Here is a 133,625-nt window from a genome sequence, read left to right as displayed (position 1 = left end):
AGCAGAACTGTATAAAAGGAGAGGTTTTTCCCCCAGCCTGTTGCTGGGTTCACCCTATATTAAAGAGCTGTTGTCACTACCCTGGTCTCCAGCCTCGTTACTTCCAGAACTTAACATTGGCGACGAAGGTGGGATCTCGAGGCTGAGGAGAACCAGAACCGAGCTGAAGCACGATAGACCCGAACCCAGCAAATCCAGGGCAGAAAAGGCGAGATGGCCAGTTACACTCCACCCGCACCGTTCGACCCGGCTAAGGAGAAATGGGGGACGTATATGACCCGTTTCGAAAGTTTCCTAGAAGCCAACGAACTGCACGGAGTTCCAGACAACCGAAAAAGGGCTTATTTCTTAAGCCACTGCGGTCCGGAGGTCATTGACATCGCGGAAGCCCTGGCAGAGCCAACACCGTTGCAGTCGGTGTCGTGGCCAACCTTACAGACTTTGCTAAGGAACCACTTCGCCCCAACACCGTCTAAATATGTGCGGCGGTTTGAATTCGGGGAGCGAAGACAGATGGAGGGCGAGTCTATCGGTGATTACATGGCCGCCCTGAGAAGAGCGTCCAAGGACTGCGGATACCGTGATCTAGACGAGGTGCTCCTCGAGCAACTCATCCGAGGGGTCAAAGACATCCGTTTACGGCGACGGCTGCTAGCAAAGAGCAACCTAACGCTGGCCAACGCTCTGGACGAAGCCAGAGCACATGAAATGTCATCCCAAGCGGCAGAGACGCTACAGAAGCCGGTTCCACAAAAGACGAGCGCGAAGGCAACCCCGGTGCACCAGGAGGAGGTTCAGACCGAATCCGACGGTGAAGACGAGGAAGGGGTCTGCCGCACCGAAAAACGCGACAAAGGGGACCGAGACGAATGCGGAAGCTGCGGGGGTCAACACCAGCGCCAACGCTGCAAATTTAAAGATGCGACATGTCGGCGGTGTGGGAAGAAAGGGCACCTAGCTCAAGTTTGTCGAGCGGCCCAACCTTCCCGCCGAAAATTCAAATCGGCCAATCAGAGCGCGGAATCGGCAAGGCGACCCGCGATTGGTTCAAACAAAAAAGGCGCGGATTCCAACCAAACAACGGTGGTCATAGGCCGCGCCTCGACCAAAGTGGAGAAGAAGATCTTCACCAGGCCAAAAATAGAGGGAGTGCGGTGCCGGCTTGAAGTGGACACGGGATCAGCGATCACCATCATGTCATGGGACACTTTGGCGAAGTCGCTGCCGTCCGTCGCAAAGCGCCACCTGCAAGCACAACGGCTACGAGTCCACGACTACCAGGGGAATCGCATCCCTGTTCGAGGGACCACCTCCGTCCGAGTCGAGTACGGTCCATACAAGAAGACCCTGCCCATCACGATCGTCGAAGGAACTCTGCCCAGTCTGTTGGGACTAGACTGGTTTCGTGCCCTGGGCATGGGAGTGACTGGCATCTACCGAAGTGACTGTAACCTGAAAGACATTCTCTTTAACGAGTTCGAAGATGTCTTCAAGGACTGCCTGGGCAAGTACAAGGGGACCCCTATTTCCTTCAACCTAGACCCCCAGGTAGCCCCCATTAGGCTTAAGGCGAGGAGAGTCCCTTTTGCCCTAAAACCAAAAATCGATAAGGAGCTGGACAAGCTCATAAATCAGGGGATTTTGGTGCCAGTCGATCACGCAAAGTGGGAGACGCCAATCGTCACCCCCATCAAACCGGACGGGTCAATTAGAATTTGCGCTGACTACAAGGCGACGCTTAACAAAGCCTTACAGAAAAGCTGCACCGGTTCCCGTAGTGCAACACTTATTGCACTCTTTGGGGCAAGGGCAAGTCTTTGCAAAGTTAGACTTGGCCCAAGCCTACCAACAACTGCCAGTAGACGCCCGCACAGCTGAAGCCCAAACGATTGTGACACACAGGGGGGCCTTCAAGTGCACCCGATTGCAATTTGGGGTTAGTGTGGCACCAGGGCTGTTCCAAAACCTGATGGAACGACTACTGCAAGGGCTCCCAGGGGTAGTTCCCTACTTCGATGATGTCCTAATTTCAGGGGAAAACATGGAGGAATTGGGGGAGCGGTTGAGAAAGGTCTTGAACATTTTCCGGACAGCCGGGTTAAAAGTCAAGACAAATAAATGCCAGATAGGGGTCGAATCGGTCGATTTCTTGGGCTACCGGATAGACAAGAAAGGAATTCACCCTACTGAGAGCAAGGTTAAGGCAATTAGGAAGGCTCCAGCGCCCAAAAACAAAGCAGAGCTGCAGGCATTCCTGGGATTGGTTAATTTTTACGCGGTCTTTTTAAAGAACAAAGCAACCGCTATGGAACCGCTGCATAGGCTCTTAGGGAAAAATACTGTTTGGTCTTGGGGAAAGTCAGAAAATAGGGCTTTTGAAGCAGTAAAGAACCTGCTCTCAAGTGATAGCCTGCTCATCCAATATCACGACTCACTACCCCTAGTGCTGGTTTGCGATGCATCCCCTTATGGGGTGGGGGCTGTACTCAGCCATAGGCTTCCAAACGGCACAGAAGCCCCTATAGCGTTCTACTCTAGAACGATGTCCTCCCCAGAGAGGAACTACAGCCAATTAGACAAAGAAGCACTAGCCATTGTATCAGGGGTCAAAAAATTCCATGAGTATGTCTTTGGGCGGAATTTTGAAATCGTGACTGACCACAGACCGCTACTAGGATTACTGGCTGGCGACCGCCCAACGCCTGTGGCACTTTCGCCACGCTTGACCCGATGGACTATATTTTTAGCCGCTTATTCGTACAAGCTGCAGCATCGACCGGGAAAGGAAGTGGGGCATGCAGACGCGTTGAGTCGATGCCCACTGCCAGGGGCGACCGAAGACCCCACTCCGGGGACACCCATCCTCCTTATTGACTCGTTGGACTCTGGCCCAGTCACATCGAAGGAAGTGGCTCGGGCATCATACCGGGACATTGTGTTAAGGACTGTACTCGGTTGGGTACAGAGAGGGTGGCCGCTGCGCCGGGCGAACGGTTCAAAGAATTTGTTAAGAAACGAGATGAGCTGCTCAAGGGGTGCCTGTTATGGGGTGATCGTGTAATAATTCCTGTTAAGTTAAGGGGCAAGGTATTGGACCTCCTCCACGAGGGTCACCCAGGCATTGTAAGGATGAAGGGGTTAGCTAGAAGCTATGTATGGTGGCCACTCATGGACGCAGAGATTGCTGAGAGGGTAGGGAAATGCCAAGCTTGCCAAGAGTCCAGACCGCTACCCCCAACAGCCCCTGTCAGAGAATGGGAAAAGCCCCAAGGGCCTTGGTCAAGAATCCACATTGACTTTGCTGGCCCCTTTCACGGCCAAACGTTCCTAGTGGTGGTGGACGCATTTTCCAAATGGTTGGAGATCATACTCATGAAGTCCACCACGGCCGAAGCAGTAATCGCAACCCTGCGCCACCTATTCGCAACTCACGGGTTGCCGGACACTCTGGTGTCCGACAATGGGCCCCAATTCACGGCAGCCCACTTTGAATCCACAGCTGACAATGACCCGGGGGAGGCGCAAGACTTAGCTGAGGTCCCAGAGTTCCAGCGACGCCATCAGGTCCCCGAGGGAAGCAGCAGGGAAAATTCCAAAATTAATCCAAGGCCGGATGGCCAAGAAAAAGAGTCGGCCAATAATCCGGAGCCCGATGGCCCAGAGAAAGAGCTGGGAGGAGAAAACAGCCCCTCCGACCAGCTCAAAACACCACCCAGAACTGAACCGCGCAGGTCAGAAAGAACTAGGAGACGCCCAGGTTATTTGCGTGACTACGTCGAAAAATAACATGTAAATAAATATGTAAATAGAGACAAAGTGTTTTCTGGGAGGGGAGGAGTGTTATGTATTAACAGTTGTACCTTTAAATATTTGAGCGGGAAATCAGCACGTTGCTGATTGGACGAAGCCTCCAGCAGAACTGTATAAAAGGAGAGGTTTTTCCCCCAGCCTGTTGCTGGGTTCACCCTATATTAAAGAGCTGTTGTCACTACCCTGGTCTCCAGCCTCGTTACTTCCAGAACTTAACATTTCGCTTCCCATCCAAGAAGCTTCTTGGGTTCCTATAAATCTTTCCGTTCTCCACCAGTCAGAACTGAAGAAGCTCCTTGGATGAGAAGCGAAAGGCCTTCCGGGGGAGGGGGGGAACACTGGCCCTGTTCTTGGATTGCTGCCGCAGGAAACGGCTCATCCCATGGTTTTATTTTCAATTAATAAGCCAGTCAAAAGCTTTCCCAGCGGGTTCTCTCCCGCCAGGTATGACTTAAGGCTCGTTCTCCACCTTTTGAGTTTCTTGTAAAGGGAAATCAAATCGATAAAAATCGATCAAATCGCAGGAAGGAGCGCCTGCTTGGGGAACGCTGCCAGGGAGCGAAGACTTTTTGCGCTGTTAAAAGCACGGGGATAGGGTGAAGGCTGTGTGAACTTAGTTGTGGGTTCTTCACAGACTCCCTGCTGTTTCTTTGATCTCAAAGAGAATTCGGGAGGGAGCAGTTACCGGATTTTTGTTTTATATTTTTCCCTGCTGGAGAGGTATGAGCAGCCAGGAGACTTGTGGACTTCAACTCCCAGAGTTCCTCAGCCAGCTTTGCCTAGTTTACAGAGTCAGCCTCTTGCCCCCAACAATCTTGGTCCTCATTTTACCGACCTCGGAAGGATGGAAGGCTCAGACAACCTTGAGATTCGAACTGACAAATTGCAGGCAGCCGGCAGACAGCAGCAGCAGCAGCTTGGGAGACTGCACAGCGAGAGAGAAATGAGGCATTTATTCCCAAAGAGTAAAGGTCCCCCCCCCCGCTTTTTTTTTTTTGCCAACCGACAGAGCTTCAAATAGCCACCCAAAAAATCCATGGGGTTGAGAGATCAGAGCAAAGCAAGGGCAGCCCTCTTCAAACATGCTCCACATTGGCAGCGAGGCAATCTTCCAGGGACATCCTAACGCCTCGAAAATCTTTTCTCAGGTTTTATCAACGAACAGGTGAGCTTTTTTAAAGCCGCTTTCGTCTTAAAAAGAACTCCCGACGGCCGTTAAAACTCTTCCAGTGGGTCTTCTGGGCTCCGTGAAATGGCAAAAGGGGGCAGAGATTTGGCTCCAGATGGTCAGCAGCCCGACAATCATCTGAAAATGCCTGGCTCTCGTCAATCTTTTTTTTGAATAACCCAAAATACCAGAAAGGGTATATTTCTGCCTAGGACTGTGAGGCCAAACCTATGGCACGCGGGCCGGAAGCGGCACCCAGAGCCATCTCTCCAGGCACGCCAGCCGTCACCCTTTGCTCTTCCGGGTTCCAGCTGGTCTTCACCCATGGAGAGCGCCGGAAACCGGAAGACCAGGTGACCAGCACATGCTTAGCTTCCTGGCATACAAACATGCACCTGACAACTGTTCTTCCGGTTTCCGGCCCTCCCACCCGTGCACGCCGGGGAGGTGCTCTTCCGGTTTCCAGCACTCTCGCACGTGCACGCCGGGGAAGTGCTCTTCCGGTTTCCAGCACTCCTGCGTGTGCACGCCGGAGAGGTGCTCTTCCAGTTTCCTGGACTCTCGTGCATGCACACTGGGGAGGTGCTCTTCTGGTTTCCTGGACTCTCGTGCGTGCACGCCGGGGAAATGCTCTTCCAGTTTCTGGCCCTCCCACGCGTGCGTGCTAAGGAGCTGCTCTTCCGGTTTCCAGCACTCTTGCGCGTGCACGCCGGGGAGGTGCTCTTCCGGTTTCCAGCACTCTCGCGCGTGCGCACCGGGGAGGTGCTCTTCCAGTTTCCTGGACTCTCATGCATGCATGCGCCCTCCCATTTTGGCTCCCGGTGCCAAAAAGGTTCGCCAATCCTGGCCTAGGAAGAAAAGAGAAACCAGACCCACAGACTTCCCCACCTCCAGCAAAAGAAGAAATTCAAGTATCAGACACGCTTCGTTATGAATTCTTTAATTTATACACCTGATCCACAGCAGGGAAATCACATTATATAGAGAGAAATTAAAACCCTCAATTATGGTATCAGCCCCTATCACAGAAATACTGTTATTTTATTTTATTTTATTTTATTTTAAAAAAACAAAATTAAAAAAGGACCAAACCGCCCCCACCCCCCACCCCGAGTTCCTAAATGAAATTTCCCCATTAAAAAAGCCCCAAATGTACTTTCTTTTTTGTGTGTTTTTTTCTTTAAAAAGAAACTGGGAGGTTTTGAGGTTTTAAAAGAGCGTATCGCGTTTTACCCTTCCCTCCCTTGGAGTGAAATGGAGAAGAGGAAGAGAAATAATAAACTTTTATTCCCCGATTAAACCAAGAAGTTTTTCCTAGGACTGAACTGATCCCGCTTGCTGTTTAAAAGTTTTCATTGGATTAAAACTTTTAAGGTGCGAGAACGCAAATCTTCAGGAATGGACTAGAAAAATGCTTGAAAAACCCACTGGGAGAAGGAGAAATAATAACAATAATAATAATATAATAATAAAAATATCGCAAAGGTGGTACTGTATATGAAACCCGCTGTGGGAAGAAAACTTGAAAAATGGGGAGGAAAAATTATCTCCGTTTTAAGGAGTATCGCTTCAAATCCCTCCAAGCGGACTTCAACTCCCAGAATTCCACCCATCTTTCAGCATGGCTGGCTGGGGAATTCTGGGAGTTGAAATCCATCCATTGTAAAACCACCAAAGTTGATAAAACATTGCTCTGTTCAGCTGTCTCAAGCAATCCCCCAAATAAATCAAAACTTTGAAAAGCCCCGGAACCTGCCTTGTTCCAGCGAGGAAAGGATTAGGAGAGGCCGATGGGTTTTAGGTAATACCCACAAGTCCCTGTTTCTGGAATTTTGGACCTGTGAAGGCTGTTTTTTGCCAGTTTCCAAAACGAATGAATGCCCAAATGGAAGAAAAAGAAGAAAAAAGAAAAATAGCAACAGCCATTACACACAGCCCTCTGGCTGTTCTTGGCAGGGGACAGGAAAGTTGCTGACTTAGTTTAAGGCATTGCACGCTCAATGGAGAATAACGCTCTCCCCTCCCTCTTCCCGGCTTCCATCATCTCAGTTTTGACCTGCTTAGGGGAAAGCAAAAAAAAAAAGGGGTGGGTGGGAGAGATAGAGCGAGCAGCGTTTTCCATTCCCTTAACCAGGTTGCATCGTGAAAATGCTGCAGTGCACCAAACCTCTATTGCAGGCACATTGTCCCCTGGAAGGTTGGTGATATTGGGGGAATAGAAGGGCCGAGAGGGAGCAGGCAGGTATCGTGGCAACTTTTTCAGGGGGTGGGGATGGGGGCAGAGGATATAAGGGGCAACAGCTGGAGAGCCGTTACCGTTCAGGGGGTTCCCAGAGTCCCGCTGGAAGGACGGGTGCGCATTTATTCACATTTATTCAAAACTCCTAAGCAGGGAGTTTGATATTCTCCAAGCAAACCGTTTGGGGACTACTCGGCCTGCAAAGACATTTTCTCCCCACCCTTCTCCCCCCCACAAAAATTTTTTGCACTAATAGAGGGTTAACAGGGTGTCTGAAACCTACTTGGGTGCACCCAGTGCAGAAGGAAGCCGAATCTGGGGCTTGGCTAGTGGAAGGGAAATTCACCCCTTGTGGGCAATGGCACCAAGATCCAGTTCAAAATCGGACCAAGGCGTGGGGATTTCCTTTAGCTTTTACGCCTGATGGTATATTCACTGCCTATAACACTTCTCGGGATGGGCTAGGTGAGCCACTCAGCCAGGGGAGGGCATCTTGCAGATTTACAGTTACACAAAGGAGAAGGCTGATTCTCGCGCTCGCACCCGACTGTCGCAATCGTTTGAGGCGTCCGATCGGTCCCCAGACTACATTACCAAATGCCGGTTTCAGCCACAGCCCAAGAGAGAAAGGAGAAGAAACTAGGAGAAGGATCAGCAGTGGAGATAAATAAGAAGGGCTAGCCATAGAGCTTAAGCAAGAAAATTTAGCTTTAGAGTTTAACAAGAAGAGTTAGCCAGAGAGTTTAACAAAAGAAAAGCTCAGCTATAGAGCTTCGAAGACTTAGTCATAGAGTTTTAACTAGGAGGAGGTTTAGCTGTAGAGCTTAACAAGAAGGGTTAGTCATAGAGCTGAACAAGGAGAAAAATTAGCTACAGAGCTTAAGAAGTAAACTTAGCCACATGATTTAACAAGGAAAGTTAGTTTTAGTGCTTAACAAAAGAGGATTAGCTGCAGAGTTTGAGGAGAATGGTTAGCTATAGAATGTAAACAAGAAAAGTTAGCCATAGAGTTTAACAAGAAGGCTTAGCTATAGAGCTTAAAAAGAAAATTTAGCTACAGAGTTTAACAAGAAGCGTTAGCTAGAGAGTTTAACAAGGGAAAAGCTCAGCTATAAAGCTTCGAAGACTTAGTCATAGAGTTTAACAAGGAGGAGGCTTAGCTATAGAGCTTAACAAGAAGGGTTAGTCACAGATCTGAACAAGGAGAAAAATTAAGTTATACAGCTTAAGAAGTAAACTTAGCCACACGATTTAACAAGGAAAGTTAGCTATAGTGCTTAACAAAAGAGGATTAGCTGCAGAGTTTAAGGAGAAGGCTTAGCTATAGAGCTTAAGAAAAGTTAGCCATAGAGCTTAACAAGAAAATTTAACACAGAGAAGGGATTGGCAATAGAGCGTAATGGGTTAAAACAATAAAGCTTAACAAGAAGGGTTAGCAATATCCTTCTCTAAGGCTGGACCCTAGATCTCTGGGATAGATAGAGAGTCAGCAGTAGATTCACAGGGTAGCTGGGATCAGAAAAGATGCAAAGATTACAAACTCGGGTCTACTCTCTTGCCAAGAGCTGTTAAAAGCACTCATCTCCTCTAGAGAGAAAAACGGCTCTCTAAACTTGGGGTAGCTTCTCCGAATCTTCTGAGACCTCCAAACGGTTGCACTTGCAGTATCTAGGTTTGGGGGAACCAGCCATCCAAAATCTCTAGCTGTGGGCTGCCGGAGCCATCAACTGAAGCGCCCCTTACCGCAAAAGGAGAACACAACACAACACCTTCAGATTTTTGCAATCTTGAGCAGCTCTGCTTAATTTAACAGAAGACGCAACCAGGGCCCTTCCCAAACGCCTAGTCAGCTTATCTTAAGCAATGAGTTTATTTCAAGTGAGCAAGCCCACAGTGGTTAAGATTCACCCCAAAGCAGGGGTCTCCAATCTTGGCAACTTTAAGCCTGGAGGACTTCAACTTCCAGAATACCCCAGCCAGCAAAGCTGCCCCGAAGTATGGCTAACGGTGACAGCCCGGTTCACACAGCAAACCAAGGCAGCCAAGGCAGTCGGCTTGGGCTTAACCAGGATGGCTTTTAAACCATGATTGGTGGCTCAGCATGATAGGCAAACACAGGCCTTTTATCGAATTATACAGTGCTGTCGGGGAGGGCAGGAGGAAATAGGAACGGGGAGGTTTTGTTTTTTTAAAAAAATCAACTTTTCCTAAGATGTCAGGTCACTCACGAATCTGGGGTGACCAGTTGACCGGGTTGTAATTGCTTCAGTTGTTGTGTTGACTAGCCATGCTACAGGAAGAGTAGAACCTAATTTTGTAAACCGAAGCCAGTGGCAAGGGCCCTTCCACCCAGGAATTTTTCCCAGGAATATGTGCTGGGAACTGAGCGTCCAAAATATACAACAGTTTTACGGAGCATAAAGAGCGGAATTTCCAAGATTGGTAAATTATGCAGGCTTGTTTTAAAGAGTTTTATGATGCCATTTTCTTCCCACGGATTACAAACCCTTCTCTGTTTTGTAACAAAAAGAAATGGAAGGAAAAATAACAATAATTTACTATTTAAACTCTCGCGCCATTGCATACATTCCCACCACCGGAGTGAAAGTGTTCCACCCAGACTACGGAAACTGACGGAAGCGATCATTTCAAAAATAGAAAAACAGCTTCCGATTCGGCGGGACGAGAACCGGAATGCCTCCCTCGCCCTCCGCTCCAATGAAAGCTGAAAGAAGGGAAGGGAAAAGGAAAAGGAAAAGGAAAAAAAAAAACCCAAGGGGGAAATGATTAAACGCAGCAAGGGGCATCCATGCCAACCACCAAAGAACACCCACAAAAGCTTTCCGTTCACCTCCCAAGCAGTTCACCCTATTTTTTTACATTCTGGAAAGAAGCGCGGATTGATACACTCCTATGCACACCTCTCCAATTGTGTTTCAAAGCCGCCGCTTCCCCGTCCGGAAGTCCAACGGAGCTCGCGTTCCGAATAACCGCCAGAGATATTGTGGGGTGGGGCGGGGAGAAGAGGGAGAATGGAGATGGAGAGGAGAGAGAGAAAGAGGGAGACAGGGACATGGAGAGGGAGAGGGAGGGAAGGAGAGGAAGAAGGAAAGAAAGGGAGAGGGAGAGAGAGGACGGAGATGGAGAGAGAAAGAAAGAAAGAAAGAAAGAAAGAAAGAAAGAAAGAAAGAAAGAAAGAAAGAAAGAAAGAAAGAAAGAAAGAAAGAAGGAAGGAAGGAAGGAAGGAAGGAAGGGACAGAGAGGGACAGGGGGAAGGAGAGGAAGAAGGAAAGAAAGGGAAAGGATGGAGAGAGGAGAGAGAAAGAGGGGGAGGGCGAGAGAGGGAGACAGGGACATGGAGAGGGAGGGAGGGAGGGAAAGGGAGGGAGGGAAGGAGAGGAAGAAGGAAAGAAAGGGAGAGGGAGGGAGAGAGGAAAAAAGAGGGATGGAGAGGGAGAAGGATAGAAAGGGAGAGGATGGAGATGGAGAGAGGAGAGAGGAGGTGGTAGTGGGAGGGAGAGAGAGGGAGATAGGGACACAGAGAGGGAGGGGGGGAAGGAGGGGGTGATGGAGGGAGAAAGAAAGGGAGAGGGAGGGAGGGGATGGAGAGGGAGAGAGGAGGGAGGGAGGGAGAGGCAAAGAGAGGGAGACAGGGAGGTGGAGAAGGAGGGAGGGAAGGAGAGGGTGAGCGAGGGAGAGGAAGAAAGAAGGAAAGAAAGAAAGGGAGAGGAAGAGAGGAGGACGGAAGGAGAGGGTGAGGGAGGGTGGGAGAGGGGGAAGGAAAGAAAGGGAGAGGGAGAGAGAGGGAGGGAGGGAGGGGGAGTAAAAAAACGTTTCCTAAAAAAAAAATATAAAAGAAAGCCGCCACCATCATCCTCCGTCCTTTAACCCCTTCCTCTTAGGCACCAGAAGAAATCCTTAATCCTTAAGACAGAGGAACAAAACCGCCTTTCGAATTCTCTTTTCCTGGATGTATTTTTATCCTTCTCGCCACCCACCACCGCCCAAGCCCGACGTGTGTGTAGGGGGTGTGTGTGTGCGCGCGTGTATTTCTTTTTACACTGGGAAGGTTGTCTCTTTGCTTCTGTGCCACCGAGGGAGGGAAGGAAAAGATCAATAAATTACAGTTCTCTCTGCAAAAAGTGCTTCCTTGTCCTTAGTGGGGGAGGGGGGAAGGAGGAGGAGGAGGAAGGGAGGGAGGGAGAAGAAGGAGAGAGGAGAAGTGTGTGTTGAGGAGGAAAGGAGAGGAGGAGGAGGAGGAGGAGGAGGAGGCCAAGTCCATCACGCGGCGCTTTCTCTCTCGCCGTGGGGCTCGGCTGAGCCGTTGGCCGTTTTCTTGACTTTCTTCATCCCCTCCATGACACCCGATGTGGTCACCCTGGGAAGGAAGGGCAATAAATAAATAAATATATGTTTTGTTTTATTTTATTCAGGGACAAGGGGGGATATTTCTGTCCTACTCTGAGCTCAGTAGGGGCTGGTCAAAGGAGCAGAGGGGGCGTTATTTGCAGGAGGGAGGGGAACGGGGGGGGGGCGAGGGGGGGGGCTTGGCAAGACCAAAGCAGACTGCACAGAAATCTCAGCAGAGGTGTGAGCTGTGGCTGCATGAGGGGAGAGAAGAGAAGAGGGAGGAAGGGGTTCTGTCTGATGAAGGAGAAGGAAAATAGAATAGAAATAGAAGAAGAAGAGGAAGTGGAATAGAATAGAATAGAATAGAATAGAATAGAATAGAATAGAATAGAATAGAATAGAATAGAATAGAATAGAGAATGGAATGGAATGGAATGGAGTAGAGAATAGAATAGAATAGAATAGAATAGAGAATATGGGATGGGATGGGATGGGATGGGATGGGATGGGATAGAATAGAATAGAATAGAATAGAATAGAATAGAATAGAATAGAATAGAATAGAATAGAATAGAATAGAATAGAATAACAGAGTTGGAAGGGACCTTGGAGGTCTTCTAGTCCAACCCTCTGCTTAGGCAGGAAACCCTACACCTCTTCAGACAAGTGGTTATCCAGTCTCCTCTTAAAAACTTCCAGTGTTGGAGCATTCACAACTTCTGGAGACAACTTCTTCCACTGGTTAATTGTTCTAACTGTCAGGAAATTTCTCCTTAGTTCTAACTTGTTTCTCTCCTTGATGAGTTTCCACCCATTACTTCTTGTCCTGCCTTCTGGTGCTTTGGAGAATAGCTTGACTCCCTCTTCTTTGGGGCAGCCCCTGAGATATTGGAAGACGGCTATCCTGTCTCCCCTAGTTCTTCTTTCCATTAAACTAGACCTACCTAGTTCCTGCAATCATTCTTCCTATGTTTTAGCCTCCAATCACCCCCTAATCCTCTTTGTTGCTCTTCTCTGCACTCTTTCTAGAGTCTCAGCATCTTTTGTTTTTACATCGTGGCGACCAGAACTGGGCCAGGGTATTCAAAACTTTCTTCCTCAGCATTTCAGCCGTACTGCCACAATTCACGTCTCCTTGGCTATAAAGCATTCAAGGGTGGGTTACCACCGCTCTGAATAAAATAATATAAATAAAATAATCCCAGCAATGCCAGTGACACCCCTAGTCTCCCTCTTTCTTAGACATGCCTACTTCCCTCAACTGTTCTTCGTAATATTCAGCCTCAAATATCCTTTTTTCATCTTCGTAGCTCTTCTCTGGATTCTCTTGAACATCTCCAAGAAAAGTCTTACAGAGATATTTCTCGGGGTTGGCCATTTCGTTTGGCTTCCTGCCCTAAACAGGAGACTGTGCTGCCTCGACCCTCATTTGCAACTCTGATATAAATAATCAGTCATTTGTCTGCCTGCCAAAACATTTAAAAAAAACCCCACAGCCTGCGCTGTTTTAAGGCGGTACCTGTATTCAAAGGGGGAAAAATATGCCACTGAGATCTTTCAAATGGACAGGAAATGTAAATACCCCCCACCCCCGACAACTGCATTATAAGCTCCCAATGATAATGCTTTTGGTGTGGTTGCTTTTAAATATCACTCCCCCCCCCCACCCCCCTGGTTTCTGGAGGAAAGGAACGATCGGCTAGGGAAGGGTGAGTCCAACACAGAAATCCTTGAATTTCCACCTTCCTTTTAAGAGCTGGAGGGTTTTATTCTCCCAATAGGCAAATTAAGCCCGAGTTCACAGCACCCAGTTTACCTATATTTTAAAAATGATTTAATCAACCGGTTGGCTCAGCCACATGGTCTTGGAGAGCTTGTGTAAGGGCGGGAAGACTGGGAAGTCGAACCAAAGAGCTGTCCACTCCCATCACCCATCTCCTTCCATTTATGACTGTATGACTGTAACTTTGTTGCTGGCAATCCTTATGATTTATATTGATATGTTGACCATCAATTGTGTTGTAAATGTTATACCTTGATGAACGTATCTTTTCTTTTATGTACACTGAGAGCTTATGCACCAAGACAAATTCCTTGTGTGTCCAATCACACTTGGCCAATAAAAAAATTCTATTCTATTCTATTCTATTCTATTCTATTCCATTCCATTCCATTCCATTCCATTCCATATTCCCTTCCCTTCCTTTCCCTTCCCTGTTCTGTATTCTTTTCCTTCCTCCACCTCTTCTTCCTTCCTTCCTTCCTTCCTTCCTTCCTTCCTTCCTTCCTTCCTTCCTTCCTTCCTTCCTTCCTTCCTTCCTTCCTTCCTTTCTCTTTCCTTCCTTCCTTCCTTTCCTCCTTCCTTCCTTCTCTCCTCTCCTCTCCTCTCTTCTAGGATTCTTGATGAAGGTATCTTTTCTTTTATGTACACTGAGAGCTTATGCACCAAGACAAATTCCTTGTGTGTCCAATCACACTTGGCCAATAAAAAATTCTATTCTATTCTATTCTATTCTATTCTATTCTATTCTATTCTATTCTATTCTATTCTATTCTATCCTATCTCATTTGACGGATTAAATCTACCTGCCTCTCGTGCAAAGCGTTATGTTCACTAACAAGCAGAGGTGGAATTCAGCCAGTTCGCTTCTACTACAGGGAACTGTACTAGAAGACCTCCAAAGCCTCCCCCAATTCTGTAATTCTGTCGATCAACCAGCTTTTTCAGGCACGGTACGGATTGATGACCCCTACCTGCCCAGGTAAGACCTCCCAGGCGCAGGCGCCTTGCTCCAACCGCCCAAGGATAGGGAGGACTATCCCAAAGGGCTCTGACTTACACAGATTCCATGTCTAAACTGTCGTCTTCCTGAGAAAGCTGCAGGTAAGGGTTGTCGGAGGCCGGCCTGAACTTATAGCCCGTGAGGACAAAGAAGACCAAAGTCGCCATTTCGTGCAGCAGCTGCAAACAACAGAAAGAGAAGGAAACGATTGAGCCGGGAGAAATTCTGCGGTCAATAGGAGGTAGTCCTCAACTTATTTATAGGGACCGTTCAAAGTTACGACAGTCCTGAAAAGAGTTAGCTTGCGACCGTTTTTCTCAGTTGCGACCTTTGATGAACCGGTGATCGAAATCCAGAGGCTTGGCAACTGGTTCATACTTATGACCATTGCGGTTGTTCCCAAGGTCAGGAATCTCCTTTTGGGACCTTTCGACAAGCAACAATACACTGCAAAGGCTGGGTGGAAAATGTTTTTGTCTAGTTTTATTTTTCCTTTCAGATTTTTTTATTTTAAACCTTTCGAATAAAAGAAAAAATTGAGAAGGCTCACAGAAACAGCTCACAAATTCTAAACTGGGATCAATCAGCAGAAGCAGAACTAAGTCTATTTAATGAGCCTCGGCGCTCTTGATGGTTTTTCCCCCCAAATTTTTTTTTTGCAGGCTGGAAAAAAACCCGTCTTCCTGGGCAATCGAGCGAGCCTTCCTCTTTCTCTGACCTTCCCTCCGTTTCTCGATCAAAATGAGATTGTCTCTGTTGCGAGTCAGCAAGCGTTCAACGAAACGTGCCTTCATCGTTCAACTTCTACAATTTCAGGGACTTTTGCCGGAAACCATCCAGCGTCCTTGAAGGCTTGAAGACAAACCCTCGGAGCTCAAAGGAGTTTGCAGAAGAGGCCAATTTGCAGCAGTACGTAACAAACCTCACCTTTTTCTGGCACCATAGACCAGTTTCAAAAGAAAAATTGTCTTCCACAGACAATCTTCAGGATCTGACCTTCTAAAGAGCAGTCAGGGTTGATCTCCTCTAGGACTGACCGGTTGGATGGCCTTGCAGTCCAAGGGACTCGCAGGAGTCTTCTCCAGCACCAGAGTTCAAAGGCCTCAATTCTTTGGCGCTCAGCCTTCCTTATGGTCCAACATTCACAGCCACCATTGCAACTGGGAAAATCGTGGCCTTGACTATACACACATAAATAGTGCCCTCCTTCGAGGAAAAGGGTCTGGGGGAAGGGGCTCCTACCTGGTAAAGCCACTTCCACTGGAATGGAACAGCGATCTTGATGAGGATGGCGATGATGCGGGTGAAGTAAATATAACAGACGATCTGGAGGGAAGGAACAGGTTAGTTACTTCCAGAACAGGAGATCTGTTCTCAGACAGTGATACATGACAGGACAGGGTCTGGTTCCCACCAGAGAATCTGAGTCGATAACCTAAGAATTATCCTGTCCCAAAGGTGGGTCCATCTCAAATCCCAGCTGTTGAGAAGTAAGGCCATGGGCCCTTCTTCCATCATTCCTCGCCTGTTCCCAGAAGGATGGGTCCCAGATTCCACAGACCAGCCATTCCTTCTGAGATAGTGAAAGGACGCTTCTCCTTGCCGTGCCAAACGGAAGGGAAGATGTCACACACACACACGTACACGTGAACTTCTGCAGGAGGACCGCTTTGGGGAAGGTCATCCTTCAACCTGGTGCTCCTCAACTTTACCAACTTTCAGGTAGGTGGACTTCAACAAAGAATAGAGTCGAGCCGAATTGAATAGGAATAAGAACAGAGTTGAGTCGAAATAGGAGTGGAGTGGAGTAAGGTAGGGTCGGGTCGGGTCGGACAATGGACAGGATCAGGATTAGGATTAAGAATGGAATGGAATGGAATGGAGAATGGAGTGGAGTGGAATGGAATAGACTAGACTGGACTGGACTGGACTGGAATAGAATAGAATAAGGAATGGAATGGAATGGAAAAGAATAAGGGATAGAATAGAATAGAATAGAATAGAATAGAATAAGAATAAGAATAAGAATAAGAATAAGAATAAGAATAAGAATAAGAATTGGAATAGAATAGTTCACCCATCTGAAGGTTATCAAGGTAACGAAACACTGTCTCAGTCTATCGGGGACCCCAATTCTGAAGCTGCTTCCTTTTGGGGAGGGGCAATAAGCAAATATGGGGATCACTGTAAGCATTAAAGCATGAATCTTCTGCAGCCCCTGGAAGGGCAACCTGCAAAGGGTCACACACCATTTTGGGGATACACTAGTAGAGAGCTGGATTAGGACGAGGGGTTTTGTCTTCCCAGCAGCAGGCAAGGGGCTGAGGAACGCCGGCTGGGGAATTCTGGGAGAAAACGATGGTTTTCCATTTAAAGAGGAATTCTTTTTTCAAAAAAGGGGACCCCCTCCCCTCCACTTCCTACCCCCCCCTCCAAATAACTCCTTACCATGACATAATAGTGTCTGAAGAGCTTCAATTTTGCTAAGTTGATGGCAGCTGCTGGAAAAAATGCGCAAATAAAGGAAATTAAGAGGCAGACAAGGATTAGCTACACTGTTACCCTGTTTCCCCGAAAATAAGACCCAACCGGAAAATAAGGCCTAGCGTGATTTTTCAGGATGCTCGTAATAGAAGCCCTACCCCCAAAATAAGCCCCAGTTAAGATTGTCAGCCAGATGGATGCATTTAGTACCGTATTTCCCCCAAAATAAGACCTAACCAGAAAATAAGACCCTAACGCGTCTTTTGGAGCAGAAATTAATGTAGGACCCTGTCTTATTTTTGGGGGAAACACGGTAACAGATGGGCACTGAAGAAAGACAAGGCCAAGGGACATTGGGGTGGGTAAAACTTTTCTGCCTCTGCACCCAGGGATGACGGTCTTAGCTGCCTCGGTTTACCTCGCCTCTCAACTTGAAATTCAAGGCTTTGATGTGCATCTATAAATAAATCTTGGTTTCTCTCCCAGGTTTCAGAGAGCTGGAAGAACAGACCTCGGGGCTCACGTTTTACCGATTTCCTTCCTCCCGAGAAATCCACACCTGGGTAGTTTCAAGGGCGAAAGTGGCGGAGTCTCCAGGACTCGGCCAGGTGACGGGAGGCAGCCGGCATCTCTCAGCCATCAAGGTCAAGAAGCCGCCAGAAAAAGCAAAGGAAAAGTCCAGTCTTATTGCCTCGAAGCAAAGGAAGGTTGGCCAAACTGGAAGGATTTCCTTGGGCTTGAGCTTCCTTTGCTCAAATTCTCAGAAAGGGACGTACTAACTTTTCCCTAGTTTGAAGACCGTCGCTCGGACGGTCGTAAACCCGCAGAGGTAGTCCTCGACTTGCGGCCACAACAGAGAGCAACATTTCCGTGGTTAAGCAAGAAAGTTGCTCGACGAGTTGCGCCCCGCTGGACGGCTCTTTGGCCACCGTCGTTAAGCGAATTGACTCGGCTTCCCCGTTGACTCGGCTTGGCAGAAGGTCACAAAAGGGGATCACGTCACACACACACACACACCAGGGACACTGCAACCGTCGTAAGTACATGCCAGTTGCCAAGCATCTGAATTCTGATCACGTGAACATGATGTAGCTGCAACGGTCGTAAGTGTGATAAACAGTCATAAGTCATCCGTTTCAGTGCCGTTGTAGCTGCGGTCACTAAACAAATGGTTATAAGTCGAGGGCTACCTGTATGCCTTAGGCCAGTGATGGCTAACCTTTTTGCCATCGTGTGCTGGGAAAGGGGGGGGGGTCACACACGTGCGTGCCCACACCCATAATTCTATGCTCCCCCCCGCTCCTGGCAGGCAATGGACCAGTAGGCCTGTTTTTCTCTCTCATCTGGCTCCAGAGCCTTTCTTGGAGTCTGGGGAGGGCGAAAACAGCCTTCCCCACCCCTCCGGAGGTCCGCCAGATGCCAGAAATGGCCCGTTTCCCAACTTCCGGTAGGACCAAAAGTTGGCAAATGGGCCGTTTTCGGCCTCCGGCTCTGGAGCCAGGTGAGAGAGAAAAACGGGCCTTCCCCACCCCACCCCCGAGGCCCTCCGGAGGCAGGAAACAGCCTGCTTCCCTACTTCAGAAGGCCCAAAAATTAGGCGGCTGGCGGCCACATGCACACCGTAACTGAGCTCGTGTGCCCACTGATATGGCTATGTGCGCCATCTGTGGCACGTGTGTGCCATACATTCGCCATCACAGCCTTAGGCCAACTGGGTGTTTTTAGGAATTGTAATCCAGCAGCTTTGAACAATTGCTACAAAGAGCGGCCGGCTCTGTGGAGTTGCATGTAAGAGTCTTAATTACCTGCAATTAATACAGAATGATGATTATAGCCAAGGAGGCATCTGCAGAACCAGGAACTGGAGAAAACTGTCTTATCCCTCCCCAGCTGAAGCTAAACTGAATCAAAATAGGATTTAGATTTCAGTGAGATGCCCACTAAGATGGCACTGCAGGGCTGTTTCAAAAGATTGATCAACCAGCTGAAGGATGTTGGTCTTAGTCATTCAATAAATGAGAGGAAGGGAGGGAGAAGGGATGGATGGATGGATGAAAGAAAGAAGGGAGGGAGAAGAGATGAAAGGAATGAAGGAAAGAAAGAAAAGAAAGAAAGAAAGAAAGAAAGAAAGAAAGAAAGAAAGGAAGGAAGGAAGGAAGGAAGGAAGGAAGGAAGGAAGGAAGGAAGGAAGGAAGGAAGAAAGGGAAAAGGGATGAATGGATGGATGAAAGAAAGAAAGGAGGGAGGGAGGGAGGGAGAAGAGATGGAAGGAAGGAAGGAAGGAAGGAAAGGAAGGAAGGAAGGAAGAAAGAAAGGGAAAGGGATGGATGGATGGATGGATGAAAGGAAGAAAGGAGGGAGGGAGAAGAGATGGATGAAAGGAAGGAAGGAAAGAAAGAAAGAAAAAAAGAAAGAAAGAAAGAAAGAAAGAAAGAAAGAAAGAAAGAAAGAAAGAAAGGGAGAAGGGATGGATGGATGGATGAAAGAAAGAAGGGAGGGAGAAAAGGTGGATGAAAGGAAGGAAAGAAACAATTAGTGAAGAAGGGAGGATGGATCAGGGAAAAAAGGAGGGAAAGGAAGGAAAGAGAGATTAGGAAGGGAGGGAGAAAGAGAAAGGAGGGCAAGAATATCGCAAAGAAGGAAAGGAAGGAAGAACAGAAAACGAGAAAGAAAAAAGAGAGACGGACGGAAGGAAGGAAGGAAGGGAGGGAGGGAAGGGAAAATTGAGGAAGAAAAATGGGGAAGGAAGGACTACATCTTCTCTCCCTTTCAGATTTCCAGCCCCTTTGCTTTGCCCTTCAGAGCCCTCCGGCCTTTGCTGCTGTTGGAGAAAAGGGCAGGCGGGCTACTCTTCCTCCCAATGGAGATTTAAGCTGTGAGTCCTCCAGAGGGGAGTAGGGGGAAGCTGCACTTTTGCAATTAGCCGGCCGGGTTTCTCCTTCTCCTTCTCGACAGCCGATCAATTCCTATTGCACTGACCCAAGACAGGGAATTTTCCTCTCTCTGCTCTGCAAATTGAAGCCAGGGGCGGAGGAGAGGAAGGAGATGAGAAGAGGAGAAGAGAAAGGGGGGGGGAAAGGAATCACGCTGCCCATTTATGACACACAAAATCTAATTTTCATCCGTGATTTATTTTGGGAACCTTAACGGCCTGTGATTCAGGCGGAAATTAAGCAGGGAGACAAGCGAGAGGGGTTCCTGCCCAGGACTGCCTGGCTGCCTGGCTGGCTCCCTTTTGCCCGAGTGCCCCCGATTTATGAGACAAATCAGCACAAAGCCGGTGTGTGTGTGATGAGGGGGGAGAGGAGTGTTTAAAGAGGGGGAGGAGGAGAGGAGGAAAGTGACTCTCCTCCCTTTTCCAGGGGATCCAGCAAAGAAAAAGATGTGCCAGGCGTTACAAGAGCCGGCCTTCCAGGCCCACGGGAGAGGCACCAAGAGGAATCCCACCCCCGTGGGCCAGTCTCAGGAGGCAGGGACACAGACTCAGGCCCTGATCCATCCTCTTTCAGAGCTTTTCTCCCTATCCTCTCTCTTGGCTTTCTTGCTGGCTGAGCTGGGAGAGAATATAGTATCTATTCTCCTCCTACATCCCCAGGTTAAATATCTGCAAAGGGAGGGATGGAAAAGGGGAGGGAGGGAGGGAGGGAAGGAGGAAGGAAGGAAGGAAGGAAGAAGAGGCAGGGAAGGAGAAGTGAAGGGGAAAGAAGAAAAGAGGGAGGGAAGGAAGGAAGGAAGGAAGAAGAGGGAGGGAGGGAAGGAAGGACAGAAGGAAGGAGAGGTGAAGTGGATACCTGCTGACTTTTGGGGTGCCTTGGAGCCTACGTTAATAAAGCAATTCAAATATTTGGCTTCTCACAAGAGGCCTTGGCTCACTCAAGATGACGAGGGATCCACTCCAGAGCCAAAAAAAAAAAAGTTAGGTGGACTGTAACTCATGGATCAGGAATGGGTCAATATTTTTTACCAATCGAGAAAAAAAAAAACATGTTCAATACTGGCAGGAAGGAGGTTGGTTGGAACCTCCGGTCTGCAGAAATCTGGTGGAACCCCAAGAATACCTGAACACCCCCCGCCCCCCAGAATTGGGGCTCAATCACTTGCCTTTCCCATCAGTGGCAGAAGCTTCCTGTAAGTGTCGGATCAACCTAGGACAGAGAACGATCGGTGAATTAATGAGAGATCACTAGGCAAGATCCTTCAAGCCTAGAAAGAAAAGAGGGCAGATCTACTTAGAAGGCACCTCCAGCTCTCTTTGGGGTTTAATCAAGACGGGACATACCGTATTTTTTGGAATATAAGAAGGTGAAAATCTGGGTGCGTCTTATACTCCGAATGTAGCCCATGCAGCTTCTCAAACGGAGGTTTCAGAGGCTGAAAAAAGCTTCAGGAAAAAAAGCCTCCAAACAGAGCTTCAGAAAAGAAGCCTCCAAACAGAGCTTCAGAAAAAAAATCCCCCAAACAGAGCTTCAGAAAAAAAATCCCCCAAACAGAGCTTCAGAAAAAAAGCCTCCAAACAGAGATTCAGAAAAAAAAGCCTCCAAACAGAGATTCAGAAAAAAAAGCCTCCAGTTTCAGAAAAGAAGCCACCAAACAGAGCTTCAGAAAAAAAGCCTCCAAACAGAGCTTCAGAAAAGAAAGTAGCCCCCAAACAGAGCTTCAGAGGCTTTTTTTCTGAAGCTGTTTGGAGGCTTTCAGAGGCAGAAAAAAAAAAAAAAAAGCAAGGCACAGAGTTCACAACCAAGGAACCTGTTGCTAAAATTCACCTCTGGGAACAGCCGATTGGGGGGTATTCAGGGAGGCCAATCCACCCGGCAATCAGCTTTTTTTCTTATTTTCCTCCCGAAAAACTAAGGTCCGTCTTATACTCCGAAAAATACGATTAATAAATATATCTTGGCAGGCCTTCCTTCCTGCAAACTCACCATACAACGGGGAAGAGGATCGCCCCGCAACAGAGGAGATCTACCAAGAAAAGGATCTCTCGCCACAGCCCGTATTCTGCCATGCCTTCTTCGGTGGATTCCATGATGATAAAGGCCACGTTCGCCAAGACCTGGGGAAAAGGGGACAACGGTGCGAATGTGACCACCCGCACCCCAACGGCCCACTTCTGCTTGACGGCAGGCCGGAAGCAACATCGGGTAAGTTTCTAGGACTGTTCGATAGATGGGACTTGAAATCATTTTATCCCGGCGCTTATCCCCAGACACAAATCCTCCGTGGATTTTACACTTGGGTCTAAGACACGCGCACACCGTTATGGACTTACAACCCGTAATTGGGATGGGAACCTCCATCGCTAAGGGATTCGGTCGTTAAAATGAGTCGTGCCTGGTTTTATGACTTTTTTTTTTTTTTGGCAGCGGCTGTTGTTAAGCCAATCGCTGTAGTCACTAAGCAAATGAATTTGGCTTCCCCCTAGCGACTCTGCTGGAAGCCATATTCACTTAACAGCCGTGTCCCTATAACATAACAACAACTAGAATAGAATAACAGAGTTGGAAGGGACCTTGGGGGTCTTCTAGTCCAACCCCCTGCTTAGGCAAGAAACCCTACACCACTTCAGACAAATGGTTATCCAACCTCTTCTTAAAATCTTCCAGTGTTGGAGCATTCTGGAGGCAAGTTGTTCCACTGGTTAATTGTTCTAACTATCACGAAATTTCTCCTTAGTTCTAAGTTGCTTCTCTCCTTGATTAGTTTCTACCCATTGCTTCTTGTCCTGCCTTCAGGGGCTTTGGAGAATAGCTTGACTCCCTCTTTTTTGTGGCAGCCCCTGAGATATTGGAAGGCTGCTATCACCATGGCAAGAAAGATTGTAGAAACTCCTACCCTCAAAACGATAGAGCACTGCACACCAGAACAACGAGACACAAGGACAGTTTTTCCCCCCGAAGGCCATCACTCTGCTAAACAAATAATTCCCTCAACACTGTCAAACTATTCACTAAATCTGCCCTACTGTTAATCTCATCGTTCCCATCACCCATCTCCTTCCACTTATGACTGTAACTTTGTTGCTGGTAATCCTTATGATTTATATTGAGATCGTTTCCTGATTGCTTATTTATACCCTATGACTATCATTAAGTGTTGTGCCTTGTGATTCTTGATGAATGTATCTTTTCTTTTATGTACTCTTGAGAGTGTATGCACCAAAGACAAATTCCTTGTGTGTCCAATCACATTTGGCCAATAAAAAAAAATCTATTCTATTCTATTCTATTCTACAAATGGAGCAAAAACTCACTTAACTGTCTTGCTGAGCGATGAAAATTTGAGGGCTTGGTGGCGGTCCTAAGTCAAGGGCTACCTATATTTTCTGCCTTCCCAGTTACGAGGTCTCAGAGGAGGCGTTGTGTTAAGTGTGAATCGCAGAAGAGAACGTGCCCCCCTGCCACCAAAGTCACACACAAATTGGGACGCTGCTTACAACGACTCCCAGCCGAGAACTTTCCTGGCCCTTCTCACCTGCAATGGGATGACAATCATGAAAATCTTCTTGTCCTTATCGGAGAGGATGTGCTTAATAAAAGCCCAGCCTGTTCCAATGAGAGCGATGGTGATGAACAGCAGGGCGCCTTTTAACCTGGTTAAAAACACACAAGAACACCGGCGACAGGTTGATTGATGCATCCGGCAATTCCAAGCAGCTCTCAAGCGAAAACAGTTCAAAAAGAGACAAGAGATAACTCTGCAGCGACAATCATCTCCTAAAGGTGGAGCATAGGGCTCATAATGCAAAATAATGATATTTTTAAGGAATGAATAGAGGGACGTGGTGACTCAGTGGCTAAGACGCTGAAGTTGTCGATCAAAAAATCGGTAGTTCAGCAGTTTGAATCCCTAGCACCGTGTTTCTGACTCTAGGGGGCGCTGCTCATCTGTTTCAAAGCCGAAGAGCCAGCGCTGTCCGAAGACGTCTTTGTGGTCATGTGGCCGGCATGACTCAACGCCAAAGGCGCACGGAACGCTGTTCCCTTCCCACCAAAGGTGGTCCCTGTTTTTCTACTTGCATTTTTATCTGCTTTCGAACTGCTAGGTTGGCAGAAGCTGGGACAAGGAACCGGAGCTCACCCCGTTACGCTGCACTAGGGATTCGAACCGCCGAACCCATATTAGATTTGTTTAAATCTACAACAAGACTCTAGAGACTTACAGGTGTGTGATATAATAGACCACAGCCCAGCCCTCGATGGGGTAGCCCTGTGTGGAGATATAGTGGTAATCGATCTGGGGAGGGGAAAAAAAACAGCAGGAGTTAGGGCAAATGTTGGTTATTCAGGCACTAAGCTTTTTAAGCATCCCTATTAAGCTTTCTTACAATAGCCTTCCATTCTAATAAAATTCTAAAAAAGAAGAAACAAATTAACATCTAAATGAAATCCAATACAAATAAAGTTTTGATTTGGTTGACAATTTGGTAAAAAGGGGGTGTCCGTTAAATCCAAATGTCCGTTAAATCCAAACATCCACGAAATCCAAATGTATGCCGTTAACTGTCATTTTGTAAACTGACCAAAGGATATAAAAATGTTAAATACGTAATTATAGAAGTGATGCTGATGATCCAGACTGTTTAATTAAATTTTGATCACTGTTTTCGGGGGGGAGGGGTGAATTCTAAACTAAAATGTTGTTTCTTCCACCCAAAGCCTCTGTGGCTCAGACTGCTAAGACAGTCTGTTATTAACACAGCTGCCTGCAATTACTGCAGGTTCTAGTCCCACCAGGCCCAAGGTTGACTCAGCCTTCCATCCTTTATAAGGTAGGTAAAATGAGGACCCAGATTGTTGGGGGGGCAATAAGTTGACTTTGTATATAAATATACAAATAGGATGAAGACTATTGCTAACATAGTGTAAGCCGCCCTGAGTTTTCGGAGAAGCGCGGGATATAAATGCAAATAAAAATAATAATAATTTAAAAAAAGTCTACGGAAATGGAAGTCTGAAGAATGCAGGTTTTAGTGTAAAACATATTGCTGCTAAATAAAGGAAGTAATCTGTAGATGGTTTATGGCAATTCCTGGAAGTTAAGTGTGGCTGATCATTTGCAACTATCTGTAGAAGAACAATCTTGTCTGGCTAGGAAGGAGCTTCTGAATGGCCTCAATCTTTGTGACACGCAAACTCTTCAGAGGGTTGGCCTTCCGAGGTGCCTTCCAGCCCTAGGACTCTTATGATTCTTTCTCCCTATGGCACAGAAACGAGCGAATCAAGAGGTAACTTACCGCATGGAAGACTAAGGAAAGGGACTTGGTGAAAGGAAGCAAAGCCATTAACCAATGGATCTTAAAAACGTCAGCCCTGTAAGACAAAATGGATAACTGAACGTCAATAAACCCACTCAGGTATTACAACCATTGCAGCATCTTCATGGTCACGGGAGATCATATTTATGACGGTTGCAGTGTCCCCGGGGGGTCCCTTTTTGTGACCTTCTGACCAGCAAAGCCAAGGAGGAAGCGAGATCCACTTCACAACCACGACGCTAACTTAAGAACCGCAGCCGTTCGTTGAAGGGCTGTAAAATGGGGCCAAGCTTGCTTTACGACGGGCTGGCTTTGCAAGGGAAATCTGAGCTCTCTTTGTTTGTCCTATGTGGAGAGGACTATTTGGGGGTGAAACTTCGGGCTGCGCTTCCTAAGTTTCTAGAGAAGAGATTTACCAATAGGCTCCGAGCAGTGGTGAAATGTAAAATTTGTTACTATTGGTTCTGTGGCCGTGGCTTGGTGGTGGGGGGGTTAATGTGACTGGGTGGGCATGGCCAACATTTTTTTTTACTTTTAAAAGCATTTTTACAACCTCTTTGGCCGAAAAGATAGTAGAAAAAATGCTTTTAAAAGGCTCTGGCGATCCCAGCTGAGTTGCCTGATCGTCAGAACCTTTTAAAAGCATTTTTTTACAACCTCTTTGGCCGAAAAGGTAATAGGAAAAATGCTTTTAAAAGCCTCTGGCGATCCCAGCTGAGTTGCCTGATCTTCACGAGGCTTCTTTTCTTTTAAAAGCATTTTTTTTTTGCCTTTAAAAGAAAAAAAAGCCTCTGACGATCAGACAACTCAGCTGGGAATGTCAGAGGAGCCTTTTAAAAGAATTTTTTCTACAACCTCGTCAGCCGAAGAGGTTGTAAAAAAATGCTTTTAAAAGCCTCTGACGATCCCAGCTGAGCTGCGGGATCATCAGAGGCTTTTTTTTTTACTTTTAAAAGCATTTTTTCAGCCGAAGAAAAAATGCTTTTAAAAGTAAAAAAACACAAAAAAACTCTTGATGATCCTGCAGCTCAGCTGGGCAGGGGGGGGGGGGGCAGGGATTTTTGCTACCAGTTCTCTGAACCAACCGCTGCCATCACTACCAGATCGGGCGATCCGGTCCGAACCGGGAGCATTTCACCTCTGGCTCCGAGGGGAGCTTCCTTTGACAAGTCCTCCTCGGGGGAAACCGGTTTGCACGTTTTACCTGAGCTTGCGCAGGGTGTGGATCCACACGACCCCGGCCACAAAGAAGAAAAATGCCATGGAAATGTAGAGCTTGGGGAGTGGGATTTCTCCAGCGGAGAGGTAGCTGTTCGGATTCTTCTCGGTGATCGTGATCTGCAAGCGGAACAGGGGTCATCAGAAAGGAAGAGGTTGGAAGATCCCGCAAAAAGGGAGAAGACGACGGGTGGGTTATGGGACCCCGGCTGGGAGGCTGCTTCGTGGGAGGATCCGTTCCTTCAGGGACAGGAAAACACTCTTCTCCGAGCTAGAAGGCTGGAACTCTAAGTGTCATTTTTCCAAGAAGACATCGTAGAATAATAGAGCTGGGAGGGACCTCGGAGGTCTTCTAGCCCAACCCCCTGCTTGTGTTTCTCGTCGGCCTCCACATCTTCTCGAGATCTGGAACCGTTTCCCTCCCAGGCAATTCCCACAGTCAATGGCTCCTTGGTAGAAACACTGAGGTTGTGTGAATGGGTTAGGATTAATACGGGCCGAAGAGATTTCTCTGTCTCACAATCCTGCTTGGTTCAATTTTTAAAAAAATAATAATAATTAAGGTCCTTATTTATTGTTCTAATGCTTTGTTACAGACATTTTATGTAATGTCTTTTGGCGAGATGAATGCAATACAGGATGGATGGATGGACAGATAAATGAGATATAGAGAGACAGACAGACAGATACTGTAGATAGATACTAGACAGACAGACAGATGAGAGTGAAAGAGAAGATAGGTGGGCGGGTGGATGGATGGATAGATAGATAGATAAATAGATAGAGACAGACAGAGACAGATAGATGATAGAGGCATAGAGAGATGGATGGATGGATAGATGATAGTTAGATAGATAGATAGATAGATAGATAGATAGATAGATAGATAGATAGATAGATAGATAGATAGATAGATAGATAGATGAAATAAGAGACAGACAAGGAGTTTCTCTCTTTGATAAGGAGTTTCATCTGGGGACAATGAAACTCCCAGAAGTAATTCAATTCCTGATTCTTGGAAGGAAACGAGCAAGAGGGGGGAAAAAAAACTTACATCCAGGCGGAAGGGGACCTGTTCAGTCCGCACATTTCCCAGGATGCACTTGTGGAAATAAAGACTATAAAGTCCTTCTTGTTCCTTTGAATGGATGCTGAACTGAAAAACACACAGAAGGGAGAAGGGATGACTTTGGCACAAATTTTGCACAGATTGTTTTATTGGCTGTTTACTTGGTTTACTTATTGTAATTATTTGTTGTCGATTTCGCTACAAATTACTTTATCAGAGACCTTTGGGTGGCTGTGCACAGCAATATATACAATTCCTTTCTTAATTCCTTCCTTCCTTCCCCCCTCCCTCCCTTTCCCTTCCTTTCCCCTCCCCTAAGCATATTTCCTTCCTTCCTTCCTTCCTTCCTTCCCTACAGCCACCCACTCAACCAAGTGACTCTGGGCGGCTATAGAAATTACATAGATTCTGCTGATATTATTTCTCTCTCAAATATTTCCATCAATTGCAAAGCTGTCTCCATTCAGCTTCTGAAGCAGAATGAGAATTAGAAGAATTCTGGATGCGCCTGGATAGCGTAATTCATCTTTCTCCATTATTTTATTGGTGAGATCTTTTTATAAGGATCACTGAAAAACGTTTGAGCTGTACGTTTTGTTGAGCTGAAAAATGATCTGGCCCTCCTAGTGTTTTTGCAACCGCCAGAAAGGCAGATGGAACGCAACCCATAAAATTCCTCGACAATAAAGGCACAGCAACACAAAACAAATACAGGTGATCTGCGTTACTGGCTTAACAACTGCAGGTGATGAACGCAACCCATAAAAAGGTCCTCTACGATAAAGGTTTCATAAGGAATCGTGAGGAATAAAAGCACCTACCTGAAATGAGAAACTATTGTTCCCGCTTTGCATTGGGTGTGTTTGCTCAGCAGGCACCTGGCGGACAAAAATATATATACATGAAGTTTTATGTCTATGCCAAATCAGATCGGATAAATTCTGGTCACCATATTATAAGAAAAGATGCTGGCACTCTAGAAAGGATGCAGAGAAGAGCAACCAGGATGATGAGGGGACTGGAGGCTGAAACAGACGATGAACGGTTGCAGGAACTGGGCCTGGCTAGTCTAGTGAAGAGAAGGATCAGGGGAGACAGGATAGTAATATTCCAATATTTGGGGGGGCTGCCACAAAGAAGAGGGGGGTCAACCTATTCTCCAAAGCACCAGAGGGCAGGACAAGGATATATAGCCCAGTTTAATCCTTGGAGACTCCCTGACAACGAAGTGCCAGAGATTGGGGGTGGTGAGAGGCAGGCAATGAAGTTAAAAAAAAACAAAACCAAAGAGAAAATTTTAAAAGGGATTTTAAACTTTCAAAAGCTTTCTTCAAATCGGTGGTAGCCTCCATAAAAAGTTTTTTTTATTTTTTCTTTTCTTTTACACATATTGTAAATGTATGTTTTCTTATTCATAGATAATCATACATATTCTCTCTAAAGCAAGCACAAAAATAAAACATTTTAATTGCATTTGGAGTTGCTCTTCTGCCCTTTCTTTCCCTCCGTTTTACAACAAACCTTCTTCCCCTCTTTTCCCTCCCTCCTTCTTCTCCTTTCCTACCTTCCTTCTCCTCCTCTCCCTCCTCATACCTCCTTCCCTTTCCTTTCCCCCACTCCTCTCCTCTTTCCCTCCTTTCTCACCTTCTCTCCGACTTATCCCCTAATTTATCTTCCTCTCCTTCTCCTTCCCTCCATCCCTCTCTCTCCTTCACCTCCTCTATCTTACCTTCTATTCCTCTCTTCTTTCTTTCTTCTTTGTTGTATGACGTTTCCCTTGTTTGGTAATCAAGCAATCTTCTGAGATTATATACTTTCTTTTCAGTTTCTTTTCTACTTACCCAATCTATCATTTCATAATTGTACATTTGTATTTGTAATCTTCTCTTCTTCCTCCCCCATCCCCCTTTTCCATTTACTCTGGTGATATCTGGGTTTCTGTTCCTTCATTATCGTTTCTCTCATTTAATTTCCATTTATTAACATTTGTTTATCTATCTATGGTAGCCTCCATAGCAGTGTTGCTTGAGCTTGGCATCCTGAAGATGTGCGGACTTCAGCTCCCAGAATTCCCCAGGCTGAGCATCGCACGTACCAGGACGGAGAAAGGACATTACATCTTCCATTGGGAATCCCGTGGCTGCTTACCTGGACTTCTGTTGTATTGTCCTTAGGTGACTGCTTTGGTTCTAAAAATTGAAGACAAGCAAAGTCAGACACAATTCAAGAAAGGTTGGGGGTGGGGGGTGGGAATGGATATTTTAGATAATCCAACTGGCCTGTGTAGTTTTGCAGAAAGACACACGGTTGTGACCGAGGCCCAAGTAGTGATTACCAAACACAATTCAGTCCTGAACAAACTTACCAGATTTCTCGGTAATTCCTGGAGGACCAGTTGCTTGGGATTCGCCGAAGATAATTTCAGGCAACTGTGGAGTTTTGTTTTCAAACTTGACTTTGACCCTACAAGTGAGAAGGACAACGTTTGAGTTGGCGATCATCAAATGCTTAATGAGAGAGGCCCCCCCAAAAAATAAAAAAATGACCAAGAGCATCTGATGTCCCCAATGTCACAGTTATTTCTTCCAATTTAATTTGTGCCTACATGCACCGTTTATTCCAAAATGAGACATTGGTTTATTGATCATTTTTTTTAATTACGCTTCTTGAATAGATTGATTCAATTCATCCTGGAGGACAAACAACTCTGGCATGCTTTAATTCTCAAATTAACTTGAGCGATGTTTCAAATTCTTTCCTTTTAGGCATCTCACCAAAATGGACTGTGACTCCCAGAATTCCCCAGCCGTCCCCAATTCCCCAAGATTCCTTACAGCTTCTCTGAGAAATCCAGGAGCAGAATGATGACCAAGACTTCATGGCTTGGCTTTTGATTCAAGATGCAATAATCCACTTTTTCATTCTGCCAGAAAAAAAGAAGAAGCAAAGAGAAAAAACAATGGCTACCAACCTGCCTTTCTTTCTTTTTTTTTAATAATTTTTTTTATTTTCTTTTAAGACAAAACTAACATAAAAACATTTTCAATCCCAATGTTCATGGAGGACCTGTATACTGCACTAGTCAAAAAGAGGGCTAGACTTATATTTTGTGAATTTTAAAACTGAAATGGCTACTAAACCACCTAAGACTGGGGGCAGAAGGGGTTCTGAACCAGCTTTAGAAGATCTGATTAAAGAGCAAGGGAAAGTGTCTGAAGAAAGGTTTAAGGAGATTATGGATAATAATGAGAAAATAAGAGAAGAAATAAAAGAGAATAATAAAAAAATAAGAGAAGATATCTTAATGGCTTTTCAAGGTTTGGCAAAAAGACTGGAGGTGGTGGAGGAGGAGGTGCAAGAAATTGTTCAGTCAAATCAACAAATAGAAAATAGAATGGGGGGAATGCAAATCAAATTGGATAAAAATGAAGATCAAGTGGTGGTGATGCAGTATAGAATGATGGAAGGAGCTCTGAGAATTAGAGGTTTGAATGAAGACAAAGGGGAAGATTTAAAAAAAATTTTATCAGAAGCTCTGGCTGAATTTATTGAACTTGATCCACAAGAGGTTGCTTATCAAATTGACAAAATTTATAGAGTTAATTCTTGGATTGCTAGGCAAAAGAAACTTCCTAGAGACATTGTGGTTTATTTTTTGAAAAGAACAGTGAGGAATCAAATTTTGCAAGTTGCTTTTCAGAAAAACTTGAAAATAGGGGAACAGGAGTTGAAGGTTTTGAAAGAGATCCCTCCCAAGATGTTAAGGGATAGAAAAGACTTTACATTTTTTACACAAGAACTTAAGAAATACCAGATTCAATTTAGATGGGAGGTTCCAGTTGGCTTGACAGTGTATTATCAGGGAAGAAGATATCGTATTGACACAGTGCTTAAGGCCAAAGATTTTCTTTCTACAGTGCTGAAATTTGAAATAGAAATAATAGAAAAAAGAATTCAAGAGACTCAAATGGGTGTGGAAGCTGAGGTGATTCCAGTGATGTTACCATCAGAGGAACAACCACAAGAACAAAGACTGACGAGGGGAGCCCTTAAGCGTAAAGAAAAGGAGCAACAAACTCAAAGTAAAGTTCAGGATTCTGCTACAGAAGCGGTGGAGGAGCACGGCCGAAGATACGGGAGGACGATCTTCAGTTGATTGCCCAAAGGCTTCAGCAGCCCAGTAATGGCAAATAAAATCTTGACTTGGAATGTCAATGGTTTGAACTCAGCTCAGAAGAGAAGAAAAATATTTCATTATTTGAAACAATTAAAAATGATGTTATTTGCTTACAAGAAACGCATATTAAATTATCAGATCAAAAGTACCTAATAAACTCAAAGTTAGGTAAACATTTTGTTGCTTCAGCTTTGGAGAAAAAACATGGCATAGTGGTTTATTTGAGAAAAGATATACCAGCCAAGTTAATAGAGGCAGATATTTATGGAAGATATATTGCTATTGAACTTACAATAGAAACAAAAAGGACTCTCTTGCTTGGTATATATGCACCCAACCAGCAACAAGAAAAATTTTATAGAATGTTATATGATAAGTTGATCTATGGGATTATAAATCGTGTATTATATTGGGAGATTGGAATGGAGTAATAGATACACGAAAGGACAAGAGAATTTCTTCCAAGAAGATACCTGCACATGCAAAGCTGCCTAAATCCTTTTTTGATATGATAGAAGATTTTGAGTTAAGAGATGTATGGAGACTGCGGAATTTGGAGGAAAGAGACTATACATTTTCTCTGATAGGCATCAATCCTTCTCACGTATTGATTTTATTTTAATTTCTAATGATTTGCTTTTTAGGGTGAAGAAAACTAAGATATTTCCAAGATGTTTGTCTGATCATAGTCCTGTTTGGATGGAATTGCAATATGGAAAAGAGGGTAGAAGAACTTGGAGATTAAATGAAAATTTGTTTAGATATCAGGATAATGTAAATCAATGTAAAAAGCAGATGAAAGAATTTTTTGATTATAATTTGAATAATGAAACATCGATAGAAATGGTTTGGGACTGCAGTAAAGCTTTTATGAGAGGTGTATTAATATATCTTAATAATAGACAGAGAAATAAGCAACAAAGACAGCGTAGGTATTTAGAAGAGGAAATTTATAAGAAACAACAATTATTAATACATAACCCACATGATCAAAAACTTAAAGATGCAATAAAGTTACTACAGAATCAATTTAATATGATAATGGCTGATCAGGTGGCAACAAATATACAATATGCCAAACATAATACTTTTGTAACGCAAATAGACCTGGTAGGTGGTTAGCATACACTTTAAGGAAAAGACAAAAACAACGTACTATAGAAAAAATAGAATACAAAGGTAAAGAGAGATATCAACAGGATAAAATTAAAAAAGCTTTTTTAGAATATTATACAAATTTATATCTTAAAGATAATATATTGAATAGGGATATTGATAATATTTGAAGGAATATAAGGTTAAAAATTTAACTTTAGAACAAACGGATGAATTGAATCGCCTATAACCTCGGAAGAAATTATTTTGGTAATTAAACAATTAAAATGGGAAAACTCCTGGTACGGATGGGCTTACAGTTAGTTATTATAGGAATTTACAGGATGAGATGTTAGGTCCACTTAAGGAATTATTTAATCAGATACAACTAGGAGGGGAATTCTCATGGAGAACCTCTTTATTTCATTGATACCAAAAGAGGAACAGGATTGTTCTAAACCTGGGAATTATAGGCCAATCTCACTTTTAAATAATGATTATAAGATTTTGTTAAAATAATAGCTAATAGATTAATGTTGATTCTGCAGCGAAGAATTCATAATGATCAATCTGGATTTATAAAAGGGAGACAGATGAGGAATAATGTTAGGCAGATTGTTAATTTACTGGAGTACTTAGAAAAGAAAAATTTTATTCCAGCAGCATTTATTTTTCTCGATGCAGAGAAAGCTTTTGATCGATTGCATTGGGATTTTTTATTTAAATTAATAGAAAAGATGCAATTTGGAGATGGTTTTTTAAGAATAATTAGGGCAATTTATGGAGAGCAAACAGCACAGATTATAATCAATGGTAGCTTAACAGAACCTTTTAAGATTGCGAAAGGAACAAGACAGGGATGTCCTTTATCACCATTATTGTTTATTTTAACTCTAGAACCATTATTGGATAAAATACGAGAAGTAAAGGAGATAGAGGAATTAGAGTTAGACAGTATGAATATAAGTTAAGAGCTTTTGCAGATGATTTGGTGATTACTTTAACAAACCCTATAAATTCTAGTAAATCTTTGTTGGAAATAATTGATCAATATGGGAATGTCTCAGGGTTTAAGGTAAATCAGAAAAGACAAAAGTGATAATAAAAAATATGGCCAGACAACAGAAAGAAAAACTAGAGGAAGTAACAGGATTTGAAATTGTAAAGAAGGTTAAGTATTTAGGGGTTTATATTACGTCATCAAATGTGAAATTGTATAAGAATAACTATGAGGTTTTATGGCAAAAAGTTCAGAAGGAGTTGATTGTTTGGAAAAATTGCAATTATCTTTGCTGGGGAGAATTGCTGCTATTAAAATGAATGTTTTACCTAGATTTTTATTCCTCTTTCAGATGATACCAATAATTAAGAAAGATAAGAATCTTGAGGAATGGCAGAAGGGAATTAACAAATTTATATGGGAAGGTAAAAAAGCTAGGGTTAAAATGAAAATAATTCAAGATTCTCGGAAAGGGAGGTTTAAAATGCCTAATTTTAAATTATATTATGAAGCAGCTGCTCTCTCTGCAATAAGTGATTGGTTTAATTTAACAGAGGACAGAATTTTGAATATAGAAGGTTATGATTTGTTATATGGATGGCATGCATATTTAATTTATGACAAAAAGGTGGACAAGGCCTTTAAAAATCATGTGCTAAGAAATGCCCTTCATGTGTTTGGAAAAATACTCTTATAAACTAAATTATAAGGTTCCTATATGGGCATGTCCTAGACATACAGTAGAAAATATAAACATAGAACAGAAGCAGGAAATGATTACATATAAAGATCTTTTGTATACTGAAAGAGGTAATTTGCAGTTAAAATCTCTGCAAGTATTAAGAGAGGAAGGGAAAAATTATACTTGGTTTCAATATGAGCAATTACATGCTAGATGGAAGGGAGATCAAAAAATTGGTATAGAGCAGAACGAGGGAAATTTGGTAAAGCAAATTAGAAATCAGTCTCAGGAGCATATAAAGAGATTGTATAATGTGTTACTTGAAATAGATTCTGAAAGGGACTTGGTAAAGGACTGTATGATAAAGTGGGCACAAAATTTTCAGGAGCCAATATTATTGGAAACGTGGGAAAGAATTTGGGTTAGAAATGTTAAATTCACGCAGGCACAGAATCTGAGGGAAAATTTTTATAAAATGTTTTATAGATGGCATCTAGATCCTAAAAAATTATCGTGTATGTATCCAGAAATGCAAGCAAAATGTTGGAGATGTAATTGTGATGACGCTACATATTTTCACATTTGGTGGACTTGTAAGGACATAAAGGCCTTTTGGATAAAAATTTGGTGGATTTTACAAAATGTTCTGAAAAAGAAGATAAAGTTCCTGCCGCAATTTTTCTTGTTGGGAATTATTACGGATTGTACAGTAATTGAGACTAAATTGATTTTAAATCTAATAACTGCAGCAAGATTACTAATAGGACAATATTGGAAGAAAAAAGAAGTACCAACAATACAAGAATGGATATTGAAAGTTGCCAATTTGGCTGAGATGGCAAAGATATCAGCCTTTTTGAAAGACAATACGCAAGAAAGATACTTAAAGGAATGGAAAAATGGATTGACTATATTCAACGAGATATCAGACTAAGAGTTATCAGACTGTTTTGAATGATTATGATGTATTATTTTGATTGCTTTTGGGGAAGTTAGGAATTGATGATTGTAGGGTATAATTAAGTTGGGACGAAAACTTTTAGCATATGTTTGTTTTACTTTTAACTATACCTTGTGCTCGTTCCGGGAAGTCGGGGGAGGGGTTGCGAAGGGAGGGGAGGAGGGGGGAAAGGGGAAAAATTTTGTAAAACTTTTGAATAAAAAAAAAAGAGGGCTCTGAAAATATTTACAGACCCCTCGCATCCTGGACATAAACTGTTTTAACTCCTACCCTCAAAACGACGCTACAGAGCACTGCACACCAGAACAACTAGACACAAGGAGAGTTTTTTCCCGAAGGCCATCACTCTGCTAAACAACTAATTCCCTCAACACTGTCAAACTATTCACTAAGTTCTGCATTACTCTTCTCATCATTCCCATCATCACCCATCTCCTTCCACTTATGACTGTATGACTGTAACTTTGTTGCTTGTATCCTTACGATTTATATTGATATTTGTTCCTGATTGCTTATTTGTACCCTATGACTATCATTAAGTGTTGTATCATGAAGTGTCGTGTTGTACCTTGATGAAAGTATCTTTTCTTTTATGCGCACTGAGAGCATATGCACCAAGACAAATTCCCTGTGTGTCCAATCACACTTGGCCAATAAAAAATTCAATTATATTTTATTCTAGGATGAGGAGTCCCTTCAATTAAACAGTTCAAAATAGCTTTTAAAGTCAGCTGGTCTCAGTATGATCCTTGACTTACGGCTACTGCTCGTGTGACTAATGTGTGGCTCTTTGTTGTGGCTGGAAACCAGAGCGAGTCACGTGGCAACCGACAACAACAACAAGTTCTAGCTTGCATGTCGAGTACCAAAGAGATGAGGAATACCAGGACAAAATCTGTCAACTTTTGTCAAAAATACACCGAGCACCAAATTCAAAAGGGCTTCAGAGCAGTTGAGGTAGGACTGTACTTTCTTACCAGGTAAGTGGGAAATCCATCGTTCTGTGTTCGATCTAAGCTGAAGCCCACCTGAAAACAGATTTTTAACGAAGAACAAAGGGTTAATATTCAAGGCTGCCTACAAGTTTTGAAAAAGCAAACAGACCAGCCACCTTTAAGGGACCCGAGAGCGAGTTCAAATTCGAATTGCCTTCTTATTCACTCCTCCACAGTTGTGTGACGGACTCGGGGCACAAGGGACTTACCTGAATGTCTTTGTCGCTCTCTCCCATGGATTTGACCGAGAGGTTGTTGACCGTGACGTTCATGAATCCATTTTGGAAGAAGCCAAATGTGTTGAGGTGGACTTTCTGCCGCAGGTCATCCTGCGAGAGAGGAAACACATTTTTTTTTTTAATAGGGAGCCGTAAGATGAAGAAGGTGGGTGGGGAGCAAAACAGCCCCACCGAACCTTTGTGGAGTCCTAGGTGGCCTCTGAGCATGGTTGTTTTCTTGCAGATGTTTCATTACCAAGCTAGGTAACATCATCAGTGGTAGACAGAAAGGGGTGGGGGTGGGGGTTGATGATATTACCTAGTTGGGTAATGGGACGTCTGCAGGAAAACCACCAGGCTGAGAGCACCAAGGACCTCCCACAATAATAATAATATTATTATTTATTTTTTATTCATTAAACATGAAACTCAGTCAACTGAACATTTAAAAATGCGTCACAAATACCACTGACTGGTGCTAATGGTTGATACAGGTTGCTGCCAGCCTCCTAGGTATCAACCGAGTATCTTCGTAAAATATATTATATTATTATTATCTCTTTTATTCATTAAACACAAAACTCAGGCAACTGATCGTTTAAAAATGCATCACAAATACCATTGACTGGTGCTAATGCTTGATACGGGTTGCTGCCAGCCTCCTAGGTATCAACCAAGTATCTTCTTAAAATATACGACGTTCCGAGTAGTGCAGTTTTTTGCAGTTCCGCTGGTGTTATTGCAGCAATAATAATAATCTTCTCCTTCTTCTTCTTCTTCTTTCTCCTTCTCCTCTTCTTTTCTTCTTCTTCCTCCTCCTCCTCCTCCTCCTCTTCTAACTATGGGAAGTCTATGAAGCAGCAGCTACAGTAATTGCCAAAATACAGGTAATCCCCCACTTATGACCAGTCACTTAGTGACAATTCAGAGTTACAATGGACCTTCCCAGAGTTTACTTACAACCCAGATTTGAACTTCAGACGGCTGTTCACCCTGGTCACATAATTGTATTTTGGGCGACTGGCAACCGGCCCACATTTATGGCAGCATTAAAAGCAAAATAAACCCTTTAATTGCCTTTAATTGTCCTGGGGGCAATGTCAGCGCCCAAGAGTTGTTTTTTGCTTGTTTGTTTTGAGAAGATCATGAAAGATGGATGTTACGGCAGGAAAGAGAGGAACCGTGAGGGTTCTTACTCACGCTTGAAAGTCACCAGCTAGGCTGTCCTCTAACCATCTGTGTTATAATTAGGCACACTAATCACCTACTCATACAATGACACAAATCTCCAACGATCTGCCAGGAGGACGAGACCCCTGATGAGCCACCATCTGGCAGGGTTTGGAGAACGTGGTCCCTCACCGGAGACTCATTCCACAAAAGTCGGAATTCTGGTGGGACTTCCAAGTGATCTGATTATGGAGAAGATGGACCAGAGAGACAGAGTGAGGACAACCCTCCACTCATCTTTATCAGCGCCAACTCTAGTTAACAACAAGAACGAACTGAAGGTTGCCTTCCAGAGTCCTTCAAACACAACGTCAACGTAAGGAAGTGTTGTGGTCCGCCGGCAGCCTGGGGAGCTGGCAATGGAATCGGACAGTGATGAGGCTGAGGAGGAACGTGGGCCAGTCCTGGAGGCTGGGGAAGGCCCAGATGAGGGCTCTGCATCGGAGGCTGAGGTGGGGCCAGGGCCATCGGGGAGTGATGTGTGGACTCCAGAGCCTCCAGAGGCTGACAGTAGTGAGGCAGAGGAACAGGAGGAGCCTGTTCCTAATGCACGCATGAGAAGAGCTGCCAGAAGGCAAGAGCAGCTCAAGCAAAGAGGATGACTCTGGAGTAGGGCCAAGGGATGATTGGCCCCTCCCATAAGGCTTAAAAGACCAGCAACTGCATTTGGGCTCTTTGTTGGAAAACAACATTGACCTGCTCCTTGTCTTGCTGCATTTATTTCTTTTCAGCGTCTTCTGCTTCTGAACTTTTGCCAAGAAAAGCCTTTGGCAGGTTGCCTAATTAGACCAAGGTTGGTGATAAGACTGAAGACTTGTGTTATGAAGAATTTGCTTTGATTTAGTTTGGACGATGCTGAGAATGAGTTAATTCTCAGCTGTTCTAATAAAGTCTGTTTGTTTTTGAACTAAGTGCATCTACTACTATCTACTTGGGCCTGGGTCACAACAGGAAGAGCCTCAAAAGACCTGGCCATTGTAACTCGGAGCAGTCACCAAACAAAACTGTTGTAAGTCGAGGACTAACCTCTATTGTAGGAAATGAGCAGAGTGAAGTGGAAGATGGGGTTAAATGTGTCATCAGTTCGGAGTCGCTGCGCAGCTACAAGAGACCCAAGGGTCCAGACCGCTGTGAATCCCGTTGACCCTTATCTAGCGCCAATTTAGCCCTGACCGTTAGTTGACTAAATTGTGGTATTTACCATATTTTTCAGAATATAAGACACACTTCCCCTCCCAAAAGAGGGTGAAAATTTGGGTGCGTCTTATACACCAAATGTAGCTCCGCCCATCCGCCGGCCCCCAACCTTTGGCCTCTGCCTCCCAGCAATTTGCCTCCTTGCAGCAAACAGCCCGTTTCAGCTTCAGCACAACCTGATTAGCACAAGCAGCTGATTGTCGGTTGGCTCGGCCTCCCGAACACCAGCTGTTTCAGGCTGCAGGGATTGCCATTGCCTATGGCCGCCTCCGTGTGCCCCATTTTCGGCCTCCGCTGTTTTCTGCAAGGAGGCAAATTGCTGGAAGGCAGAGGGAGATATTTTTTTTCTTGTGCTAATCAGGCTGTGCTGAAAATGAAAATGACACTGAAACAGGCAGTTTGCTGTAAGGAGGCAAATTGCTGGGAGGCAGATTTTTTTTTCCTTGTTTTCCTCCCCAAGAAAGGTAGGTACGTCTTATAGTCCAGAGCGTCTTATACTCCAAAAAATACAGTAGGTTGCAACAATAATGTTGCTCTGAAGCCAAAAATTGTTCCTGGTTATTTGCACCTGACAACTAACTGTAACACGAAGAGGCACTGAGTGGCTGTCCTGATTCAGCAGGAATCTTTTTAGCTTATGCCTGCAGTATGTCAGGCTGCAAGGACCAAGGAGGACATGTAGAATGACTTCTGATTTCAAGTTTCCTTCATTTGTTTCTCACCTCCAGGCAGAAGTCTTGCCAAACGAAAGCAAGTAGCTTGCGTCACTATGAATATAACTCTAAGAATTGCTAGGGAGGCGCTGTTTGAACTCTCTTCCTCCCAACCAACCCATCTAAGCTAGTCTGTCTCTTGGTCCTCTGGAATGCAGCCCCTCCCTCCTCCTGGGAATCCAGAGTAAGCTCTCCACGGAAGGTATATTCCTAACTTTGGAAGCGCAATCGGATTCGCTTCGTATTTATTCAGAAAGGACTTGTGACTAAGATGCTGAGGAAGCAACGCGAAGTAAATTGGGTGGCAGTATTGCTCCAGCAGTAGAACATGGGAATGACTTTAGGAGGTGGGAGGAGGAGAGGCTACTCGGGGAATGATCAGATAAAAGAGCGAATAGCCCAGAGCTGCATAACGGACAGAGAAAGAAACTCAGAAAGGAATTTCCCTAACAGTCTCAGACTGTAAAAGAGAAAGTGGGAGATTTGTACCTTCAGACGTTAAAAAGATTTTTATGCTTTCCTGCATACATTATAGGCTTAATTATTTCACCCCTGTTTCTAGGCCATTCGTAAGATCTTTCTGGCAGACCAATCCTCACAACATCTGGCACAAAATCAACTTTTATATTCTTATCAAAACCAAGAATCGTTGCAAGATTAAAGTACAAGACATCTGTGAAATTCCAACTTAGTCTACCGCAATATATATATATATATATATATATATATATATATATATATATATATATATATATATATAGTTTCACTTTAGCGAAGGAACATTTCACAATATTGTCAACTCATCAACCAATATGATGACATACCAACGAATTCCACCCCCCAGCAACAATATCAAACGCTGAACTGATATATTACAAGATTAAGAATTCTGGCTAATGTCAACAATGCCTTACTGGATGTTCTGAACAAAAATAAAAGAGAATAAATTATATTTTCAATTGCAACGTTAAGCCTCGGTAGCTGAAAAGAAAGTTGTATTGTAAACACGGTCACTGTTGCGTTAAAATAAACAACCTTAATACGTTTGAGGTTCTTACTGTTCTTTCAGAAAATGACATATATTTTCTGAGAATTGCGGTTATGAAGTAAAGGAAAACTGTATCCACGATCAAAGGAAACCGGTGCCTAGTTACACTTTTTACAATTCAAGGATTCCAAAAGCAGCTCAATAGGAAACAATCTGCTAAAATAATAACGGATCAACTTAACTCCCAGCTAGAAATTTTAAAAAGCCACTTAAAATTAAGCAGTGTCACAAATATTAATAAATGTGAGTGGTGTAGGGGCCTAGAGGTGGACGTTCTCTTCTCCCAATCAGGAGGCTGTGAGTTCGATCCTAGGTAGAGGCAGATATTTCTCTCTCTGGGCACGATGAGAATATATATCTGCCGAACAAAACTCCGCACTGGCGACAGGAAGGGCATCCGGCCAGTAATCACTCAGCTCCATTCAGTTGCCCAGACTCCACCCCGCAAGGGATTATGGGGGTCGTTAAAAGATGATGATGGTGACAGATACAGATAAATGTAGCATGAACAAACAGAAGGATCATCCTGAATATCTCCACTTATGCATTTTCCACACTTGTACAGTCTTGCTAGACATTTTACTCGAAAGACACTCCAGGTAGTAATTCAAGAAATGATGCCTTCCATGGACATCTGCCAAAAAACTGACTTTTAAAGAATACATTTAAAGTTTGGCGATTCAACTCTGGCCGGTTGTTTCATTTCTGCAAAATTCCTGCTAGTCAATAAGATTTGACCAGATATTTGACAGCGACGATATTGGATAAAAGTCTTCTCAGATAAAGTTTCCAAATCCTAAAGGATGATGGTCTGGGGAGTACCAGCCTGGAGGGACTCAGGTGGGGATGATGGGACTGAGTAGCTCGAAGGGATTCCAGGCTGGGGATGATGATGGTTGGTAGGGTTGGTAGGAGAGCCCTAAAGGAATCCAGATGTGGATGATGGGAGGCTGGAGGGTATTCGGCTGAAGAGATTCCAGCTGGGGAAGATGGGACTGAGTAGCCTGAAGGGCAATCAGGCTGAGGATGATGGTGGTTGGGGTAGGACAGTCCTAAAGGGATCCAGATGAGGATGATGGGACTAGGATGTACCAGCCTAAAGAGATTGGGCTGGGGATGGTGGGAGTGGAGGGTAATATTAAGAGATTCCAGGCTGGGGATGATGGGGGCTGGGGTACAACAATCTTATAGGAATCCAGTCAAGAGTGATGGGACTGGGGTGCAACAGCACTAAAGGATTCCAGGCTGGGGATGATGGGACTGGAACGTCCCATCTTGAAGGAAGTCAGATGGGGAGGATGGTTGTCAGGATACAAATGTCCTAAAAAGAGAATCTAGCGTGGGATCTTCCACGCTGGGGCTGATGGTTTTTGAAGCACAACAGTTGCTAAAGCAACCCAGCCAGGGATGATGGGACTGGGGCGTACCAGGCTGAAGGGACTCAGCTGGGGATGGAGGTGTAAGAAGGGATTCTGAAAAAGTTAAAGCATTTTGGATTAAAGTATGGTGGATCATGCAGAATATTTTGAAAAAGAAGATTAAGTTTACTCCGCAGTTCTTTCTACTAGGAATAATTATGGACTACACAGCTATAGAGACTAAATTGATTTTGAACTTAATAACAGTTGCAAGACTTTTGATTGCTCAGTATTGGAAGAAAGAAGAATTACCTACAATCGAAGAATGGACACTCAAAGTATCAAATCTGGCAGAGATGACAAAAATCTCCGCTTACTTGAAAGACTATACACTAGAAAAATATATTCTAGAATGGAAAATGTGGATTGATTATATTTAAAATAAGTATCAGATAAAAAAAATATTGAATAGCATATGAGTAAATTTAGGAAATATTTTGTATTAGATATATTTTGAAGGAGAGGGAATTGAGAGTGTGACTAAGTGTGGTGTGACTAGAGATTATAATTTAGGAATTATTTTGGATTATGATTGTTAGTTTTGATACCCTGCATTTTGTTCTGGGAAGTCGGGATGGGGGTGGGGGTAAGGGGAGGAACTGGGGGTTTGGTAGAGATGGAGTGATGGTTAATGTACAGGGATTATTGAAGAAATATAATTAATGTAGGATCGGGTCTGACCAGTTGCCATTTTAGAACGGTGAGGAGGGAGAAAAGAGAGAGTAGGAGGTAGGAAAGAGGAGAAGAGGAAGGAAGAGGGATAGTAGAGGGAGAAGGAAGGTGTAGGGTGGAGGGAGGAGCGGATGTAGATAAGAGAAGGAGAGGAAGGTTTGGAAAGTAAAAGAAGGTAGAAGAGGGAAGAAGGTTAAAAAGGGGGGGATGACTGGGCAAGCCCGACTAATTGTATATAACTGTACATTGGATGAATTATTTGATATGATTGTAAAAATAAAACTTTTTATGAAAAAAAAAAAAAAAAAAAGAAGGGATTCTGGCTGGGGATGATGGTGTTTAGAGTAGAAGAGTCCTAAAGCAACCCAGACAGGGATGATGGGACTGGGGCGTACCAGGCTGAAGGGACTCAGCTGGGGATGATGGGGATGAGGTGTAAGAAGGGATTCCGGCTGGGGATGATGGTGTTTAGGGTAGAAAGGTCCTAAAGCAACCCAGCCAAGGATGATGGGACTGGAGCATAACAGACTGAAGGGACTCAGCTGGGGATGAGGTGTTAAAAGAGATTCCGGCTGGGGATGATGGAGTTTAGGGTAGAAAGGTCCTAAAGCAACCCAGCCAAGGATGATGGGACTGGGGAGTATCAGGCTGAAGGGACTCAGCTGGGGATGAGGTGTAAGAAAGGGATTCCGGCTGGGGATGATGGTGTTTAGGGTAGAAAGGTCCTAAAGCAACCCAGCCAAGGATGATGGGACTGGGGAGTATCAGGCTGAAGGGACTCAGCTGGGGATGATGGAGATGGAGGTGTAAGAAAGGGATTACGGCTGGGGATGATGGAGTTTAGGGTAGAAGAGTCCTAAAGCAACCCAGCCAAGGATGATGGGACTGGGGAGTATCAGGCTGAAGGGACTCAGCTGGGGATGATGGAGATGGAGGTGTAAGAAAGGGATTCCGGCTGGGGATGATGGAGTTTAGGGTAGAAAGGTCCTAAAGCAACCCAGCCGGGGATGATGGGACTGGGGCGTACCAGGCTGAAGGGACTCCGCTGGGGATGAGGTGTAAGAACGGATTCCGGCTGGGGATGATGGTGTTTAGGGTAGAAGAGTCCTAAAGCAACCCAGCCGGGGATGACGGGGCTGGGCTGGGGATGATGGGGCTGGAGGTCCGGGGGAGGCGGGGGCTCCCTCCGCGCGTCTCGGCGCCTCCTCGTCCTCCTACCTTGAGGGTGAGATGGTGGAGCCGGGCCTGCGCGGGGCCCCCGGAGAGCAGCCCGGCCAGGAGGGCCAGGAGGAGCCGGCAGAGGAAGCCGGAACCGCCGCCGCCGCTCCCTCCCGCCGCCATCTTCACTCCAGCGTCAACATCGCCCCCGACGTCCTCTTCCGGGGTTAAAGGTCGCCGCTTCGCGGGACTTCCGGTAAGGGGAGAAGCGAAAGCGGGCGGACCATAGAGAGGCCGGGCGGAGAGAAGGGCGACGTCTCAACTAGCAGCCGCTGCTCTCTTCGCGCCTGGAGAGAAGGCGGGTGTCCCAAAGGGCGCCCTCTGCCGCCCCTCAAAGGTGCTGCACCCCGTCAGAGAGATCACGCCCGCATCTTGAAGCCGCATTTCATGGCTTATGATGAGGTTTTTAATAGAGATCTTTAGACCGAGATCTATAGAGAGAGATAGGTAGATGGATGGATGGATGGATGGATGGATGGATGGATGGATGGATGGATGGATGGATGGAAGGAAGGAAGGAAGGAAAGAAAGAAAGAAAGAAAGAAAGAAAGAAAGAAAGAAAGAAAGAAAGAAGATAGATACTGTAGATAGATAGATAGAAGATAGATAGATAGAAGATAGATAGATAGATAGATAGATAGATAGATAGATAGATAGATAGATAGATAGAAGATAGATAGAAGATAGATAGATAGAAGATAGATAGATAGATAGATAGATAGATAGATAGATAGAAGATAGATAGATAGATAGATAGATAGATAGATAGGTAGGTAGGTAGGTAGGTAGATAGAAGATAGATAGAAGATAGATAGATAGAAGAGAGAGAGAGAGAGAGAGAGAGAGAGATAGACGATGGATGGATGGATTGAAGATAGATAGATAGATAGATAGATAGATAGATAGATAGATAGATAGAAGATAGATAGATAGATAGATAGATAGACGATGGATGGATGGATTGAAGATAGATAGATAGATAGATAGATAGATAGATAGATAGATAGATAGATAGATAGATAGATAGATAGATACGATAGATGGATAGAAGATAGAAAGAAAGAAAGAAGATAGATACTGTAGATAGACAATTAGATAGATAGATAGATAGATAGATAGATAGATAGATAGATAGATAGATAGATACGATAGATGGATGGATGGATGGATGGATGGATGGATGGATGGATAGAAGATAGATATATAGAAGATAAATAGATAGATAGATAGATAGATAGATAGATAGATAGATAGATAGATAGATAGATAGATAGATAGATAGATACGATGGATGGATGGATAGACAGATAGATAGAAGATAAATAGATAGAAGATAGATAGATAGACAGATAGATAGAAGATAAATAGATAGAAGATAGATAGATAGATAGATAGATAGATAGATAGATAGATAGATAGATAGATAGATAGATAGATAGATAGATAGATAGATAGATAGATAGATAGAATGGATGGATGGATGGATAGACAGATAGACAGAAGATAAATACTGTAGATAGATAGATAGATAGATACACGTTTGTATACACACATACACATAGTTTTGTATGCATATACACACGCACATGTATATATTCAACTTTATTCATATATATCAAGTACACAGTATGTGTAAACATACTCATTATATATTTTATAGAACTTCATACACACACACATATACATACACACACACAAATATGTTGTTCTGTGTTCTAAATACACAGTATATTTGTATTTACTCACACAAACCCCTATTTATGCAAGTATAGACAGCTACCTATATATATATAGGTCTGGACAAAACTCAGCAGCACTTTTTCATGCGGCTGTTGATAAAAATAAGATGGCCAAATGATCACCAATGTCCGATGATGGATATATCACAAGAAGAAGAAGATACACACAAAGGCAACCTGCAAAGCAGGGGATGTAGAACCGCCACTACTGCCCTAATCTCTACCCAATCCTTCTGGAGTCCAGCCAACATGTTGTTACGTTCAGTGAAGGTGTAAAGAAAGAAAGGCTGGCCCTCCATTTTAAATCCCCCATGCTTGAATTTCCTGCATAATATCATACAGTACATTCTGGAGAGGGGAATTTGCTTCAGCTGCTACAACAGTAACATTTGAGGCTCCTTACACATTCAGAGAGATCTTTGCTTATCAGAAGTTGAAGATTAAGTCCCGAAGTAGCTTGAACAAACCCAAAGTCTCCTGAAATTTACGAAAAGGTTTGTGATGCTTTTTCGTACTACCTTCTGTCTAATTTGGCAACTCGTACAATCTTCTTTTTAAGCTGGATGAGATTGTCCCGAGTTGATAATTGACAGGGGGTGGGGTGGGCAGAAGAATTTTTAATTAGGCTGAATCCATATTTGTAAAATTCCTTTGATGGTGCCAATGCTACAAAGGGGGGGTGGGTATTTTGGCAGCCCATTTGATGGCTAAAATCTGTTTATCCAACTGATGTTGCTAATCTCATGGCCAGATTCAGAAAATATTTTGCTTTGAACATCCTGTTGGAACCAGACAATACTGCAGACAGAAATATAAGCAAAAAAAACTAATGTAGCAATCAAGGAAATATCACATGGTGAAGTTGACTGTTGTTCTCCGTTTCGCCACTAGATGTCGTGGGAATACAGTTAGTGTTGTTTCCTTGCTAGATTTCAATGGACATTTAATTAAGGAATCATTAATTACTTTGACTTCCTGTTGTAATAATTAAGCTTCCTGCTTAATTACTCAAACGATTCTATCAACCGGTTGAAAAATGAATTGTCTAATGCAGGAATCTAAGAACTACCGCGTTTCAAAAACTGACCTAGTTCAACCTTGCGATAAACCATGCTTGGTTGAACATTGATTTAGTTTATATAATGCACCAAACTGATCATCATAATTCAACTTTTGCGCTCTGTAAAGCCGCCTGAAAAGTTTTTGTAAAATATTAAAAATAAAAAGACGTGTTGCTGTTGTTGTTTCCCTTTGAAGCTGCTTGAATGTGGCAAGTGAACCTCGAGGAGTCGGTATTGATAGCTGTTGGTATCGCTGTTTCTTTCATGCTTTGTTATGGCTGTCAGTCTCTTGGGTGTGTTGTGTATGAGATTTTAAGTCTTTTAATTAAATCATTAAAGTCTTTTGATTAAATAGATGTAATGTCCGACCGTTCAGTGGCACTGGAAAAAGGGACTTATATGACCATTTTTCATATGACTTGCAGCATCCTTGCGGTCAGGGACCAGTTTGGACCAGTTCAGGCAAACCGGTAGTTGTGACCTGTGGGTCGCAATCCCATCCTATAGCGCACAGTGGTTTTGACGCCGTACCAGAGATGGGAGTCACTTAACTTCTGTACTGGTCCGCAAGTGTGAGCACATGCGCCACCTATAGCCGCGCATTACATCCGGGTGGGTGGGCGGAGCCTCCCACAATCGCCGCTACCAGTTCGCACGATCCGGAGAGAACCAGCTGAATCCCACCACTGCGCCGCACGCTTGCATGGATGGTGTGCGCAAGCAAATTGCCATGTTTTGTGAAGCTGCACGCATGCGCTCACACGCGCTCACATTTCCGGTGCTGGGATGTGACGCCCACCTCTGCCTGCGGTCACGTGGTGAAAATTCAGAAGTTTGGCATCTGCCTCGTATTTACGACGGTTGCGGTGTCCCGGGGTCTCGTGATCCCCTTATGTGACCTTCTGGCGAGCAAAATCCAGGGGAAAACGTGCTTCACCTTAACAACCATGTGACTAACTTAACAACTGCAGTGATTCACTTAATGTCTGCGGCAAGAAAGAATGGGGCGAAACTCACCTATGAGTTGTCTCGCTTAGCGACGGGCGCAATTATGGTCAGAAGTCAGGGACTACCTGTTAAGTTGAAAATAGGCATTGGATCGCCTTGCTCATGTCAAACGTAGCGGCCAGTTTTCGGATGGGCTGTTTTCTCTGAAGCTTTTAAAAGTAAATTCTGCTTTTCTCGGTTTATTTAAAATAGTTTCTATGCAAAAATGACTGGGTGCCTTCTAAAATTGGGCTGATCCTTGAACACCAAGGCCAAAATATGCAAAAATTCTTCCATCTAATAAAAAAACCCTTCACTTGCTGCAATTTATTTTTACTATCCGTAAAAATCTCGGCCAAAGAAAAAACAAGACAAAATTCGATAATCTATCGGGCGATAAAGACTCATGTGATCGCACGGAGAAGCCGCGACGGTTATACGTGCAAGAACCGGGTGCAAGTCCCTTTTTTCAAGTGACTATAAAAATCCTATAAAAATCTATGCCTTGTTTACACTGTATATGATCCCAAACGGCTCACTATCTAAACTTTGTCAAAGAGGAAGGAGCAGAAAGGAGAAGAAAAATGCTTCGGTTCAGTGGTGCATGATTTGAACTCGGTGCAGCCCTTTGCCATGGTTATTCGGAAGAGAGTTTCTGCCGTATAAACAGAGGCTACGTTTAACGTGCCTAGAGAAGGCAGCTTTTTCTTCAGGAAGGAGGGGGTCATGGGTGTGTTTTATTATTGTATGGTGTTTATTATTAATATCCTGCCTTTTTATTAATTTTTTGGCAAATAACTTGAGGCGGCAAACACACACAATACTCCTCCCTTCTCCTTTTTCCCCCACAATAACCCTGTGAGGTGGATTGGACTGAGAGGGAGGGACTGGCCTAAAGTCGCCTAGCCAATTGGCATATCAAAGGCGGGACTTGAATTCACCTTTTCCAGGCGATTGGAAATCACCCAGCTGGCTTTCATGCCTAAGGCGGGACTAGAACTCCCTGTCTCCTGGTGATTGGCCCAAGGTTACCCAACCAGCTTTCATGGCTAAGACGGGACTAGAACTCCCAGTTCCCAGTGAATGGTCCAAGGTTACCCAACCAGCTTTCATGCTTAAGGCGGGATTAGAACTCCCAGTCTCACAGTGATTGGCCTAAGGTTACCCAATCAGGTTTCATGCCTAAGGCGGGACTAGAACTCCCAGTCTCCTAGTGATTGGCCCAGTCACCCAGCTGTCTTTCATGCCTAAAGTGAGACTAGAATTCCCTGACTTCTGGTGATTGGCCATCTAAGGCAGAACTAGAACTCACATTTTCCTAGCTTCTAGACTGGTGTTTTAACCACTAGACCAAACTGGGTCTCCAAAAGGCAGGTGTAATTTGCCCCCGCCTCCGCCCCCAAATAAGACATATTTTAGATATTTTAATTCCTATCCTGCTGTCCGGCACCTTCACAACTGCGATCGCACGCAAGACGCTTGGGCGTTTTTTCCCCCCCTGCATTCTTGTTGACTGGAGGTCTCGCAGTCACTCCCACAAAGAACAATGGCTGTTTTCACGCACAACACACACATTGTTGTTGTCCTTCGCTGGCCTGGTGAGACCGTTGGCCAAACAGTAACGTCACACAAGACTACTCTGTGTGTGTGTGTGTGAACCTGCAGGTGGCTGGGTTAGATGACCTCCCAGAGCCCTTCAGTTCTACCAGTTGTGCCGGGTGTTGTGCAGAACCAGCCTACACGTTGACGTGGTTTGGCAACCAAGAAAAGCCTTCAAGAGGCTAAGTTCGTACCAAGTTTAGGGAGTCCTCGCCTTGCAACCACCTGTTTAGCAACTGTTCTAAAGTTTAGAGAAAAGAAAAGAACGACACACGATAGCAGTCTTCCAGTATTTGAGGGGCTGCCCCGAAGAAGAGGAAGGGGGTCAACTTATTTTCCAAAGCACCAGAAGGCAAAACAAGAAACAACGGATGGAAACTTAACCGGGGAGCGAAGCAACCTGGAATTAAAGAGAAATTTCCTAACAGTGAGGACAATTAACCAGTGGAACAACTTGCCACCAGAAGTTGTGGATGCTCCATCCCTGGAGATTTTTAAGAAGAGATTGGACAGCTACTTGTCTAAAATGGTGTAGAGTTTCTTGCTTGAGAAGGGGGCTGGACTAGAAGACCTCTAAGGTCCCTTCCAGCTGTATCCTGATTGATTGATTGTAGTTGGGAGGGTTTGGACAGCGCAGGGGGCCGGCTGACCACAGGCGGGAGGAAGTGGGGTGGGCGTGACGTCCACCCGGCCAATCCAAGCAGCTGCAGCAGCAGCCCGTGAAACCACGATCTGCTTCTGGCCGAGCAGCGTTGCGTCCTGCGTGGAGCTGGTCCGCGCGGTCTACCTGAGGAGTTGGCGCATCGCCTTCCCTTTTGCAAAGCCGGCGTGGTCCGGGTATCAAGTCCGCTGCGCTTTCCGAGAGGCAGGCTAAAGGAGGGCTTTGCGCTGACCATCACCCCCCACGACCCACGACCCCCAATATCTCTCCCCACCCCACCTCCCCAGCTGCTGGCTGTTCGCAGAGGTTGCGCTGGAAGCTTGCAAAAAAGGCGCTGCCGTCTTGCTCAACCCATTTAAGGGTGGGGTGTATATATGTGTGCGTGTGCCAAAGACCCCCCCCCTCTTGCGCTTGCGCAATCCCCGGAGCCCCCTGCTCTTCCTCCTCTCTCTTTCCCCCCTCCTTTCTACACCCCCGGCGCATGCGCGCTCTCCCTTTCCTGAGCTGTCAATCTCTTCCCCCTCTTTCCTTCCCCAAGCCTTCCAGAGTTGCTGGTTGAAGCATTTATTATTATTATTTTTTTGCTCCGCACGGAGGAAGCGATGGGCAGATAGCAAGCCTGAGTTTTTTGGGTGTTTTTTTTTAATAATTAGGGAGGGGGTCCCCGAAGCGACCTGACCGACCGACAGACCGACAGACAGCCGCCTTCTCCTCCTCCTCTTCCTTTGCCTTCGCCTTGCAATTGGGCAACCTATGCCAGTTGGGCAAGCGGCTCGGAAGGGGGCTCGCCTCCGACGGGGGCAGGCGGGAGCAAGAAGAAGGGGCTGAAGACCTCCCCCCCGCTTCCCAAGACCCTTCCCTTCGCCTCTAGCCCAGCCGCTTTCCAAGAGGACCCCCCCCCTCCCAGCCGCCGCCGCTTCGCCCACCCCCGAAGCCCCTCAAGGCTGTTTGGCACCATGAATTGGGGCACCGAGCTGTGGGTAAGTGTGCCCTTGGAATTGGGGGGGGGGTGTGAGGTGGGGGGGGGGGAAGAAGAAAAATAACGGTCTGCAAAGGTTTTGGGTTGTTGGTTCGTGGGTTTTTTTGCAGCCGATCCCTTTTCCTCCCGATGAGTAAAAATGCAGAAGAAGAAGAAAAATTTGGAGGGAGGGCGAGGGCGAGAGACGCAGCTTTGTAGGGTGGTGGTGGGGATGTCCGGCCAAGCGCCTGCCTTGGTCCCCCTCGGCTGCGATTCCTTGTTTTATTTAACGTTGAATCTTTCCCCTGATGCAATCGCGAACGGTTACGAGCCCCCCCGGTTGGGGTTGAAGCGGCCGAGGCAAAAAAGAAAAAGAGAAAAATCCCATTTCTCAACCGCGGGACGGAAATGTGCTGCTTTTTTGGGGAGGGGGCGGCGGTGTGAGTCGGTGGGTTTAAGCCGATCCGTGGAAGAGGAGAAAGAAGGCTGGCTGGGGTGGGTGGTGGGGCGTGGAAGCGAAGCCAGAAAAGCCAGAGAAAAAAGACAGAGAGCTGGGTAACCTTTGTGGGGGTGTGTGTAATTATTCCCACCCACCCCCCCAAAAAAATCTGCTTGGTAAAATAATAATTTAAAAAAAAATCAGGACGGTCTAATATTCCTGCTTGGTGGTTTGAAGCCAAGGATTCCTTGGCGAGCCAGAGGCCGTTTCTTATTTTATTTTTGCGATTTATCCTGCACCTTTTTTTTTTTTAAAGACAGGGGTCTTAGATGCAGGCACCTCCCCTTCCCCGTGTTTTCCAACCGTCCGTCCCCCCGCCCCTTGCAGTGGCTTCACTAATTCCTGAATTAATGGCTTTTCCCCCGGCTTTGATTCCAGCCGCCACCGCTGCCTCATCAAAAAATTAAATAGATAGATAGATAGATAGATATAGAGAGAGAGAGCTAACCAGGTTTAGCTAAAGGGGTGCGAATTGTAAAGCTTTTCAAAGCGGTATGGATGACCTCAGCCAGGAGATGCCTCTGGCTGGTGGTGCTGAGAACTAGATCTGGATGGAAGAGAGAAGCTGAAAATATTTTATTTAATGTGGGGGGGGAGGGAGAAAAGCTGTATATATTTATTCTTTTCTGCTTCCTGTCTGCCTTTTTGTGATGTGGATCAGTTCGACTGCTTTCCTTGAAGAGTGTCTTAAGCATCTATGAGAGATGGTGTCTATCCGTCCATCTTTTTCTGCTTTTAAAAGACGTTTCTGGAATCTCTTCGAAGGGTTACCCTGTAAATGAGTTCAGGCCCCTTTCATGACAAGCCCCCCTCCCCAACTTTCAGAATTAACTTGGGGGGGGGTCCCTTCCTCTCTACACCCACAGCCGAACGAACCCCAAAATCAGCCAGCCTCACCTTGGCCTCTGCTGTGAAGCCAACCCTGTGCCTGTGTAAACCCAGAGAGTACAACTTACACATGGGTGTGTTTTATGAGCGTAGGAGCGGTGGGCGCGCTTACTCCACATGTTTCATCTTTTTTTTTTTCTGAAGTAACCGTTTTCGGGTTTGCACAAGCGAGTAACCTAATCGAATGGTAGCTGCGTAGCTGGAAAAAAATAGAGTGAAAACTAACCAGAGGTTGTAAAGATATTGTGGTGTTTGAATGCTGCCAGTTTTTCCGTTCTTTCTTTGAATATGTATTCACTGGCAAATCGGACAGAAAAGCCAAAGAATTTTAAGGAAGAATGACATTGACTTCCTGTTTCTGTTTGACGCACGTGTTCACTGGGAAGGGGAGAAAAACACACACACATAAAAGCACGAATGTGATCAAGCAACTTTTTAGAAAAGGAAAAGGAAATTAGGGGAGGGGGGGGTGACGCCCGCATATTTCATTCACTGAATTTTCTTGGCTCTCCGTAAACTGTCAGTAGATTGGAAAGGAAAGGGGGTTGCAGGGGGTTGGACTAGAAGACCTCCAAGGACCCTTCCCAACTCTGCGATTCTGTTGCCATGTCATGCGCACTTAAAAGCTTTACAGTGGATTTGGGAAGAAAATCCCATTTTTTTTGCCTCAAATATGAAATAAAGCCAGTCGCGGGCTGGATACAGGAATCTCATTAGGCCACGTTTACTCTGGATTGTTGGATGAACGTAGTGGCCTATTTTGCTAGGCCATAATTAGTGGCTTATAAAACAAGGTCCAAAACCAAATTTGCTTTTGGTTAAAGAGTAGATGGCCATTCAGCCCGAGGAGTTGACCGTGCTTTCATTGCTCGTCTTGGGGCACAAACCCAGCTTGATGTGAGGTTTTTGGTTAACAACTGTGTGGTTTAGTGTAACAAGTGACCAATCTAGGCAACAACATCCATGCCAATGAGTGTGGGATTTGCTTCCTGTTTACAGGCAGCAGCTCTGAGCTTGGTGGTTTTCTTTCTGACGTTTCATGACCCAGCTAGGGAACATCATCAGTCTATCTCTAGCATCTATGCCTTGCTCCCTGTTTATACAGCAGCAGCTCTACACTTTCTGGTTTTCTTGCAGATGTTTTCATTACCCAACTAGTAATCATCAGGTCACTAGTAATCTACTATAAAATACTAGTAATAATTAGAACTGCAGAAAAAATAATTGCTACCAACTTGCCTTCCATTGAGGACCTGTATACTGCACGAATCAAGAAGAGGGCCGTGAAAATATTTGCAGATCCCTCGCATCCTGGACATAAACTGTTTCAACCACTACCCTCAAAACGACGCTATAGAGCACTGCACACCAGAACAACTAGACACAAGAACAGTTTTTCCCCGAAGGCCATCACTCTGCTAAACAAATAATTCCATCAACACTGTCAGACTATTTACTGAATCTGCACTACTATTAATCTTCTCATCGTTCCCATCACCCATCTCTTTCCATTTATGACTGTATGACTATAACTTGTTGCTGGCAATCCTTATGATTTATATTGATATATTGATCATCAATTGTGTTGTAAATGTTGTACCTTGATGAAGGTATCTTTTCTTTTATGTACACTGAGAGCATATGCACCAAGACAAATTCCTTGTGTGTCCAATCACACTTGGCCAATAAAAATTCTATTCTATTCTATTCTAGTAACTGGTAATCATTAGCATCATCAGTGCTATCGTGTTTCCCCAAAAATAAGAGTGGGTCTTAGATTAATTTTTGCTTCCAAAAGACGCATTAGGGCTTATTTTCCAGTTAGCCCTTACTTTTGGGGAAATACGGTGCACTAAATGTATCCATCTGGCTGCCGATCTTAACTGGGGGCTTATTTTTGGGGATAGGGTTTACATTACGAGCATCCTGCAAAATCATACTAGGGCTTATTTTCCAGCTGAGTCTTATTTTAGGGGAAATAGGGCAGGACAGAGTACTGTTTGTGGAGTGGAGGAGGAGAAGAAGGGGAGGAGGCAGACTGTGGAGTCTTTGGCGCTGTCTGAACTTGGTTGTGTGCGTGCAGGCGTTTCATTACCGGTCATCAGTACTAGTGAGAGTAACTTGTTCCCTGTTTATATACAGCAGCTCTGAGCTTGGCTGTCTTCTTGCAAACGTCGCATTACCAGACCTGGTACCGTCATCAGATGCTCCCCTCCCCGCATTGACGTTTTATAAGTCCTTTGGAGAGATGTGGCTTCTATCTGCCACCGAGTATTGTGTCCTTTAAGATCGTGACGCACTTCGTTTTCCTTGTTAAACACTGTGGAGCAAGAGAGAAATGGCTACTATCTCTACTGTTTGGGGAAACTGAGGCCAATTTTTTTCTTTTGGTGTTAGGAAGAGAACCTAAAAGAGTTTTTGAAAATGACCTTGTCCCGCTCAGTGTCGTCCAGACGTAAAATGAGACTCCGGGTGCTGAAGTTTGGAGAGCTGTCCAGACTTCCTTGACCAGGGCCAACCAACTGAAGAGAGACACAACGTGTAACGCACTTGGTGCATTTTCCAACTTAGAGGCGAGGTTTTATTTTATTTTATTTATTTTATTAAATTTCTATACCGCCCTTCTCCCGAAGGACTCAGGGCGGTGTACAGCCAGAATAAAAACACAGAATATATACAAATTAAAAGAATTTAAAATGAACTTTGCCTGCAATAATCAAGACGTCGATCTATTGAAGAAGGAAGGCTGTGTTTAGAAACCGAAAGGATCAAAGAATCGCAGAATTGTTGCGTTGGTTGGTCCTCGGCATTTGCAAGAGTCGGCTTTGGAGTAAACAGCTAATTACGCGGCTGACGCTCTCTTTGAAGGAGAGCCTGTGGCGGGTCGCTGAATAAGAGAAGCCGGATGGGGGATGATGGTATGTCTGCTGGTTGCGTAGGGAATCGATGCGTGGAATGGATGATCTGGGTTAGCTTGCTACTCAAAATAGCAGGTAGTTGCGGAGCCCGGGTGGCACAGTGGTTAGAGTGCGGTATTGCAGGCTAATTCTGCCGACTGCCGGCAGTTCGATTCTGACCGGCTCAAGGTTGACTCGGCCTTCCATCCTTCCGAGGTGGGTAAAATGAGGACCCACCAGATTATTGGGGGCAAGAGGCTGACTCTGTCAACCGCTAGCCGTACAGATAGTCCTTGACTTACGGCCACAATGGAACCCGAAATTTAGGTTGCTAAGCGAGACATTTGTTCAGGGAGTTTTGCCCCGACTTTTCTTGCCACCGTTGTTGCTGTTGCTCAGGTAGTAACCCGGTGGTTAAGTAAATCCGGCTTTCCCGTTGATTTTGTTTGTCGGAAGGTCGCAAAAGGGGATCACGTGACATTGCGACCGTCATAAGTATGAGTCAGTTGCCAGGGGCCCGGACTTACGATGCTGTAACAGTCGTAAGTGTGAAAAATGGTCCTAAGTCACTTTTTTCAGCGCCATTGTAACTCTGAACTCTTGTAAGTCGAGGACTATCCGCGTAGATAGGTCTAAGTGCTATTGCTAGTCCCTGACTTATGACCACATTTGGGACCTGTCGCTAAGCGAGTCACACCTGATTTTACAACCTTTTTGTCACGGTGGTGAAGTGAATTCGGCTTCCCTCCTTGACTTTGCTGGTTGGAAGCTGGCTGGGAAGGTCATTTCATGCTACTACAAGACCCATATTCCACAAGGGAAGAGCTCCCGATGTTTCCATCTCTAAGGCTTGTTGGAAAAGCTGCTTTTGGTGGCTCTTTGAAAAGGCAGCCGAGGTGGGGACATCCACATTTTGAGGGTCAAATGTTCCAGGAAAGAGAACCGCAACTAAAACGGATCCCCAGCATGGGAGCCTCCGAGGGTTATGAGGTGGGCAGATCTAGGTCTTTCTTTATTGAGAAGATTTATATGGCCGCTCACCCTCTTTCTCTCTCTCCCTCCCTTCCTTCCTTCCTTCTTTGCCTGACTTCACTATCTCTCAGTCCTTCTTCCCTTCCTTCCTTCCTTCTTTCCTCCCTCCCTTCCTTCTTTGCCTGACTTCACTATCTCTCAATCTTTCTCTTTCTTTCTTTCTTTCTTTCTTTCTTTCTTTCTTTCCTTCCTTCCTTTCTTTCTTTCTTCCTTCCCTCCTTTCCTCTTCCTCCTTTCTTTCCTCCCTTCCTTCCTTCCTTCCTTCTTTGCCTGACTTCACTGTCCTTCAATCTTTCCTTCCCTCCCTCCTTTCTTCCTTCTCCTCCTTTCCTTCCTTCCTTCCTTCCTTCCTTCTTTGCCTGACTTCACTATCTCTCAATCCTTCTTTCTTTCCTTCCTTCCTTCCTTCCTTCCTTTCTTCCTTCCCTCCTTTCCTCTTCCTCCTTTCCTTCCTCCCTCCCTTCCTTCCTTCCTTCTTTGCCTGACTCACTGTCCTTCAATCTTTCCTTCCCTCCCTCCTTTCTTCCTTCTCCTCCTTTCCTTCCTTCCTTCTTCTTTGCCTGACTTCACTATCTCTCAATCCTTCTTTCCTTCCTTCCTTCCTTCCTTCCTTCTTTCCCTGACTTCACCATCTTTCAATCCCTCCTTCCTTCTTCTTGCCTGACTTCACTATCTCTCAATCCTTCTTTCCTTCTTTCCTTCCTTCCTTTTCCCCCTTTCTTTCCTTCCTTCCTTCCTTCCTTCCTTCTTCTTTGCCTGACTTCACTGTCTTTCAATCCTTCCTTCCTTCCTCCCTCCCTCCCTCCCATCCTTCTTTGCCTTTCACTATCTTTCAATCCTCCCTTCCTTCCTTCCTCTTCCTCCTCAGGAACCAGCCCTTGAGTCTCTCAGAGCAGCCTTTGGCTCCCTGTGTAACCTCCTTTCACCACCCAACTTGACTTCCAGCAGAGAAATCCAACGTTCTCTTTTTTTCTTGAACATAAAACCGTCCAGGCCCTTGTTCTAATGATAGACTTCAACAACTTGTGGCTGCTGTGTGTGTGTATTTGTGGTTATGGAAGGCAGCCTTTTCTCTGGTTAGTTTTGGAAGGGCTGGTGGGTAGCGTTGAGTTCAGGCTTTAATTTTCTACAATTGGAAGAGATGGAGGGGTATTCGGTCTTCGGTACCATGAAATGCTTAAAATTCGGTTTGGTTTGAAACTGGTCCTTCTCTGCAAATCGCACAAAGCCACATGGGGCTTCACCAGGCTTTGGCTACTAAGTCACACTTGGTTTAGAGCAGCAGTCACCAACGGGTGGTCCGTGGGCCACTGGTGGTCCGCAAGAAAATGTTGGTGGTCCACAGAAAAACTATTTGCATTTTTTTTATATTGCACTAAATCAGGGGTCCTCAAACTACGGCCCCTGGGCCAGATACGTGCAATGAACGTTTGTGTTGCTGCAGAGAGTCTCCCCCTTCGGGGTCTTTTTTTGTGGGTCAGAGGGGGGCAGAAATTCCGACTTGGGGTCTGCTTCGGCCTCCTGGTGCAGGGCTTTGGGTGAAAGCTGGAGGGAAGAGCAGCTGGTGGCGAAGAGCCGGAGGGCCTTGTTCCAGTGGGACTGCATCATAGCCTGGAACTGGCTGACCATCTCAGCCCGCTGAGCCTCCAGGTGCCGGTACCTGGCCTTGCACTCCCACAGGTCTTCCCTCTGCTTGGAAAGCCTATGCTCCTAGTCCTCAGTGAGGTGCTTCTGCTGAGCCTCCTTCTCGGCCAGATCCAATTTGAACTGAGCTGCTTTGCCAACTCTTTCTCGTGGTGGCTGCTTAGCTCCAGCAACTGCTTCCTGTTGGGGGCCTAAGGAGCCCAGGTGGGCAGGCGAGGAGTGGCTGGGAGGGGAGGGGCGAGTAGAGGCCGGTGAGTGACATCGAATTGGCCACACCCATCCAGTCACATGACCACCTAGCCACCCCCATCCAGCTGGTCATTAGGCAGATCATATTAGTGGTCCGCGGGATTTAAAATTACGAATTTAGTAGTCCGTGAGGTCCGAAAGTTTGGAGACCTCCTGGTTTAGAGCATCAGTCAGCTAAGTTATCAAGTTAAAAACTTCCATCACTGGAAGGTCTCAAAAGGGGATCGTGTGAACCCGGGAACACTGCAACCGTCGTAAATATGAGTCGGTTGCCAACTATTGGAATTTTAATCATGTTACCCAGAGGATGCTAAAATTGCTGCTTTAACTTCGAACGGACACTAAATGGATGGTTGTCAGCTGAGGGCTATCTGTATCAGCTCAAACTTTCCCCCTCCTATAGTCAAATGTCTGGCTGCTTAATAGCGTAATCCATTAATTGGCCCATCCCGAAAAATCCATGTATTATTTCCCTGCTGGTTGATTTGCTAGGAAACATCTATTATATCTGCTGGGTTTTCTCGGCGCTTTATTTATAAACCGGTATCTGATAAAAATGCCAAACGTCATATCCAATTGTCTGGTGACGAGCATGAAATCCATAAATATGGATTTGAACAGGCAAAAAAGCTTTGGGACATAAACTGTTATTACCCAGCGATTATATTCAATCTTATTTGTGCACCAATAAATTATAAAAGCTGTGGGTGGATGGGTGTGTTTGTAATCGAGAACTTTATTCGTTTCCAGTTAATTCCTGCTGCATTTAACAACTGCCTTTTACACTAGAAGAGGGCCGTGAAAATATTTGCAGATCCCTCGCATCCTGGACATAAACTGTTTCAACTCCTACCCTCAAAACGACGCTACAGAGCACTGCACACCAGAACAACTAGACACAAGAACAGTTTTTTCCCGAAGGCCATCACTCTGCTAAACAAATAATTCCATCAACACTGTCAAACTATTTACTGAATCTGCACTACTATTAATCTTCTCATAGTTCCCATCACCAATCTCTTTCCATTTATTTATGACTGTATGACTATAACTTGTTGCTGGCAATCCTTATGATTTATATTGATATATTGACCATCAACTGTGTTGTAAATGTTGTACCTTGACGAAGGTATCTTTTCTTTTATGTACACTGAGAGCATCTGCACCAAGACAAATTCCTTGTCTGTCCAATCATACTTGGCCAATAAAATTCTATTCTATTCTATTCTATTCTAGACAAATTCATATTGGAGCAAAGCAAACCTCTTGTTCCCTCGTAGCCCATTTGGAGATTTTGAACTTTTTTTTTTTTTAAAAAAAGATAAAATCGTACTGTATCCTTTTTTCAGGCGACGAAGCAAAAAATTAATTCGATTGGACGGTGTATCATATTTATTATATTTTTAAATTAAATTGATAGGGTGCCCATCTCGCTGTCCGAGGCAGTTCTATGCACAGGTAGTCCTTGATTTATGATCACAATTTCCAGAATTGCCCCCCAAAATGGTGATCACATGAGGTCACAAAGAAGAAGGGGGTCAACTTATTTTCCAAAGCATAAGAAGGCAGGACGAGAAGTAAAAGGATGGGAACTAACCAAGGAGAGAAGCAACCTGGAATTAAGGAGAAACTTCCTAACAGTGAGGACAATTAACCAGTGGAACAGCTTGCCACCAGAAGTTGTGGGTGCTCTATCACTGGAGGCTTTTGAGAAGAGACTGGGCAACCATTTGTCTGGAATGGTCTATCTAGGAGCTTGAGCAGGGGGTTCGACTAGAAGACCTCCAGGGTCCCTTCCAGTTCTATTCTGGTTGATTGACTGTCTGTATAACAGGGAATATTCTTGCCACAACCGTGGCAAGAAAGACTGTACAATGGGAGCAAAATTCCTGGTGGATTTGCAGGATTTTGAACTCCCAGAATCCTAAAATAGCACCTGTACACCCAGAGTTACATCCTGACCCAAACTAGAAGACGCCCAACGGAGGCACGTTTGCATTTGAGTCAAATCTACAATCTTATGTGGGGGCTGCATTTGCAGAAGCCGTGAGGCATGTTTTAACCCACCCTCCTGACTCAACTTCCTCTGGAGCGGGGGAAAAAAAATCCTTCTTCTTCCTCTGAATTTCCACAAGCAGTTTTGTGTCTTCAGTGCATTTTAGAGTTCGAAGTCGTTTCCGAGTTGTGTTTCTGTCAAACTGATTCAGACAACCAGAAGTACATATATTCGTATCACAGTTGGTTGCACGGTCTGGATTTGCTCCCTCCCAAGGAACCTGGGATAACCAAATCTTTTGATTTTTTGATTGTGTCAGAGCTACCGTGGCAGGAGGTAAGCTGTGCCAGGGGACCTGGGGCCAGCCGCTTTCTCTCAGCCCTAGGAAGGAGACGATGCCCAGCCATTTCTACCAAACCTGGCCAAGAAAAACGGCAGGGGTTTGTCTCAGGCGGCCTCTGAGAATCGGACGCGATTGAACGGAAGCAAAAAAATAAAAGTAAAATAAGGAGGAAGTTGAGTCGTGACCCTGATTAGCAACTGAAGAAGCCCAAAGCACTTAAATAGTATTTTATTTTAGCATCGCAGAAAGCAAACGTAGTAGATGGCTTTTTTTTTGTGGGGGTGGGGCGCATCATTTTTAATTTTTTGCATTAGCGCCTCCTTGCCTTTTTATACAAGATCGGCCCTGGTTTTATGCAGGAAAAGAGAAGTCGTGGGTGCTGGAGGTTTTCAAGAACAGAAATTTCCCAGAATGGTATAAGATCTCCTGCTTGAGCAGCGGGTTGGACTAGAGGACCTCCAAGGTCCCTTCCAGCTCTTGTTAATTCTAAGAAACATGATCGTGAGAACATGTTAGCCAGTGGAACAGCTTGCCTCAAGAAGTTGTGGGTGCTCCGACACTGAGACTGAACAGCCGCTTGTCTGGAATTGGATAGGGTCTCCTGCTTGAGCAAGGGGTTGGACTAGACGACCTCCGAGGCCCCTTCCAACTCTGTAGTTCTGTGTTTTGTTTTATTTTGTTGCACTCAAGGGGAATTGATTTACCTCTTTTCTTCTCCTACAATGAGGAAAGGAGGGGGGTGTTGTTGGTTTGTGTTTAAGGCCCCGGGTTTCCCCGAGGGCAGGAGAGCAAAATAGGGAGCTGCGTAAGTTTTTTTTGTATGTGTGTGTGTGAAGTGAGGCTGCAAAACCAGGCGGAGAGGAAGAAACTGAGAAACAAAAGGAAGAGAGAATGGGCAGGAAAATAGCCCCCCCGGGGCCAAGAATGTGCTTCCTCCATTTTCAGGACTCTACGTAAAAGAGATGAGGAGGCAGGATGTACATACAACAGGGTGGCCTTGAGGTAACATGCACCAGATGCAGGGACCCATCGTACTCGCATCCCCATGTTCCACAGCCTTGCAAATGTTGTAGAACTGCCGTGGCGAGCATGGGAGTTCAGAACAAAGCTTGGGTTGCGGAAATATTTCTCCTTTTCGTTCTTTACTTCCTCCTCTTCTTCCTCTTCCCCCCCCTTCCTCCTCTGTGCAGCCACCAGCACTGCTGAGTAGCAGGCCTGCTCCTCCTTCTCTTCTTTCTCTTGCTCCTTCTCTTCCCCATCCCTCCTTCTTCTCCTTCCCTTCTCCCTCCTCTTCTTCCTCTGCCTCCTTCCCTTCTTCCTCTTCCTCCTTCTCTTCCCCATCCCTCCTTCTTCTCCTCCCCTTCCTCCTCTTCCTTCTCCCTCCTCTTCTTTCTTTCTTCCTCTTCCTCCTTCTCTTCTCCATCCCTCTTTCTTCTCCTCCCCTTCCTCCTCCTCCTTCTCCCTCCTCTTTCTTCTCTTCTTCCTCTTCCTCCTTCTCTCCCCATCCCTCCTCCTTCCCTTCATCCTCCTTCTCCTCCCCTTCCTCCTTCTCCCTCCTCCTCCTTCTCTTCTTCCTCTTCCTTCTTCTCTTTTCCATCCCTCTTTCTTCTCCTCCTCTTCCCCCTACTTCTTTTTTCCTGCTTATTATCCATCTCCTCCTCTTCCTATCTTTTCCTTTTTCTCCTTTATCTCCTCCTCCTCCTGGAACATGGCATGAAAAAAGCAATTTGATTTTCTTTCCTTTCTCTCCTCCAAGTTTCTAGATCTCATGACTTTTTTGGGGGGGGAAAACCCCTCTGGAAAATGCACGGGTGACTTTGGATGAGCTGAACTCAGAACGAACAATTCCTAGGACTTAGGGCATGTCTTGGTCACGCTGAGCTGCAGGAGGAAATCTTATTGAACATGTCACATTTTAAAATAAAGCTCAAAAAAATAGAAAAAAGAGCAACACTTGCTTTATTTGAATAATTAATGCCATTTGCAAAGTGCTCCCTATTTTGTCCGAATAGATGCTGTGGCAGAGTTTTAAAATATAGTAGCTCTCGGGCAGATATGCTGATATAATTTTCTCCCGGCCACAAAAAAAAAAAAATACTTATTTTTTTTGCCCCGTGGCTCTCTAATTTATGCTTGAGATTCTGTTTTAAGAATGTAAGCAACAAAGAACGCTTCTATGCTTTAAATCCTCTTGGGAAGAAAATATGAGCGGCTTTGTGAAAATAAAACCAAAACACAGCTTTTTCTGTTTCGTTTTGTTTTGAAAATCGATTCCAACTGGATAGATGCATATTTTAGCAGGACTCACACACACACGAGTTAATGCTTTTAAATCATAACAACCATCGGCACTAAACAATTATCTCTCCTTTGGGTTTGAAGGCTGGACTCCTCTCCATAAATCGGTTCAGGCCGCCAACAGAGTTCATGGTGAGGGGTGGGGATGGGGGCTCTGCAGTCAGGTCAGGGCACAGCCGGTTCACACCGGTTCGCACGAACCGTTGGCAGAAATATGACCAAGGCCACCAAACCGGTAGTGATGGCCGACTGGCCAACGCTCCCGAACCAGTCCCCGGGTCGCCGCTCGCTCATACGCATCCCATACGCCTTGCAAGTCCGATGGGATGCGCATGCACGAAGAACATGGCGGCGGCGGCAGCCGCTTTTTGCGCAAACTCTGGTACTTTTCGGCGGCTTGTGGCCAGCCGGCACAGACACAAAACAGCTCTCTTTCCAGCAGCGGCGGCTGGCTGGGGTCCGCTGAAGACTGCGGTCGGCTTGCCTTCCGGACTCTGGACAAGCCACCGCAATAGGTAAGCAACCCAAACTAGGGGACCCAAACCCAAACTAGGGCCGCTAAAGGAGGGGAAACGGGGGCAACTGGCAAAGGGAAGGCGGCGGTAGATAGGTGGAAATTCCAAAAAAATTCCTACCTTTTCCTGTGGGCGTGGCTAGATGGGGGGTCATGTGACTGAATGGGCGTGGTTGTGAATGACGTCACATTGGCCACAACCACTCAGTCACATGACCTCCCCCCCCCACCTAACCACGGCCATCGAACCGGTAGCAAAAAAATTTGAAACCCACCACTGGGTTAGGGGTACCCATCCTCTCTTAGCTGCTTTCTGCTGGTTGCAAAATGAGAACTACCTCCTTGAAAGAGCTCAAAAAAATAATAATTCCGAAGCAAATAATAATAATAATAATAATAATAATAATAATAATAATAATAATAATAATAATAATAATAATAATAATAATAATAATAATAATTTATTTTGTATACTGCCCTTCTCCCGAAGGACTCAGGGCGGTGAACAGCCAAAATAAAATACAAAAGAAACAATACATACAATACTAAAAAACAACCCTTAAAAAACTTATTCAAATGGCCAAATTTAAAATATAATAACGCCCTATAAAATTGACAGAAATTTAAAACCCATAAAATCAAATTAAAATTTTTTTAAATCAAGCCAGTCCAGCAAGGCGGAATAAATAGGTTTTAAGTTCACGGCGAAAGGTCCTAAGGTCAGATAGTTGTCGAAGTCCAGGGGGAAGTTCGTTCCACAGGGTAGGAGCCCCCACAGAGAAGGCCCTCCCCCTGGGGGCCGCCAGTCGAAAAAAATATTGGATGAAAATACATAGCTGGATACAGGAAGTAACAGGTTCCAGATAGAATACACACCAGAGCTGTTCCTTCTAGGACTGATGAAAGCAAAATATGAAAACACAACAACATATATTATTTTACATATGACAACGGCGGCAAGATTGGCATTTGCGCAATGTTGGAGAAGCTCAAATACCCCCCTCTGAAGAGTTCATAATTAGAAAAATATTGGATTGCGCCGAGATGGACAAAATGACACTTAAAGGATGGATGGATTCGGATTTTTATGTAATATGGCCTCTGGTGGCTCAGACTGTTAAGACAGTCTGTTATTAACAGCAGCTGCTTGCAATTACTGCAAGTTCAAGTCCCACCAGGCCCAAGGTTGACTCAGCCTTCCATCCTTTATAAGGTAGGTAAAAAGAGGACCCAGATTGTTGGGGGCAATAAGTTGACTTTGTATATAATGTACAAATGGATGAAGACTATTGCTTAACACAGTATAAGCCACCCTGAGTCTTCGGAGAAGGGCGGGATATAAATGCAAATAAATAAAAAAAAATAATATAATTGGGTCGAAAATAGGAAGAAAGGGAAAACAACAGATAGTAGAATTAGTAAGAATTAGAAATTCAAATTAGAATTAGTAATATAATTTAGTAAAATTATATAGGGTATAGGAGAACGCGAATGGGATGATATGTAAATGGTCACGGTCATGCACAAGAGTTGAATGAAAAATGTTTGTTAACATTTAATAAAATTTATAATAATAATGAAAAAAGAAAGAGTTTGTGGAAATGAGGAGGAATTCAGGAGTGCAATTGGACAACGATGAAACATGGAAACAAGGAAGCACATCGCTTAAAAAACTGGGTTGTGTTTTTTTTTCTACCTACGGCTCTTTCTGCAAACCCTCCGATCCATCTTAGATAAAGTTCTGCGTCTTCTGCCTTGTGGTTTCTTTTTTCAAGCTTCGGTTTCCTTTGCTGTGCAGGACCTCATCAGAACTTCCTGTGCGCGGCAGATCTATTTCTCTTCCCCCCACACAACCGCTTTAAACTTTTAAAGTTAGAATTAAGAGATAGGCAGAAAATATCAGCGGAGGGGGGTGGGGAGAGAAAAACACTTTGCAAGGGGAGAAAAAAAACCCCCACTTTTGAGAACAATTAATCAGTGGAACTCCTTGCCACCGGAAGTTGTGGGTGCTTCATCCCTGGAGGTTTTCAAGAAGAGACTGGACAGCCGTTTGTGTAAGATTCGTGATGGCGAATCTATGGCACGCGGAGCCATTTCTCTGGGCTCCGAGTCATCACCTGTTGCTTTCCTGGGTTCCGGTGTGCGGCCAGCTGGTCTTCATGTGTGCGGGAGCGCAAAAAACCAAATGAGGAGCCACCTGGTGTGCATCTCTTCCAGTTTCCAGTGTATGCATGCCTGCCGGTTAGCTGGTCTTCACCTGCCTATCCACCAGCCAGATAGTTTTCGTGCGCGCATGCACGCCAGAAACCAGAAGACCAGGTGGTTGGTGCACATTCACGTGATAGAAACCGGAAGAGTAGCTGCCCAGCGTGTGCATGCGCACTGGTCAGCTGCTCTTCTGATTTCCAGCACGCGTGGCGCACGCATGGGCACTGTTCTGTCCCCCTCACCTCAGTCGAAGTGATGACTTAATTAGCCGGCAACTATCAGCTTCTGGCAGCAAACTAGCAAGCGTCTGCCAAGTGTCTCTGTTATCTCTCTTGATGCCGATGAGTCAACCAGGAACAAACAGTACTTCAGCTCGTAGTTAATCAGTTGATTTGCTTGCCACGAAGGGGTATAGCAGCCCTCGCTGCTTTTATATCCTGTGGGGTGTGGCTCCGTGACTCAGCACTTCCTAGGCCTGCCCCACCCCTGCTTCTGTTGTTCCCGCCTCTCCTGCCTACGAAACCTAGGATCCAGCCAGGCCTGATTGCCATCAGCTGGGTCTGAAGGCGTGGCCTGGGGGGGGGAAGAGTCAGGAGATGGAGGCCTCGTTATCTCTTCCACCTGGCCTGCCTCTGGCTCCTGGAGCTGAGCCAGGGAAGCCAGTGCTCCAGAGGTAAGTCCTGATGCCCTTCCCCCTCATTTTCCGAGTCACTTTCTGGCAGGGGCCCCGGCTTGGGGGGCGCAGACACAACAGGCACTCTTGTTTCGGCACTCGGTGCCAAAAAGGTTTGACACTGGTCTAGGGTCTTCTGCTTGAATGGAGGATTGGACTAGAAGACCTCCGAGGCCGCTTCCAACTCTATACTCTGCACAGGTAGTCCTCAACTTCTGACCACAGTTGAGCCCAAGATTTATGTTGCTAAGTGAGACCTTTGTTCAGTGAGTTTTGCCCCATTTTGCGACTTTTCTTGCCACACTTCTTAAGTGAATCAGTTTGAGAGGAGGAGGAGCAGCGAGATCCTTTCGGATTTTTCCAGAGTGAGTGGTTGGCCGGTCTGAAAAATGCCGGATTTATCCTTGCCAGGCCAGATTTCGGCTGGAGATCTAATTGGCGTTCCCTGAGAAATATTCTTCCTGGATAAAAAATTCCTGTTATTACAGCTATGAAGTAAGCATACAATGACCCAACTCTTTCGGGAGGCAGGCCTGCAAACACAATGAATTTTATGGATGTGAAGTTCCAGTAAATTATTCATTTGCTTGCCTAAACAACGGTCTGTTTCTTCCTTTCGGTGCCTCGACGTTCTTTGCAAATATTTTCCCTTTTTTTCCTTCTTCACCCACTTCTGTACATTCATGGACGTCTGAAGGGGCAGTTTGTTCACTTGGGTATTTCCTAGAAGTTTTCAAACCTTCTGTAAAGAAGAAAAGTGCGCGAGGAGGGTTGGTTAGGGTGAGCAGTTTTGTTGGATGGAAACAGCTGAAGGTATTTGAAATATGTGAGTAATTTGACAGGATCCTTTTTGGTTTAATGGGATTTGTTTCTATTATCACTGCTTATTCATCAGTAGTCCTCTTAAGGAGGTAGATCATGCTGGGGTTAGATATTGGTCCTCTTTGACTCACAACCACATCTGCGAGCAGAATTTCCGCTGCTAAGCAAAGAAGTTGTTAAGTGACTCATATCTGATTTTACAACCGTGTTTTTTTTGCCCCGGTTGTTAAGCAAATCATTTCAGTTCTTGGCCTGTCAGCGTTGGTGGAGTGTTCTTAGTGATTCCTTGATTAGGATGTTGCTTACTGTTAGCTTCAAGTTGTTGGTATATAATCAGACAGGAAACCCCACTCCCTTCTACCACTGATGATGTTACCTAGTTGGGTCATGAAACGTCTGCAAGGAAACAACCAAGCTCAGAGAGCACCAAGGACCCCACAGCCCTCCTTCTCCTTCTCCTTCTCCTTCTCCTTCTCCTTCTCCTTCTCCTTCTCCTTCTCCTTCTCCTTCTCCTTCTCCTTCTCCTCTTCTCCTTCTCCTTCTCCTTCTCCTTCTCCTTCTCCTTCTCTTCTCTTCTCCTTCTCCTTCTCCTTCTCCTTCTCCTTCTCTTCTCCTTCTCCTTCTCCTTCTCCTTCTCCTTCTCCTTCTCCTTCTCCTCCTCCTCTCCACACACCCTATTCTCTTCTACCACTGATGATATTCTCTAGCTGGGTAATGAAACGTTTGCAAGAAAACATCTAAGCTCAAAGAATACCCAAGGTCCCCATTTCGGGGAAATGCCTTAAAAATCGCTTTTTTCATTCAAAAGCCCCCATCACGTGAGGCTCTAGATTAATTCGACTGGCAGAAAAACAAGATTGAAATATCCACCTTCCATTTTGTAGCCAACTCCAATGGCAGGGTTGTTGTGTGTTTTTTTTTTGTCTACAGAAAGTTTGTTATGGTACTTGTTTCCACTCCTGTGATGTTTCTAGAACATCGGATGATCTTTTGAGTAATTGGCCAATCTTTTGACGGAGGGGAGGGTCGGGAAATGCGACTGAATCATAAGCACCATTTGATGTGTTCTAGGAAATTGGGAGGCATCATTAAAATACTTCCGAGGGAAGCCGGGGGGGGGGGTTTAAGAGAGGAAGTTATATGGTTGAGAAGAGAGACATTAAAAAAAAAATGCTTTTGGAGGCTCCAAAAAGGCATGTTTTCTTTCCAATCCATTTTTTTCTTATTTTCTTTTTTTGTTAAGCAAGGAGGATGTGAAGCAAATCACACCTGATGTTTGATAGGCTGGTTCAGTTAAAAACAGTTAAAAACATCAATTCCAGATATGAACGAGCGACTCGGGTTTAATGCAAGATGCGGATTTAAAAACCGGCTCGGACGGCGCTTGAACGTTTCTTCCGAACCTCTTCAAATCTGGCGTCGGGGAGTGGGGGGGGGAGGGGGGGTTGCATTGGCATCCACTTCCTCCCTTCTTGGCATTGTCATTTTCACTGGCTGCAAAGAGCAATGGATTTTTTTTTTTTTAGGCTGAGCCAGGCCAAGAGCGGTGAGATCATTCCGGATTTTAAAACCACAGGACGGCATGTGTTAACTTGCTGTGGGGGGTGGGGGTGGGATCGTTGTCGCTTTCTCAATTTGAAACACACACACACACACACACACAAGTCTTTAGAGAAGAAACTTTTGATCCTCAATGAAGCGAAGTCTTGGGTGGATTCCGCCCCTGCGATTTTTGGACGTGACTCTTGCAAGAGGTTAAAAATCCTGCTGGATTTTTGTGGCCGAGGTAAGGTCCCTTTTTTGGGGGACATCCGCTTGAAAGGAAATGGTGCGGACTCAAACGCCGTAACAGGTTGTTTCCCTACGGGGAGCCCTCGACTTACGACCCATTCGTTTAGTGACCGTTCAAACTTGTAAGGGCCTCTTGTGGCTCAACAGACTAATGCAGTCTGTTATTAACAGCAGCTGCCTGCAATTACTGCAGGTTCTAGTCCCACCAGGCCCAAGGTTGACTCAGCCTTCCATCCTTTATAAGGTAGGTAAAATGAGGACCCAGATTGTTGGGGGGGCAATAAGTTGACTTTGTATATAAATATACAAATAGAATGAAGACTATTGCTAACATAGTGTAAGCTGCCCTGAGTCTTCGGAGAAGGGCGGGATATAAATGCAAATAAAGAAAAAAGAAAAAAAAGAATCATAGAATAGAATAGGATAGGATAGAATTCTTTATTGGCCAAGTGTGATTGGACACACAAGGAATTTGTCTTTGGTGCAGATGCTCTCAGGGTACACAAAAAGACAAGATACGTTCGTCAAGAGTCATAAGGCACAACACCTAATGACAGTCATAGGAAAACAGTCAATATAAATCTTAAGGATACCAGCCACAAGGTCACAGTCATACAATTGTTCTGCTTATTACGATTGTAAAACGGGTTTGGCCATATGACAATGACAGATCAAGAAGATAAAGATAAAGATAAAATAACCTTTGTTGTCACTTTTCTGTGAATACAATGGCACACATTAAAATGAAATTCTGATGCCCGCTTTCGAAAGAAGAAAACACGCACACACGTAAGTGGGTAGGTAGGTAAATAGGTAGGTAGATGGGTGGATGGATCAGTAGATAATCAGTAGGTAGATTGGTAGGTACACATACACAGGGACAATTTTATAACCTTTTTGCCATGGTTGAAAAGTGAACACAGGGGCCATTAAATGAATCCATTGGTTGATATGGCGCAGTTTTGCTGGAAAGCAGAGCTCAGTTTTGGTCAGTTTTTGGCCAAAAAAACCCCCAAAACCTGGGCAGTGTCTTTTGAGGAGTTTCCCTCTCAATCTGCACCCTTCGGGCATTCTGTACAGTCTTCAAGGGAAGCCCCAGGGAAAGCACACTGCAGTTGTCTAGTCATGACGTGGCTCTGCCTGGGTTTTCTTAAACTCCAGCAACACTTTCTTCATTTTTGGGGGGAAGTGACTTCCAGCGTCTTTGTCGTCCTTCATTGTCCCCACCCAACCTTAGGACAACCTTTGGCTTCTTCGTCATGTGCAATCTGGACCCTTGTTCTAAAATGAGACATCTAGAACAGCCTTCAAGTTGATTCCCACCCCCAATGTCCCACACCGAAAATTGGAACCGTTACGTTGTTCATAGATTTCAGGTTTTCGTTTCCCCAAAAATATCCTGAGAAAATTGCCCATGGGTGAAGACCGACTGTTTTTAGAGAAGTGAAATCTCCCGTATCTTGTTGGACCTGCTGTTGACCTGTTGTGGGTTTCACATCTCCAAACTGAAATCTAACCTGGACCATGAGCTGCGTGTCTTCTCCACTTTGGGAAGGATCAAGCCAATGAAAGAGTTGAAAACCACATGAGGACTATCCCAGAATGCTTTGCTCCTTCCAAGAAGTTGTAACTTAGGTGGTCTCCCATCTAAGTGTTCATGCTTAGCATTGATCAATGCAGTATGGGAAGTCCTTGCCTTACAAACATTTATTTAGCGACTGTTCAAAGTTACAACCAGAAGTGGGTTTGAGCAGGTTTCTGACCAGTTCTGAAGAACTGGTAGTGGAAATTTTGAGACATTCGGAGAACTGGTAGTAAAAATTCTGACTGGCCCCGCCCCCATCTATTCTCTGCTTCCTGAGTCCCAGCTGATCGGGAGGAAATGGGGATTTTGCAGTATCCTTCCCTGGAGTGAGATGGGAATGGAGATTTTACAGTATCTTTCCCTGGAGTGGGGTGGGAATGGATATTTTGTTTTGTGGGTGTGGCTTGGTGGGCGTGGCAGGGGAAGGATACTGCAAAATCTCCATTCCTGCCCCACTCCAGGGGAAGGATACTGCAAAATCTCCATTCCTGCCCCACTCCAGGGGAAGGATACTGCAAAATCTCCATTCCTGCCCCACTCCAGGGGAAGGATACTGCAAAATCTCCATTCCTGCCCCACTCCAGGGGAAGGATACTGTACAATCTCCATTCCTGCCCCACTCCAGGGGAAGGATACTGTACAATCTCCATTCCTGCCCCACTCCAGGGGAAGGATACTGTACAATCTCCATTCCGGCCCCACTCCAGGGGAAGGATACTGCAAAATCTCCATTCCCATCCCACTCCAGGGGAAGGATACTGCAAAATCTCCATTCCCATCCCACTCCAGGGGAAGGATACTGCAAAATCTCCATTCCCACCCCATTCCAGGGGAAGGACACTGCAAAATCCCCATTTCCTCCTGATCAGCTGGGACTCGGGAGGCAGAGAATAGATGGGGGTGGGGCCAGTCAGAATTTTTACTACCGGTTCTCCGAACTACTCAAGATTTCCGCTACCAGTTCTCCAGAACTGGTCAGAACCTGCTGAAACCCACCTCTGGCAAGGATCTATCTTTGGTTTCTTCGGGTGATAATCAGTTCAACTTTATTCCCAGCTTCTTCATGCAGGAAACCAAAACACGCGCACATCCATCGCCATGTCAGTCGCAGATTTTCACCCTGCCCCTACCAAAAGAAGGTGTGAGTCTGTTAGCTAAGTGCAAAAGTGCACCTCCCGTGATGTGGTGCTGTAGCCCATTTAAGGGTCTGTTTGAGCCACTCGGTTTAAAAATAGAATACTCCCCTGTCAAATCTCAGCCAGGACTGTAAAAGTCTTCTCATCAAAAGAGAAGCAATTTTAATTTTTTGGGCACCCCGAGGGTGTAAATGATCTATACGTTCACTTCAGGGCAAGAAACAGCCTCCTTTGCATTAGCAGAATTGAGTACCGCAACTCATTTGTGTTATTTGTCGGTAAATTTTTGCTTCAGTTTTTCGTGGCAAGGGCTTAAATTTCAGATCACTTCTTTGGTGCTCTCTGTATGAGTCTGAGTTCCAGGAGAAAACAAGGAAGTTTGGTTTTGGGTTTTTTTGCCCCTATACAAAAGCAGTGGGAACAATCAGTCGCTCAACGTACAGCCGGTTCTCGACTTACAACCATTCGTTCAGTGACCGTTCGAAGTTACGACAGCACTGGCAAAAAACACGCACGTTTTCACCCAGACGTCACAGTATTCCCAAAGTCACGTGATCAAAATTCAGACTCTGGGCCACTGGCATGTACTTATGACGGTTGCAGGGGCGGGGGAGCCAGATTGACTTCACAGCCACGTTTCTCACTTAACGGCCGCAGCGGGTCGCTTAACAGCAGTGGCAAGAAGCGGTCGTAAAACGGGGGAAGCCCAACTCACTCGGCAGCTGTCTTGCTTAGCAGGGGGAATTTGGGGTTCGCTTTGCGGCCTATACTTATACGTCTTTGCGATCGGCTCCTCCTGTGCCTGCAGGGGCCGGACCGACAACCCTGAGGCTGGTGGGGTTTGCAGCTTGAAGAATTGAATCAATTGAATCAAAGAATCCTATTGTTTTCTTTCATTATATCCAATCAATATAGTTATTGCATACTTATGCTTATATATATATATATATATGCTTATATATTATATAGTTACTTTCATGCTTATGCTTATATATACTGTTGTGACAAAATAAATAAAATAAAATAAAATAAAATAAAAGATGCTGCATCTTTTCAGCCCCGAAGGGAAGCTGGATGGTGGGGGGGGGGAGACCCCTGGCTTGGAGTCACCTTCTGCAGATTGGCACGGCTCCTTTGCCAAAGCTGGGCTGGCGGAGGGTTTGATTGGCGGAGCAATCCAGGCCTTCCTCGAATCAAACCACGGTTAGAAATGGAACAGCCAGGCAAGCGGATGCTCCATTGGCGGAAAAGACTGGCCCCCCCACCCTCTAGGAATGCTGGCTCTGTTGCTATGGCAGCAGCCGAAAACTGCCCCTTCGGTCTTTTTAACTCCCCGGTCCTTGCAATTTGCTGGAAGGAGCTAACCAGACCCGGAACAGCTGCTGGGTGGGATTGTGACTTAAATTCCAAATCTGTGGGGGGTGGGGGGTGGGCATTGCTTATTTTACATTCCTCCAATCATCATTCATAGTGGAGAATGCCCCGGTTTGTCAAGTTCCCACGTTGCACGAAGCCAGCAGAAGCAGCATCCTGCATTTCGGTTGGGCGCTGTTTAATATTTCGTGTTTAAGGCTTAGCCGGCTGTGCGGGCACACCGGTTTGTTGCTCATTGGAGAAGCCAGGATTGACTTCATGGCAAGTATGGTTACGGGGTGGGAGGGACAGCCAATGGGGTGGTGTTTGGGAGTTTGGGGAGTGGTGTGGGGTTTTTTTTTGGGAAGGATGGTGGCGGGCGGGGGGGGGGCGCGGAGGTGGGAGGTGTTAAACCTCACAGCATTGTTTCGTTCAATTCAGATCCCAGCTGTATGAAAAAGTTGTAAAAAGTTGCTGTCCAGGAATGTCAATCTTACAATTTGACTTCAGGCACTGGTCCTTGAAGTGGTCTAGGTGTAACAGAACCATAGAATGATAATAGTCGGAAAGGATCCTAAGGGTCATCTATCCCGACCCTCAGCAGTGTGCAGAGAACTGAATTAAGCCTTTCATGAAAGGGGGATCCCCAATCTGTAGCCCCAAACTTGCAAAGATGGAGAGCCCATCGAAAGGAAAGAAGGAAGGAAGGAAGGAAGGAAGGAAGGAAGGAAGGAAGGAAGGAAGGAAGGAAGGAAGGAACAGAAACATGACAGACAGACAGAAAGAAAGAAAGGAAAAGGATAAAGTAAGAGAAATAGGAAAATCAGGGAAGGAAGGTATAAGAAGGAGGGAAGGGAAGGAGAAAGAAAGATGAGAAAAGGAAGGGAGGAATAAGCCTTTTATGAAAGGGGGGATCCCTAATCTGTAGCCCCAAACTTGCAAAGATGGAGAGCCCAACAAAAGGAAAGAAGGAAGGAAGGAAGAGAAACATGACAGACAGACAGAAAGAAAGAAAGAAAGAAAAAGGATAAAAGTAAGAGAAATAGGAAAATCAGGGAAGGAAGGAATAAGAAGGAGGGAAGGGAAGGAGAAAGAAAGATGAGAAAAGGCAGGGAGGAATAAGAAAAAGAAGAGAAGGAAGGAAGGAGAAATAGAAAGGAGAGAAGGAAGAAAGAAGAAGGATAAAAATAAGAGAAATAGAAAGATCAGGGAAGGAATGAATAAAGAAGTAAGGAAGGGAAGGAAGAAGGAGAAAGAAAGATGAGCAAAGGAAGGAATAAGAAAAAGAAGAGAAGGGAAGAAGGAGGGAATAAGAAAAAGAAGAGAAGGAAGGAAGGAGAAATTTAAAAAATGAGAGAAGGAATAAGAAAAAGTTAAAAGAAGAGATGAAAGGAAGAAGAAATAGAAATATGAGGGATGGAGGAAGGAAAGATGAAGGGAGGAGGGAGGAAAGGAAGGAAGGAAGCAATAGAAACAGGAGAGAAAGGAGGAAGGCACAAAAGTAAAGACAGCTTTGATGCCTTTTGCCAGAGCTGCGGCTTATGGTCTAAAGATTCTGACTTCTCTCCATGCGGTTTCTGTGCTCCCTACTGCAAAACGACGCAGGTAAGTGTGACAAGGAGGAAAACCGTAGAAGGGAACCACCTTGGAAATTTCTTTCTGGTGAATAAGTTTCTTCCTCTGAACTCCAAGGTTGAGAGGGAAGAGCCCCCCACCTTTTAAACAGAGCCAATTCTACCTGTCTCTTGCTAAGGTCTCTCGCTAAGGCTTGAAGTTGCTAAATTCGAAAAGGCAACTCATTTGGGGAGCTTATGCAAGATTAATGAGGTGGCTCTTGTTGTCTGGCTGATTAGCACTTCGCTCGTAGCCCGTCTGTGACTTGACAAAATGCGGAATATCAGAAACACCAAAGCCAATTTTCTTGCCGTTCTCCGGCCGGTCGTCTAGTTTTGGAGAAGGACTTTTTTGATCCTGACAGCTGAAAGTTGAAATGTCCATTTAAGACTGGGTAAGAGTGGCTTCCAAATTTTTTTCTTGGAGTCTTCTGTTGGAAGAGAACCGTTCCTGGTGCTTCTCTGGTTACCTAAGAAAGAGTTTGAAGGGGTCTGGGGAAATCTAGAGAGAGGCAGTTTGATCTAGTGGTGAAGACAACCAGGAGATGGTGAATTCTAGCCCCACTTTAGGCATGGAAGCCAACTTAGTGACTTTGGGCCAATCACCAGGAGACGGTGAGTTCTAGTCCCACCTTAGGCATAAAAGCCAGATGGATAACTTTGAGCATTCAGCAGGAGATGGTGAGTTCTAATCCTGCCTTAGGCATGAAATCCGCCTGGCTGACTTTGGGCCAATCACCAGGAGAAGGTGAGTTCTAGTTCCAGCTGGGTGACTTTGGACCAATCACCAGGAGACGGTGAGTTCTAGTCTCATTTTAGGCATGAAAGACAGCTGGGTGACTTTGAGCCAATCACTGGGAGACGGTGAGTTCTAGTCTCATCTTGGGCACGAAAGCCGCCTGGGTGACTTTTGGCTGCTGATTGTGGTTGTAAGTCAAGGATCAGCTGTATTGTGATTTTATTAAATCGGCAAAATTTGCCCCCATTCAAGGAGAGAGATAATGAGCTTTATAAAGACAATGCGTGAGATTATTTTTTTTTTAATTTAAAGAATCTTTTTTTAAGAAGAAGTGGACTTTCCTGTGGGGAAGATATTATTCTACGGAATTCCTTTTTTCTCTTTTATTTTCTGTTTTCTTTCTGACACTTCCTTACTTAAACTGAAACTTAGTAGCCAAAAGGAACAAACAGTCAAATTAACTTTAAAGTTGTAACTGCTCCCAAGCTCCTTGCAAGAAAGTTTCTTTTTAAAACCTTAAAGCTTTGTTTCCAGGATTGTATATTTGTAAACTGAGAAGAACTAGCTTTATTTCTTCTTTCGGTCCCATTTACATCTTGTTTTCTTCGAAATGGATCGGTTTTGCTTGAAGTCAGTTTTGTAGTATAAGTAAACAACACTGGTAACAGTAACAGTGTTGGAAGGGACCTTGGAGGTCATCTAGTCCAACCCCCTGCTCACACAGGAGACCTGTACTAGGGATTTGAACCGCCGAACTGCCGACCTTTCTGATTGACAAGCTTAGCGTCTTAGCCACTGAGCCACCTAGTCGCTTTATCTTCAATGAAACCAAAACGGCATAGAAATATATATATATTTTAAAAAATGCATTTGGAATACACCGAATGAATAATAATAACCAAACCAAACTCAAACTAAAATAATAATAATAATAAATATAAAGGCCTGTAAATAATAATAATCTCCTGGTGATTGGCCCTAAGTCACTCAGCTGGCTTTCATACCTAAGGTGAGACTAGAACTCACCGTCTCCTGGTGATTGGCCTAAGTCACTCAATTGGCTTTCATACCTAAGGTGAGACTAGAACTCACCGTCTCCTGGTGATTGGCCCACCCAGCCAGCTTTCATGCCTAAGGTGTGACTAGAACTCACCGTCTCCTGGTGATTGGCCTAAGTCACTCAATTGGCTTTCATGCCTAAGGTGAGACTAGAACTCACCGTCTCCTGGTGATTGGCCCAGAATCACCCAGCCAGATTTCGTGCCTAAGGCAAAACTAGAACTCACAGTCTCCTGGTGATTGGTCCAAAGCCACCCAGCCAGCTTTCATGCTTAAGGTGGGACTAGAACTCACTGTCTCCTGGTTTCTAGCCTAGTACCTTATCCACTAGAACCAATATTGAAGTACTGAATATTCATAGCTTTCTACTTAATGGACATAATTAGCTAACATGGGGTTAGAGGCCAATTAGCATTATGTAAAGCAGATTTTGCCTGCAAATTCACATAGCTATTTTTCCTGGCATTTTTCTCCAGAGCTGCCCATTTTTTTTATTTTTATTTTTTTTTTGTTTACATTTATACCCCGCCCTTCTCCGAAGACTCAGGGCGGCTTACAATGTATAGGGCAATAGTCTCATTCTATTTGTATATATTTACAAAGTCAACTTATTGCCCCCCCAACAATCTGGGTCCTCATTTTACCTACCTTATAAAGGATGGAAGGCTGAGTCAACCTTGGGCCGGGCTCGAACCTGCAGTAATTGCAGGCTTTGTGTTCTTAATAACAGGCCTTGACAATATTGGCCTGATTACTGGGAAAAAAATTGGTGAGCTGAAAGGTTATCTCTCTCAACCTCTGCTTTTGTTTCCTTCTCTACCTTACAAAGGTGAAAGGTGAAACCGCAGATGCTGCTCCCTCCAAATCCCGTGTTTGCTAAATCGTTAAGGTCTGATAACTTCATAAAAAGAATGACTATTGTTTTAAAATATTTCTCCGAAAGTTTGAACGGTGCGATTAATTTTCCTCCAAGCTTGAAACCGACTGGCCAATTATTATTATTTTTTTCCTGAGCAGGGGGTTGGGCTAGAAGACCTCCAAGGTCCCTTCCAACTCTTGTCATTCTGTCTTCCTGTGCAGGATCAATTTGACACCCTCGAAAAACACACCCAGTGGGGTATCGACATTCTGGAAAAATACATCAAATTTGTCAAAGACCGGACGGAAATCGAGATCAATTATGCAAAACAGCTTAGGTGAGTCCGAAGTGCGTAATTCTTGTAGGACTTACCTGTACTTGCCAAGTGTTGTGTGAACCATGTTTGATGGCAGGGATTTATGGGTTTAAAGCTACCTAAACCGGGCAAAGCTTATTTTTTAAAAATTTTTGCTACCGTTTCTGAGTTTCAGATTTAGGGTTTGCTAGATAAAACATGATTTTTTTCCTCCTAGATATTTTGGCCCCCAACATCCTGCAAATTTGAAGACCCCACTGACAGCTGACTGTTTATTTATGTGCCCTTCAATTTATCTTGTCTCCTGCAAGTTTCTGTGATTGTAACTCCTGAATAGGAATGGAGAAGAAATCTTTCTTCATTGCCTTTATAATTTGTTTTATGTATTTTATCCCCAACTTGACCCATTCCATTTTCGGCATAGTTTATGGCTGATACAGAAATACTTTCAGGCCTGGGTGTTTGTTTGATTGAAGTCTTTACTTGTAAAATGTTTCATCACTAGGACATGCTGATGGTCTGATTGGAGAGGCAACACTTCACCCAAGTTCCAAATTTAGCAAGCTGCACCCTCGGATAGAAATCCATCTCTTTATTTTGGGGAATAAAATGAAGTTTTCCCTTGGAAAAAAGCACGAGAAGGCATTTCCGAGAGGTCGGGTGGAGAAATTAATCTTGCTTTTCAGTCGCTTGTTCAAGGTCTTTAGGTTGTCCTCGTCTTTACGACCGTGCTCGAGCCCAGAATTGTCATCGTAAGCCGTGCTATTCTGGGGAAGTTTGCAATTGCTCATTTTGCGTTTGCAAAAATGGTTTGCTTTCTTTCGTACGAGGGCTCCGGGAGAATATTCTTATCTTAAATGGCCACAAACCAAGCCAGCCGATAAACAAGTGATCTTCCATTGAAAGAAGAAAAGAAAAAGCTTGCTAAGCTATTTATTAGCATTTATTTATTTATTTTCCTTCTTCCTCTTCCCGTTTTTATTTTTAGGAACCTCGCAAAGAAATACCAGCCCAAAAAGAACTCCAAAGAAGAGGATGAATACACGTAGGTTTTTGTCTGAAGAGTCACCTGCAATATATAGAGAGACAAAGAAATAAAGGGAGACTAGTATAGATCTATTTCAAGCTGTTTAGTTCTCATCAGCTAGCCGTTCCCTTCTGGGATTCGAACCTGGGCTTGCTTGCATATTAGGCGGATGTATTAACCTCTAAGCCAGTGGTTCTCAACCTTTATAGTGCTGCGACCCCTTTAATACAATTCCCCACGATGTGGCGACCCCTTTAATACAATTCCCCACGATGTGGGGACCCCAACCATAAAATTATTTTCGTTTTTAATTCATCGCGCCTGAAGCCGAATTCGGCTAGCGATTTGAAGAGCCTGCAGCTGACTTGTGGAGTCAACCATTGGAGCGCGATTCTTCGACTCGCAAGTATACTTCCCATATTTCCGATGGTCTTAGGCGACCCCTGGCATATCATCATTCGACCCACAACGGGGTCCTGACCCACAGGTTGAGAACCGCTGCTCTAAGCCACAGGTTCTCCTCGCTTTGTCAGCTGCACCAGGGGAAAGATTAAGTGGGAGGTTTTTCCTATCGACGAAGTCTCATTCGTCATCTTCAGGCTTCAGCTTCGTGCTTCTGGGAGCAATGTGTGATTGCAGCTGTTTCTTCCTTTTTAACTGCTAGAAAGGAAGAAACAGCTGCAATCACACATTGCTCCCAGAAGCACAAGCTGAAGCCTGAAGATGAAATGAGACTTCAAAACATCGCCAAGACACTTCCAATTTTACGGAGAAAACCCGAATAACCAAAGACGTACAAACAAACACCCCCGAAAACCTCAGAAAACAAATATATATATATATATATATATATATATATATATATATATATATATATATATGTATGTATGTATATATATATGTATGTATTTTCTGAAGTTGAAGCCTGAAGATGATGAATGAGACTTCGTTAAAACGTCACCAAGACACTTCCAATTTTACGCGGGAGAAAACCCGAATAACTAAAGACCTACATATATATGTGTGTGTGTGTGTGTGTGTGTGTGTGTGTGTGTGTAGGTCTTGGCATTTTCAGGTCTTTTCCCGTGTAAGGTTGAGAGTATCTTGGCGATGTTTCGACAAGGTCTCGCTCATCATCTTCAGGCTGGTGTCTTTGGCTTCGTGCTTCTCGAGTGAAGCCGAAGACACCAGCCTGAAGATGATGAGACTTCGTCGAAACGTCGCCAAGATACTCTCAACCTTACACGGGAAAAGACCCGAAAATGCCAAGACCTACATACCTATACCCGTGAAAACCTACGAAAACATCTATATCTATATCTATATCTATCCCAAAGTATAAATACTAAAATTGATGAAATTATGTTTGTTCAACGTCAGTGCTGGAGGAAGATCCTCAAAGCTTGATAAGACTTGCTGATTAGTGATTTTGATAATGAAGGAAAATGCTTGGGAAGCTCTGGTTTAATACATGCCTGTGTTTAACAGGCATCCAGATGTTGGACTAGTCCAGAAGACCTCTAAGGTCCCTCCCAGCTTTATGATTCTCTATGTTCTACATGCTGTCTAGGAATGATGGGACGAGTCCAATCTATCAAAAAGTAATAAGATTTTTTTTTAAAGTGTTTTTGAGTTTCCATTTTTATTTTATTTTTTGGGGGGGCCTTTTAGGTATTCATCCTGTCAGGCTTTCCTGGCGACTTTGAACGAAATGAACGACTACGCGGGTCAGCACGAGGTCATTTCAGAGAATATGACCTCCCAAATCACCACCGAATTAGCCCGTTATGTACAAGAACTCAAGCAGGAAAGAAAATCGGTAAGGAAGTTTTCCCGTTAAATTCTCTAGATTTCTCTGCAGGGGATTGAACGAACTGAATCTAGCAGAAACCCAGGGCAGCTGATGAAAAGCTGAAAAATTAATTTAATATATGTAAATGCTGCCCAACTGTGAAAATCTTAACCATCACGTTTCAATGTTAATAAATTTTGCTAGAGGAGAAGTTGAAACAGGAGGGAAAGGACGAAGGGAGGGAGGGAGGAAAGGAAGGAAGCCAGTCAGGAATGGATGGATGGATGGAAGGGAGAGAGGAAGAAAAGGGAAGGAAGAAGGAAGGAAAGAAGAAGGAAGGAAGGAAGGAAGGAAGGAAGGAAGGAAGGAAGGAAGGAAGGAAGGAAGGAAGGAAGATGAAGTCAGGGATGGATGGATGGATGGGGGAGGAAGAGAAGGAAAGAATGAAGGTGAAGGCAGGGATGGATGGATGGATGGGAGGAAGGGAAGAAAGGGAAAGAGGAAGGAGGGAAAGAAAGAAGGCAGGAAGGTGAAGGCAGGGATGGATGGAAGGAAGGAAGGAAGGAAGGAGTGGGCAGAAGGAAGGACTTTATGGACTAGTAACTTGACATACAAGCATGCAGGGCTCCTCATGGCTGTAGAGTCATTTTATTTCTTCATGAGACCATCTAAACAACTTCTGAGCCAGCAAACGAAGCAAAGCAGGTGGTTCCTCTTGGGAGTTTTAATTCCCCGTCGGGTGTTTCTGCCAACATCAGCGTCCTGTTGTTTCCTTGGCACAAAATATAAATAACGCATCGGTTGTCGTCCGTCGAGGGCTCAACCTCAGGACTAAGATCATCGGTGTGATCTGCTCGGAAGGATGCAGAAGGGGAAAAAAACGAATGTTTTGGAGATTGGCAAGGAGCAAAAGGCTGGCTTGCAAACCTGTAATTAAGTCTGGCTGGAAAAGGGAACGCTGAGGTCTGGGTTATAATCTGAATTGATATGTCGGGCTTACTTACGCAGGGCAGAAAAAGCCCAAGAGACACAGAGAGAGAGAGAGAGAGAGAGAAATCATTAAAAAGCCAAGTTTGCTTCGTTTGGGGTTTTTCTGCTTTGCCAGGACACACACAAAAAAAAATTCTCTCATTTTTTTCTCTCTCTCGTTTTTGTGGCCTCCCAAAAAACACAGCCGTCTGCATTTGCACAGACACGTCGGTGGGTGGGTGGGCCATTTCCACACTGCCCCAGGGCTGGGTATTTTGGTTTTTTGGTTTTTTTAAAAAAAATTCAGCCCAAAAGCTGGAGATTCCCTGACATTTCAGCAGCTGAGGTCAGAGTTTTGACGTAGATACAGCAGAAAGAAATCGCTCTGTCTGGATGCTAACAAAAGGCACTGAAAAAGAAAAGAAAAGGAAGGGAAGGGAAGGGAAGGGGGCTGAGATTTTAGTATCCTGTCTGTGGCTCCTCCTTTCCCATCGCTACGGGTAGTCCTCGGTTTACAACCGGTCAACCGTTCCAAGTAATGACGGACCTTTAAAAAAAAAGAGATTTGGGACTCAGATGACCTGGTGAATGCAAATTGAACAGTGGTCCTCAGCTTGTGGCCACAATTTCCACTGCTTAGCAAGGCGGTCGTTAAGTGAGCCGCGCCCGACTGGACGTCCCTTTTGTCACTTTAAGTGAATCGCGTGGCCATTAAGCGAAGCTAGCTTCCCCCGTTGACTTCGCTTGTCGGAAGCCAGCTGGGAAAGTCACGTGATCCCACCCACCCACCCCCAGGATCCAGCAATACGTGCCAATTGCTAAGCGCCCAATGACATGACTGCGATGGGGATATTGTGACGGTCGTAGGCATGAGGATTGGTCCTCGGTCACTTTTTTCAAAGTGCAACTTCGAACAGCGGTTGTAATTGGAGGACTCCTTGCAAAGTTAACCAGTCCTGGTGATGCAGAAAATCGGTAGCTCGGAATAACTGGTAGGACTGCTGTCCGTGATTGGATTCTTCTTTGCTTGTGTTGTGAATGTGGAGGTTGTGTAAGGTGTGCCTCTGTGTAGAGTTGCGGCCCATTCCGAAGAACTACTGACAGTGGTGGGATTCAAATTTTTTTTACTACTGGTTCTGTGGGCGTGGCTTGGTGGGTGTGGCAGGGGAAGGATACTGCAGAATCTCCATTCCCTCCCGATCCCATTAACCTGCTTTCCAGCTCCGTTCTCCTGTTTAGGGCCACAAAAGAAGACTCAGCTGATCAGCTGGGACTCGGGAGGCAGCCAATAGATCGGGAGCCAGAGGTGGCATTTGCCGGTTCTCTGAACAACTCAAAAATTTCCGCTACCGGTTCGTCAGAACCGGCTGAGTACCATCTCTGGCTAGCAACCACAACAAGCATCTTCCTCTGTGCAGCCACTTGGCTGGTAGATCCTTGTGGTTGAAGCAAAACCAAGTCGTTGTCCCATCGCCAGCATCTCCTGATGGTTTGTGAGGAGCAGCTGATGGTTTGGGAGAAGGACAGGTGGCCCCGAGTGTTTCTCCCCAGCCTTCAGTAGACAACTTTACCCTTCAACCAATGGGTGTTCTTTCTCTGGCCGAGTGCCCAGAAGATCCATTAAGGGTTGTTCTCCTGTCTGGATGTCTCTCCAAAGACCTCTCTGGTGCTCCCCGTTCTGTGGCGTGAAGGACGTCGGGCTCAAAATAGAACGACCAACGATGCGGTTGACTGAAGGGAGACATTAACGGGCACTCGCTCACTCGGTGTGGCTGGAGAAGATGGGAGCTGTGGTCGGGTTCATCGGGGCGGGACTAGGGCCAGGCCTTCAGGGTAGGACATGCCAAGAGACAGATCCCACAGGGATCCATACTTCTTTTACCGTGGTAGGAAATAAGCACCGCATCTTGAACCCCTTTCCACGGATGAGAAAGTCAAGGTGGAGCTATTCTCAATGCCTTTCCCAGAAGCGGAAGTCTTCTGCCCCTACTTAGAGCGTTATCTCCTGTGCTTTGCATTCTTCTGACCAGTGGTGGGATTCAAATAATTTAACAACTGGTTCGCTGCCCTAATGACCAGCTGGGTGGGCGTGGCCATGGTGGGCGTGGCCAGTGGTGTGTGACAGGCAGCACTCGGCCTTCCTGCAGCCTCCTGGGAGCAAAAACGGGGCGTGTGAGGACTCCTGGAAGGGGCAGGGATGGGCGGGGTCAGACATCAATTTAACAACTGGTTCGCCCGAACTGGTCCGAACCGTCTGAATCCTACCAATGCAGCAAAGTCAAGGGGGAAGCCAGATTCCCTTAACAACCGTGTTACTAACTTATCAGCTGCAGTGATTCACTTAACAACTGAGGCAAGGGAGGTCATAAAGTGGGGCAAAGCTCCTGTTGTGTCTTGTCCGCTCTCACCGCAGCCGGGGTCTGCTTATCTGCTCCCGAACACGGAGGAATGTATGCCTCCCGGCCCCAGTCCTGGCTCCATGCCCAGACAAGCTGCAGAGGAGGGGGCACCTCCCGGCCCCAGCCCTGGCTCCATGCCCAAGCAGGCTGCAGAGGAGGGAGCACCCCCCGGCCCCAGCCCTGGCTCCATGCCCAGGCAAACGGAGCAGCTAGACCCCTCCCCCTCCTCCACAGCATGTGAGCCTGAGGAAAGTTTATTTCCAACAACAGCTGATTGGAGTGACCCTCGCGTCAGAAGATTGGATAGGCGGAGGCAACAGAAGGAAGGGAGGAGCAGGCCTTAATGAGTGCTGAGTCATGGAGCCACACCCCATGGCCTATATAAAGGATCTGCTTTCTGGCAGTCTCTGAGTCAGGCAAAGTCGAACTTATCTTGCTGAAGTCACTTACTGGTCTCCTGCCTGCTCTGAGGACTTTGCTAGGACTTTGGGCAGAGCTGCAGAGGCACGCCTGATTCGGATTTCCCTGACCCGGCCGTCAGCGGAGGAGTGGGACACGACAGCTCCCTTAACAGATGTTTCTCTCTTGGATTTGACCTCTTGGCCCCCTCAAAATTTGTACCAAGATGTCCCCGACCCAAGCTCGGTTCTAGACAGTCCAAGGGAGGAAAAATATATTTACAGGTAGCCTTTGACCACGATTGATCTCAAAAGATCCATTGCTAAGAAAGATGTTAAATGAGCTGTGCCTCACTTAACGACCGTTTTGCAATGGTTGTTAATCAAGTCTCTACAGTTGTTAAGCAAATGAGAAGGTTGTCGAGCGAATTGGCTTTGCGTATGACAATCTTAGGATCCCGAGGTGTCTAACTTACCATCATCAGTACAGGCCAAGCACCCAGAGATCGATGATCACGTGACGGTGGGGATGCTATGACGGTCATTAAGTGTGAAAAGTGATCCTAAGTCACTTTTTTCAGCGCCCTTGTAACTTTGAATGCTTGCTAAGCGAATGTTTGTAAGTCGTGGGCTACCTCCAATCATAAAAGCGGCCTTAAATTTGCCTCTTGTGAACCAAGCCTGCCTTTGTTAAAAAAAAATAAGACCTTGTGAATTCTTCCTTCCCAGCATTTTCACGACGGACGGAAAGCGCAGCAGCACATAGAAACCTGTTGGAAACAGCTGGAATCGGTAAGCGCGGGGGACTCCGTTCTATGTTAGGTTTGACACAGATGTTGGCTTGTTCCACGCACCAATGACGTCCGGAGGGATCACAACTGGGACCTGCAACTCGGTCATTAAGCAAAGCAGTTGCTAAATGAAACCGTGATGGTGCTTACAGGTCTGACTTCTGCTTTTCTTGGCATTACAGATTGGTGAAGGTTGTAATTGTTATCTGTTTTATTGATTGATTAATCTTTTTTTTAAAAAAAATGTATGCTGCCAATCACCCTTAAAAGAGAATTCCGGGTGACTTATTACAGATGATAAAAAGACAAATAGGGAAATAATAAAAATATGAAAACTAGGCAGATTGAAATATTAAAACTATCCCCCAAAAAACTCCCACAATTAAGAGATGGACAGCACGAGGTTTGGTTGTAAAGTTGCTTTCTCATCCCCGCCATAACTGTCAACGGTCGCTAAATGAGGCAGCCGCTGAACGAGGATGACCTGTAAAATCATCGTTAGAACCAGTCAATCAGAATAGAGCTGGAAGGGACCTTGGAGGTCTTCTAGTCCTGCTCAAGCAGGAGACCTCGTACCATATCAGACAAATGGCTGTCCAGTCTCTTCTTAAAAAGCTCCAGTGATGGAGGACCCACAACTTCTGGTGGCAAGCTGTTCCACTGGTTAATTGTCCTCCCTGTTAGGAAGCTCCTCTTTAATTCCAGGTTGCTTCTCTCTTTGATCAGTTGCCATCCATTGTTTCTTCTGATGTTTTGGAAAATAAGTTGACCCCCTTCCTCGTCTTTGGAGCAGCCCCTCAAATACTAGAACTGCTATCGCATCTCCTCCGGTCCTCCATTTCTCTAGACTGGCCAAACCCAAATCCTGCAACTGTTCTTCGCATGTTTTTTTGTCTCCAGGCCCTGAATGGTCAATGCAGTCTGAGATCCCCCAAACCTCAGCAGCTGTCTTCTTTTTTTAAATAAAAAATAAAAAATTCAAAACAAAATGCCCGAGCATGCAACTAACTTCAAAGAACTATCTAGCCGTGCCTGGCCCTTTAGGGCAGGGGGTCTCCAACCTTGGCATCTTTAAGACTTCTGGACTTCAACTTCCAGAAAGTTGAAGTCCACAAGTCTTAAAGTTGCCAAGGTTGGAGACCTTTGCTTTAGGACATGCTAACTCTCTGCCTTCCCTCGCCAGAGCAAGCGACGATTCGAACGGGATTGCAAAGAAGCCGACCGGGCGCAGCAATACTTCGAGAAGATGGACGCAGACATCAACGTCACGAAAGCAGATGTTGAGAAGGTAAGAAGGTTTGGGGGTGGTGTGTGTGTGTGTGACAGAGAGAGACGCACACAAAAAGAGAGAAACTTGTTTTGCTCGATTTTGGTCGCAGAATAACAGAGTCGGAAGGGACCTTGGAGGTCATCTAGTCCAGCGGTCACCAACTGGTGGTCCGTGGGAAAATGTTGGTGGTCCGCAGAAACATGATTTGCATTTTTTATATTGCACTAAGTCAGGGGTCCTCAAACTACGGCCCCTGGGACAGATACGTGCAATGAATGTTTGTGTTGCTGCAGAGAGTCTCGCCCTTCGGGGTCTTTTTGTGTGGGTCGAAGGGGGGCAGAAATTCCGACTTGGGGTCTGCTTCGGCCTCCTGGTGGGGGGCTTTGGGCGAAGGCTGGAGGGAAGAGCAGCTGGTGGCAAAGAGCTGGAGGGCCTCATTCCAGTGGGATTGCATCATAGCCTGGAACTGACTGACCATCTCAGCCTGCTGAGCCTCCAGGCGCCGGTACCTGGCCTTGCACTCCCGCAGGTCTTCCCTCTGCTTGGAAAGCCTATGCTCCTAGTCCTCAGTGAGATGCCTCCTTCTCGGCCAGATCCAATTTGAACTGTTGGATCAGCTGTTTTGCCAACTTTTTCTCGTGGCGGCTGCTTAGCTCCAACAACTGCTTCCTGTTGGGGCCCTAAGGAGCCCGGGTGGACAGGCGAGGAGGGGCTGGGAGGGGAGGGGCGAGTAGAGGCCGGCGAGGTCGAGTTGACCACGCCCACCCAGTCACATGACCACCTAGCCACGCCCACCCAGGCATATGATCATTAGGCAGATCCTATTAGTGGTCCGCGGGATTTAAAATTATGAATTTAGTGGTCCCTGAGATCTGTAAAATTGGGGACCCCTGATCTAGGTCAGATTTTCCGCCGCCGAGCAAAGCGGCCGTTAAGTCAGCCGTGTCCCGTTTTACGACTTTTTTTGGGGGGGCTTAAGCGAATCAGTGTGGCTCTTAAGCGAGTCACACGGTCATTGAGTGAATCCATCTTTCTCCCCCCTCCCTCCCTTGACTTTGCTTGTCGGAAGCCTCGTGGGGCCGTCCCTTGTCTTGGCACCCGTCAAACTGGGGGTTTCTGGACGTTCGATGCCACCCCGTCCGTGCCTGGTGTGCACATGACGTGTCACTGGCCCCGAGAGAACAGTGTGTGTGTGTGTGTGTGTGTGTTTTTGTGGAGTGTGTTAGGTCTTGTGGCTGGGGACATGTGATCCGGAGCTTACATAATTGCGGTGCAGAATAGCACATTGTTTATTTACGGGGCTGCTGTTGCTTCGGGTGCTCTTTCTTTCTCTCTCCTCTCTCTCTCTTTATCTTCTCTCTCTCTCTTCTCTTTCTCTATTCTTCCCTTTCTCTCTTCCCTTTCTCTCTCTTCTCTCTCTCTCTCTCCTTTCTCTCTCTTTATCTTCTCTCTCTCTTCTCCTTCTCTTTCTCCCCCTCTTCTCTTTCTCTTTCTCTCTCTCTCTCCCCCTTCTCTCTCTACCTTCTCTCTCTCTTTCTATTTCTCTCTTTCTCTTCTCTCTCTTCTCTTCTCTCTTCTCTTTCTCTATTCTTCCATTTCTCTCTCTTCTTTCTCTCTCCTCTCTCTCTTCTTTCTCTGTCCCTCCTCTCTTCTCTGTCTCCTCCTTCTCTCTTTATCTTCTCTCTCTCTCTCTCCCCTTCTCTCTCTCTCTCTTTCTCTATCTTTTATCTCTCTCTTCTCTTTCTCTCTCTTTCTTTTTCTCTCTTCCCTGCTCTTCTTTCTCTCTCTTCTCTCCCATCTCTCCTCTCTCTCTTCCCCCCTCTTTTTTCTCTCTTTCCCTCCTCTCTCTCTTCTCTCTAGCTCAGCCCTAACTCGGCCTTCCTAGGATGACGCAACTGAGGTTTTTTCAACCTCTACCTTTTGTTAGCAGCCCTTGGTTTTCTGCCTTTCCCTCGGCTTGGCTGCCTCCTTCCTGTGGCAGGAGATTTCCCGGCCTCCGGAGGCAGCTCCTTTGGTTTCGGGTTGAGTTGTAGAAAGCTAAAATAAAAGTTGCAGAAAGCTAAAATACGTTGCATTTAGGTAAGCTGGCCAGGATAGGACTAGCTAGCTTGGCCGGGTTCAATCGGTTGATCTTCTTTTCGGCAATTGGATCTCGCCGTCGCTTTCCGTTGCTAAGCAAGCTGGTTGTTAAATGAGTCGCAGCCAATTTTACGACCTTTTTTTTTTTTGCCACGGTTGTTAAGTCAATGACTGCAGCGAATCCTGCTCTTGTTAAGCAAATCCAGATCCGGACAAGCAAAGTCGACGGTCATTAAGTGCGAGAAACAGCCACCAATCCCTTTTTTTCAGCGCCGACTTTGAACGGTCACTAAACGAAAGTCACAAATGGAGGGCTCCCCTATAGGAAGAAATCTGGAGATCTTGTGCATTTCGTGGTCAATTTATTTGATAACACAAATCCATTATTTAAAGTTGATTTTTCTGATTTCTTTTTGAATCTCTGAATTTTTATTTTATTTTATTTATTTTTTTGGCTTTTCCCAGCCTGGGCAGGAGAAACAAACGTTGTTGGCCGTGTGAAAAAAATTGTGACGGGCTTGAAAAGTGAGCAGACTCTCTTTTAGCTCCGGCTTCGGTTCTTTTACCATTTTGGGGAAACTCGTGCAGGGAAGGGAAGATACTCCCTCCCTCCCTTCTGCTGTTTCTCCTTTGGCTGGCTGAGAACGATTGCAGGAATTGGGTAGGTTTAATCCAGCCCTCTCAATTCCTGGCAAATAGATGGGAAAGAAATGGAGGTAGTGACAGATTTTATTTTCCTGGGCTCCAAGATCACTGCAGATGGGGACTGCAGCCAAGAAATTAAAAGACGCTTGCTCCTGGGGAGGAAAGCCATGGCAAACCTAGACAGCGTACTAAAAAGCAGAGACATCACCCTGCCAACAAAAGTGCGTATAGTCAAGGCTCTGGTTTTCCCAGTTGCAATGGATGGCTGTGAAAGTTGGACCATAAGGAAGGCTGAGCGTCAAAGAATGGAGGCCTTTGAACTCTGGTGCTGGAGAAGACTCCTGCGAGTCCCTTGGACTGCAAGGCGAACAAACAAGTCAGTCCTAGAGGAGATCAACCCTGACTGCTCTTTAGAAGGCCAGATCCTGAAGAGGAAATTCAAATACTTTGGCCACCTCATGAGAAGGAAGGACTCCCTGGAGAAGAGCCTAATGCTGGGAACGATGGAGGGTAAAAGAAGAAGAAGGGGACGGTAGAGAACGAGGTGGCTGGATGGAGTCACTGAAGTGGTCGGCATGAACTTAAATGGACTCCAGAGGATGGTAGAGGACAGGAAGGTCTGGAGGAACTTTGTCCAAGGGGTCACGATGGGTCGGACACAACTTTGCAACTAACAACAACAAAAATTTAACTGAAAAGTAAATCCCCTTTTGCGATCTCCTGAAAAGGAAAATCCGGGGTGGGGGTTGGAATCAGATTCACTTAACCACCGTTTTCCTGATTTAACGGCTTGTAGTGATCCACTTAAACAACCGTGGCGAGAGAAGTCTTAAAACAAGGGAAAACTCCCTTAAGAAATGTCTCCCTTTGAAAGCAGGGAGAACGGTATTTGCACAATATTGGAAAAAATGAGGAAATAATTCCTACAGAGGAAAAAATATAATTAGAAAAATATTAGACTGCAGAAATGGATAGGTTAACGCTAAAAATAAAGGACAAGAAAGACACAGAATGGCTTTCTAACTTGGGGCTTGTTTTACCAATGGTTAGATCAGGGGTCTCCAACCTTGGCAACTTTAAGACTTGTGGACTTCAACTCCCAGAGCTCTGGGAGTTGAAGTCCACAAGTCTTAAAGTTGCCAAGGTTGGAGACCCCTGGGTTAGATAAACAAAGGCAGAAATTAAAAACTGGAAGAACATCATTTTATATATAAGTAAAGGATGTTACTACCGCTATTATCAATTGTGTTGTAAATGTTGTACCTTGATGAACGTATCTTTTCTTTTATGTACACTGAGAGCATATGCACCAAGACAAATTCCTTGTGTGTCCAATCACACTTGGCCAACAAAAAATTCTATTCTATTACTATATGTTTGTAAATTGACTCAGACGATACACCGCTTACTAAGCACTTAGATGTGTTAAAGGAAAACGTATAAATAAAATATATATAGATATAAAAAGAAAGGTCTCCCTGAGCAACCTAAATGGGCATCGACGGCTTGCGTGAGTTTAAGGTTAACACATCTGGGGCAGAACCGATGGGGGGGGTGAGGGGGGGTAGCGTTTTAGGGTAGGCTCTGTGATCACAGCTCTGCCCTCTTGGTTGGAGCCTCATTAGGGCCTCTTCTTCTTCTTCTCCTTCTTCTTCTTCTTCTTCTTCTTCTTCTTCTTCTTCTTCTTCTTCTTCTTCTTCTTCTTCTTCTTCTTCTTCTTCTTCTTCCCATCTCCTCTTCCTCTGTCATCATCATCATCTTCTTCTTCTTCTTCTTCTTCTTCTTCTTCTTCTTCTTCTTCTTCTTCTTCTTCTTCTTCTTCTTCTTCTTCTCCTCCTCCTCCTCCTCCTCCTCCTCTCATTCGCCCTGCCTGGGAGATGATTGGCCTGGATTCCATCCCTATTGTAATACTTGGCTGAGGCTGCTGAAGGAAAGGGTGAATTTTGGCGCTTGCGATGAGCTCCCGGGTGGCTGAGTGGTGGTGGAAAATATTTTTCCTTTCTGAGCACTGCAAGGGAGATATTTCCTTCTTTTTCTCCTCTCCTTCTCTTCTTCCCCGTCTGTTGTTTATTTATCTCTTCCTTCTTCTTTCTCCTTCTCCTCTTTATCTCCTCCTTCTCTTTCTCTTCCATCTTCTCCTTCTCTTCTTCCTCTTCTGCTGTTTATTTATCTCCTTCTCCTTCTTTCTCCTTCTCCTCCTCCTCCTCCTCCTCCTCTTTATCTCCTCCTTCTCCTTCTCTGTCTCTTTCTCTTCTATCTTCCTTCTCTTCTTCCCCTTCGGCTGTTTATTTATCTCTTCTTCTTCTTCTCCTTCTCCTCTTTATCTCCTCCTTCTCTTTACCTTCCATCTTTTCCTTCTCTTCTTCCTCTTCTGCTGTTTATTTATCTCCTTCTCCTTCTTCCTCCTTCTCCTCCTCCTTCTCCTCCTCCTCCTCTTTATCTCCTCCTTCTCCTTCTCTGTCTCTTTCTCTTCTATCTTCCCTTCTCTTCTTCCCCTTCGCTGTTTATTTATCTCTTTCTCCTTTTCCTTCTCCTTCTCTTCCTCCTCCTCCTCTTTATCTCCTTCTCTTTCTCTTCCATCTTCTCCTCTTCCTCCCCTTCTCTTATTCATTTATCTCTCCTTCTCTTTCTCCTCCTTCTCCTCTTTCTCTCCTATCTTCTCTTCTTCCCCTTCCGCTCTTTATTTATCTCCTCCTTCTCCTTCTTTTTCTTCATCCCCTTCCTTCCTTCCTTCCTTCCTTCCTTCCTTCCTTCCTTCCTTCCTTCCTTCCTTCGCGACCTACCTACTTCTCCCCCTCCTCCTCCTCTTTCCAAGCCTGTTTTTAATCTGTACTGATGCTCCTTGCATGATAGGGAATAGTATCTTGCTTTTCCACCCCAAACAAATTGGGGGTCTTTTTGCTCCCTTCCAAAGAGAGCAATGTGTGAAATCCATCTTTGTTGAGCTGCAGAAGTTCTAACTAATCTGAAAACGTTCTAAAAGCAACTTGTGTTCTCTTGTGCTAGATTTCTCTTTGCGAGGTTTATTGTGCTAGATTTCAACCTGCAGGGATTTTTGTTTTAAAACTTATTTATCCCATTCTGTCTCGTGAATTTCTCAATTGTACTCTTCAAGAAACGGTTAATCCCACGCTCTTGGGGCCACACCATTGTGTTATTTTTCCCCCCCTCTTGTTCCCGAAACCACCCCGCTTCCTAACAGGAGGGTCTCTTTTTCAAATTATGTATTTGTTTAAAATACTCCCAACCGGCCAAACGAGCCGCCAGGGAACCCCTTGATCTAAAACCAGAGGCAAAACATATCCAGTTGCTGTATCAGGCAATCACATCAGGGTTTAAATAAATAAAAAAAGATGAGTCATTCTTCTGAAGCCCAACAAAATCCAGCCTCGGTGGGCGTGGGGAAGGGTGAATTTAAGTTCCATGGAAAATACTGGGAAATTTATTTTCCTCCTGGGTGGTCCGTCCACTTCCTTTGCACACCTATCTGCACAATTGCAACCACCCAACTCCCAACTTGCATTCTGAAGCCCCACAAAGAAACTGAATTGGATTATCTCGAATTATCACCCTGAATATTTTTATGAAGAGCTGGGGGAATGAAAGCAATTTGCTTTTATAAAAAGGGACGGGTGTAGAGGAAACCTGAACGCAGAGCAAGAGCCCCAATCAGTTGACTTTGTATATAAATATACAAATAGAATGAAGACTATTGCTAACATAGTGTAAGCCGCCCTGAGTCTTCGGAGAAGGGCGGGATATAAATGCAAATTAAAAAAAAAATCAAATTTACAGCAGCTCTCCAAGGGTTAAAAACACTGCAAAGGTAGTCCTCGAATACCACCTCTGGCTGGTCCCAGAGTAGGGTGGGAATGGAGACTTTGCAGTATCCTTCCCCTGCCACGCCCACCAAGCTACACCACACCCACCAAGCCACACCCACAGAGCCGGTGGTAAAAAAAAAATTGGATTTCATCACTGGTTGGACTAGACGACCTCCGAGGTCCCTTCCAACTCTTGTTATCCTGCATTCTATATCCTGTATTCTGCCTGAGTTTAAAACAAGCCAAACCTTGGAACACTTCAACCCAGAATTGGCGGCTAGCGGTTCTCCCAAATGCCAGAACAGCAAAACTAAATTGCATTTTTAACTCAGTGGCGAGTGTGGGAACCCACTGATAACGTGCACCAGGGCGTGTCCGGTCATTTTTATCAAATATCAGTCCTTCACAGCTTTTTCATTATATGTATGTATGTATGATAATTTTGGGTGTCGTCCCCCCCCCATGCTAGCAGAATTGAGATGTGACTCTACCTTGGTGGATGCGTGAAGCTGAAGTCCAAAAGTTGAATTGTTGGGTTTTTGTTTTGTTTTTAAAGTAAGCCTCCTTTAATCCAGTTTATTTTTGAAACAGAACTTGGCATGTCTTGTTTTTGACTTGTTTATCTTCTCCGACGCACAGCTGGTTTGGCCACAGTACAATGCAGGATTTGGCCTGGAAGAGAGACGGTCACCCACCCACACACACACACACACCAAAAAAAGAGGAAAAACCCTTTCTGACTTTGAGCTGGAAATCAAATTTCAGCGGGAGCCCAGAGATGGATTTCGGATTGTTATTCTTTGTAGATCAGCTGTGTATCTCCGGAATTAGCCTCCTGCAAACAGCTAACCACCCTTGGCTTTCCTTTGCAGGGAGAGGTTGTTTGTAGGGAACAAAAAAAAAGGCTATCTATTGACATTTTTGCCGTTTCTGGAATCTGGAAAGGGATGCAGAGGGAATAGATTTTGCAAAGCCAGGCTTGGCACTTCTTCGGCTAAGATGGAAAAGACATAAATTAGAAGGGAGGCTAAGAGCCAGTTTGGTCCAGGAATGCTCAAGAGAGACGGAATTGCAACAATTTTTATGCAATATTCTGCCCTCAGTGGCTCTGTATGAGTTACCGTTTGGGATTTAGGAGCGTAGGAAAAGCCACCTCCTCTGAGGAAGCTATGTGTTGTGTCTCTGCATGAGTTGCTGCCCTGAGTATAGGGGGTGTAGGGAAGGGGTACTTCCTATGAGGAAGCTGCCTGTGGTGTCTCTGTATGAGCTGTTAACCTGAGCATAAGGATGTAGGGAAGAGGTTCCGTCCGTGAGAAAACTGCTCCGTTGTGTCTCTGCATGAGTTGCTGCCCCTGAGTGTAGGGATGTAGGGATGGAGCTCCTCCCAGGAGGGAGCTCTTCATTGTGTCTCTGTATGAATTATTTCCCTAAGTGGAGGGAGGGAGTCATATCTCCCAAGTAATATGGTTCAATGCAGTATTGTTTAACTGGCTGAACTCTCAGAGTAAATTTTATTCTTTTGTCAATTTCCTAATTTTTTCAGACTTCCATGCACCTTTTTTTTTCAAATTCAGCAACATCAAGCAGAAAAAGAAGGGGGGGAGGGAGGAGAAGATATTAGTCAAAAATGAATGCCAGTGTGGGTTATAGGGGGAAAGAAAATTGTGTGCAAAAAACGAGGGTGTAAAATTACGTCGCATGGAAATGTCTGCAGATTGTCATGTGCAGGAACCTTTAATTAAAACGAAGAAACAGGATGGATTTAATGTCCAAAAAAACAAAAACGTGAAAAGAAACCAAAATATTTATCTCCGTCGGTAATAATGAACATATGTGGATTCCGAACGGCATGCTTTTTAAAAAAAAAATGACTTGCATTCTAACTCATTGCCTGTAGTGGGTTCTGACTGCATTAAATACTTGCACACTGTCCATTCTTTTTTTTGAGGGGGGGGGCTCCTCCCAATTAATGCATTGTGATTTGGCATTTTCCCAGAACAATTCAAGGAAGCAAAGTTGTCTATTTTAACACTGCAGCAAAATCCATCTTGCAGCCTTTCGCAAAGGGGCTTCTTTGGTTTATTTTTTTATTATTATTATTCTCAGAGTGCTTGAGAATTCCTTTCAGACTTTTCCCCTTCTCTTTCCTTCTCTTCGTCTTCCTTCCTCCCTCCTCTTCCACCCTTCCTCTTCTCCTTTCTTCTTCCTCTTCTTCTCCTCCCATCCTCCTCCTCTTCCTGTTTCTACACCCCTCTTCTTTTCCTCTTTTTCTCTCCCTCTCTTTCTCTTCTTTCTTCTCTCCTCCTCCTCCACCCATCCTCCTTCTTCCTCTCCTCCCTCTTCCTCTTCTTTCTTCTTCTCCTCCCATCCTCCTCTTCTTCCTCTTCCTTTTCCTCCTCTTCCTCCTTTCTTCTCTTCTTCCTCCTCCTCCTCTTCTTATTCCTCTTTTCTTCCCCTCTTTTCTCTTCTTTCTTCTCTCCTCCACCACCCATCCTCCTCTTCCTCTTCTTCCTCTTCCTCTTTTCTCCCCTTCTCTTTCTCTTCTTTCTTCCTCCTCCTCCTCCTCCATCCATCCTCCTCTTCCTCTCCTTCACCTCCTCCCTCTTCCTCTTCTTTCTTCTCTCCTTCTCCTCCCATCCTCCCCCTCTTCCTTTTCCTCCTCTTCCTCCTTTCTTCTCTTCTCTTCCTCCTCCTCCTCCACCCATCCTCTTCCTCCTCTTTTTATTCCACTTTTTCGCCTCCTCTTCTTCCTCTTCTCCCTCCCTCCCTCCCTTCTTCCCTGCCTCCCTTGGTATTGAATGCAACCTTAAGCAGTCAGGGAAGGCTGCTGGAGGAAAGCCGACCGATTTTCAAGCCCTCCCTTTCTCCAAAATCTCACCAAATAAGGACTGCCAGAAGACCCAGCTCTCCCCTTCGCTGGAGAATGCCCCACCGTTTTATTTATTTTATTTTATTTTTAAACAAAAGGGGGATTCTTCGGAACTGCAGAGGAATGCATTCTGCACGCGTGCAGAGGTGCCTTCTTCACCCTTGGCATTCCTCCCCGGAGCCCAGGTCCTTCCCAAAAGCAGGCTGCAACATCTGGGGCTGCAAGCCAAGTTCCAGGGCGGTGGGGATAAAAAGGCATTTGATGCGAAGCAGATGAGAGGGAGGCTGTGAGAGTCAACAGAACCAAGTGGGTTGAGGAAGGAACGCCAGACGGTGAAAATCTTGCTAAAAGGCAGAGGTGGGCGGAGGAGCTGACTTACAAAAGGGATTGTTGATGGAAAATATTTATGCAAAGACAGCGCCAATAGCCAGCAGGAAATAATTTAACCAATTCCTGCTTTTAAAGCGGGCCAAGATGCCCTTCTGCCCATTAAACTGTGGGGGTTTTTTCCAATCCTGCCCGTAATTCAAAGTAGTGAACGTATTAATCATCCTTTCTGCTCCTCTTTTCACCACAACAATAACCCTGCGAGGTGGGTCAGGGAGAAAGAGAGGGAGGGAGGCAGGGAGAGACTGGCCCAAAGTCATCTGGCCGGCTTTCACATCTAAAGCAGGACTAGAACTCACCATCACCTGGTGATTGGCTCAAAGTCAAGCGACCAGATTCAATGCCTAAAGCAGGAGTAGAACTTGCAGTCTCCTGGTGATTGGCCCAAAGTTACCCAGCTGGCTTTCATGGCCAAGATGGGACTAGAACTCACCATCTCCTAGTGATTGGCCCAAAGTCACCCAGCTGGCTTTTATGGCTAAAGCAGGACTAGAACTCACTGTCTCCTGGTGAGTTCTAGTCCCACCTTATGGTGTCTGGCCCAGAGGTCGTCCAGACGGCATTCATGCCTAAAGCAGAACTAGAACTCACTGTCTCCTGGTGATTGGCCCAAAGTCACCCAGCTGGCGTTCAAGCTAAGACAAGACTAGAACTCACCATCTCCTGGTGAACGACCCAAAGTTGCCCAGCTAACTTTCATGGCTAAGATGGGACTAGAATTCACCATCTCCTGATAAACGACCCAAAGTTGCCCCAGCTAGCTTTCATGGCTAAGATGGGACTATAACTCACCGTCTCCTAGCGATTGGCCCAAAGTCACCCAGCCAGCTTTCACCTGTAAGACGGCACTAGAACTCCCAGCCTCCTGGTTCCTAGTCCAGCATCTTAACCTCTCCACCGAACTGACTCTCTTCCCCTTTTTCCTTAGCCTCTTTCTGCTTCTTTCGGGGGTCTTTTGCAATCCCTCCCTCGTTTTGCAAGATAGGGGTGCAAAATCTCTGCGGAAGCATCCGCCAAGTGTCCAGTTCGTGGAGAGCTTGTCACATTTTTCTATCTCTCCTCCTCCTCCTCTTCCTCCTCCTCCAGGCGCGCCAGCAAGCCCAGCTCCGTCACCAGATGGCCGAAGACAGCAAGGGAGAGTATCTGTCCACGTTACAGAAATTCAACCACGAGCAACGGGAACACTACCACACGCATATCCCCAATATTTTCCAGGTGAGGCTCCTCCTTTGCAACCTCTCGCCATTTGGGTCTCCGAATTATTTTTTGCAGCAAACAACATATTCCTGGACTCTACGGCCACTGTTTGGCCCAGCAGTTCTGTGGCTCAGCCAGGCGGTTGTTAAGTGAATCTTGCTCCGTTTTACAACCTTCCCTGCCACGGTGGTTAAGTGAACCCCTGCAGTTGTTAAAGTTGATAACGACAACGGTTGTTAAATCGCGGCTCCCCCATTGTTGGTCAAGGAGGTCGCAAAAGCGGGTCAAGGGCCTTGCTGTGGCTCAACAGGCTAATGCAGTCTGTTATTAACACAGCTGCCTGCAATTACAATTACTGCAGGTTCGAGTCCCACCAGGCCCAAGGTTGACTCAGCCTTCCATCCTTTATAAGGTAGGTAAAATGAGGACCCAGATTGTTGTGGGGGCAATAAGTTGACTTTGTATATAATATACAAATGGATGAGACTATTGCCTTACACAATGTAAGCCGCCCTGAGTCTTCGGAGAAGGGCGGGATATAAATGCAAATTAAAAAAAAAAAGTTTCCCCCCTCCCGCCCCCAGGATAATTGCAACCGTCATAAACGCGAGTCGGTGGCCAACGATCCAAATTTTGATCACGCGGATGCTGCAACGGTCGTAGGTGTGAAAAATGGACATAAGTCACTTTCTTTCTAGTGCCGTTGTAACTTGGAACCGTCACTAAATGAAGAGTTCAGGAATGATCGGTCTGAAGCAACCCTGCTCCTCCCTGATCTTCAGCTAGTTTTGAATGAATGAACTCTGGCTGGAATTCAGACTCGGGAGCCACACAGCTGCCTGTTGTCTGAAAGACTCCAGAGCTGTCGTTGTGTTGACATCATTGTTTGTCAAGCCGTTGTCACTTGCCGCTCTGCAGCTGGAGAGACACAACACGGATGGGGCAACCCGGTGCCAGGTTGAACCAATCGAGGGCTCTGCCTTTGATTTCCCAAGCCAAGGATTCGTTGTGTGACCATTGTCAAAGGTTGTTTAGTGAATCTGGCTTCCCCCATCAACTTTGCTTGTCGGAAACTGACTTACAGGACACTGTAGCCGTCGTAAATACAGCTAGTCCTCGACGTACGACCAGAATGGAGGACCCAAATTTCTGTTGTTAAGTAAGACATTTGTTAAATGACTTTGCAGCGTCGCAAAAGGAGTCATCTGATCCCGTTCTGACAACGGGGAAGCCAGGTTTGCTTAAACAACCCTGGTGCTAACTTAACAAATGCAACGATTCGCTTAACAACGGTGGCAAGTCGTAAAATGGGGCAACAGTCGCTTAACAACCGTCTTGCTTAGCAACAGGGCTCAATTGCGTTCGTAAGTGGAGGATTTTCCTGCAGTTGTGTCTCCAAAGCACGGGAGGAACACACACGCTGGAACTTTCAAATGTCATAAACAAACAAATACGTGTAATAATCTGATATCTCCTACCCCGGTTTCTATATTCTTCTGTTTTTGGTCATCTTCATTGCCTCCTAACGACTCATTGCAGCCGTTTCCCTCTGTGACCAAAAGTGGAATGGAAAATTCCCAAACCTGTCACAAGAAGAATTTGGAGCCAGCAGCTTCTAATTTTGAAAAATATTCTTCCCTGCGTGGGGGGGGTGTGGGTGTTTCCGGGAATTGTTCTCGGCCTTTCACCGACCAGTTGCAGAAGGAAATTAGGAAACGCAGGAACTGGGATGTGCTGGGTTTTATCGGTCGCTGCATTGGGAGTAAAAGTCAGCGGAGCACCTCAACAATATCTTCCTGGAGAAATGGGAGGAAAAACGTGAGCGATGTTTGTGATACATCCTTGGGCCCAAAGCAATAAAAAAAAAAAAGTAAAATCCTACCGGTTCGCACAGGTTCATGTGAACCGGTAGTGATAAAATCTACCGGTTCGGTGAAACGGTAGTAAAAAAAACGCTACTGGTTGGTCCAAATCGGTATTTCCAATGATCAGCTGTGCCACGTGATTTAAATTCACTAGAAAGCAGGAAATCCTGCTTTCTAGCGAATCTAAATTGTGCGGCAGAGCTGTTCCCCACTCCCTCACTGTTCTACTTACCTTCAAACTGCGCATGGACATGCAGCATGCACATAGTGTGTGTCTGGCATGCACCGATCATGTGCATGCACACAGTATGTGTTTGGCACGCACCATCCATGCACACACACGCAGTGTGCGTCTGGTGTGCACCGTGCATGCATGGGCAAGCAAACCAGTAGCAACTCACTGAGGATTTCACCGCTGGCCCAAAGCTTTGGTGGAGTGTGTGTGTGTGTGTGTACTCCCTCTTCACCCAGATAAATGGATAGAGTTGTGTTACTTTGGTTATGGAGAACTTGATGCTCTCTGAGCTGGATTGTTTTCTTGTGGATGTTTTATTACCTGACCGGGTAACATTATCAGTGCTGGAAAGCAACCCAGCTCAGAGAGCCTACCAAGGTCCCTTCATTTCAACCCTGAGCTACAAATATTTTCCTTTATTGGCCTTGCCGACGTTTCTTGACCCAACTAGGTAACCTTATCAGTGCTAGTGAGTGTGGGGTTTGCTCCCTGTTTATAGACAGTAACTCTGAGCTTGGTGGTCTCCTTACAGAGGAGACCCATTTGACGTTTCATGACCCAACTAGGTAACCTTATCAGTGCTAGTGAGGGTGGGGTTTGCTCCCTGTTTATAGACAGTAACTCTGAGCTTGGTGGTCTCCTTACAGAGGAGACCCATTTGACGTTTCATGACCCAACTAGGTAACCTTATCAGTGCTAGTGAGGGTGGGGTTTGCTCCCTGTTTATAGACAGTAACTCTGAGCTTGGTGGTCTCCTTACAGACATTTCGTGACCCAACTAGGTAACACCATCAGTGTTGGTGAACGTGGCTGGATCCCTGGTTTATATACATTAGCTCTGAGCTGGGTTCTAATTGGAGTGTTTTGGGAGGTATTCCGTTTATTTTATTTATTTTAAATTTATTCAATTTCTGTAGCAGCCCATCTCAGTGAATGATACTGGGCAGCTTACAATTTACAATTTTATAGGTCTTTTGGAGTTACGTTTGTGAATAACTTTACCTTCCCCGTCACTTCTCGGTCAGTCCCATTTTGGTGTTGGAGTTGACCCACTCACCTTTCGGGTTTTCTCCTAGAAGGTGTGACTGTTTCTAGGTTGCTACAAGGACGGGGAAGATCCCTGGAAGATTTTTAACCTCTGGCTCTTTCCTCTTTCCAGAAAATCCAGGACATGGAAGAGAGACGGATCATCAGAATAGGGGAATCCATGAAAACGTTTGCCGAGGTGGATCGCCAGGTGACGCCCATCATCGGGAAGTGCCTGGATGAGATCACCAAGGCAGTGGATTCCATTGACCCAAAGCACGTAAGTGGGCGGGGTCCTTCAAGACCCAGAATCAAAAACCCGGGTTTCGGAGAAGGAGATATTTAACCCTGTTCATCAGGCATAAACCATAGAGTGGGGCGGTGGCCTAGAGGTGGAGTTCTCGCCTCTCAATCAGGATGCTGTGGGTTCGATCCTAGGGAGAGGCAGATATTTCTCTCTCTGGGCACGATGAGAATATATCCACCGAACAAAACTCTGCATTGGCAACCTGGAAGGGCATCCGGCCATTCAAACACTCAGCTCCATTCAGTTGCCCAGACTCCACCCCGCAAGGAATTATGGGGTCATTAAAAGATGATGATCAGGTGTAAACCATGTTTGCTTTCAAACCAAGTTGGATTTGGCTCCTTCTTTGCAAACTTTTTATGCTTAACGAAGTGCCTCCGTTGTTTCCTTTCATGTACAGGGTGTCCTCTACTTACAACCATAAGTTTAGGGACTGTTCAGTTACACGGGCACTGGAGAAGGTGACTTACAACTGGTCCTCGCACTTGTGACCATCGCAGCATCCCCACAGCCACAGGATCAAAATTCGGCAGCAGGCTCACATTTATGACGGTTACGATATCCCAGGGTCGTGTAATCACCTTTCAAGACCTTGTCAGCCAGCTTCTAATAAACAGAGTTAACGAAGGAAACCAGGTTCACTTAACAACTGCAGTGAATCACTTAGCAACAGTAACTTAAAACCGTAGTGCTTCGCTTAACAGCAGTGGCTCCCCCAAAAATCCATACAATCAAATGCAATTCACTTAATGACCATTTTGCTTAGCAGTGGAAGTTCTGCTCTTTATTATATTGGACGTAAGTGGAGGACTGCTTGCATGTCATTTCCTGCAAGCCAGAGGTGGCCACCCCCGTGACGCCTATCCAAGGGCAGATGGGCAGGATTGAGATGACAAATTTAAACCGCACAAATTCTCAGAAAGCTGAGAAAGCCGTGGATTTGCTCTGGATAGATCTCATTTCCTGTTTCCTATCCACTTCCACTGCAGCAATAGGATGCTAGAAGAACTCAGGGCAGGGGATGTGGCGTGGCTTAGAGAAGATAAAGCCAAGGGTTCAAAAAAGACAAAAAAATGTCAAATAAAATTGGAAAAAGAGGAGGTAGAACATACAGGATATGTGGCTTCCTCTGCTTTCTTTGTCCCTCCGGTTCGGAGCTATTCCGTTCTTAATTTCCTTTTCCATGTCCTGCCCCTTCCTGAAAACTTTTGGAAGAGTTACTGAGTTGGAAACATGGTGAGCATTGCTTCTTTCAAGGTGGAGAGCAGTTAGTGATTTAGAAAGGAATGAAAACTGGCTTTAGAGGCGGTCCTCTACTTATGCCCATTTGTTAGAAGTTACAAGGTACTGAAAAAAGGGGACGGACGACCGGGTTTCACACTTACGACCTTTGCAGCATCCCCATAGTCACGTGACCAAAATTCAGAGGCTTGGCAACTGGCATGTACTTATGGCAGTTGTAGCATCCCAGGGTCACATGATCCTCTTTCGCAATCTTCTGACAAGACAAGCAGGATTCACTTAACAACCAAATTACTGATTTAAAACAAGCACAGCAATCCAGCAATAAGCACCATGGCGAGAAAGTGCGCAAAACGGGGCAAAACTCAAGTTAGTCAGTGTTTTGCTTCGCCACCGAAAGATTGGGGCTCCATTGTGGTCGTAGGTCAAGGACTGGGTACCTGTATTTCAGATTCTGGCCGAGAGCTTAATCTTGCAATAAACCTTTAGATTCATTTGAACTGCCTGGGTTTCCCGATTTTCCCCCACTTGACAGAATCCTGGGACATTTTTCTTAGCTGATAGTCCCAAAACCTGCTTTGGGAACTGAAGAAGCTTCTTAGACGAGAAGCGAAACATCTTCAAGGAAAAAGAAAGCAAGGAAGTCCAGATGCCTTTTGAAAAAGCACCTTCAAGTCAACCATAACCTGGATTGAATGGGACTCTCCAGACCAGGGGTGAAATGCTACCGGTTCGTACCGGTTCAGGAGATCCGGTAGTAATAAAAGTTACCGGTTCGGACAAACTGGTAATAAAAAAAATACTGAAGTGTATTTCCGATGATCAGCTGTGCCGCGCAATTTAGAGTCGCTAGAAAGTAGGAAATCCTACTTTCTAGTGAATCTAAATTGCGTGGCAGAGTTGTTCCCCCGCCCCTTGCTGTTCTACTTACCTTCAAACAGCTCCTTTTTCCACATGAAGCGTGCTTTTGGTGCACACTGGGAATACACGTGTGTGCAGCGTGTGTTTGGAGCGCGCTGCGCATATATGCACAGCAAACCAGTGGCAACCCGCGAAGGATTTCACCACCGCTCCAGACATTTCCTTAGTAGATAGTATTTTTTTTTTTTATTTTATTAAATTTTTATACCGCCCTTCTCCCGAAGGACTCAGGGCGATGTACAGCCAGTAGTAGATGGTTCACGTTCCTCAAAAGTTCTTGCGGTCCACGATCCTCAGTTTGTGACCCTGTTTTCTGCCGTTGTGTGTCCCAACCAGGATTCTCAGCTCGTGATCGATGCCTTCAAATCCGGCTTTGAACCCCCGGGAGACGTTGACTTTGAAGACTTCACTCAGCCGATCAAGAGAGCCGTTTCCGAATCGAGTCTCTCAAATTCCAAAGAGAGCAAATCGGAATCCAGATTTTCGAGCAAGTCCAAGGGCAAATTATGGCCGTTCATCAAAAAAAACAAGGTATGTATTACTTTTTTCCCCCTCCTGTGCACACTTTGGCCTAGTAGTTCACACTTTTTTGTACAGTAGTTTTGCTACTTGTGAGTTTTTTTCTTTGAAATCCCAGCAGTGAAGTGTGTTTTTTTTTCTTCTCTTTTTCTCTCTCTTTCTCTCTTCTTCTTCTTTTTTTATTTTAAATAGAAATTAGTTTCTAAGAACTAATAGCTGATGGTCCTGTTTGAAATTTAATGTAACAGTTTTTTTCTTTTCATTGGCAAAGTTTGTTTGGTTTTTTCCTTTTTTAAGTTTCTTCGATGCATTTTCTTTTGAAATTATGGTTCTTTTCATTATGATTTATGCTTAGCTTTTAATGCCGAATTGATTTGAATTGGTTTAAAGTTAGTTTTGGCTCTGTTTCAGTTGTTATCTTCGCCATGGTGGTTACAGCAAGTCCTCGACTTACGACCAAAATCAAGCCCCCAAATTTCTGTTGCTAAAGTGTGACATTTGTTAAGTGAGTCTTGGCCCCATTTTATCAAATTTCTTGCCACCGTTGTTAAGTGAATCGTTGCGTTTGTGAACTTAATCATATGGTTGTTAAGTGAATCTGGCTTGTCAGAAGGTCGCAAAAGGGGATCATGTGACCCCGGGACGCTGTAACTGTCGTAAGTACAAGTCAGTTGCCAGCCTCTGAATTTTTATCACATGATGTTGATGATGCAGTGGTCAAAAAGTGTGGAAAACAGTCATCAGTCCCTTTTCCAGTGCTGTTGTAACTTCCAACAGTCACTAAATAAACTGTCGTAAGTCAAGGACTTCCTGTATTTTTTTTTTCCAGACTTTCCTGCTCGATTCTAAATAATTGCTGTCCCTTCTTCTTCTTCTTCTTCTTTTGTTTTGTTTTTTCCATGCCTGCCTCAGTTGCTTCTCTGGTTCCATTGCTCAACCCTCTCCAGCTAATTCAATCATTAGGGAAGCAGAAATCCAATTTCTCCATTGTTAATTTGGGCTGGAAGACCTAAGCATCTTCATTAGAAGTTTCATCCTTCCCAGTCCAACGATAGGAAACATGATTTATTCCCTCAACCTGCATGACCGATCAGTCTTTCGGCTAAACATTTGCTCCGCTGTCCGTATCAGTTTTTGGGCACCTTTGCAAAGGAGGAAGCCAGAAAGCTGATGGACCACAACAATGGGTCCTTCAACCCAACGGGTGGCTTTTCTTTTGTCCGTGACACCTGAAAACGGTATGGAGATATGGGAAAAGTGAAAAGACCACCCACTCTTTTGAAGTTTAGCCCAGCTTTCGTGTCTCATTTGCTGGTTGAGACAGCATCTATGGGTACTTCTCGGCAAGCGTTTTGGGGCAGGGTAGCAAATGTTTGGGATGAGCAGGCTTCTAACACCCGTCACGTGCATCAACTTCTCCTTCTCACCACCGGCATGATCAAAGCATGAACAAGGCATGCTCCTGGGCTCTTCATCTTGTGTTGGGTAGACACCACTTCCACAGATGTAGGTTTCTCTCTGCCTTCTACGTGATTATAGCCTACGGGTTGGGTGTAGGATGAGTCTGGACAATTGGTTCTCACACCTGTCACTTGACCTTCACTTTAGGGATGTTTGTGGTTGCATCTCGTCCTTCGATGTCCACCAGTGGTTTTTCTTGAAACAATACAGGGAGATATTCCAATCTTGTAATTCTCGGCCGCAATGAAATAGGCAAAGAGAATTCGTAGAACGTTCCCAGAATTCTCAAAAAGGCCAAATGTTGGTTGGAAAAAATCTGGGAACTGAAGTCTGCTGTCTGAAGTCCATCTCTTCCAAATCCCAGAATTTTCAGCAATGGCATATTCACTGGAGAATTTCGGGAGTTGACATTCACTCATCTGGGGATGGAGACCTTCAGGAGCTTTCATGACCCAACTAGGTAACATCATCAGTGCTACCAATATGACTCTTTCCCTGTCTAATGTTGGTTGTGTTCTTGCAGACATTTCATGACCCAACTTGGTAACACCATCAGTGCTAGAAAGGAGCTAGCTTCTACCCAGGGCTACATTTTAACACAGTTGATCTCAATAGCACTTAGACTTATATACCACTTTATAGTGCTTTTACAGCCGTCCCGAAGCAGTTGAGAGAGTCAGCATATTGCCCTCCCAACAATCTGGATCCTCATTTTATCGACCTTGGAAAGATGGAAGCCGGTCAGAATTAAATTCCTGGCAGTGAGCAGTGAGTTAGCCTGCAATGCTGCATTGTAACCTGATGCCCCCTAGCTGGGTCATGAAACCTCTGCAAGCAATCAACCAAGCTAGGAGCTACTCTATATAAACAGGGAGAAAGCCAAACTCACTAGCACTGATGGTGTTACCTAGCTGGGTCAAGAAACGTCTGCAGGCAAACAACGAAGCTCAAAGCTTCTGTATGTAAACAGAGAACAAGCCACACTCATAAGCACTGATGACGTTATCTAGTTGGGTAAAGAAAACCGCCAAGCTGAGTGAGTATCATAGACCTCACAATTCAATCCCGACCTACAAATATCCCTTCCCATTTATTTAACACCCTAATTGGGAGTGGAGGTTGGGAAAAAACTCTCTTTCTGGTTCCACCTTCGCTTCTCCTTCTGCATGCAACATGCACGGCGACCCACCCCAGCATCTTAACCACTTAAAACTGCAAAACTGCTTTTTGATCATGCTTTCCTTCGGGGGGGGGGGAAACCTTTCTTCAAGACGCCGAACTTTCCCCTCCTCTCGTTTTCTTTCTCTCTCTCCCCCCCACTCCCACCCACCCAGCTAGCTTCTACTTCGCTTTCCTGATTTAAAAAAAAAAGCCCCATGACGTCAGCGATTTTTAATTTTTTTTAATTTTTGCTCTCTTTTTGCCTATGTTCGTGGCTTTTCTCTTGGGAGGAATTCTTCCGAAATTTGATTTCAGCAGGTTTTTTTGGGTTATTTCCCCCCCTCCCTTATCAGTTTTGGTTTTAATTTTTGTTTTGTTTTGGTGCTTGTAAATTTGTTCGGCTTTTTTGTGTGTGTGTGTGCGCTCTGATTTATTTGGTTCCAAGGTTTGGTTTTTTAACCTTTTGATTTCATTGTGTTGTTGTTGTTTTGTTTTCTTTTTTAATTCTATCACTTCTCCATCTCTTATACGTAGCTTATGTCCCTTTTAACACCCCCCTATCAGCCTCCTCCTCTACCCCCTTCCTCTGCCTCGCCTTCTGCTCTTCCAAATGGCCCTCAATCCCCCAAGCAGCCAAAGGAACCCCTCTCCCATCGCTTCAACGAGTTCATGACCTCCAAACCCAAAATCCACTGCTTCAGGAGCCTAAAGCGAGGGGTAAGTTCTGTTGGGTTGTGTCTGTCGGCTTTTCTCTCCTCTTCCATTGCACGTTCTGTTGTAACGTTTGGGGAAACCGAGGGTTACGTCCACCTATTTCCTCCCTCCCTCCCTTGTAGAGGGCCATAGTGTGTGTATGTATGTCAGACCTGTAGCTTGGCGATGGAGACGCTGAGAATTAGAATTCGACACGGAGTCAAAAACCCCCCATGGTGAAACCACCCAAAAAAAAGTCACACAGACCTTTTGTATACACGGGAAATGATAGGACTCCTTTACACCGCGCTGGTGAAGCCGCGGCCGGACTCCTGTGTCCAGTGGTGGTCACCACGATTTTAAAACAGATGTTGAGACTCTGGAAAGAGCGCTGAGAAGAGCAACCAAGGTGATGAGGGAGCTGGAGGCTAAAACGTATGAGGAACGTTTGCAGGAACTGAACATGACTAGTTTGATGAAAAGAAGGACCAGGGGTGAAGTAATAACAACAACAACAACAACAGAGTTGGAAGGGACCTTGGAGGCCTTCTAGTCCAACCCCCTGCCCAGGCAGGAAACCCTACACCACTTCAGACAGATGGTTATCCAACATTTACTTAAAAATTTCCAGTGTTGGAGGATTCACAACTTCTGCAGGCAAGTCATTCCACTTATTAATTGTTCTAACTGTCAGGAAATTTCTCCTTAGTTCTAAGTTGCTTCTCTCCTTGATGAGTTTCCACCCATTGCTTCTTGTCCTACCCTCAGGTGCTTTGGAGAATAGTTTGACTCCCTCTTCTTTGGGGCAACCCCTGAGATATTGGAACACTGCTATCATGTCTCCCCTAGTCCTTCTTTTTATTAAACTAGACATACCCAGTTCTTGCAACCGTTCTTCATATGTTTTAGCCTCCAGTCCCCTAATCATCTTTGTTGCTCTTCTCTGCACTCTTTCTAGAGTCTGGAGTAAAATGATAGCAGTGTTCTAATATTTGAGGGGCTGCCACTAAGAAGAGTGGGGTCCACTTATTTTCCAAAACACCCGAAGGCAGGACAAGAAGCAACTGATGGAAATTAAGCGAGGAGAGAAACAACCTAGAACTAAGGAGGAATTTCCTGACGTGAAAACAATTCATCAGTGGAACAGCTTGCCTCGAGAAGTTGTGGGTGCTCCGCACCATTACTGGAGGTTTTTAAAAACAGATTGGAGAGCCAGTTGTCTGGAATGGTGTAAGGACTCCTGCTTGAGCAGGGGGTTGGACTAGAAGACCTCCAAGGTCCCTTCCAACCCTAGGATTGTATATTCTATCCTGGCTTTTTTCAACCATGGGTATCCAAATGCTGCAGGAAGTCTAATTCCCAACCTTGGGGAATGGCACCCTGGGTTTTGCAAGCTAGGATTAAAAGTCAGGACTGTCTTGATTTACCAAAACAATACTTTATTTTTTGGGGGGGGTGCGGGACCGGAAGGGAAAAAAAACAAAAACAAATCGGATCCTTCTATCCTGCAAACTCTTCATCTGCAACATGTCACATCCCAGGACAAGAATAAAATTAAATCTGAAGGGCGATTTTCTTGACATATTAATGAATGGGAGATTGGACTAGAAGTGTTGGGTCTGAACCCCCCGAGCAGGGCCCCCTGCCAGAAAGTGACTCGGAAAGTGAGGGGGAAGGGCCATCAGGACTTACCCTGGAGCACCGGCTTCCCTGGCTCAGCTCCAGGAGCCAGAGGCAGGCCAGATGGAGGAGATAATGAGGCCTCCGTCCCCTGACTCTTTCCACCCCCCCAGGCCACGCCTCCAGACCCGGCTGATGGCAATCAGGCCTGGCTGGACCCTAGGTTTCGTAGACAGGAGAGGCGGGAACAACAGAAGCAGGGGCGGGGCAGGCCTAGGAAGTGCTGAGTCACGGAGCCACACCCCACAGAGTATAAAAGCAGCCCTGGCTGCTCTTCTGCTCCGTGATGAGCAAAAATTGAGCTGAACTCTTCGACTCTTGGACAATTGAGCTGAACATTCGGCCTGGACTACTGACCTCCTGGTTGCCTGGCAACCCCAAGATAAAAGGAAGACTTTGGCAGGCAGCTGCAGATTCCCTGCCAGGACTGATAGCAGCCGTGAACTCAATTACTGGCTCGTTTAGCCAGCTCGCGTGGCTGAGGCCTGGAGGGGACAGAACAAGAAGATCTCCAATTCTGTTTCTCTGTTACTCTGTTTGGCTATCAAAACAGTCAAATCTGAGCAGTGTCTCTAGAGTCACAGTAGTCCTGGATTTATGACCGTTCATTTAGTGGCCATTACAATTTGTCACAAATTGTTGTTCAGTGACCTTCCATTTGAATCTTTGTGGTTTCCATTCTGGTGGATGTTATTGACTCCTTCCCTTCCCATATAATTATCTTACCTGTTTTGCATCCGGAAAATGTATTTTTAATCATTTGCCATGTTTTACTTTTGATTCTTTTCTCGATGTTGTGCGTTGTGGGTGCACAATCACACTGCGATTGTCCAGATTAATACTTTTTCCAATCTGCCTGCTGCAAATGCCTAAAAAAAAATAAAAATTAATTTCTTCCTTTTTTCAGCTTTTTGGGATGTTGATTTTTATTTTAGTATTATTTCAGCCCCGGTTTGCTTGCAGATTAATAGCGTGTGATTATTTTTCCCTGCAGAAGAAACCCGGAAGGTGCTTGGCATATTTAGAAAGAAAAGTGAAATAAACGGTGTGGAGCAAAGGCTGTTTGTCGTGTTAGGATGTTCACACCCGCTGAAACCCCACCCAAGCTGGAAAATTTAATGTGGATTTCATTTATTTGGGATTAAACAACTAGCTGGTGTTTCGTAGGGCAGGATATTGAAAACTGCCACTTTTAAATGGAATGGATTATAATTCAGCGTCAAACAATCTTTCCAAAACTCCAAGAAAACTCCCCGCCTCTAAAACGTTAGCCTGTCAGGGAGCAAACTACCAGGCTAGTTTTCTTAACACGAGGGGTGTTAAATTATTATTATTAATTGTGGGTGGGGGACACTTTGGATTTTCCTGTGACTGAATTAATTATTCAGTTTTCTGGCTTGGAATAAGACATTCAACCCCTCATAAGAGAGAACTCAAGCCAGGGAAACAATCTTGAAAATTCACAAAATTGAGCATTTCGGTCCTTTTGTGATGACAGCCAGCCAAGTGGGTTTTCTAAAGTCATCTAACTAAGCCAACGTGGGGAAATTTACAAAATGCAGTTTAATGCAATGCCGTTCTTCGATTATAGTTTGTGGATCAAATCTACAGTATGATTACGTTTGTCCTTGCTGTGTTCAAACATCCAGTATAGTAGATTAGAAGCATTGCACGGAATCAGGGTTAGTGACCGTTTAGTAATTTAGTAGTTAGTTAGTTAGTTAATGTTTTAGCTAGGTGTTTTTTTTCCCCCTGGGATAGCTGTTTTCTCTGTCCTGCCTACTCATCCTTGGATTCAGGATTATCAAGATTTCTGCTCTGAATTTGCATCCAAAGTAGATAACTCCTCATCTTAAGTGCTTCTCATCTTAAATGCTTAATGGGGAGGGGGTATCTCTGTGTCCCTTCTTTCTTTCTCAGCTCTTTTCTGAGACCTGGAGGGCTGATACAGGCAGTCCTCGATTTATGACCCTAATTGAGCCCAAGAAGTACAGTCACTAAGTGAATCATCCCGCGACCAACCCAATTTTATGACCCGATTTATTTATTTTTTGGGTGATGGTTGTTCGGCCAATGCCACGGTCATTACACGAACTCCCACCGCCATTAAGGGAAATCCATGGTCATTAAGTCAACCCACTGTCTGCAGTAGGCATGGCTCATTTAACAACTGTATGGCGTAGCCCTGGGTGTCCTGATTCCTGGTCATAAGACCGAGGACTACCTGTGTCGGTTCGTAATCTGGCCACCTTCTTACAGTAGGCGATTCCTAGTTAATCGTCTTGCAGTTCAAATTATCCTTGTTTGTTTAGTTGTTTTCATCACGCTCCAGCTAGAGCAGGGGTCTCCAACCTTGGCAACTTTTAAGACTTGCGGACTTCAACTCCCAGAATTCCTCAGCCAGGCTGAGGAATTCTGGGAGTTGAAGTCCGCAAGTCTTAAAAGTTGCCAAGGTTGGAGACCCCTGAGCTAGAGGTAACCATTATTGCTGTAGGAGGAATAAATCTAATAGATCTCTTTTATTTCATTTTTCCGTTCTTCCTTCTGCTCCTCCTCTTCCTCCTCCTTTCTTTTTAACACCTGTATTTTCTTTTTTGCTGATTCAGCAACAGTCTCAGTCTTTATACTTTGACAAAGAACACATGAAGAGGCGATTAGGCAGACCCACCTATGCCGTGGAAGCTAGGGAATATGTTGTAAGTCCCGTGGATGGTGTGGACGGCCGACGCAACCACTGACGTGTTTCCAACGTCGCAAAGGGAGGACGTGGGCTTAGCGCCAAGATCCAATTTGGCCCTCGGCAAACCCCAGGAGGTTGCAAAACAAAAAACAAAAAACACCAACCCAAATCTTGAAGGGAGGGGCAGCTTCCTTCCTTCCTTCCTTCCTTCCTTCACACCCCAGGGCGTGTGCTGTATTGCCTGGCAATCATAAAATCATAAAAATTGGGAAAAAGCTGCAGCAACTCTGGCGAACGGCGGGGGAATAAAAAAGCGAACATGGCCACTAAAGAGGGCAGGATGACCGCTGCAGTGAAACCCTCTTTGAAGATAAGAGAAGCAAAAAAAATGGCCATTTGGTAGAGCTATTAAGCTGGGCGAATATTAATATTAACGATACTGATACATCTGGATTAATCGCGGTGCAATTGCTGAGACTTCTAGATAGCTTTAGAGCCAGATAAAGGGATTGGTTTGATGTGGACATGGGTTGAATTCTCACAACCTTAAGGAAGGGTTTCCTGAGAGTGAGAACAATTAATCAGTGGAACGACTTGCCACCAGAAGTTGTAGGTGCTCCATCCTTGGAGGTTTTGACGAAGAGACTGGATAGCCATTTGTCTGGAATGGTACCGGGTTTCCTGCCTGAGCAGGGGGTTGGAATAGAAGACCTCTGAGGTCCCCTGGCAGCCCTCTGTTTCTATGAACCGGTTGGATCAGAAGGGGCAAGTCCTCACGGAAGTTAGCTTTATAAAACCACCATGAAGTTGGAACAAAACAGGAAGGTAGTGAGGCTGAGAGCGACACATGACTTGAGGCTCTATTGACAAGAAGTCCTCAATTTATGGCCACAATGGGGCCCAACATTTCTGTTGCTAACCGAGACAGGCGTTGAGTTTTGCCCCCATGGTACCTGCCTTGCCACAGTTATTAAGTGAATCACTGCCCTTCTTAAGTTAGTCACAGGGTTGTTAAGTGAATCTGGCTTTCTTGGCTTAGAGGTCGCAAAAGGGGACCACATAACCCCTGCAGGGACATTATGCGACCGTCATAAATAGGAGTCAGTTGCCAAGCATCTGAATTTTGATTGCGGGGATGCTGCAGTGGTCGTAAGTGTGAAACATGTAACTTGTTGTAACTTAGAATGTTCATTAAGCCAACGGTCATAAGACGAGGACTACCTGTAATTAAATTGTCTTCTTGGTAGGCTTGTTCACACCCAGAGAGCTGGACAAGGGGGTTTCACTGCAGTGGGTAGCAGGCTCTGGCTCGTGAACCCCGCGCCAAGTTTGGCGAAATCGCCTTGCCCCAAAAATCACCTTTTGAAGAGGGGAGATGTTCCCGTCCTACGTTCCATTTTTCCCCCGAGCCTCCCCGTTCCGAGGCAGAAAATATATATTTGTGCCCTCTTCAATCTTGGCCTAACCGTTCAGAATCCACCCTCTTGCCCGCTGTAAACGAGAGTCATGGTTTGCCAACGTGCCAGTAACGCCGAGATCCACCGGCTTCTCCATGCGCTGCCGCGTGTTCATCGTTTTGCTTGCGGCTTCCCCTCCATCGGCTCCCCCTGCTGCATCCTGACAACATGAGCGCCCCACCCACTCCCGGAGAATTATTGCCCTGTTTCAGGTTCAGGAAAGGGGGCTTGTGGAAAATCAGAGCCTGGCCCATCTCCCCTTCTTCTCCGGAATCCATCGCAAATGGCCATCGGTGGCGGGTGGGGGGGAAGAGACCACCGAATAAACAAAGTAGGGGATATGATCGGGAAGGGCGCAAAGGAATATTATTCTTGAATTTATTGCTTGTGGTTACATAGTTACCTTTAACCTTGGCCGCTTGAAGAGGTGTGGACTTCAACTCCCAGAATTCCCCAGCGGGCTGGGGAATTCTGGGAGTTGAAGGCCACACTTCTTCAAGGAGTCAAAGTTCACCGAGGCATGATTTTTTTTTTTTTTGTCTTAAAAAGTTTTATTTTGACATTCTTATCCAATAACATATCCAATAACATATTTAATGTACCCTCATATACAGGCATGATTTTTTTGTTCTGAAGAAGAGGATCTTAAAGCAGTGATGGCAAACTTTTTCGGCACGGAGTGCCTAAACCGGAACATGTGGGTGCGGATGTAGCCAGCTGGTCTTTGTTAGCGCCGGAAATCTGAAGACCAGCTGGTCGGCGCGGGCATGCACACCAGTTAGCTGGTCTTTGGGTTTCCGGCGCTCCACCACACGCATGTGCACCAGCCAGCTGGTCTTCGCATGCGCACGCCGGAAATTAGAAGGCAACGGCGCACATCCCTGTGCCCATAGAGAGGGCTCTGCGTGCCATAGGTTCGCCATCATGGATCTAAAGGACTTTGATATTATCTTATACCCTTTTTTTTTCCTCTGCTGCAATTTCTCAGTGAAATCTACAAATCGGGGATTAGGTTATTTATTTGGGAACTCCCCTGTGGCATCAGCCCTTCGTAGCCCATTTTGCGAACGATGGTTTTCCTGCCAGGCTAAATTCTCTGGGTCAGCAGCACAAGCCATATAATTCAGATGTGAAATTCATGGCCTGCGTCACCCAGAACATTAAATCCCAAACATGCTAACCTGGTTGGGTTTAAAAGCCAATATTAAACCACCCCAAAACATGGCGTCATCAAAAGAAACCAAGGTTAATAAGCATAAGCAGAATCTGGTTAAATCCCAGATGCTGCTGAGTCTCAATATATGGTGGTCAGGTTTGCTCGTAACTGAAGAATTAAGGCGGCATCTAGCTAATAAGGACCGAAAATGAGTTTCGTTTTGTTTTATTCTTTTTTTGCAGGGCTATGAAAAACCCGGGAAGTTAATGGAATTCTCGTAAAAATTAACTGCAGCCCAATCCCTAGAACAAAAGTTTAATTTTTTTTTACTTTTACAGTAATCAGACCAGGTTTTTTTAAAAAATATAATTTGTATTCAAATTCTCATAGTGTAAAATACAAATGGAAAGAAGAATAATGGGGAAAGGGAGAAGGGGGGGAAAGGGAGAAAGAGAAATGTGGGGAAAGAAAGGAAGTAACATTGGAGCTTTTTAAGAAGAGATAGGACAACCATTTGTCTGAAGTGGTGCAGGGTTTCCTGCCTGAGCAGGGGGTTGGACTAGAAGACCTCTGAGGTCCCTTCCAACTCTGTTACGAAAAAAGGATGAACTTCCAACTTCTTTTCAGCACCGTAAAATAAAAACAATAATATGCAGGCTCAATATTTCAGTTTTACATGCTTAAAAGTTACACATGAGCCATTGCCATCACTTCTATAACAGCAAACCGTTTCGGGTTTTTTTAAAATCGCCCTGAAGTCATTAAAATTCCTTAAGAACTATTTTTTTTGATGAGGGGGGGAGGGAATTTCCACTTTCTTTATTCATCACCCTGAGAAAAAGACGGCACACGGGGCTGACACACCTCTCGTGCAATGTTTTAAGAAACTTTTTGGAACCTTTTGGGCAGCCATGTTGACAGTTTAAAAGCCTCCACTGTAGATGCAAAATAATAATAAAAATAATAATGTTGCCAAAAATCAGGAAACCCGCCCCCTGCAAAACAATACCTTTTGTTCTCATTTCCCCCCACCTTCCTCCTCTGTCTCTCTCTCTCCCCCCAACCCCCCCCCCGCCTCATTTTGTAAGCTGTAGATACGCTGTATATATGTGTGGTCCAGCCAGTAGCATCTATGGAGTGACCGTTAAAGAGTGGCCTTGTTGGATGGCAAAATTCGTAGCTTTGGCGTTGTTTCTTTTCCCTGTCTAGAGAGTGGCCAGCTTTGACTCATAGCGCATGCTTCTCGGAGGGATGTGGTTTCCCTCTGGCAACCATCCCTCCTGTAGTTTTTAATAGCCTGCATGTAGCCGTTGGAGATGTGTAGTAGCCTTGTGTCTTTGTAGACGTTCACAGCCATGGGGGGGGCGGTGGGGTAGGGAGGGGTGGACAGCAAAGGAGATGCCAGGATTTTGGGGGCTGGGGTTGAGCGAGAAGGACCGAAAGGGCTCACCCTTCAGTCTTCCGCAAGATGTTGATTGCATCTATTCAAATTTTATTTTTTTTTAAAAAAAATGCAAAACGGCGTTTTGCAGAGAGATTCAACCTTCGGGGGTTTCAGGTAAGTGCGGGGGTGGGGGGGAGAAAGGTGATGAGCCTACGTTGCAGGTCGCCAGGTGGAGTTGGAAACTGTTGTGACCCAGGCCCAAGTAGGTAGTATTAAACGCCATCAGTTCAAAAACAAACAGACTTTAGTAGAACAGCTGAGAATTAACTCATTCTCAGCGTAGTCCAAATTAAATCAAAGCAAATTCTTCATAACACAATTCTTCAGTCTTATCACCAACCTTGGTCCAATTAGGCAAACTGCCAAAGGCCTTTATTGGCAAAAGTTCAGAAGACACCGATACAAAATAAATGCAGCAAGACAAAGGTATCAATGTTGTTTTCCGGCAAACAGCCCAAATGCCATTGCTGGTCTTTTAAGCCTTATGGGAGGGGCCAATCATCTCCTGGCCTTACTCCCGAGTTGTCCTCTCTGCTTGAGCTGCTCTTGCCTTCTGGCAGCTCTTCTCATGCGTGCATTAGGAATAGGGTCCTCCTGTTCCTCTGCCTCACCACTGTCAGCCTCTGGAGGCTCACTCCCAGATGGCCCTGGCCCCACCTCAGCCTCCGACACAGAGCCCTCATCCGGGCCTTCCCCAGCCTCCAGGACTGGCCCAAACTCTTCCTCAGCCTCATCGCTGTCCGACTCCGCTGCCAGGTCCGCAGGCTGCTGGCGGACCACAACAGAAACGCTAGGGGAATGGATCCATGCCTTAGGTCAGTGGTTCCCAACCAGTGTGCCGCGGCACTAAGGGGTGCCGTGAGATCTTTTGAGGGTGCCGGGAACTTTTGAGCTACGGAGATTTTAAATATCTATTTCCTTATAAGGGTGCCGGGAACTTTTGAAAGGCTTTCCAAGGGTGCCTCAAACAAGAAAAGGTTGTGCCTCAAACAAGAAAAGGTTGGGAACCACTGCCTTAGGTGGTTTATTATTTATGTCCCACCTTTGTTATTATTATGATGATTTATAAACAACTCAAGTTAGCAAACATAACTAATGCTCCTGCTATTTTTCCCCCTGTGAGGTGGGCTGGGTTGAGAGAGAGGAACTGGTCCAAAGTCATTCAGTTGGCTTTCATGCCTAAGGCAGGATTAGAACTCACCGTCTCCTGGTGATTATCCCAAAGTCTCCCCCAGTTGGCTTTCATGCCTAATCTGGAACTAGAATTTACCATGTCCTGGTGATTGGCCCATACACACCCAGCTTTCATGCCTAAGGCAGGACTAGAACTCAAGTCCTCTGGTGATTAGCACAAAGTCACCCAGCCAGCTTTCATGCCTAAGGCAGGACTAGAACTCACGGTCACCTGGCTGACTTATTTAGATTTACACGGCCCCTTAAATTGGCACAATTCAGCCCAGCAAACATAACACACCCTCCTGTTTTTCTCACACCAACCACCCTAGGAGGTAGACCTTCTTCCAGATCTATGAGGAGACTACAATTCCCAGTTCCTAGTCCCAGCACTTTCACCCTTAACAAAACCAGTTCTCAAGGCTTTTTATCTTCGGAACCAATTCACGGGAAGTGAGAAAATTTGAGAAAAAGCTGCGTATAAAACTGGAATTCTAGCTCTAAATTCTGACGGAGTGTAGAAAGATAGGGAAATTATCGCTGGGTGGAAATACGTAAGAATTGTTCACCAATCAAAAGAGGGCTAAACCTTTTTTAAAGTCTAGGACAAGATGATAACATTCAGAAGAGACTGGGGTAGATTTACAGGTTTCCAGCTTGGTCTCTGTTTTTTTTTATTTACTTATTTTTTTACCATTCTGATACACTTGGATAAATTAAAAATACGCTGATGTGCTAGCTCATTACATGCAGAGAAAAGATTTGTTTATTTTTAGAGTTTGGCTTACTCCCAGCATTTATTTTTAGATATTTCGGCAGGATATTTATTATCTGACCTATTTTAAAATTCAGGACAGGAAGACATATTTCTGAATCTGTTAAAAAGGTTTTACTGGCAGATTAAAAAAAACAAAACCTAAAATTTGCACTGTTTTGAACTGTGGCTGTAAAAACAAAGTCTTTAGTAACACATCAGTAAGCTGGAGTTTTAATTGTTTTACGTAATAACAATCCATTTATTTTTGTTTCATCTAAGGCTAAACTATTAAGTTTAAATCTGTGCACTCTAGTGAGGTTTTGGGGCTATGAATTAATACAAAATCTTATTTACATCCTTGGGAGAATAGTTTATTTTTATTTTTAAATGAAAGCTTCATTGCAGTTTGAGGTGGATTAGAACTTACATTCTTTTCAGGTATCTCCCTCAATTTTTTTTTTCCTACTGTGCACCAAACTCCAGTTTTGAATGCCCCGATGCTCCAACTGGAAATGTGCAGAATATCATCATGAAGGAAGTTGGAAGGAATAAGAGATATTGATATGTTTAATTTTCTCCCTTCCTGCCTAGAAGCTAAGCACTTTTTTCCAAGCTTCCAGACAGAAAGAAAGTGAATTAAACAGTTTGCACTGCCACTGAATAATATTCTTTCTTTCTTTCTTTCTTTCTATCTATCTATATCTATCTATATCTATCTATCTATCTATTTGTTTTCTGAGGTTTTCGTGGGTGTTTGTATGTAGGTCTTTGGTTATTCGGGTTTTCTCCTGCGTAAAATTGGAAGTGTCTTGGCGACGTTTCAACGAAGATGACGAATGAGACTTCGTCGAAACCTCACCAAGACACTTCCAATTTTACGCGGGAGAAAACCCGAATAACCAAAGACCTATCTACCTACCTATCTATCTATCTATCTATCTATCTATCTATATTTCTTTATTTCTTTCTTTCCTTTCTTTTTTCCTTTTCCCTTCCTTCCCTCCCTCCTTCCTTCTCTCATTCCTTTTTTCCTCTCCCTCCTTCCCTCTTTTCCTCCTCCCTCCTTTCCCTTTGTCTCCTTCCTTTCTGCCTCCCTCCCTCCCGTCTTCCCTCCTTTCTTCCTTCTTTCCCTCCCTCTCTTTTTCCTTCCTTCCTTCCTCCCTTCCTTCCTTCCATCCATCCATGAATCTTTTTCTCCTTCCTTCCTTCCCTCCCTTCCTGCTGGAATCTTTCTCTTTCATATTTTCTCTTATAACCCTTCCTTTCTTTCTCTCCCTATCTCCCTCCTTCCTTCCTTCCTTCCTTCCCTCCCTCCCTCCCTTCCTTTCTTCCTTCCTTCCTTCCTCCCCTCCCTCCCTCTACTTTCTTATTTTATTTATTTAATTTCTATAGCTGCCCATCTCAATCCAGGCCACTCTGGCCAGCAAACCAGACCCCAATAATTAAAGCCATAAAAAACATCAAAAATGGTTACAAATCATACTTGGAAGCCACTAACGCAATTCTAACAACTACATGTAAAAAGTTGGTAAACTTTTTTTTAAAAAAAAGTTAAGCCATCTAAACCAGAAGGCGTTGACTTTGCATTATTCATCGGCTCTTAAGTCCCCCCCCCTTTTTTTTTTTTTTTTTTTGCAGAGACCGGTTAGCATGGATGAGGCAGGATTAAAAAAAAAAACCATCAACCCTGAATTTGTATTTTTAGGCAGCGGGGAAACCAAGGCACTATTTTACGATCTTGTGAACCTTTGCAAAGCTGTGTGAAAAGCAACTGTCCATTTGCACAAGCTGAGCAGACCCTGTGCGTGTGTCCAGTTCATTCGCATCGTTTTATTAGACGCCGTTTCCAGCTTTGTCTTCTTTTTTCTGATATGTTCTTTTCTTTCTCTCTCTCTCTTTTTTCCCCCCTTCTCCGTCCTCCTCCGTTTTAAACGCGAAGCTTTCCCTGAAGCTGGTAAGAACCATCCCAGCATGTATATATATATTTTAAAAATCACCATTTTATACTTGTGTGACTTGTGTAGCTTATCCAAACAGCCGCATTGAAAAATGACTTATTTTTTTTTCCCCTGTTGTCTTTTTGTGTGTGTTTGTGTGTGTGTTTTTTTATTATTTTTTTCTTTTCTTTTGGCCTTTATCAGATAACTTTGAATATGCAGGTCTGGAATATAATGGAGGTGATCCCATTTTTGATGCTGCTAATGAACTACTAAGAATTAACTTCGTAGTATTTTCAGTCTAATTAGAAGGCTTTCAGAAAGCCGGCGCGTGATACAGGCTGGAAAAAACAAAACAAAAAACGTAGATAATAGGCTTGTAACTGACAGACGGCTTTGAAACGGATTTAAAATAATTTAATTTGGGTTAAAAAGAGGGTTTTTCTCCATCCACAGATGAGGAGAAAGAAGAATGTGTGTTGAACTCAATAAACAACAGAGAAAAGTCTGGTCAATTTGGATCACGGATGTCTTGTTAAAAAAAAATAAGCAACGCTCCCAAATTAAAGAAAATTTGGGAGAGCAAGATTTTGGAGCTCTTTGCAAATTGCAAGAATATTGTTAGTTAAAGGTTTGCTTATCCTAGTTACAAATTGCAAAGGAATCGGTAACTATCCCAAATTGGCAAGGTACTGAAAATATCCATCTGCTAATTTCCCCCTCCCCAAATAAAGTATGTGGTGTCACTTTCACTGCTAAAAGGTTTTCCTCCCAGCTGAAGCAGCCGGCTGTCCAGAAGAAAAAAAATCAATATTTTATACCCGTGTAATGGAATATCAGCCTGTTGGAGCTGTCTGACAAGGCAGCGCAAAGCTTCTGCATTGTGGGTGGCTGGTATAGATAGCCCTTGACGTACAACCAGAACTTCCATTGCTAAGCAAGGTGGTCATTAAGCGGATCTTTCTGAATTTTAAGACCTTTTTATTTTAATCCCTACAAACCCATTCCTAGCAAGGTTTTGTAGAAATCTTTAAACTAGCAACTGAAACATTGCACCTATATCTAGAAGTCTTCGGCAAGTTAAACAAGCCGATAAAATATGACCGGTGTTTTGTTTTGTTTTATCACACCATTTTCTTCAAATTTGTAAATTTGATTCTTATTAAGTAAAATTGCCTTAAGTAGAATTCACAGGGTGAGACTTTCACAGTATCACTGTCAATCAAATGACCCAGAACTCTGCAACTATCATAAATACATGAGAATTAACTCATTCTCGGTGCAGTTCAACTAAATTAAAGCAAATTCCTCCCAACGCAATTCCTCAGTCCTATCACCAACCTGGGTCCAATTAGGCAAACTGCCAAAGGCCTTTCTTGGCAAAAGTTCAGAAGACACAGATACGAAATTAATGCATCAAGACGAAGCTATCAAAATTGCTTTCCAGCAAAGAGCTCAAATGCCGTTGCTGGTCTTTTAAGCTTTATTGGGAGGGGGCAATCATCTCTTGGCTCTACTCCTGAGTCATCCTCTTTGCTTGAGCTTCTCTTGCCTTCTGGCAGCTCTTCTCATGTGTGCATTAGGAACAGGCTCCTCCTGTTTCTCTGCCTCACTACTGTCAGCCTCTGGAGGCTCCAGAGTCCGCGCCTCACTCCCCGATGGCCCTGGCCCCACCTCAGCCTCCGATGCAGAGCCCTCATCTGGGCCTTCCCCAGCCTCCAGGACTGGCCCACGGTCTTCCTCAGCCTCATTGCTGTCCGACTGTGTTGCCAGCTCTGCAGGCTGTTGGCGGTTTTCAAGACAAGATTGGACAGCTATTTGTCCAGGACAGTATAAGGTCTCCTGCTTGGGAGAGTTGGTCTCTTCCAACCCTTTTATTCTGTTATTCTCAGCTAAAGTGGTTCTTGACCGCAGGATGGAAAATCTCTGCTATGAAACTTAAACTTTTCCCCTGAACAGTATCATTTTGGACCCTACCGAAAGGATCCTCAGGAAGATACACATTGATCATCCTTGATAATAAATCTTTGCAAATCCTTCTCTGTCCTTCATTGAGTTCAACTTTAATCATAATAAGTGGACCATACAGATGCTGCCGCCATCTTGGTTATCCATTTGCCTTGGTTTGTTAGCCAGCTACGTTTTTCAGCCTTTCACGCAAAAGTTCCTCAAACTAACGCTTTTTAATCCTTTCCCAGCAAATTTCAACCAAACCGTTTTAACAGAATAACTCCATTTAATTCCAAAAACTGGGGCTGGTGACCGGGGGCTGTTTCACTGGGAGCTCATCGTACATTCTAGCTCGACGAGAAGGCTAGCTCAAATAGCTTCACGGGGAATAAGTGTGGCGGGTTAGGTTTCGTGCTACAGGTAGTCCTTGATTTACGACCACAATGGAGGCCCAATTTTACGTCGCTAAGCAAGACAGTTGTTAAGTAAGTTTTGTCCCAATTTACAAACTTTCTTGCCACAGTTGTTAAGTTAGGAACATGGGGGTCCAGTGAATCTGCCTTCCTTATCGACTCTGCCAGTCAGAAGGTCACAAAAAGAGAAGGCCTGACCCCAAGGCACTGCAACGGTCATAAGTATGAACCGGTTGCCAAGCATCTCAATTTTGATCGCATGGTTGTGTGAGGAGCCTGCAAAGTTCGTTAAGTGTAAAACACAACCGTAAGTCGCTTTTTTCCAGGGCTGCTGTAACTTGGAATGGTCACTAAACGGACTATCGTAAGTCAAGGACTCGCTGTAATTTACTAGCGAGGTACTTAAATAAGGTATTTGTCCTGATATTTTTGTCAGGGTTGGAGGTGGTCAGATCAAGAAATCCGAGTGGAATAATTGGAGGCAGTTCAGGAGGTTGATAAGCTCAATCGATTTCAAACTCAGGCGGTCGATTAACTGGCTTATCAACCGATAAGCATCTGCAGAGAAGTTGGAACCAAACAGGCCGGCCCTCGAATTTTGCTTCCCTTTCATTTTTGTTAGCTGGGTTTAACAACCACAACAATCCTCCGGAGACCCCTGGCTGATTCCCTAGCCGGGAGGGCTTCAATTCCGCCTGAGAAAAATTCAAAGCCATACGGCAGAGCAGCCCGAGGGGGGCGAACATTCTTCCTTTTCAACGGAGAGATGATGAAAGAAATATTAAACGACAGGCTTGATTTCTTCTTTCAGGGTGGAATGAAACAGGCAGGGAAAGTAGGTGAAAAGCGAAATGAACCAGATCTTCTGCCTGGAAATCCAAAATCCACCTTCCTCTGAAGTTTTACAAAAGTCCCATTTTACCCCCAGCCCATGTTTTAATCTCCGTTCCAGAAAATAGCTCATTTTCTGCTTAATCTGACTTTTTTTTTTTTTACCGCTGCAACCATAAAGGTCGTGCCTTCGTTATCGTTTGCATAGTCCTCGGATTACGACCGTTCGTTTAGTGACTGTTTGAAGCGGTCGTTCATAGATTCATAGATCCCCCCCCCCACCGCGAGGGAAGTGCCCTGCGTGTTGGGAAGAGAAAAAAAAAGAAATCAGAGGTTTGGGTAGTGCTTTTTCCGACAAATGTTAATGAAGCTGGTGGCATAAATTTAATTAAATGAAGCTTTGGTCAGCTGCAGCTCCCTTCATCAATAACAAACCTATTTTCCCTTCCCGTTCCTCACCCAACCTCCTCCCTAAATTAAACCTTAGATTAATCTAGCCATTCTGTGCATCCAACGAAGGGAGCTGTGGTTTACAAAAGCTTTAAGCCTTTTAGTAAAATTAGCAATTCACTGAAAGATGTTTCCAGATTTATTTCTTTTTTCTTTTTTTATTTTAGAGAGATGTGTGTATCTTAGAGAAGAGCGCGGGAACTCCCTGCGATTGGCTCTTCAACAGCCAATCCGCTGCCTTTAAAAAAATGCCTCTAAGTCACCAGCCAAGACAACACCTTTTGATAGCTAATTGGGTCAGAAATATTGCTGTACGGTGAAAGGGGAGAGATAAAATTCTCATGGGGGTTCATCACGGTCGAGAGTCTTCATTTTTCCTCTCTTTTTTTCTTCTCCTTTTCCCGCCTTCCTACAAACCTCAGGGAGGAGGACCAGAAGATTATAGCAACCTTCCCCCGGAGCAACGGAGAAAAAAACTCCAGCAAAAAGTGGATGAAATCAACAAGGATATTCAGAAAGAGCTGGATCAAAGGTAGATCAAACGATAGGGAAAAAAAGACGTTGAACTAGTCTAGAAAGAGTGCAGAGAACAGCCAGAAAGATGGTTAGAGGGGGGCTGGAGGCTAAAAGAAAGTATGAAGAACGGCTGCAGGGACTGAGGGTATGTCTAGTCTAATGAAAAGAAGGACGTGATAGCGACCTTCCAATATTTGAGGGGCTGCCCCAAAGAAGAGGAGGGTCAACCTATTCCCCAAAGCACTTGAAGGCAGGACAAGAAGCAACAGATGGAAACTCATCAAAGAGAGAACCAAAGCTAGAATTAAGGAGAAAGCTTCTGGTTGTGAAAACAATTAGTCAGTGGAACAACTTGCCTCCGGAAGTTGTGAGTGCTCCATTACTGGAGGTTTTTAAGATGAGATTGGACGGCCCTTTATTTGGAATGGGATAGGGTCTCCTGTTTGAGTAAGAGGTTGGACTAGAAGACCTGCTGATCAGGGGTGGGTTTCAGCCGGTTCGGACTGGTTCAGGCGAACCGGATGATAATTTACATCTAGTTCGCCGAACTGGTAGTTCCAAGGACAGGCTGGCCCCGCCCACCACATCGAACCCCTGCCAGGAGTCTCCACACGGCCCGTTTTGGATGCTAGGTAAGTGCTGGGCCCGTGCGGAGCCTCTGGGAGGGCAAAAAACGGGTCTTCTGGAAGTTCTGGCCTCCAGAGGGCCTCCAAAGCCTGGGGGAGGCGGTTTTTGCCCTCCCAGTGGCAGGAGAAGGTGAAAAGCACGCGCCCCCTGCCTTGGCACAGGCGGCAGAGTAGGCCGTGCCCCCATGCCCACGCCCATCCAGCCGGTTTAGCTCTGCCTGGTAAGGCCTGTTATTAAGAACACAAAGCCTGCAATTACTGCAGGTTCGAGCCCAGCCCAAGGTTGACTCAGCCTTCCATCCTTTATAAGGTAGGTAAAATGAGGACCCAGATTGTTGGGGGGGCAATAAGTTGACTTTGTAAATATATACAAATAGAATGAGACTATTGCCCTATACATTGTAAGCCGCCCTGAGTCTTCGGAGAAGGGCGGGGTATAAATGTAAACAAAAAAAAAAAAAAAAAAAAACTGGGCAGGGAACCGGTCGCTCAAATTTCTCAATTCCATCCCTGCTTCCAGCCCAATGATTCTATGTTCTAAGCAGTGTTCCTCCACTAGTGGATACTCTTATCACTGGAGATGCTAAAGAAGAGGCTGGACAGCCACTTGTCCGAAGTCGCCTAGGGTCTCCTGCTTGAGCAGTGGGGTTGGGCTAGAAGACCTCCAAGGTCCCTTCCAACTCCAGTTATTCTGTAGCACAAAGTACAGGATGCCTTCTTTCCCTGGTTCTGTTTTTGCAGAATAAAATGCAAAGTGCCGGTTCCCAAACTAGTAAAATTCTATCTTCCAGCAGGAACGATTCCTGTTATTGGCGAAGAAATCTTTCTGCAGTTCGTAAGATAATTATTGTTAGAAATAAAATAACAGTCTTTGGTCATGGGGATATAACAGGCTATAAATGGACGAGTACAGCTGCTGCTTGCCTGCTCCAAGCCCTGATGTTGAGAGTGGCTTTAAGATCCTGGCTTGATGGTGGTTCTTCCCTCTTCCTTCGCAGAGAGGCCTTAACGAAAATGAAAGATGTTTACGTCAAGAACCCCCAAATGGGAGACGCAGCTAGCGTGGACATTAAGTTAGCTGAACTCGGACAAAACTTGGAGAAGCTGAGGCTGGAAGTACAAAAATTCGAGGTAGGGAGTTAACCAAGCACCAAGGAATTGCCGTGTTTCTCAACTTTAAGATGGGTGGACTTCGATTCCCAGAATCCCCCAGCCAGCCTGCTTTAAGATGGGTGTAGTTCAGCTCCCAGAATCCCCCAGCCGGAATGCTTTACCGTGTATGGATGTCAATTCTCAGAGTTGCCTAGCCAGCCTGCTTTAAGAGGGGTGGACTTCAAGTCCCAGAATTCCCCAGCCGTCAAGCTTGAAAATTTTCGTCTCCCTGTAGAATTCTGGGAACAGACGTCCTTACATCCGACGTTGAGAAATCCCGAGTTTAGAGCAGGCTTTCCGAGCAGAAGCCTCCCAGATGTGCTAGGCTGGCAAAACCCCTGGCCAGGACAGTATGTGTACTAGGGATTCTGGGAACTGTAGTCTCAGCCCATTGAGCTGAGGGGTGCCATATCATATTAGGGATGCCAAATCCAGATGGTTTTTCAAAGATGCTGAAGTCTCCCCCATTAGCTTTGCAAGGTCGTCCAGAGAAGAAACTCAACTCTCTCTGTATTGTCAGATCACATTAACTGAATCTTGCAAGACTGAAAGCATCTCTTTCCTTTCCTTTCCTTTCCTTTCCTTCTCTTTTCCTTTCCTCTTACTCTCTGGAAAATGTCTGAAATGCTTCCCACACCCCTTCTTCATCTCTGGGCTGAGATACTTTGATCTGGCCTGCAGTTCTTCCTGTAGTCTCCCAAGGCCGTTCCCACAGTTCCTCATTTTCCCTCCTTCTCTGCTTCAGGGCTGGTTAGCGGAGGTGGAAGGCCGGTTACCTGTCCGGACAGAGGTGATGCGTCGACAGAGTGGAGCATACGAGCCGCAGAGCAACACCTTGACCGTCACCAATTGCGTCCAGGACCGAGAGAGGTACAGTACCTGTACTGTGCTGGAGAATTCATGAATGGCTCCAGGCCCTCTCAGATGGCAACCTTGCAACCTCGAAGCCGGCGCAGCCCTCATGGATCACTTTAATCGATGATTTCCGATGCACCTTTCTCTCCTCCAGTTCTACCCCTACAGGGACAACAACCCTGAGAGGGAGGCCGAGCGGAGAGTGACTGGCCCAGGGGTTCCTAGAGAGTTCCCATTGTCTGAGAGCCGATTTGAATCTGGCTCCAATCTCCAGTTTAATTTTCTCCTGTTTGAACAGGGGGTTAGAATAGAAGACCTCCAAGGTCCCTTTCACCTCTATATAATTCTGAATTCTGGAATGCTTATAAGGGTCTCCCGCTCAAGCACAGGGTCAGATTAGAGGACCTCCAAGGTCCCGTGACAGGATAGTATTTTCCTAATAGTTGAGGGGCTGTTACAAAGGGCAGAAGGCATCCACCTATTCTTCAAAGCCCCTGAGAGCAGAACTTCACAGCAGAGATCCAGGTGGGGGAGGCAGGGCGAGGGGCGGCGTCTCCTCCCTTCTTCTCTCCAGCCGACCCAACAGGTTGCTATAGTGGTTGCCTTCCTTTTTCCTTTTCCTGTCTTGAGCAGTCCCGATGGCGGTTACACAGAGGAACCCAGCCAGGAGAGTGAGATGAAAACGCCGACGACCGAATTTGATGATGAGTTTGACGATGAGGAACCCCTGCCCACCATTGGCACCTGCAAGGCTCTGTACACCTTTGACGGTAAGGGAGGCGTTCTCCAAACAGGAGCCAGAAGCTTCTGGTGAAAGATTCTTGCAGGCCTTGGACTTGCTTCCACCTTCAGCATCTGGATCAGGGGTGAAATGCTACCGGTTCGGTTTTGGTTCGGGTGAACCGGTAGTGATAAAAACTACCGGTTTGGGAAAACCAGTAGTTACAAAAAAGCTACCAGTTCAATCGGACCGGTAGTTTAAAAAAGCTACCGATTCCTCTGGTATTTCTGACAATCAGCTGTGCCGCGCGGTTTAGCTTTGTTAGAAAGCAGGAAATCCTGATTCTATAAACTGCTTAGAGGGGGCTGTAAAGCACTGTGATGCGGTATATAAGTCTATTGCTATTCCTCCTTCCTGCCTCCCTCCTTCTCCCTTGCCTCCCTCCCCCTTGTCTCCCTCCCTTTCTCCTTCCATTCATCCATCCATCTATGGTGGCACAGTGGCTAGAGTGCAGTATTGCAGGCTGACTCTGCCCACTGCCAGGAGTTCAATCCTGGCCGACTCAAGGTTGACTCAGCCTTCGGAGGTGGGTAAAAGGAAGACCCAGATTGTTGGGGGCAAGAGGCTGACCCTGTAAACTGCTTAGAGAGGGCTGTGAAGCTCTGTGAAGTGGTATATAAGTGCTATTGCTCAGGAAGGAAGGAAGGAAGGAAGGAAGGAAGGAAGGAAGGAAGGAAGGAAGGAAGGAAGGAAGGAAGGAAGGAAGGAAGGAAGGGTGGCACAGTGCAGTATTGCAGACTAAACTCTGCCCACAATCACATAGTTTTATCCTACCAGCTCAAGGTTGACTCAGCCTTCCATCCTTCCGAGGTGGGTAAAATGAGGACCCAGATTGTTGGGGGCAACAGGCTGACTCTGTAAACTGCTTAGAGAGGGCTGTAAGCACAGTGAAGGGTATACAAGTCTAAGGGCTAAATTTTCTTCCCTCTTAGGAGCAGGACTAGCCCTGAAGCAGAGATTGTGACCGAATTTAGAGGTATTTTTGGGGATTACCTGTCCTAACCCACCTCAACTTCTCACTTCCAGGACAGAATGAAGGAACCATTTCGGTAACGGAAGGAGAAACGCTCTTCGTCATAGAGGAAGACAAAGGAGACGGGTGGACTCGCATCCGGAGGAACGAGGATGAGGAAGGTTACGTCCCCACTTCTTACGTTGAGGTCTTTTTGGAGAAGAATGCCAAAGGTAACACGGCTTATACCGGCAGTCCTCAACTTATGACCCCCGTTAAGTCCAAAACTTGTATTGCTGAGCGAGACAGACGCTAAGTGAGTTTTGCCCCATTTTAAGACCTTTCTTGCCCACCGTTGTTAAGCGAACCCCTGCAGTGGTTCAGTTAGTCACACGGTTGTTAAGTGAATCTGATTTCCCCATTGACTTGGCTTGTCGGACGGTCGCAAAAAAGGATCACATGACTCCAGGAGGCTGCGGCCATTGTAAATATGAGTCGGTTGCCAAGCATCTGAATTTTGATCATGTGACCATGGGGGTTTCTGCAACAGTCGTAAAGTGTCAAAAAAGGTCACAAGTCCCTATTCCCAGTTCTGTTGTAGCTTTGAATCGGGGTGAAAATGCTCCCGGTTTGGACCGGATCGCCCGATCCGGTAGCGATGGCGGTGGGTGGTTTGGAGAACCGGTAGCAAAAATCCCTGCCTCCCCCCACTCCGCCACCCCAGCTGAGCCATGTGATCATCAGAGGTTTTTTCTTTACTTTTAAAAGCATTTTTTCTTCGGCCGAAAAAATGCTTTTAAAATTTTTTTTAAAAAAAAGCCTCTGATGATCGTGCGGCTCAGCTGGGATCATCAGAGGCTTTTAAAACCTCTTCGGCCACAGAGGTTGTAGAAAAAATTCTTTTAAAAGGCTCCTCTGACGATCCCAGCTGTTGCCTGATCGCCACAACCTTTTAAAAGCATTTTTTTACCTCCTCTTCGGCTTGTAGAAAAAATGCTTTTAAAAGTAAAAAAAAAAAGTTGGCCACGCCCACCCAGTCACATTTCCCCCCCATCAAGCCACGCCCACAGGGCAGGTAGTAACAAATTTTACATTTCACCCCTGCTTGGAATGTACATGAAGCGATCTCGTTGTAAGACAAGGACGGTCTGTACATTTCTTCTTTCCCTACTACTCCTACGGTTTGTATTATATTATTTTATTTTGTTGTTGTTGTTTTTTAGATTCCTAAAGAAAAATAGAAAAAGAAAACCACAAGTCAGTTTGCTTCTCACAAGAGACTCTGGACGAGCTGGGCACACAGAGGAAAGAAAACGGACGATTGGATTTTATGGTTATTTGGAAACGTGTCCCGTTTTTTGAAACCCACTTCCGACGTTGGCGAGCTTGGGATGAAAGGGAGGGAGAATTAAGGCACTGAAGCCCTCAAATGGAAGGGGGATTAAAACACCCTTCTGAAACTATCCTTCAAGCTCGTCCTTCATTGCTTCTTAGCGTTCACTTGCCTTCGAGCTGGGGCACCGACGGATCCCTCATCTTGGCTGGGTTCTTGGCGATCTCCCACCGTCGCTTACCGGATCCAAACTCTGGGATCCCCTCTCTTCTTCCTCCAGGGAAGGGGTTGGAATCAGCTGATCAACGGCGTTCCCTTCCTCGCCTATTTTCTCCCTCTCCCTCCAAGGATTTTGCAAATGGGCCTTCTACACAGGAGTTGAAAACAGAAGGGAAACTTTTTTTCCCGAGCTGCTGGGGTCTTTGAAACCAAGGTAGTAGACTGGAGGGTCTCGCCACTAGATAGAATTTAGGATTTGTCACAAAGTCTGACATCGTACGTTCGGTCCACAGCTAATTCATGGGCTCCAATAATTTTTTGTTTGTTTGTTTTAATCTGGCAGATCTATTGGCCTTTGGCCAAGAGTGGGTGGGATGCTTGAGGAGAGAAGGGAGGCGCTGAAAAGATTTCCCATGGTGCTTAGAGCAGGAGATGGACGCGTTTCCCGTTGGGAGTTCCCTAGGACTTCTTGGCCATGTTGAGAAGATGGTTAGGCTGGCCAACCCTTCTTGAAGACCATAGATTGGAGAAGAAGTCTTTCCTTAGAAGTCGGGCAAGGTGCTTCTGGTTCTGCTTTCGCCAGGGGAGAAGGCAAAGGGCGTTCCCTCCCAGCTGGGTGAGTGGTTGTGTTTGGTGTGACTCTCACACCAGGGACACCGTTTCTCCTTTCACTCACCCCCATCTGTCCATCACGCCCAGGTCCAGAGGAGGTTCGTTGGAAGGAGAACAGGCTTCTAGAGCAGAGACTCATGCAGAGTCATAGAAGATAACCTCTTTTGGCCAAGGTTTGCGCCTTGGTGGCCTCGGCTAATCTGATGGGCGTTAACTTCCAAGCCAGCCCACGAGAACGCTTGGCTATTCAAGTTGGGTTTGCCATCATGCTAAGAACTAATGCCTGGCTTGGATCCGGGGTTAGTGGAGAAGTCACTAAGCTTAAAGGGACCAAGGTTGGAGACCCCTGGTTTATAGTGTGAACTATCTCCTTTACCAAAGGCGTACTGAAGTACAGTCTTACAGTGAGGTATAAATGAAGCTGCCGACCTTCGGCAATCGATGGTGAGCCCAAGATGTGCCTTGCTCAGACCAATCTCCCCATGGTTCCGAAACACCCTGTTTTGGTCCTGCTTGGTCAAGCAGTTTCATAGAACCCGAAAGCTTGCAGAAAGAGGTTCAGAGGTCCTGGTTCGGGGCTGCTGAGATGGCCAAATCCTAGAGGTGTTTTTGATACCCGTGTTGTTCACCAGGACTTCAGTTCCAAGCCTCACCTCCCCCTAAAAGCCCATAGCTTGGTCTGCAGCTCTCCTGCAGGAAGGGATTCAGATTTCCCTTCTAGGAAGTGCCTATGGATAACAGGTCCCCCGTTCATCCCACGGCCCCCTTAACTAAGAATAAACGATATTTTTTTCAGGGTCAGCTAAGGAATGGTCTGATGCAAGGTTTCTCAACTTGGGTGGCTTTAAGCGCAGGTGGACTTCAACTCCCAGAATTCTCGAGCCGGCCCAGATGTCGATCAATTTAATTTTGGGAGGCGTGGCCAAGAAAATCTGGCTATTGCAAGACCTTGGACCGTTCTTTCTGCCTTGTCTTGCCAACTCAGCTGGGCTGGCTAAGCTGGTTTGCAACCTTGCTGAGCTTCCCATGGATCTGTTTGCCCATTGGCATGACTTTTATTTCGCTAATATTCTTTTAGCCACCCAACGTCTTTCATGCAGATCTTGATTTCTTTCTCATTTCGGCCTGTTTGTTCTCCATTCTGTGTCCTCTCTGCATCTTCCAGGTCACTTTTAAACCCGTTTAATCTCTCCCCTGCCCTTTTAATTTATTAAATTATTTTGCATGGCGCCTCTCGAAATCCACCCGCTCCCCCCTTCTCTCGCATTGCCATTGCCACATTTATTTATTTCAGCTTTTCCCAAACCCATCCCATTTGTGGACTCCTATGTTGGGCAAGGGGGGTTGGACTAGAAGACCTCCAAGGTCCCTTCCAGCCCTTTGGTTCGATGATCCATCCCAGCCAAATTTCACTGTGATTCCAGCCCTTCTTGGCTCTCGTCTGGTCTCAAGTTCCACCCCCAGTTTTTAATTCCGTTTTGGGGCTACGCTATCAAATCAAACGTTGCGGCTTGGTCAGCGTCCCAAAAGACCCTAAGGTCCTTCTCAAAAACTGGAGCCTTGTAGCAGATTGGCCAAGAAGGTTATTGCTGTGTGCCGAGTTCGAGAGACTGCCGGTTTTGAACTCGCCTCTTCTCAGGAGGCTCTGCACTTTGGGGAGCCAGAGGGGAGCTGGGGGATCGCCAGCTGATTGCAACTAGCTGTGAAGCTAGCGCCTGCAACCCGATTGGAAAGACAGACCAGTCTCTCCATGAATAGGGACTTTGAAATCTAATTTCTCCATCCGAAGAGGTGAAACCGACGCGCTAGAACTGATTTTCCAAGGAATTTTGCAGGATTCCCTGCCTACGTTAAAAGCCAAGAAAACTTGAATTTTCCTGACATTTTTTTTTTTTTTTGGGGTGGAGAAGGTTGTAAGCAGGGAAGTGAAGAGTTGGAAGCTGAAGTAGACATTGGAAACAGACAAGCTCCAGATCGGCAGTTTAACAATGGAGTGGACGATCAACGTCCATTTGTGGATATAACTGCACCATTAGAACTCCTTCAACATCCTCACTGTTAAAATATCCTGGTGGAAGAAAAGCAAAACTTGGCTGCTACGAACAAGTCTAGGAATGGCCAGCTTGGATTTGCTGAGGATTGGGTGACCACAAGCCCAGGAAAACTAAATTGAGCCTCCAATCTTGGGAACAGACTATCTCTGGGGATCAGAGGTTGGGCGGGAGGGCGGGGAGAACAAAGGCACAGCCTTCTTTGGGCTTTACTCCAGCTCTCAACCTGCAGCGTATTTGGGATGGGCATAAAAATTCAGGGAGGGGGGGCATTTCCCTACCCCCCCCCCAGAATTGTTACCCTGGTGGGCAAGGCTAATCTCTCCTGCTCCAATCTCTCTCGAGCAAAAGGCAGACTAGCCTTCCAGGTTCCCTACCTTGCAGAGAGAATTTGAGGAAGCCCAAAGCAAAAAAAATGAAATACAGTTACAGCATGATTCGGGCAGGAGAGCTTTTCCTATTTGGTATTCGATTTAGGAAACTCCAGTTTGGGACAGTTTGCTGAGTTATTGGCTCGAAAATAAAATGACCTGAATTTCTTCTTCTTCTGCACCTGGGATTCTCCAAAATAAACATCCCGCTTTAGTTAAAAATTTCTGTTCTGTTTTTTCCCCTCTCCTTTCTCCAAATCTGGCGTCCTTAGAAAAGGGCCTTTTGAACCTTTTTGGGAGCAAGTTCCCTTTTTTCCCCAAAAAATATTTTTTTTAAAAAAATGCTTCTTGTAGGTTTAATCACCGGATCTAAGATCTTGCTAGATCATTCCTGATCAGGAACGTCCATGCGGATGGATGGATGGATGGATGGATGGATGGATGGATGGATGGATGGATGGACGGACGGACAGACAGACAGATCCAACTTTAATTTCTTTCCCACAAACCAAGGTTGCAATTGATCTATGGTTTCAATCTCCTTTTTTATCCAGGTGCAAAGATTGAAATAAATATATATATATAAAATAACACGAGCTGTGCCGTCATTAAATTAGGGAAGGATGCGGCAGATCGGTTATTGACTGTCCAGCTTAACCTTTCTGCAAACCTTGAGATGACATGGGTTTAATTTGGAAGAAAAAAAAGAAGTGGATTTGTTTAAGACATAAAGGAAGGGAAAGTTATCAATTCTTTTTTCAGCCCTGGAATAGGAGCGAATGCCCAAGACGTGTGTTCTTCGAAACACTTATTTTTCATGCAACAATAGAGAGAAAGAGAGAGAGAAAAAAGTAAGGACAGAGAATTGTTATCTGCATTTAAATTTTAATTCAATTATTTTTTTGGGGGGGTTGTCTGTTTTACAGGGGAGTTTGCTTCCCAAAGCTTAGCCACCTTTCTTCCCCCCCCCAAAAAATGGCTGGGGGAAAAAAACAAATACTTAGGAAGTCATGGTGCCAAAATCGCTGTAGTTTTGTATCCCAATATGTGCTCCGGCTTGGAAGGCTCGTTTTGAGATTTATTTATTTTTAATTTCACCCTGGAAACTTGCGTACATATCGCATAATAAATTGAAAGAGAAATGTTTTCAAAATCATCCCAATTCAAAATATTGTCCCTCGACTCCAGGGGAACCCCAGATAGAGAGACCCTATGTTAGAATATATATGTAAATATATATATATATATTTGAAAAGTTTCATCTATGCTTAAAAAGCATGCATGAAATTTTAACGCAGGGCCTTAGAGGTATGAATTTGAAGCAGATTAAGTAACACAACCAGTTTCTCAAAAGTTTCTCCTCCTCGGTTAGGATCGGACTAAAAAGACGAGATTATCCTGGCCGCTCAACTCATCCTCTACTCTTGCTAACGCCCTTTCTTACCATCTGTAAATAGACAAGAGAGAAAAAAAAATATTTACTGAAAATGTGTTTTAACGCTGAGTATTTTTCAAAAGTCCTGCGTACTTCGCATCCCTCCTTCTTCATGCTTGAAGTGTCAAAAAGATTTAAAGGGGGAAAAAAAACCCCGCCAAATTATATTTTAACATAAAACATCCAGCACTTTTATTTT

The 133,625-nt window shown here is 45.2% G+C and overlaps 3 protein-coding genes across 19 annotated transcripts; 1 reads left to right on the top strand and 2 right to left on the bottom strand.

Annotated features, from left to right (window-relative positions):
* Nucleotides 1-5,899: 5,899 nt before the first annotated feature.
* Nucleotides 5,900-11,091, bottom strand: LOC131186048 (uncharacterized). Its single transcript, XM_058159255.1, has 2 exons — nt 10,139-11,091; nt 5,900-9,942 (listed from the first exon to the last, which is right to left on the bottom strand). The coding sequence occupies exons 1-2, from the start codon at nt 11,089-11,091 to the stop codon at nt 9,861-9,863; spliced, it is 1,035 nt and encodes a 344-aa protein (XP_058015238.1). The 3' UTR covers nt 5,900-9,860.
* On the bottom strand, nt 11,022-44,150 carry GPR107 (G protein-coupled receptor 107). Its single transcript, XM_058159254.1, has 18 exons — nt 44,000-44,150; nt 36,495-36,614; nt 36,268-36,318; nt 30,210-30,298; nt 29,741-29,838; nt 29,524-29,564; nt 28,197-28,253; nt 27,361-27,462; nt 26,293-26,426; nt 25,068-25,143; nt 23,994-24,067; nt 23,306-23,423; nt 21,757-21,887; nt 20,936-20,979; nt 16,799-16,848; nt 15,593-15,676; nt 14,408-14,529; nt 11,022-11,595 (listed from the first exon to the last, which is right to left on the bottom strand). Exons 1-18 carry the CDS (start codon nt 44,120-44,122, stop codon nt 11,499-11,501), a joined length of 1,611 nt encoding a protein of 536 aa, XP_058015237.1. The 5' UTR covers nt 44,123-44,150; the 3' UTR covers nt 11,022-11,498.
* Nucleotides 44,151-50,576: 6,426 nt separating this feature from the next.
* On the top strand, nt 50,577-128,870 carry FNBP1 (formin binding protein 1). Of its 17 annotated transcripts, none has more exons than XM_058159026.1 (19): nt 50,577-51,026; nt 77,424-77,539; nt 78,507-78,563; nt 80,217-80,364; nt 84,833-84,895; nt 86,078-86,182; nt 97,055-97,183; nt 100,425-100,571; nt 103,098-103,292; nt 106,467-106,619; nt 110,882-110,971; nt 118,882-118,896; nt 119,084-119,119; nt 122,946-123,055; nt 124,664-124,796; nt 125,563-125,687; nt 126,303-126,442; nt 127,480-127,638; nt 128,629-128,870. In XM_058159026.1, exons 1-19 carry the CDS (start codon nt 51,003-51,005, stop codon nt 128,634-128,636), a joined length of 1,953 nt encoding a protein of 650 aa, XP_058015009.1. In that variant the 5' UTR covers nt 50,577-51,002; the 3' UTR covers nt 128,637-128,870. The 17 variants fall into 17 exon arrangements, with proteins under 17 accessions (XP_058015009.1, XP_058015007.1, XP_058015010.1 ...); XM_058159024.1 differs by having other exon boundaries at nt 106,437-106,619; XM_058159025.1 differs by having other exon boundaries at nt 50,578-51,026; nt 106,437-106,619; nt 126,306-126,442.
* Nucleotides 128,871-133,625: the final 4,755 nt, after the last annotated feature.

The sequence above is a fragment of the Ahaetulla prasina genome, chromosome 16 (genome assembly GCF_028640845.1).
Source record: "Ahaetulla prasina isolate Xishuangbanna chromosome 16, ASM2864084v1, whole genome shotgun sequence".
NCBI lineage: Eukaryota > Metazoa > Chordata > Lepidosauria > Squamata > Colubridae > Ahaetulla > Ahaetulla prasina.
The sequence above is the reverse complement of the archived record's forward strand: the minus strand, read 5'-3'. Positions and strand labels throughout refer to the sequence as shown.

Coding starts and splice junctions, on each gene's coding strand:
- LOC131186048 (XM_058159255.1), bottom strand. CDS start 11,091: ATGATGGTGGCGGCTTTCTTTTATATTTTTTTTTTAGGAAACGTTTTT. Junction 9,943..10,138: donor TTTGAAACACAATTGGAGAG/GTGTGCATAGGA, acceptor CCCTTCTTTCAG/CTTTCATTGGAGCGGAGGGC.
- FNBP1 (XM_058159024.1), top strand. CDS start 51,003: ATGAATTGGGGCACCGAGCTGTGG. Junction 100,572..103,097: donor ATTCCATTGACCCAAAGCAC/GTAAGTGGGCGG, acceptor TGTCCCAACCAG/GATTCTCAGCTCGTGATCGA. Junction 124,797..125,562: donor TGGAAGTACAAAAATTCGAG/GTAGGGAGTTAA, acceptor TCTCTGCTTCAG/GGCTGGTTAGCGGAGGTGGA.
- GPR107 (XM_058159254.1), bottom strand. CDS start 44,122: ATGGCGGCGGGAGGGAGCGGCGGCGGCGGTTCCGGCTTCCTCTGCCGG. Junction 21,888..23,305: donor TGATTGTCATCCCATTGCAG/GTGAGAAGGGCC, acceptor CCTTTTCCCCAG/GTCTTGGCGAACGTGGCCTT. Junction 14,530..15,592: donor AGTGGAAGTGGCTTTACCAG/GTAGGAGCCCCT, acceptor TGTTGTTTGCAG/CTGCTGCACGAAATGGCGAC.